The following is a 115,808-nucleotide window of genomic DNA, read 5'->3' as shown; positions in this document are numbered from 1 at the left end:
CATTAAAGCCATCTGCTGGTTTCAGTTTACTACGGGGTTCTAGAACAAGGAAATGGATCTTGGTTCTCCAGTGATTCTGAATACAAAGAATAAGTAGAGATAGGCTCCAAGAAAAGTGGAGAAGGAGGGGAAGACACAAAAGCTTTTCTCATGTAGAGACACTTGGAGGATTTTCAGAATTCTTGTCCCCAAAAGTGTAGTAAAGAATGATCTCAGGTCTCTGAGGACAAGATAATTAATAGGGATTAATATTCTGGGACAGAAACATCATTCTGATATCTTTAATGGGCCGGGGTGTAGGGAGGAGTATTAAAACTCCACTGTAGAAAAGACAAATTTTGCAAGTATACCATAAACATAGCATGTCAGACTAACCATGTTTTTACATTGGCAGCTGGGCCACAGGGACAATCAGGAGGTTGAAACTTACAGACACAGCTCAACAACTTCAAACAGGTTTCTTTATCCAAGAGGGCTTTCTCAGTCTGTGATATGTTAATACACCATAAAAATGTCCAAAAGGGGGCAAAAGATCAGAACTTGCCTAACTTATTTAATCACAGAATCTATTTTTCCCCAGGGCAGCTCTTGGTATTAGTGTTCAGAATTTGGGGAAAGACCGCAGGACTCAAATAACATGCAGTGGTTTGTCTCCATTTCCTCTTGTAACAACAAAAACATACATCAGCTGTGGGAAAACCTCATCAGGACTGTGAAGCAGCAGTGAATGCCAGCCCTCTGATATTCAGCACAGTGGCCAGCCCACATGTGGCTGGTGAGTCCTGTGAAATGTGGCTGGTCTGATTTGCAACGTGCAGTAAGTATAAAATACACACCAGATTTTGAAGATTCATAACAACAATAAAAGGTAAAATATCTCATTAATAATTGTGTACTGATTACATGTTGAAATGAGAATATTCAGGAAACATTGAGCTAAATCAGATACATTATTCAAATTGATTTCATCTTTTTGTTTTTCCTTTTTAAATGTGGCTACTAGAAAAATTTTAAATTGTATCTGACTCGTGCTTTCGGCTCTTTGTGAAACTCACATCTGTTGTCTCCTACAGTTGGCTACTAATGGCTCTAACCTGGCAGAAGTTTTAATGAAAATAAATGCTGAAGATAGACAACTAGAAGTGTAACTAAGGGCCCTCATTAATTATGCACTAATTTATTAGCGGGCAGTTAACATACAGTGAAGATCCATTCATTAATCAGCATATACTAATTCACCATTCAAATATATCTAAGAGCTGTTGGGTTTTATATAATATGTGATATTGACTCTCCCTAAGTCAGACACTCTCTCTCTCTCTCTCTCTCTCTGTCGCGCGCGCGCGCGCGCACACACACACACACGCAATTTCGTATGGGGTGAGGCAGGGCTAAGAAAAACCAAAGAGCAAATAAACAGGAAGGGCTTGCAAACTGTTTTCACGGTCCTCCACAGTCAAGCCTCACCTCATGTATCTTTTCTCCTTGTTTCTCTTCTTCCTCGATCCTGCACCGGGGGTAGAAAGGCAAGAAAAGGAAAGCTAGCCTGCTCCTTCCATCGTTATGACTCACCAACAAACTGCTCCAAAGAACAAAAATATGATTTGGTTTTCCTTTTAAATGATTTTTCAGATTCAGTTCAGAGGTGGAAGTAACAGGTACCTGAAGGCAAACAAAGATGCAGGCATTTCTGCGGATCAGGTCAGGGACTTTGCCATTTGTGGAAGAGTCTAGGTGGAAATGACAAGGTTCAATATTTGAAGGGAATTTTTTAAAACGTTTTTTTACCCCTAGAGGCATCATCCATCAGGCCTCAATTCATTAGCACTTCCAATTAAAGAAAGAGGGAGAGAGGGCACCCCGCCCCCACAGCCGGGTAGGAGATTTATGGTAATGCTGGAGGCCCAGATACTTAATGTAGCATCAACTCTGGCATTTTCCACAACACTACAAATACAATGAGGAGGTTTCTTTATGGAGGAGAAGCAGGACAATGCAGCTGCCATTCTATCCTCCTGCACAGCTGTGCTCAGGGTGAACTGTCCTGGACCTGCGACCCCACTGCACAATGGGCCCAACTCCTGCTGCGGCTGACCTTGAGGTCAGCCCTTCTGTCCAGAGGGGAGTCCAGCCTCATGGAGCCTGGAGCTTTTAGCTACAAACCGACCTGGATGGAAGAGATAAGGAGAAACCCTGCCCTCCCAGGCAAAAGGAGATCACATGATTAAGCACACACAGGAAAAAATAAACATCAGAATGTACTATTTAAAGACCAAAGGGAGGACATGAAGTTGCTGAATGGCAGGGGAGGCTGGTGATGGGGGTGGGGGAGTGGGAATTAGAGGTCCCAGGAAGCAATAAAACCCACAACATTTGGAACACCAGCCAGCTTCCCTACCTACCTGTGGCTGCCTTTCGATTTGCTTTCCTGGCCAAGTTTATGCCAAGTTAACATGGTCTTGGCAAATCTGAGGCTGTTCATTTAGCTATTAATTTGGGACAGTGTTAAATAAACAACCCAGATCCCCCAAAGGCCTCATATGTAATTGAGAGTATGCTTCTATTGCTATATGTCACACAGTTCTGAGGCCTGAATTACACTGAGGCCTGAATTACAAACTCAACCAAAAATACTTTGTTTCCCAGTTCATTTTTGCTCTGCAGAGCTCGCCTGCCAGCTCCTTTTCTCACATTACTGGCACTGTAATCCTTTGTTTCCAGCAAGCAAAATAAATATTTGCATTAAAAGGAGCTCGAGCTAAACCAGCCTATTCCTATTTACTAAGCCCCAGTGAGTCAGGAGGCACAAATACTATGGTCAGGATTGGTTCTAGAATAAAATACATTCAGGGGCGCATGGGTGGCTGAGTGAGTTAAGCTTCTGCCTTTGGCTCAGGTCATGATCTCTCTGCTCAGCAGGGAGCCTACTTCCCCCTCTCTCTATCTGCCTGCTTGTGATCTCTCTCTGTGTGTCAAATAAATAAATATATAAAATCTTAAAAAAAAAGAATATAATATATTCATTTTTACCCATCAAGTGATCCAGACCCCAAGCACTGTATCCACATATGGAGATTCCACTTGGCTAAAATGCTTATTTGAGGCCAAAATCAAGCACAGTTTTCTACACACATTATAGGTACTTAAAATCTAGGTTCCTGGGTGCCTGGGTGGCTCAGTGGGTTAAAGCCTCTGCCTTCGGCTCAGGTCATGATCCCAGGGTCCTGGAATCGAGGCCCGCATTGGGCTCTCTGCTCAGTAGGGAGACTGCTTCCCTCCACTCTCTGCCTACTTGTGATTTCTCTCTCTGTCAAATAAATAAATAAAAACTTTTTAAAAAAACCTACCTAGGTTCCCTTTAAAATACATAAAGGACCTGCATGTTACAAAACTCTTTTATATCCATTTTTATCATTGGCAATCCTCAGGACAACCCTGTGAGGTGGAGAAGGCTCTTTGCAATACTAATGTTTTTTTCCCTTTATGTGTTCCTCAGCATGGTTATAAATCACAAGCTTGCATAAGTTGCACTGAAATTATTGAGATTTGTTCTCTACAGGAATTGAAACAATTTGAATACTACCTTGATTAAAATCTTAGTGCGTCAAAGGAAGTTAATTATATAGTGCCATGAAAGAGTTGCTATTTAACACAGTTCAACAAAATGACCGTTTCTCAAATGACCAGAAAGTAAATACTATTATCCTAGTAGTGTCGTCAGTTGCCTGAAGAATCATAGAGGGTATCTATGCTGAAAAACCTGCTTGTTGAACCTCAGTTATTAGGTTACAAATGGAGCAAAAAAGTAAAAACTGATGGCTGAAATGCGATTGGGCAAAATATATGATATTTGGGAGTATGTGTGGAAGAGAAAGTCCATAATTGTGTTAATGAAACAAATTCACAGAGTTGTAATATTCTCCAAAACTTCCCATTCTTAAAGTATATTCCAGTCTCCCCACTGTGGAGAGATGCTTTCAGTCTATCCTCACATATTTCCACTGTTACCTTCGGGGTTTATAACTATTCATGTCACATATAGTAACTAATGTTAAAATTACACTAGTGGTGGTGAAAATGTCCCTGCAGCCTTCACCAGGCAACCTGCCTAAGCACGTATTCCAAAAAGGATGTAACTGCTTAGAAGGGAACAAGTTGGTTAAGGAAATAAGAAGTGACATGCCATGCTTTCTACTGCAACACTTAAGGGTGTTTTCCCTTTTCTTGAGAATACAAGATAGAAGAGGGTCTCGCAAAAGCTACAATTCAACTCTTTCAGGAAAATGAAAACTTTCAGCATGTTTAAGTGCTAAACAAGCTTACCCTTGTTTCTCATTTAGCCAGGTGTCAACTCATAAAGAAACACTCAAACATGGCCTTTGCTTGGATTTGACACACAAAAGGGTTGCCTTTTCGGAAGGGTCAGCACAATGTCATGGTTACCCTGCTAGACCTTAAGAGGGTGGGCGAGGATGAATGTGTCCAGTTGTCCTGAAGTTCCTAGAAATGAAACTCATATGTCAAACTACATTATCCCTTCTTAGGGCTTTAGATTTCAGGTGTCAAAATGAACGGTGAAAGGATCAGCAAACAGAAACCAAAGGTGCCTTCCAGAAGGGACTTTGGTTTACTGCTGTATCCCCAGATTCTAGTCTAGAAGACTGAACAAACATACTCGTGAAGGGAAACCCCGGATTTGAATTTTCATTCTGCCCTGTCCCAGCTGTGAGACTTTGGATCAATTACCTAAATCATCTTGAAGGTTTGGCGGATGATGAAAAAAACATGTATTGCACAAAGCCCGGTATATTGGATGCTTATTACTTTCAGCCTTTAGAGGCCAAAGAGAATGCATTGAAACCAGATGCTGAAAAACAGGTATACCACTATCATTTCAAAAGGAGACTACTCCACAGAAGGCATTTTGCCTTAAGGCTTTCTGAGAGGGCCTCGACTATTCCTGAAAGAATTTCTAGAACCCAGCTTTGAGAGTCATCTGAAGCTGTTATTTATGTGATGTTGCTCCAGCCTGAGTATTTTCAAAATGAACAAGTGAAGCCAATTTCATCTATTTATATCTGAGGATATGAAAATGAAATAATAAATGAAAAAGGTGCATGTTTTTCAAAACCATTTTGTCCTTGCTTGTTCTGATGAGCGCCAACAGATTCTTTGAGAATCTTGTAAATGCTAGAGAACCTCTTCCCAGGAAAATAAGTGTGCACAAATGCACACACACACACACACACACACACATACATGTCAACACACACACACACAAACACACACACATTTTAGGCAACAGAGTATTCCCAACTCCTCCCAGTTTATCTATAAAGCAAGAAGTTAGGAATTACTGAATTAATAAGTGTTTGGGTTTACATGGAGATAGATGTAGAATACACACATATATTTTTCATCTATCACATATATGCAAATATTTGATGACTATTTCAATAATTCTTAAATCTTGTATGGCACACAAGTCCCTCCTTACTCCGATGTATGAAATCGCCAGTAACCAAATTCTAGGAACTGGGTAAGCTCACGTTGACCTGACAGGTGTTCCTACTGTATTCTGAAAACCCCTATTTACCTGAAGTAGTTTTACAATTTCTACATGTCTATAGCAGGGTAGAATTTAATATGACAGCTTGGCTCAGTGGGGACTGTAGACAGTTTCTAGTGGAGCCTGTGTCTTGAGGACTACGGCGATCAGCCAACGAGTTCACTCATCTCTTAATCTAACAGCATGAACTTTGGCAATGTTCTTTTCACCATCACTAGGTCTCATTCTCAGCCAGGGTCTGCCTGTCCCAGGAGACCTAGTATTCCATGAAAGGCAGAAACGACATAACTTTGTAGTGGCTACCCTGATCTTTGAGACGAGCAATTTTTGCCACAAGTGTATTTTACAGTTCAGCTAATAGCTTCATAGGGATTACATAAGCATTTTAATACAAATTAACAATAGAGAAGACACAGCTCACATTTCAAATTGAGAAAAATACTTGACTGCAACACTTGCTACAGTATTTGCTAGTCTATGAATTTTACTATTCTAATTGAGCTTTAGGAAAGAAAAGGGAACGAGGAAAAGAGATGTTAGGCCCAAAAGAGATGTTAGACCCTTCAAATTTCAGGACTTAAACTGAGTTTTGTGAGTTTGAGCCCCACACTGGGCATAGCGATTACTTAAAAACGAAATCTTCAAAAATAAAAGGTTATGATATGTTTCCTTTGAAGGGCCCAGATAATGATTAAAGATAGAGATTCATCTGCAAATTTCTCCATTCAGTAAAAACATGAATTTGAATAAGTAAAGGCCTAGGACAACCAAGAGTTTCCTTTTTTGTCCTTCAGCAATCTGACATTTTATCTTTCCTAGCAATTTGCAGCTGGGCAATTACTTTGGTTTTTTATTGTGTTTATTTCTGAATGTAGGGGTGGAGGGCACCCACAAATGGCCAAATTCTCTTTCCAATTGCAAAAGTACTGGCATCTTATCGACATAGTCCACATTTCAGCTTTGTTTTCTATGCCATAACTGAAAAACGGATGATTTCTCTTTCCTTTTTTCCTCTGATCTCTGGTTTCACAACTATTCCCTGAAACTTTAAGTCTCTGCGGTGTTTAGAAGAGCTGTGGGGTCTTAATTCTGCAGGTTCTCAAACTGTTCCTCCTTCCGTCTGGTATCATGTTGCATTCACCTGCCTTCTCCCTGCCTTCCTTCCTTCTGGCGGCAATGTTAAGGCTCATGGTTGTGATACCATTGAATGTGGCTTATGTGGAAACTGCCTCGGGTAGGCTCGGGAAATCTCAGGGACCTTCTGCAGGGCCACAGTGGGAGATGGAGCCTTCTAGACAAAGACGCTGAAGAGAGGGAACTCAGCCTGATTGGGCTGCAGCAGATCGATCAGAAAGCACACGGTCCCGGAGAATCCCTCATACAAGCTGTATATACTTTCAAGGACATGAGAGCCAGCCTTGAATTCCTCCGTAAATAAAAACTCAGCAAACCTATGAGAAGAAGAAGAACATATGAACAGTTTTAACACGAGGGTTTCCAGATTATTGGCCTTGAGTTGCTTAATATTTCAAGAAAGACTTTTTCTCTGTTTAAAAAAAAAGAGAGAGAAGATCTGTTATATAATTGTGTGTGTTTCACAACAAATTGTGTTGACAAGCAAATTCAACTACTGTCAGAGTTTGCAAAGCAAAGCAGTTTGGTATTTTCTGTGGATTTCATTCCTTCTGCCATTCATAATTAAAAGTAAAAGAGACAGATAAATAACCATATTTTTATTTACTTGGAATAGAAGCAAACTGATGTATGACTGTTCCTTTAAAAGAGTAAATACGCTGTGTTTCTGCAGTCATATCATTTCTGAGCTAGGTTTCATTTATATGTGACAGAGAGCAGAGACTGTGAAAATAAATGGGCAAGATTTTATACAATCTGTGCTTTGGGCAAACAAAGGAATAAGATGAATGGGAAAAGGCGAGCAGCATTTTATAATCATGACATCAAATAGCAAACTCAGCTACAAGATAGATTATTTTTAGGACATCTGCCTTAAAAACAAATCACTAGCCTCCAGATTCTCAATGAAAGATCCTTTTTCTTCTACCTGCATTTGCCACAAATCCTATTCAAATTCTTTACAATGAGTAACATTTATAGTACTTAAGAACTTTGAAAGTGTTGTGACCTGTGTTCTGTCTTTTCGGACCTGCTCTATTGGTTTCTGTTAATGACGCAATCACCAATTCAGAGGAACTCACAGATGGGTAAGGCCTGAGAGCTGATACTGCCATAAATTTAGATTATTGCTACTGTGTGAGTGTGTGTGTGTGTGTGTGTGTGAGTGAGTGTATTTTGGGGGGGGGCGTCCATGAAGAGTAATTACTTATTTGATCTTTTTAGGGCTCTTGGATTTATCAACAGCAGCTTAAAATAAGTCAGCAGGAAACATATTGCAATTCTGTTCGGTACAATTTTTCTCTCAACTGTTTTCCTGAATATGCAACAATTTTTAAATGGAGTTTAAAATTTTAAACAGTAGAATGATGATGTCTCTTGAGAGTTAATTCGAAATTTGTCATTATGCCATGAAACTTCAAAGTATAGCTTCAAGGAGCCATAAGCTTTCCGGTGCCATGGATCATTTCACAGTCTGTACTCCTCCCAGAAAAAAAGTCTTCAAATACAGAAAATAAAACACACATGATTCCCAAGGAAATTAGTTCTATCAAGGCACAGTTAGCAAAAGTTGTAAAACCAAATTTGTGAAATAATAATATATGGATTCTTCATTAACACATTAAAGCACAAGATCTCGCAGTGAGTCCAATAACTGCTGACATTTTTAGTAGTTACGAGAGTCAAATATATTTCATAATATCTGCAACAAGAGCAATACGGCATGAGAATAGCTGTGACTTCTACTGGTGAGAGTCACGGCTAGCACTAATTCTCCTGTGGCTTATTACCCACGTCCAGAATTGAAGGTAATGCTCCATTTCAGTTTGAAATATAAGGCTTTTCTCAAGTAAATTCACAAACCCTAGATTACGAAGCCCTGGTAGAGCAGAAAGAGGAAGGGCTTTGGAGCTGAGATCCCCAACTCTGATAATTTCATGTTATATGACCTTTGGCAAATTTCTTAATCTGACTTTAAAATGGTGAAGTTGCAGAGTTGTGTAAGATGACCTGTAAAGATTAAAGATACCATATATTAGGCTCTGAGCATATGGCAAGCATCTGATATATGGTAAATATCGTTTTTCACATAAACATAGTGGAATGTTTGTGAAACAGAGACAAACATTCCACCGTACCTGAAAAGAAACCCATAGTTAATTTTGCTCTTTCTCCTCCTGACCCTTTCCCCCCCTAAGCTTTGATTTATTTAGCACAGTATTGAAATTATAGTCTGTATAATATTTAGTATCCTACATTTTACTTAATGTAATATGATAAACACTTTTTTGTGCTTTTCAAAATAATTTCTAAATGATATATAGCATTTTATAAGAGTAAATAGACCAGCAATATATGGGAGTAGCAGTTTCATTGTGTTCTGACGGGTATAGTGTGTTATCCCATTCAAGTGAAAATGACTAATGGAATTTGAATTAAAAAAAGATAAACAAGATGAAAATGATTGCTCCCCAATTCTACCCAGTGATGCAAAATTCAAGCTAGCAAATTCAATTTTCTAAAAAATGCTGTCAAAATAGAAGTCAGAATGGTAATTCTAGAACTAAAAAGAACTATAGACACTGAGAACATTACATATCAAAACCTATTGATTAGACAAGAATTGAACTCTGGGAAATTCATTCATCTGAGAATTTCATTATTGTTATTATCAGAAAGATGTAAGGTATTCTAATGAAGCATTTTTAACAGTAGAAAATACAAAAGGAAAGGAACACTAGAAAAAATAAAGGCAGAAAGTTTCTATGAATGAAGAAGCAAATGAAGCACAAAAAGAATCAATAAACAAAACCAAAAGCCAGTTCCTTAAAAGGCTGAATGACATAGACAAAATGCTGGTGTCTGACCAAAAAGGAAAACCATTAGGAATGCAAAAAGGTACATAATCACAGGCATGGGAAATTTAAAATACCATGGAACTACACTGTTAAGGTTTTACATCAAACATTTGAAAATCCATATGAACTAAAAGCTTTTATAGAAATATATTCACTACAAAAATTAATTCAAGAAGAGGCAGAAACCCTAAATAATTAAATATGATGGAAGAAACTGAAACCATTATCAACTATTTTTCTCCAACTATACATTTCAACCGGTGACCAAGTAATGTTTATTACAGGAAGGTACATATAGTCTGACATTAGTGTTTTAGGAACTGCCAAAATTTGGGAGGTTTCCCCAGTTTGGGCCATAGAATATTTAACTTTGAATTACAATAAAATGGAAATTTCAGTACACTAAAGCAATTAAATGCAATGTTCCACAAATATTCAGATATGACCCACACATTTTCAGGCTCTACCTGGAAGTGAAAAATGGAACCTGTCTGAAGGGCCCTGGGCCCCAGAACCTCATAACTAAAACTCTGTAAGCTAGGATGGGTCTGCCAGAAAAATAGAGGGGTTGTTTTGGTCCTTTTTTACTAGGCTTTCTAGGGCCTGACAATCTCTGAGGAAACCAGTCCCAAAGGTGATACTGCATTAGTCTAGACAGAATTCAAAAGGACTTTCTTTTTCTACACTTGGGAAATAAAGGGTCAGGCTGCAACCAAACAGATTAGGGAGCCATGAATGAAAATATGTTAAAGGAATTCCTGAACAATGAAGCTCCAAATGGAGGCCTGACATATGTTAGTATTTTTCCTTTAGTTCCTACTGGAAAATGTCATAAAGGGTATTTCATATATATATTTATATTTATACATATATAAAAAATATATATATATCACCTGGAATAAATGTATGTATAAGTGTGTGTGTATATATATATGTGGTGTGTATATATATGCACATATATACATGTGTGTATATATATACACATTGAATATTAGCTAAGTTGGCTTGGGAAAACCTTTGTGAGAAAATGACTTTAGAGTGAAGGTCTGAATGAATTCAGGTGCCTAGGAAAGGGAGCATTACAGGTGGGGGAACCAAAACTTCAAAGACTGTGAGGTAGGTTGCACTTGGCACCTTCAAAGAACCAACAGGAAGCCACTGTGGTAGAAAGAACTAGGTGGAAAAGAGTAGACGATGACATCACAGAGGCAATGGGAGGCAAGATCCTGTAGCGCCTTTTGTTCAGAGGACAGACTTCGGCTTTTACTCTGAGTCATATGGGAAGCCACTGGATTTTCCTAAACAGAGGAGTGTCATAATCTGACACGATATACATCCTAAGAAGCAAATTTCAAAGGTCATGGTGAAACATGGAAGCATTCTTAATAAAATCATCATTACTATTGCCTCCATTAATGAACATTTTTATGGAGATTCCAACCCATGCAATGGGGGAGGTGGGGGAGAATACAAAGGAAGAAGCAAGTAACAAAATTGTAATTACTTGCAAATATGTCCATCTATTTAGAAAACCCAATGGACTCTAATGAAAATCTAATAGAAACAGTAATGGAGTTCAGAAAGATGGCCAGATATATCATGACATCTATCAAAACTAAGACATTTATAACAATGCAGATTTCTAGGAAAGAAGTGCATCTTAGCTTGCTAAACTGCAATAAAGATTGTGCTCACAAACCTGGAAACATAAAACACCTAGGAATAAAATTAACAAGAAACATGCAAGAGCTTCTTCATGAGATCAAAACCTTACCAAATGACATTTCTAAAAACTTAAATAAAGGGAAAACATACCACATTCCTGGATAGGAAAACAATATTCTAAAGATGTTAATTCTCCCTAAAGTAACATATAAATTTATTGAAATTCCAATCAAATGGCCACAGAATATTTTTAAATCTGAAAACTGATTCTAAAATACAATGTGAAGGGGGTGCCTGGGTCGCTCAGTGGGTTAAAGCCTCTGCCTTCGGCTCAGATCATGATCTCAGGGTCCTGGGATCCAGCCCCGCATTGGGCTCTCTGTGCAGCGGGGACCCTGCTTCCCCCCACCCCTGACTGCTTCTCTGCCTACTTGTGATCTGCCTGTCAAATAAATAAATAAATATTTTAAAAATAATAATAATAATAATAATAAAATAAAATACAATGGGAAGAATGAATGAGAGAAAATGAATAATAAAATATGGCAAGTCCAGAAACAAACATTTATATAAATAGCTTATGATAAATTTGACATTTCAAATCATTGGGGTAATTCGTCAATAGATATTATTGGAACGTTTTGTTTTTTCATTAAAAAACACAAAGACAGATACCCAGATAACACCATTAGAAAAAGTAAGTTCTAGATTAATCAAAGATTTGAAAGTTAAGGTAACTTTTAAGTGGGTGGGACAAATGAGTGAAGGAGGTATAAAGTTTATTTTTGTGAAAAGTTAAAATCACAAAGGTACTAAAAGTCAAATAAACTGACGTTTTTGTAATCTTGGAGTAGGAACAGTCTTTTTAAGTATAGCACAAAATCCGGAAATCTTGAAAGTTTATCAAGAAAAATACTCAAAATTTTGGTCTGGCAAAAGACCACAAGCTAAGTTGAAAGAGAAATGGCAACATAGGAAAATGTTCACAGCATATATTGTAACAGAGAGTTACAATCCTCAAGCTAAGCATCACAATAGGATAAAAATATGCAAAAGAATAGGCCAGGAATACCAATGGGTCTAATGACTTCAATTCTAAAATTTCTGTGACAAGAAATGCTTGCACAAGAACACAGAAATGTATGTACTAGATATCTGGGACAATTTTTTTGTTATCTATAAAGATCACACAGGTACCAACTGTTCATTACTTAAAGACTGGTGAAATTAATCATGGTACATCTATAATGAATAACTGTACAGTCATTTAAACAATGAGCTAGATCTACAGAAACTGAAATGAAGGATGTCCTTTGGAAATTGTTAATTTAAAATCATTAACTGTAAATCACATGTATAGTACTATTATATATACATAATAGTAGGATCTTATTAATATTTATATATATTTACATGGTTATATATGCATAGATATATGGACATGCATTTATGCATTGAGAAATGTCTCAAGTGATAGAACTCTAATTTTTAGTAATAATAACAGTGAACACTTACATTGCAGTTATGTGTCAGATACTGTTCTACATGAGGACATTATGGTAAGTGAAATAAGCAGGTTACAAAAAAGACAAATACTGCATGGTAACACTTATATGAGGTATCTACACTAGCCCAATTCATAGAAGTCAAGAATAGAATGGTGGTAGCCAGACACTGGAGACAGAGGGGGAACACGGAAAGTTGTTGCTCAATGGGTATAAAGTTTCAGCTGTGCAAGATGAATGAATTCTAGAGATGCACTGCACAACACTGCCTACAGCTAACACTTAAAAGTATGTTAAGGGGGGGCACCTGGGGAGCACAGTCAGTTAATCATTCAACTCTTGGTTTTGGCTCAGGTCACGATCTCAGAGTTGTGGGTTCGAGCCCTGCACGGGTCTCCGCATTCAGTGCAGAGTCTGCTTAAGATTCTATCCCTCTCCCTCTGCCCCTCCTGCTCGTGTTCTCTCTCAAATACATAAATACATATTTAAAGAAAATGTTAAGAGGACAGATGTCATGTGAAATAAAAAACAATCTCAAATATACATACCCTTTGGCCCAGCAATTCCATTTCTAGGGCTTTATCTTTCAGATGGACCCATACATGGGAAAAATGATATATATACAAGGTTATTCATGACAGCATGATTTGTAACGTAAAATATTGGAAATAATGCACATATCCCTCTACAAGGACCTGGTAACTAAACTCTGGGTCATTCGTATGATGTAATATTACACAACAGTAACAGTGAAGAGTTGCTCGTGTACTGGTCTAGGGTGACTGCTCAGATAGCAAGGTGCTACAACTTGTATAAAAAAAGAGGGACAAAACTTCAGATATACAGCCCGCCTATTCACTTGTATACACATACACACTGGATCTCTGAGAGGAGAACTAAGAAAGTGGTAACACTGTCACCTCGAAAGCGAAGCACATTGCTAGAGTGCACAGTTGACGCATTTTTCACTTTCCAAACCATGGGACTCTCTCCTATTCAGAACATGAATTCGATTCATGTTTAGGAAAAAACAAAGAACAATCCACGCGACAATCAGCTGACCTTTGCGCCCGGTAGATGTATTTGGAGTTTCCGGTGAGACGGTAGAGCAGCAGGAAGACGTAAGCGCTGCCGGCCACCCCGTGGCAAATCCCTGGCCCCTTCTTCAGCAGGCCCTTCTGCCACGTAAGTTCCCCACACCGGATACAGGTGTCCAGGTACTGTGGTTTTTTGGAAACCAGATAAGCTTTGGCAAACAGATAGGCAATTCCTGTGAAAACATTGGAGATATTAGAGGTGACTTTGGAGCCTTATCCTACGGGGAACTTCTCCAACACTCTGTAAAAGGCTCACACATCACCAGTGTCTAACACCCGTGCTAATATGGTGGGTCTGAGGTGAGGCCTGAGATTATGTTTTTCTAACAAGCGCCCTTCTGGAAACCACGTTTTCAGTAACAGTGCTCTAGAATCTTCTAGTCTTATTTTACCTGCGAGATTTAGTTGTTTGAATTGTATCGTGGTATTGGCCCCCAGAGACAGAGCAACAAGAACAAGAGTGATACAACCCATAATTGACAAATGGGTTAAGATTTAACGATGGATACTCTGCTAAGCATTCGGCATATCTGGCTATTTGAAATGGCTAAGAGTTTATACAGTCTGCCCATGCCCCCTCAGAGGTTCGGCATTTCCACTGTTAACGTGCTTATAACTATACACATTTTCTTCAGGCAAAACTGGGAGTCCTTCCAGAAAAAACAATGATCCCAAACGACCTGGCCAAGACTTCTACTCCAGCCATGGAGCGAGTCCTTCCCTACTCGATTATTCCAAAGGAAGACATCTGCCTTCCAAACCCCCTCAGCAGAGGCAATCTCAATTACACAGGCGGGAACAGAAACAAGAGGAGCGACAGCTATTCATGAAAATGAGTTCCCCCAAGTTCCAGATGCTCATATTCAGAGAGATTAGTAACACCAGATCTCTCCCTCTCCCACACGGCCTCTACCTCTCTCCTAAAGAGGGAAAGACTGGACTTCCATCAGGGTTATCTTGGCCTCTCACTGTCTTTCCACCAGGCTATTATACAACTCTGTGGAGACAGAAATTACCTTGTAGACAACTGATAGTAATGTAAATCATTCCTATTCCTAGAAAATCGCATTCTCTCTGGGAGAGGTGGTTTTGACTTCCCTCAGCCTTTGTGGTAGCAGCTGGTTTTGCATCTAGTAAGCAAATCCACGTCGGCACTCCCAATGGCTCGTAAATATGTCTGCTCCTGTAATTTTCCTTTGAAACCAGCTCTAACACCTTTCCGGCTCCTTCATTAATTAATGAGCTAAATAAAATTGTTGACCTATGTTTATTTTATGTTTGTATGAGTCAAGATTGTGTTCTCTTTTAGAATTTATTCTCTAACACTTCCTATGGTTAACACATAACCAAAAGCTCTTCTCAGCTAAGGCTTTCTGGTCAACTACTGACAATGGTCACCTATAGCCTATTGTCCTTCTTCAGTTCTAGGAACAAAGTGTCTTCCACAAGCTAAAAGAAGATTTTAAAAGAATTGAACTTAGTTAATTACACATTTTTTCATTCACTGTATCCATTCATTTTTAAGTGATCATTGATTACTGCATACATAGCCCTAAGCAGGACTTGTTTCATGGGTATGTGACCTATATAGTCTCCAAGGGCCTCCAGAAGACCTCAAGCTGGGTTTAATACTCTGCTGTTACCATCTTGAAGTTAGTAATTGGTTTTTTAAAGAAGGCTGCATTTTCACTTTGCGCTGGGCCCCCCCAAATTATGTAACCAGTCCTGGCCTTGGGTTCTATGAAATAAATGCTAAACAAGATTCCTGACCTTAAGGAAGGTACTGTCTAGAAAGGGAGAGAAAAGTTTGTGCATGTGAACAATACATCATAGGACATACATTTCATCATGCTGTTGGAGCCTAAATTGAATGGTGTTGTCAATAACCCTACAGGAATCAAAAAAGTGGAAGTTCCCTGAGGGAGACAGTTGGGAGAGGCCTGGGATAGAAGCAGGGCTTTCTTTAGGATTTTGCAGGATGCATAGGAAACTCTAGGCCCAAAATGAGTTAGAGAGAGCATTCTAGGCACCAGGATCAACAAGGGCAAAGATTTGGAGCCACGGCACACAATCCGCATGAAGACGTAGTGCAGTGTTCTAACCAACAGGACAGGGAGATGGAAGTGTGGATTGGGTTCACGTTATGGATGGTTTTACAAGTCCACTTAGGCAGCATGGACTGTATTCTGTGGGCAATCCCTCCCAGTGGGAGGGATTTTGTTGTAGATTCGTTGGTTTTTATTTTTAATAATGTGGTTAGTATTAGAGAAAATGTCCCACACTGGTGTCAAGAGAGACCTAAACAAGCACAACGGGGTAACTATAAGCTGATCATGTTAGAAAGATGGCAAAGAGGCTAATAAAAGGCTCAAAGGATGTGGTCGTTGTTTAGGTAGTAACTGAGCATCTACTGTATACCAAGTACAGTAGTAGGTGCTAAGGTTTTAAAAAACCCTTCCCTTCATAATGCTTACGATCTAACTGGAGGCACTAAGTTATCTGAGGGGAAGTAGAGCTGTCATGGAACACACAGGAAGGCTCCTAACCCACCCCTAGAGGTAGGAAAGGCCCACTAGGGGGAGTGACACCATCTGGTCTGACTATCAAAGAGGAGGAGGATTTCTCCAGGTGAACTGGGAGCCCTTGGTGCTCTGCTGGATTGCCTCTACCTTACCTGCAGGTGCTGCATTTCCTAGATGCTACGAGTTGGCTGCTAATAAAGCTCTCAGCTGCCCGCTTCTTGGGAGATTTGCACTCAGCCAAAGGAGAGGCTATGCTATAAGCCCACCTCCCCAGGAGATTTCAGCCAAAGACTGGCTAACACGGGGAGACCAAAGGTCAGCTCCGCTGCCTCAGGACGGACCAACTCTGAGGTGTCATCTATGCCTCTTAGCATCCACTCAGAAGCCAGGTGAAGCTAGTCTCCAGCTGAGGTACAAAGAGCCCTCTGTGACTCAGGTCGTGTTCTGTTCACTGCCAATGTCTCCTCCATTACCTACTTGAAGCTCTTTGCTTCAGTAAAACTAACACTCCCCACAGTTCCCCTTCCTTTACTATGTAGTTCCAAGCCTCTGACTGACTTTTCTTGGTATAATCTTCCCAACTTTCTTGCCCTGGCCAGCTCACCTTAGGCATCACTGCCTCCAGGAAGCCTTTCCTAAACCTGGAGGGGTACCAGGAATCCCTTTTCTGAGTTCCCATCATTCCCTACACAAACCTGAGCACTGATACAATATCATATTACAACTATGTTTCTATTCCCCTAGAATAGTGCAAATTACCCACGGGCGGGAACTCTATTTTGTCCACCTTTGGTCCCCTGTTCTATGGCCTGGTGATTGACATGGCAAGGGCTCCACAAACACCTGCTGGCTTTATAATGTCTCCTTTCTCACCCCAGCACAGGCTGACACCACTGCGGAGACGAGGTGTGGAAGTAAGAAGGGCCGATAGGGTCCGATGGCTGTGCCAGGCCATTAGCCCAAGTCAGCTTAATAGCTATCGATCCGATGGTTCTGGCCAGAGACAAAGGACCTTTCCTACAGCCTGAATCACACAGTGGTACATGGAAAGGACCTTGAAAGACTTCTAAACGCCTTGTCTTCTAACCTGACCTACTGAAATCCATAATAAGGCTGCTTAATCTAAAAGGAAGGAATGTTGGGTTTCTTTGCTTTTGATAGGAACTGTGTCATTTTGTCACTAGAACACTGATTATTGTGCACCGATAAGAAACCTAAGTCAGCAACGATACACATGTTTACCAAACGCTGGGGAAAGAAATTATTACTATAGAAGTATGGTTTGAGAAGCTAAGCCTGTGAAAGCTCGCAATCTAGCAGAGCCTCGTGACAGCTCGCTTGGTACACGTAGTTTGAACAGATTGGAGCATCACCGCACAGGTCCGTTCTGGGTCTGTCATTTCAATGAGACCCGCATCGCACGGTGTGTGACAACCCTTAGTGACCAATGACACCCACCCTGGAGAAGTCCTTGTTCTCTAGTCAAAGTCACATACCCAGGAGCCCTTGTGAAATGATTTTAAAAACTAGCCACACCTGTGTTTCACACAGCAGAAAGGAAATGCACAGTCAGTGTTACCACGGTAATGATGTAACATAACGCAACCCAGAGTTTATTTTAGCCGTGGCATTTGTTTAATGATTTTGTAAATGGCTCTCATCCTGTATTTCAGAATCATTAAGGCTATGAAGAGGTCAGATGGATCTGCCTGCTATACTTTGGTGCATTTAGTGAGAAAAACAAGACACTACACTGGTTATTTCTAAATGCGAGGCATCTGCAGATCTTTTGGGGCGTGTCCATCAGGAGGGGCAAAGGTCCACAGAACGAAGGGGATCTGCAGTGATCAAAAGACTGACTTTCACTGTTCCGTCTCCACATACTCTTTTCACAGATGGAGAAACAAAGCCACGAAAGGCACAGAGTGGTTTTCTCAAGGTCATTTAGTGGTTAGCGTTGGAGCTGCGATTAGAACCCAAAGTTATTAACCTCGAGGCAAGAACTATTTCCATACTGCCTACATGATAACGAGGGCTGTCTGTCACCTGTAGAGGTGGGGTGAAGAACTAGTTGATAGGAAACAGTTATAGGGGGAGATCAGGTAGAGCTGATGAAGTTCCACATTTGCATTATCTCCGGCAGGTTTTTATTCACGGACTCAGTCTGCTGCCCCAAACCATCTGCGCTGTTCATAAATCTACTCTCAAAAAACGTTTCCCTCCAACAAGTGAAAATAATTTTTCTAAGTCATCTTTTGTTAGAATTTTGAGGGAGTTCAAGTGTTGCCATCTTGGTGGTCTTTAACGTGTACTCACCAGATTTATAATCACACTTACGCTGTTTTCAGGACATCTCATAAAAGGAAGACCAATACCCTTGAGGGGGGAGTGCAGGTTGGCATGCAGAATGGGCCCCCAGTTGGTTCTCTATTCATTTGTGAGTTGGCTTATTTCTGGTAGTTCAGTGGATATGGGGGTTGGTTTAATGAGTTTGCTCTGCACCTTATGTTTAATCTTACGAAGACACAGAACGTGAATGATATATGAGGACAAATAAAGCCCCCAAGGTGATAAATCCTACACCATACGGTTACAGTACAGGATTTACAAAGACAGAAGGAATGTGGTGTACAAAGAGGATGGAATAACCGCTCCACAAAGACATCCCCATCGATTAACTGACCCAGTCACTCATTTTAAAAGATTATCTTCCCGTCCTTCGCAATGCTTTTCCTAGTACATTGAGTCCCTCTAAAATATTCTTTTTTTTTTTTTAAAGATTTTATTTATTTATTTGACAGACAGAGATCACAAGCAGGCAGAGAGGCAGGCAGAGAGAGAGAGGGAAGCAGGCTCCCTGCGGAGCAGAGAGCCCCATGCGGGGCTCGATCCCAGGACCCTGAGATCATGACCTGAGCCGAAGGCAGCTGCTTAACCCATTGAGCCATCCAGGCGCCCTGCCTCTAAAATATTCTGTATTTAACTTGGGACACCTCAAAAATTCAAGGATTCTGGGGGTGCTTGGAGGATAGCCAGATACCATCCCTGAGAATGATTAAAGGGAAATGGGATATGGGAGTGCTGAGCCTAACATGAAGCGATATTATTTCCAGAATGGTAAATAACTTGTTTTTCTCCAGAAAGTTCAAAGCCAGAAGAAATGGGCTCAAGTCATCACCAGCGGGAATTAGCCTGGATGTAATGCGCAACGCGCTGGTACGAGCACACACAAGAGGCTTTGAAGTCCCTTCCTTAGGTGAATGTGGCAGGCAGAGAGAGCATGGCCAGTGAGCTAAAACTTCCTCTTCAACTCAAACTGTATTGAAGAGAAAATGATATTGCAGTTGGATTACAGAAGATTAATTAGGTAAGGAGTGGAAAGGAAATCATAAAAATCAGGTAACAGACTAAAGAGAAATCGAATATATCATGGCACTGAAGCATAGCCTTGAAAATTAAATCCACTCCTGGGGCACCAGGGTGGCTCTCAGTCAGTTACGCGTCTGCCTTTGGCTCAGGTCATGATCTCGGAGTCCTGGGATTGAGTCTTGTGCCAGGCTCCCTGCTCAGCGGGGAGCCTGCTTCTCCCTCTGGCCCTCCTCCTGCTGACTCTCATTCTCTCTCTCAAATAAATAAATAAAATCTTTGGCAAAGAAAAGAAAATTATATCGACTCCTAATCTAAAACTTTTGTGTTATTTTGGTATTTTCAATCTCTCCCTTGGCCAATTAACTGAAATTAATTGATTTATTTGAATTTAATTTCTTTCAAGTTGTTCCTCAGGAAGCCTAATTAACAGTATAATGGGATTTAAAGAAAGAAAGGAAGGAAGGAAGGAAGGAAAAAAAAGAAGAGATGGAGTCTGATAAGTTTCTAGGCTCAATTCCAGAGAGTTCACTGCAGATGGCTCCTCAGTTCTCTAGACTTTTTATTAGGTGATGATGGAAATCCTCATTGAAAAATTATGGAATAGTGCATCTCGAACTTTAATGTGCATATAAATCATGCAGGGATCTTGTTAACATGCAGATTCTGATTCAGTGCGTCTGGGATGGAGCCTGAGGTTCTGCATTTCTAACCAGCTCCCACGTTGCCCCTGCCCCTGGTCCAGGGCCCACATCTTGAATTAGCAGCCTCCAGATTTATACTGTTCAGCACAGATATTGAGCCCTTGCCATGTGGCTAGTGGGAATTGAGATGGGGTGTTAATATAAAATATACACTAGCTTTCAAACACTTTAATATGGAAAAAACTGAAATATCTTGAGTTTCAAATTGGTTGCATGTGGAAATAATACTTGGGGTATACTGGGTTATAAAATATATACTATTAAGATTCCTTTCACTAGTTTCTGTTTACATTTTTAATGGGGCTACTAAAAATTTAATTTCTTATGTGGTTCATATTATATGTTATAGGACAGTGCTAGTTTAACCTATACACAAATAGCTATAGATCATATATTTTTAAAATTACAGCATCAGGGGTGCCTGGGTGGCTCAGCTGTTAAAGCGGCTGCCTTCGGCTCAGGTCATGATCCCTAGGACCCTGGGATCGAGCCCCGAATCGGGTTTCCTGTTCAGTGGGGGGTCTGCTTCTCCCTCTCCCATTCCCCCTGCTTGTGTTCCCTCTCTCGCTTTCTCTCTCTGTGTCAAATAAATAAAAATTAAAAAAAAAAAATTACAACATCTGTTCTGAAGATCCTTTACAGATCAAGACTTTTTTTGGTTTGACAAACTTCGTCTCGACCTTTTTAGCTCATGTAGTGATGACCTAACAGGAGAAATACCCTGACTCCTCAGAAAAGACAGCTCTCTTTGGCTAATGTTTTCAGATAATAGTGTGGGTGAGACCTGGGGCTCCGTGGCACCAGTGCACCAGCTCGTTCTCTCTCTCGATGGCCTCGCCGAGCTCAGGCGGCCAGTTGCAGTTCTGTTCCTGCTCCATGAGGAAGTCCACGCTCTGCCACACCAGCTCCTGATCAGAGGGCTTGAGGTGCTCGTGGTAAGACAGAAGCATCTGGAGAATGGACGACAGGCCATGAGCTGCTCCTGTATCAAGAAACAAAGCATAATTAATTCACATAACTGGGAGCACAGCTCATTTAATTTAGGGAAAAGATAATCATAGTATTAAAAAAAAAAATGGCAATATTACTTGAAGGCAGACACAGTAAACTTAACTCCGTAACAGTAAAGCTTTCTCTTTGCACTCAGGCACTTGAACTCTCCAAAAATGGCCTCAGTTTTGTCCAGTCAAAAATGATTCTTCCTGGGCGCCTAGGTGGCTCGGGTCAGTTAAGCATCCAACTCTTGGTTTCAGCTTAGGTCATGATCTCAGGGTCCTGAGATCAAGCCCTGCATCAGGCTTTGCACTCAGCAAGAGGTCTAACTAACAGTCTCTCTCTCTCCCTTTGCCCCTCCAATAAATAAAACTTTTTAATAGGGGATAAAAATGCCCCCCCTAATAAATAAAATAAAATAAAAATTCTTCCTAAAATTTAGTCATAATACTTGAAGGTACCTTTCTTTCACTGGATTTTTGTTGGGTAAAAAAGCTTCCCAGGAAAATATTTATGCATTAGATAGCAATCTGATTTGTGCTATACATGTAAATGGCTAGAATGTTAATTTCTCTAAGAAGATAGATAGTGAAAGGAATAGCTCTATTAAGGAACTCTAGCAGACACTGCCAGTGCCCTACCCATCACCTCGCCCACACTCACCATTCTGGGGCACTTCTCCTCCTCACCTTCCACCTCAAGCATTTATCCTTCTGCCTGAGGTTTTCTCGGGCCACAGGGGTATGCCCAGCCCACAGGGGCAGGACTGAAATCCTAGGGAATTAACAGGTCTGGGAACAGCCCTTCACCCAGGAAGCAGGGAGTTGGTAGATGAATATCTCAGCTCCCTCACCAGTGAGGTACAACAATTCTGAGGCATGTTCTAGACAGTCTTCAGGGTCCCCAATAGAACTAAGCCTCAGTTATCCACAGCTGTTCACTCTTACATCCCTTATTAACCTCTTTCTCTACCCAATCTCACCTCTTCATTCCTTTAGCGACACTTTCAAGGATCACCTCCCAAAATAAGCCATTAATTAATACCCAAATCCTTATCTCAAGGTCTGATTCTAGAGAAAGTCAGATAGGAACTTAAAGCTCCTTGGAGAAAACTCTCAGAGAACTTCTAGTCTGTAAGCTCGCTGGCGAAGTTGGGCACCCTCCTTATGTGCGGGTCATTGGCAAATGTCCGGGGATCACAAAGATGAGTGGGCAAAAGTCCTCCTCCTGAAGGGGCATAAAGCCCGCTGAGGCGGTTGGACAGGCGAACCACTGATTACAGTGTGATGTGATAAAGGAAGGCTCCAGCAAACGTGTAGCAGGGTGACCTGACACTAACCGATTTTGCTTCAGGGTAAAGCCTGAAATGTGTAAATGGTTCTCCAGAGAGGACTCAATAAACCCTTTTTCCAAAAGCACAAAGTTTCTCCACAGCTCTGATGTCTGATCAGCCTTGAAGTCTAGGTGTAAGTATTCCAGCTAAGTTGAAGGGGTTGGGGGAGGCCGGGCATTCTGGCAAAAGCAACAGGCACAAAGACTTGGAAGATCTGAGGGCACTTTGCTTGTAGGAGGTTAGGCAGGGCAGAACCACGAAAGGGAGATCTGCAAAGTGGGGGGCCTGTAAGTTATACTCAGGAGTGATGGGCAGCCACTGAGAGATTCAAGAGGGGAGTAACTAATCTTCACTCTCCAGGCCTCTTATCACAAAAGTAGCCATTATGAATCAGGAGTCTCTTATTAATCCACGAATATTAAACACTTGGAAATGTCAGTGGCTTCATCCTGTTCCCCTGTGCTGAGGCACCATTGGCAAAGAATGTGTAAACCAGTCACAAACATTTGGTGACATTCAGCCCATCAACTCACAATCTAGAATATGGACTTCAGTCTTTAGTGAAAGCAAATCATTAAAATACCTTTCTGTCAGACTATGAGAACAAACATTAAATTGTGATTTGTAGAATCTGTCAATATTTGTTTTTACACAGCATTTTTAAGTGTTTCTAGTTAAATGAATAGTGATGACCTATAACAAAAATGGAATCTTCTAGTTTTTAGTCAGTGTGGATATTAGAGGGCTTTGCCAACACTTTCACTCACCCAAGTACTCAGTTCCATAGTAAGAATACATCAGAGGGAATGGTTTCCTTTTTTTCATGGCATACTGCTTCCCAGAGTCCAGAATCGCCTGGCAAATTGATTTGATCTGTGCTGGGGTCAGTACCTAAGTAAGGAAATCAAGAAGCAAAAGTCAAATCAAGATCTTCTTTTTTTCCACAGACACTGGATTTTTTCATTAAGGTCCATCAGCATATTCCCCAAATCCTTTTCCTCTTACAAAAACAAGCTTAGCCAGCAGTGACTTCTTTTTTTAAATAACTGATTCTCTTTTTGTTGTCAAGTTTATCCACTCTCTTCAGAAAATTTGCTGTGTTGATGGGAAACACACACTTTTATTGCCCTAGGCTTTTATAAAATGCCAAGACCACTTTACTGTGGTCATGTTATTAATCCTTGTCACAGGAACAAGAACTTGCACAAGAGAAGAACAAAGACTGGGCCTAATGGATCATGCTTAACAAAGCTGTCACTCCCAGTGTGCGGCGCAGGTCTGGCCCAGACAACGGACCTTCGGTTTGTGTCATTTAGACTGCTTATAAAGCCACAGTGCTACAACAGGCCGCTGCATGACAGACGATGGCCTTTGCACCCCAGAATGAAACCAAAGTCCAGTAAGTACCAAGGCAAAACTCACTTCCAATGTCAAACGCACTCTGAATAGAAGATGACTGACACGCAATGACTTGCAGGCTTCCACATTTCACTCAATCTACCCATGGTCCGTTTTAGGACCCTAGAGATGAAAATGTTCTCGAGCCTACAAAGTAGTGTTGAGTTTATTAGGATTCTACTTAGGCATGAGAGGTTCCGCCCACCTCCCTCTGGCTCATTCCTTCTATCTCACCATGACTCTTTGGGGGAGCACTTACCACCTGGGGTGTTATGCCTCTGTCCCTGTCTCTCTCTACTAGATAATCAAGATGCCCCAAGACTATGGCTTCTCACCTTCTTGGTATCCTAGGTTCCTAAGACCGAACCTGAGGGGGCCTCTGGAAGTAAATAAGCGCCAGGTTTTTACTGGCATGAAAAGCAGAGCCCTCCTCTTTCCCCTCCTTCCACAATTATTTCTTAAGCCCCTACTGCATGGCAGGAAAGCTGTTCTAGATGCTGGAGGTATGACAAAGAAAAGATAGCCAAGACCTCTGCTCTCATGAAGCCAACCTTCTGGAAACGCACTCCTGTACCAGAAAAGTACCAGTCAGAATAACCGTGGCCATGGTCTGCCCCCTACCTGCCCCTTCAAGAATCATCTGAAGTTCAGCCTTGGTCTGACGGAATGACTCTAAGATCAAAGAAAAGTCCATTGGATTTTGGCTCCTCTCCTAAGACTCACACACCAAATCTTTCTGCCTGGTATCTACCATTATACTCACCAATTCCTTCTGAAATAAAGTACTACTGATTTTTTTCTTTCCCTCTCCCCCCTGCCTCTCTTTCTTTCTTTGCAGGGTTTTGCTCCTCTGATCTACTCAACATGAGAAGGGCAAAATATAATCCAGATTTTGGCCTCCTCCAATCTAGCAATTAATTTGGGAAATTAATTACATAAAGAGGAGGCTGTTCATTAATTAATTCTGCCAAATTAACACTTACTGAGTGACCATTCCAGTGAGGTCCTATACCCGGTATTATGGGGGAAATTCTAGAAAACCTGGGACATGTTTTTTTCCCTACAGGGAACTCACTTCCAGCACTGGAGATAAGATATAGCCAAAAGTCTACCATAGAGCAATTTAAGTCCATGAGCTTAAGGGTGGACAGAGTGGACAGAGTAATGCAGAGTACGTAATACAGACAAGGAAGCACGGTTCAGCTTCACCAAGACTTTACTAACTCATTTCCTTCTGGTTGCTCAGCAATAATGATGTTGTGGCTTTCAACTTAAATTTACCTTCTATAAGCAACCTACCTCTGTCTCTTGGCTGTACTCCTCCTTTCTGCCAAAAATTCCCGAAGACTCTATCTTCCCAGACATCACTGCCATCATTTCAAGGCTCAACCTTGGGTCTGAGCAGAGCTGAGCAGCAAATTTCTCCTAAAGGATTTTCTACCCTGCCTCTATTCAAGTTGCTACCCTAAATTTTCATTTGCTGTTGAAAACCTCTTTCCCTTTGTGCCTTTATCAGTGCTAGCTGATGTTACATTGAGTCTTACTCCCCCTCCAACCACGCCTCCAGGTTGGCCTGCTCTCAGAAACATGCTAAGAGCCTCGAACAGCATGCATTTCATAGGACTCTAACCTGGTCCCAACCCACATCTTCCTGGCAATATATCTGGCTCTTCAGATGAACTTAGGTTCTGTCTACCAATATCGGTCCTGAATCCATATGAAAAGAAATATTTCTTCGATAGGAAAAGATCATTGAATCTTCAGGGTACGTATTCATTTGAATTACTAAAATTCTCCTTATTTTACTTTTATGCTACTAATTGAAAATCAGCTTATTCTTTCCTCAGCTGAGCATTTATTCATGTTTTTTTCTCTCTCTCTCTGCGTGTGTGTGTGTGTGTGTGTGTGTGTTCACGTGCTTGTTTTAAATGCAGGACAAAAAAATCAACTTAGATTACATGTGGTGCCCTCTTCCTTTCTTTCCATCCCTAATCCACAGCTCAGAATAGAGTTTACAAAGTATTTCAAAACCTCCCTGGTCATGCATCATGTCTGCATGGTTTCCTCTTATCTCTCAGAAACACTGTGAAAAACAAAGAGAAACGGTGCTCGTTTGGCTGGATAAAGACCAGTTATGCATGCAGTTCTTTATCTCTGGGAACAGACAAGACCTACCCTTGGGCTCATTGATCAGCAAATAAAAAGTGAAAACAGTGCTCGTCAAAAGTGTGTGGAGGAGGAATACTGAGGAAGAGCGTGCAGTTTTCTTCCCCCTGAGCAAATAGCACAGAAAGAAGAGATGCGGTGGGAGGGGCTTGTCCTTTCCTCATCTGTCTGCTCTCTCAGGCATCTCTTCAGCCCGGAGACAACACGCAGGAACGTGCTCTTAAGCACACACACTACCTCTAAGATGGCCTCCGTGTTTCTGAGAAGAGGGCCACGGTGCTTCGGAAACAACAAGGCCCAGGGAATGAGGAAGTGGCATTTGCAGTGGGGGGAGGGGGGGAGTGATAAGATGGCAGAGAGGGCCTCCCTGCCCATCGGGCCTTTGCCGAAACAAACCCAAATTCCCTCTCTTGTATTTGTAGCACCTAAGGCCTATGTGTGCGTTGTTATCTTGGATGGATTTGGTTCTTCAAATAAATTGTCTTCTACGTTGATTTAAAATAAATTATGATACCTCAAAAATACAAAGCAAGTTTGATTTAAAGTTTCATTAGTTGAACTGATTCCCTTCACCGATCCTCACACAGAGGTGTCTGTGGTGAAATAGTTCCTATGGGGTTGGGCTCTGCGTTTGAAGAGCTGAGAGGAAGTTCAAGCCCATGCTATGTTTCTTCACCCCACCTGAGGGTTGTATGGTAACTGAGCCATCTCCATGGCCAGCAGAGACTTTCATTAAGGAAATGGATGAAATGAACAAGCCACAGAAAGCTTCCTTCACCACAGGCCTCTTTCCCAGGCAAGCCTGCCCACAGGCCCTCTGAAGTGGAGGTCTTTGGTAGCTATAGATCAACCACTGCCAACGTGATCAAGCAATGGTCCAAAATGTCCTGAGTGTGTGATTGCTCATCTACACGGAATGCAGAAAGCCACTCCTAGATCGCACCAAACACACAGTAAGAATCTGATATTAATTTATGTGTTTCCCTCCAGCAATTTATTTGGCCCCAATTCTTTGTTACCACCATACGTGGCAGTCTGGGCTTCTGCTCAGAAAAAAGAAACAAGTCATTTGACTACTAAGGAATATCAAAATGACATGATGCCCACAGACAAAAGCTTTGAGGAAAAAGCTTTTGAGTTGTCAGAACCTGGGTATTTTCCAACTTAAAGCTGATACCATAAAGAATACTGTTGAAGGACATACAGAGTCAGGATGGAACTAAAAGCTGTTTAAGGTAGGAAGAGTTGACACAGAAAGGAAACCAGGAAGTTGAAAGTCAGTATGGAGTTCCGGCTTTCCTTCCTACCCCACCTTGTGCCAAGCCTTAGGAGAGGTCTTATAATCCACCAGATAGGTTTGGGGATTTATAGATAGCTAGGATGTGTGCCCTCTGCTCCCTCCTGGAATTGGGGAGATGGAAGCCTCAAAGATGTGTCTCTTGTCTGAGGGTTTAGGGCCAGTAAAAGAGATAGCACTGCATAGCACATCCCAGGAGAGAGCCAGAGACAATCCTAAGTTTCCTGTGCACACCATGGTGAAGCAGGGAAAAATATCCCATCCCCAAAAGGAGACTCATTTTTAAAAATTCTCAATGCAAATAATTTCAAATTAAAAAGTTAGGGAACTTTATTGTACAAAGTCAATATTCACAATCGGCTAGGTTTTTTGTCTTTTTTTTTTTTAATACTTTTTATGCCTTTTGGGGGTTGTGGTTTGGTTGGAACCTACTAGGTCACAGAGAAGAGGCAGGCTTTCAGAAGATCTCTGGAGTGGGTGGAGGTTTACCTCAAACATTGAGAAGACAAAAACTGAGGGAAACTCCTTTGAGGGAGAAGAAGCTTAAAGATACATGACAGGGCTAAGGGATAGCTTTCAAGCAGGAAAGAGATTTTGATGAATCGAATAATTCCTATTTTGTGCAAAGCCTGTGCAAGGCACATCTTCTGGGGGAAGATGTAATCTTAATAATTAGACTAATTTTTTAAAAAAAGAAAGATTAAGGAAGTGCCATCCTTATATGTTTATCTATTAAATTCTATTTTTACTTTCAGATTTGTTCATTTTTCTGTCCACATGTAATCCCCTGCTTTGTATTCTGCCTTTTCTCCCGGTGAGGAAATGGTAAACAGTGTCTTAGAGTTTTCATTGTTTTTTTTTTTTTAAGATTTTATTTATTTATTTGGCAGACAGAGATCACAAGTAGGCAGAGAGGCAGGCAGAGAGAAGAGGAAGCAGGCTCCCCGCTGAGCAGAGAGCCAGATGCGGGACTCGATCCCAGGACCCTGAGATCATGACCTGAGCCAAAGGCAGAGGCTTAACCCACTGAGCCACCCAGGTGCCCCTAGAGTTTTCATTGTTGTTTGTAATAGATGCAAAGGCTTTTCACCAATATTCCAGATTTTCTATTAGGTCTAGGGTGAGATTGCACTTCCTGGCTCTCTTGAAATTAGACAGAGACGTGTCATTTATTTTGCCAGTGGAATGTGTGCAAATACAATGTGTACTGCTCTACAGCAAAACCCACTAAGAAGCAGGTAATTTTTGCAGGCTTCCACCAATGAAACCACTGAATCTCCAGTCTTTGGAGGTTCCATCAGCCTGGGTCCAGATTAAGAAAACATGGTACAGAGTCCCCAGCTGCCCACACTGGACATATGCTATAAGCAAGAAACGGAATGTTGTTCTTTTTAGTCACTAAGACTTGGAGGTTCTGCTTATTGCAACATAACCTGGTCTAACCTGACTGATCATTGTTATTACTGGTTATGATTAGCTTAAGTGTGTCAGCTACTGTTGTTTATAGTGTAATTTTGCAAAACACAAAATTTCTAACATTCTAAACAAACACACTAATAATACTTGAACCATTTAAACAATGAAACATTCAACCTTATACGTGAACCATTTTTTTAAATTAATTTTTTATTTTTTATAAACATATATTTTTATCCCCAGGGGTACAGGTCTGTGAATCACCAGGTTTACACACTTCACAGCACTCACCAAAGCACATACCCTCCCCAATGTCCATAATCCCACCCCCTTCTCCCAAACCCCCTCCCCCAGCAACCCTCAGTTTGTTTTGTGAGATTAAGAGTCACTTATGGTTTGTCTCCCTCCCAATCCCATCTTGTTTCATTGATTCTTCTCCTACCCACTTAAGCCCCCATGTTGCATCACCACTTCCTCATATCAGGGAGATCATATGATAGTTGTCTTTCTCTGCTTGACTTATTTCGCTAAGCATGATACGCTCTAGTTCCATCCATGTTGTCGCAAATGGCAAGATTTCATTTCTTTTGATGGCTGCATAGTATTCCATTGTGTATATATACCACATCTTCTTGATCCATTCATCTGTTGATGGACATCTAGGTTCTTCCCATGGTTTGGCTATTGTGGACATTGCTGCTATAAACATTCGGGTGCACGTGCCCCTTTGGATCACTACGTTTGTATCTTTAGGGTAAATACCCAATAATGCAATTGCTGGGTCATAGGGCAGTTCTATTTTCAACATTTTGAGGAACCTCCATGCTGTTTTCCAGAGTGGCTGCACCAGCTTGCATTCCCACCAACAGTGTAGGAGGGTTCCCCTTTCTCCGCATCCTCGCCAGCATCTGTCATTTCCTGACTTGTTGATTTTAGCCATTCTGACTGGTGTGAGGTGATATCTCATTGTGGTTTTGATTTGTATTTCCACCTTGATCCCAAAACCAGACAAGGATCCCACCAAAAAAGAGAGCTATAGACCAATATCCTTGATGAACACAGATGCGAAAATACTCAACAAAATACTAGCCAATAGGATTCAACAGTACATTAAAAAGATTATTCACCACGACCAAGTGGGATTTATTCCAGGGCTACGTGAACCATTTGAACAATGAAACATTCAACATTTGTTTTGATTCGAAAAGTCATGACCTATAGGGGGATAAGGTGGGGGCAATAAATATTGGGGGCCTCACAGATGGAGAGGGATCCGAGTTAAGCTTTGAAGGACAAGTAGGAAGTAGGTAAATAGAAGGAGCTGGAAGGGTGGGCATTTTAAGTTGTGGGATGGTGGGGAAAACTCTGGGTATTAGAGCAATGTCTCTCAAACCACAGCGTACAAATTACCTGGTGCTCTTGTTAAAATGCAGATTCTGATTCAGTCGCTCTGGGATGGGACCAGGATTCCACATTTCTAACAAGCTCCCAGATGGTGCTGCTGCTGCTGGTCCAGGGAGAGCACCTGAAGTAGCAAGGGATTATGGGAATAGAGAGGCTGGTTGCAGCCGAGGATTTCTCCTAGGAAGGGTGAAAGATAAACTGAAGGAACTGTAGTAAGTTCCCAAAGACATTCACAGAAGTAAGAGAGAGCACCTGGCAAGAAACACTGCACACCATAATTTAAATCATCAGAATACTCCGCGAAGAGAAGCAGCAACAACGGGAAATTCTCTTCCAATATGCTGTGTGTAGGAAAAACGTGTCCAAATTTACAAACCCCAGTGGAGAGTTCTTCTAGCCAATGCGGCCAGGTTTGTTATTTTCTTAATTAGTCTCCAAACAGGGCACGTGTGCTGGTGCAGAATGAGCAAGTCCCTTCCATCTGGTTTTCCTGATGTTCCCTGACCATTATTATGCTGGGTGATGAGGAACGGGAGGGGGGATGCTCTAGTTAGTGATTATCTTCTAGTTATTAAAGGCATTCAGCAGGGAATTCCAGTTATAAACATTTGGTTCCAGACACCATTCCAAAGTTGCTTCTTTCCTCTTCTCATGTCAGGAAACATGCGCCCAGAAAACACTGGAAGCCAGAAAAGACAAACAGATTTTACCCTATTCTTGCAGACTGACTGCTGGCTTTAAAGATTTATTACAACTACCTGGTAACCCAGTCGGCACCAAGTGCCACTAGATGATGTCACTGTTTTCTGTAAGATACTGAATGTCTCAGAGCCCGAGCTTCCTTATCTATGGAAAGGGCATCAGAAGGACTTGCCCCCCTACCTCCTCAGGTCTTGGTGAGACTCATAAAAAAGCAGTTGCCGATGGTTGCCTGCACAGTGCTATCACCTGGGGAGCTTTTAAAAATCCTGATGCCCTGGCCACACCCCAAACCAAATACAGGAGACAATCTGGGTGTCAGACCCAGGAATCAGGATTTTTTTAAAAGCTCCCCAGGTGATTCCAAAGTATGCTCAAGTTTGAGAATCACTGCTATGAAATAGTGAACAAATGCAAAAATAGTTCTTAAAGCAAAATAATAATAATACTATGATGATGATGACGACGATCATGATGAAGAAGAAGAGAAAAGCTAAAGGGAGGAAGAACAAAAGACCTCCCAAACAAAAGATACTCTCAGGTATAGGGAAACACCCTTGGTGTGACTCATAGGGGAGTGGAGGGAGAAACCGGATATGCCACATGAATGGGTATGCTGGGCTGGGTCAAAGGTCCACTGAACCTCATCCAGTGTTTCCAGCACAGGCACCAGTGCACATATTGTAGGACAGTCAAGGAGAAATCATAGAACACAGCAGACAGTACACTGCCCTGGGATTCAGGAGGCCTGGGCTTGAGATCCTACTCTGCCCCAGTAACCATGGCTCAGTCATCAGAACTCTTGTTTCCTCATTTTTTTTTTTTAGGGGAGGAAGGGCAGAGGGAAAGGGAGAAAGGATTTTTAAAAAATTTTTATTTACATTTTTTAAATTAAAATTTTTTTATGTTTTTAAGATTTTATTTATTTATTTGCCAGAGAGAGAGAGAGAGAGAACACAAGCAGGGGGAGTGGGAGAGGGAGAAGTAGGCCTCCTGCTGAGCAGGGAGCCCAATGTGGGGCTCCATCCCAGGACCCTGGGATCATGATCTGAGCTGAAGGCAGCCACTTAACGAATGAGCCACCCAGGCGTCCTAAAGGATATTTTTTAAATTAACATATACTGTGTTACTAATTTCAGAGACAGAATTTAGTGATCCATCAGTTGCATACAACTCCCAGTGCTCATCCCATCACGTGTCCTCCTTAATGCTCGTCAACCAGTTACCCCATGCCCCATCCCCACCCCCCTTCCCCTCCAACCCTCAGTTTGTTTCCTGAGATTAAGAGTCTCTTATGGTTTGTCTCCCTCTCTCATTTCATCTTGTTTCATTTTTCCCTCCTTTCTCCTATGATCCTCTATGTTTCTTAAATTTCACATATGAGAGAAATCATATGGTCTTTCTCCGACTGACTGACTTCGTTTAGTGTAATGCCCTCTAGTTCCAGCCATGTCGTTGCAAATGGCGAGATTCATTCTTTCTGATGGCTGTAGAACACTCCACTGTATATACGCCACCTCTTTGTTATCCATTCATCTGTTGATAGACATCTGGGCTCTTTCAGTGTTTTGGCTATTGTGGACACTGCTGCCATAAACATTGGGGTGCACGTGCCCCTTCGAGTCACTGTATCGTTTGGATAAATACCCAGTACTGCGACTGCTGGGTCATAAGGTAGCTCTACTCTTAACTTTCTGAGGAACCTCCATACTGTTTTCCAGAGGGGATGCACCACTTTGCATTCCCCCCAACAGTGCAAGAGGGTTCCCCTCTCAGGGAGAAGAGAATCTTAGGCAGGCACCATGCCCAGCATGGAGCCCAGAGCGGGACTCGATCTCATGACCCTGAGATCACGACCTGAGCAGAAATTAAGAGTCAGCTGCTTAACTGACGAAGTTCCCCAGGTGTGCCTCCTCACCTTTAACAGAAAGAGACTGCACTAAAATCTACCTGCTAAGTCAAGGCTTCTTAAATTTTAGGGTGCTTTAAAATCACCTAGCCAGCTAGCTAAAACACAGCCTCCTGAGCCTTCCCCTCAGAGAGTCTGACTCCTCAGCTGTGGAACGGGGCCTGAGGTCTCGTTGGTAACAAGCTCTCAGGCGGTGGGCGCGCTGCTGGTCTGAGAACCCACTGCACGGCACTGTACCAGGTGACTGACCCCTGAGGCTCCTCGGGGCTCCATACTGGCTCTTGTTTGGCTCTGGAACGAAAGAAGGGGCAGAGCAGGATGATAGAAAAATAGGGGCTTTGAGGTCAGACAGACCCGAGTTCTAGACTTCGCTTCCCCACTTTCTAGCATGATGGGTTGAAGCAGTTACTTAAACAGCAAATCTCCCCATATCTGAGGTTTTGCTTCCTGTGGTGTCAGTCACCCTCAGCCAAGCACAGTCCCAAAGAAGTGATCCTCCTTCTGATGAATCATCGGAAGGCAACAGTGGCCTATCACTAAGTCACAGTGCCTCCGTCATTCACCTTCCCTCATCACATCGGCGTCTTATCATCTCCCATCAGCACAAGAAGTGTGAGTGAAGGATAATACGGTATTCGGAGACAGACCACATTTGCATAACTTATATTGCTCTCTTTCGTTGTAATCGTTCTATTTTACTGTTAGCTTTGATATTAACCCTTTACTGTGCCAAATTTGTAAATAAAACTTTATTACAGCTGGGTATGTATAGGGAAAAGCATCGTGTATATGAGGTTCAGTACTATCCATGGTTTCAGGCATCCACTGGGGGGCTTAAAACATATGCCCTGTGGATAAATGGGGTGGGGGGGGTGCTTCTGAAAATTTCTAAGCCTCAGTTTACTCATTCGTAAAAAGCAGCAACAAGACCTACCCATCTCACTGCATAGCTGAGAGTGTTCCACATAGGACACTTAGCACAATTCCTAGCATAAAGCACATGCACAACACATGGAAACTATCCAAAGGTCAATTAGTCACTCAACTCCCACCATTCAGCACCAATGACCTTGAGATCAGGATCACTCCAGATCTCTCTCATAAAAGAACCTTGCTGTTGCTCACCTCTCATCCCCCATGTTCCACTCCAGGACCAGCTTGTGTCAGCTGGCATTCCTCAGTTGTTGTAACTTCTAATTTATGAACTGGGAATGGATGGCCCTTCATGTTTGTGTATTTACTTTTCTCATCCCCACACTCTGAGCCTTTCACTGTCCTACTTACCCCAAGACACGTTTCTTTGCTTCTGGAAAACAGTTCTCAAGTTTATCTGGTTTCTAGACAAGTCTCTGTCATGAACTATGTAATTTTAGGCCAATCACATAAACCTTCTGGACCTTAGTTTCCTTTTCTGAAAACAAAAACAAAAACAAAAAACAAAAAACAAGGAGTTGCATTGGTTTTTAATGTGCCTCTCAGCAAGAGTGTTTTTTTATTTTGTGATTCAACAGTTCATGACAGCTATTTACAAATCTGTGTATAACTATCTGGGTTCTAATTCTGGGATGTGGCTGTGATGGTCTGTTTCAGTGGTTTCATTCTGCACAGGCTAGGCCAAAGGTCCTTTGCAATGAGATCATGATGCATGTTTAACCTGTCCTCTGTCCCAGGCATTGTCAAGGCGCACATTCTCTTATGTACTTTCTTCCTAAGTAGAAAGCTTAAAGAACTAGCAATTGTTTTAGCCTCTCTATACTGGCTACTTGAGTATCCGTCATCTCTGGCCTCCTGATGCCTCTAAAGTGAACGGCTCCGTTATGAATGCCAGATGCATAATTGACATTTCACATCAGACCCTCCTCTAAGCCGCTGCTGAATGAATGAGTCATTGCAGTATTCTCAAACTGTGATTCAACAGACATTTTTTCAAGTGCTTGCTAGGTGTACAATGCTGCACTAGTGAATTCAAAAATACAGAGATGAGTAGTTGAGTACAATCAGGTATATGGTAAAGGCCTTTCCTATTTGGAAAGGCGAATTCTGATTACATATTTGTGGCTTCCACCATTAGTTAGATACTCAACACCCACTCTCCCCTTATTATTTGATAACTAGATCTCAATTTTATTAGGGTGACAGTTGTGTTTAGCTCTCGGGTATAAATAGTGAATAGCCTCAGCCAATCACATCAATCTTTTTGTCTCTTGCCAGATACTCCATTCTCAGCCTTCCTTGAAGCTAGGCTTGGCTATGTAGCCTCATTTTGATCAGTGGGGAAATATTCCGGGGCAGGAGCTTCTTAGAAATCTTATTATTTCATGATAAATGGAAATAAAGTGGATAGACTTGGCTGTTACCTGTCTTTCCTCTTTTTTGGTGTCTTGGATATTTATGTGAGGCCTGGAGCTATAGCAACCATTTTGTACCCTAGGCAATGAACACATGGATCAAAGGCCAACATTCAAAAAATGATGGGGAAGAAAGAAAAGATCCTGGGGTTTGTGGCTATCATTGAGCATCTCTGTATACCAACCAGGACTACCTATCTCCAGACTCTTGTTACAAGAGAAAAATTATTCCCTTTCTAAAAGTCACTGTTCCAGGGGCGCCTGGGTGGCTCAGTGGGTTAAGCCTCTGCCTTTGGCTCAGGTCATGGTCCCGGGGTCCTGGGATTGAGCCCTGTATCGGGCTTTCTGCTTGGCAGGGAGCCTGCCTCCCCGCCCCTCTCTGCCTGCCTCTCTGCCTACTTGTGATCTCTTTCTCTGTCAAATAAATAAATAAAATCTTTTAAAATAAATAAATAAATAAAAGTCACTGTTCCAAACTGAGGGTTGCTGGAGGGGAGGGGGGTGGGAGGGATGGGGTGGCTGGGTGATGGACACTGGGGAGGGTATGTGCTATGGTGAGTGCTGTGAATTGTCTAAAACTGGTGAATCACAGACCTGTACCCTTCAAACGAGTTATATATTATATGTTAATTTTAAAAAGTCACTGTTCATTGGGTTACTCACATCAACTTGGTAGCCAGAAAGTGCCAACCTAACAGGATGGCTAGCATTCATTTCCTCGTAAAGCAGTTTTTGTCCACACGTACCTGTTTCCATGGAAACATCTAGTATCACAGCTCTTTAAAGTGAGGTTGTCTTAGGTGGACAAATTTAACTGCAGTTTCCAGCCCCGGCCCGGCGGCACTCACAAAGTTGTGATTGATTTTTCTTAAGTGCTATCCTAGAGCCCAGAGACAAAGCCTGGGGAGCAAGCTGTCACCTTTGCTGTCACAGCCCTGGATGATCTCCCTTCTCCTTCCACTTATCCTGCTCTAGGTCAAGGACAATGGGCACTCTCCCATCTGCTGCCATGACAGTAGATCTTGAAATCCTCAAAGTCGATTTGGGAAGACAGAGAGGAAGCCCGCGGGAGCCTCAGCAACAAGTGTTGTGAAGCAATTACCTGCTTTTCCAGGAACTAGTGTCACCTCAACTTCAGCGATTATATTACGGGCTGCCTACTTTGTCACTTTAGAGAGCTACTCGTGAAAATGGCCATATAAGAATAATATCTGAACAACTTGTGCCATTTTAAGGCTCAATAACTCTTTCACCTAGGTACTTCTGACAGAACAGGCCAAAAGGGTTTCTTCTGCCAAGCTTTTTTGTGTGGGCCTACAGGATTGATGGCTGCCTTGGAGGTCAGAAACAGGGGAGGTAAGGCAGAGTTTCTTTAAAACTGCTTAGATCTTTTTCCCCCCAATATCTTAAAATGCACTTTAGTAAATCTGTTCTTTGGGGCTGAAGGAACCAGTGTGATAGAGTGTGGGTTTGGCATGAGTGGTACCTTCCCTGTGTGCAAAATGAAACCTAAAGCTGCTGGGGTGGGAGGGGGTGGGTGACCATGGCTAAGAAATTCAGAAATTCTGGCTTTGTCATTATATGATCCCAGGCAAGTGACTTAACCTCTTTGGCTTCATGGTTTTCATCTATGAAATGACACTGCTGACCAAGAGACTTCCCACGACCTTTCTGGTTCATGATTTATATGTTTTGTAAGTATGTGCATAACTTTCTTTCCTCCCTTCGTATTCACATAGGTATTGTAGAGAACCCTCTGTGTAATCTCGTCCAAAGTAGTTTTGTTATGCTGACAATGGGTCTTCAGGTGCTTGCAAGGGAAAATGATTGTGGTTTCCTGTTGTCTGGTTTCTATTCAGAAAGTTTAAGCTAGGGATCTTAGGAGAGCCAGATTATAAAATTCAGATCAAATCACTTTCTACATAACCGACACACCGTAAAAGGAGATTTGGGGTCATCTGCGCATGAAGATGTGAAGGGAGCAGCCACCACCACCCCTGGTTAGGGATCAGGCGGCCACGATGAACAAAAGTGTCACGGTGGCTCATTTCGATCTTCATTTTACGCCTAAGGGAACGAGAAGGAATAGAGAATCTTAGGAGGAGCCGGCTGTGTGGCTGAAGACAGAAGAATGAATTAAATCGACACCTTTTCTCTGTTAAGGACGAGAAGGTCCCCAAATCCTCATCATTAGATTTGAGCTTCCACAGATTCCAAGTTGGTCGCTGCCAAATGAATGGAGCTAAGGAGGCTTTTTCATGGTCCTTAGCGAGGCTGAGGGGAGCACCTGGGATATATAGCCCGTGCTACGCAAAGCAGGAGTTATAACCGTGTAAGTTAGTAAATAAGGTCCTTGTCTTATACACGGTTTATTCCGTACATATTCACTGAGCCCTCCTATGGCTCACCAGGAGAACATCAGTGAACAAGAGAGACAAATCCCTGCCATCAGTGGAGATTACAGCCTAGTATAAATAAAGCCTAGTTTGAATAAATTCAGTATTTAAGTATAAAGCCTAGCCTAGTATAAAGGCTGGCCTGAATAAATTCATCTTGTGCTCCATATTTTATTACCCTGAATATGTCTTATTCAGCCACTCTCCATCATTTGTTATCATTTTAATGTGGCTGTCTTCATAAAGACTAAATTGTATGCCTCATCTCATGTTGCCTGGGGAAAGTTTAACAGGAGATAAAATCCATTCACAGGCACCAGTGTTCAGCTGAGGGTAATCACCAGAATCGTGACGATGGACACAGGAAAGAAATTTTCTGCTGGCCAGCTGCTATAGCCTATAATTACATGAACGGGTTTGAAAACCAAGGCCCCACTGTAGACCAAGATGTTATGGGAGGTGGGGTAGGGCTGGACACTCCTGTTTTGTAAAAAGCCCCACTCATGATGCTGGGACACATGCATTGCTTTACTGGGCTTTGCATTGCAAATCTAGCACTATTTAATATTGCAAATTGCACAGGTGGTCGGAACAAAGGACTCGGCTTAATCTTATGTGGTTCACGTAGCTTTGCTGTATTTATACCTGGTCACAGACTAGACTTTCAGTTACAAGTTTAATGCCAGGTACCTTTCCTATAAGTTTGCTTCATTAGTTGCAACACAAAATACTACTGACCATTTAGCAAGTTTTGAATCAACCAAAGCAGGCATCCTCACAATACTGAGAGAGTAGCTCCGTGTCTCTATGTCAAATGGATAGGTACATTAAATGTCTAATTAATTATGAAGAGGTACTTACAAAATAAGCCCTCCTAATTACACCAGAAAGGAACAACTCGAGACAAAACTTGTGCAGGTGCATGCATGTGATCTATATATCTATATAAATTTATAGATATGTTTATTACTGGGAAAAATGTATAATTTGAACTTTTGCTACAATTCATCAGTGCCCAAGGAAAGAAGCAGGTAGGTCCACTTTGTGCCAGAATAAACTCACAAGAGTTTATTCACAGGCTTTATTCATAAGACTTGGAAACACCCTAAATGTCCTCTGAGGGAAGAATGAATGAATGAATTGTGGTATATTCACAATATGGAACGCTACTCAACAATAAAAAGAGAACTAATCACTGACACATGCGGCCACGCAGCTGGATCTCATGAGCATGTTGAACAAAAGACTACTTGCTGTAGGACCCCATTTATATGAAGTTCAAGAAGAAGGCAAAACAAATGACAGTGATACAGAAGGGTGGTTACTGCCCCGAGTCCTTTGTTGGGGGTTGGGGGCAAGTGGTACTGAGTGGTATGAAGGAAATTTCTGCGATAATGGAAGTGTTCCTTTCCTTAATCTGGAGAGTGAGTATATGAGTCATACAGTGATATCACTAAATTATGCGTTTAGGATTTGTACATATTGCTATGTGTAAAATGTATTTTTTAAAAAGATTTTATGTATTTATTTGACAGAGAGAGAGATCACAAGTAGGCAGAGAGGCAGGCAGAGAGAGAGAGGGGGAAGCAGGCTCCCTGCTGAGCAGAGAGCCTGATGCGGAGCTCGATCCCAGGACCCTGGGACCATGACCTGAGCCGAAGGCAGAAGCTTTAACCCACTGAGCCACCCAAGCACCCCCAAACTATAATTTTTAATAGCAAAATAAATCAGGGTATTGAACAACGTATCTGTCAAGTACTAGAAGAAATGGTTTCACTGGTCATTGATACATTTTGTCTGAATATCAAGATCCATTGGTTATAAGACACTAACCTTACTAGTTGTCCTGAAGAAGGGCCTTCCTAAGTCTTGTGTGTGAGATCTGTCCCTTTCTGGGCAAATGAATTGCAGAAAAAGTACATTACCTCTTCTGCGGGGCACTACCTTGCTAATCACACAGGGCTGCCTGGCTCTCTGGAAGGATGCTGGAGAGTTCCTGGAATCTAAGGGCAGCCAAAACTACAAAGGGTCAAATACTTAGACCAGAAATGTACCAGGCCCCGGGTAGTGTTCTCTCTCTTGATGACACTGGACTCTGCCTCTTTCACTTTCCACCGATTCATTTTTTCCTACCTCTCTACGGCTGCAAATGACCTCCTATCACAACATAACACATACCTGACTTCCAAGTTTTATAATGTCCTTCAAATTTAGCCACACTGCGGGATCAATCAGAACCACTGAAACTGAATGTCAACCTCCAGGGAGGGAATCTGATTGGCTCTGCCTCTGGCAAGTGGATTTACCCCAACTGCATCAACACGGGTACAGAAGTCCAGCCAGAGAGGGAGCAAGACTGTTTCACTGAGAACTGGGGATATCCGGAGCTACCCACACTTGCCCAGAAGGGTCTACTATACTTGTATCGGGATGCATTTAAGTGAAATTATTAGAAATTCTGACTTCCAGTGGCTTAATCAAGTAAGAGGTTATTTTTTCTCACATAACAAGGTCCGGAAGTAGCGCACGGCTGATACTGTTTAGTGGTTTGTGACGTCAGTCAGAATGTCACAATTCTCCTTCCCTCCCCTCAGCTTCGCCCACAGGCACAAAAAGGCTGCTGTAACTCCAAACACCATGTTTATATTCAAGGCAGGAAGAAATGGGGAAGGGCAACACCAGTCATATCCATTCCTTTTTTTTTTTTTTTTTAATTCAGTGAAGCAAAAGGTCTCCCGGAACTCACAAGTCGACTTACACTGACATGTCATTAGCTAGTACTGTGTGGCACAGCCACCTTCACAAAGAGATTGGAAAATCAAGTAATTATCTGAGAACACTGCTATGTTAAATGAGATTAGGGTTCCGTTAGTAAGGATGAGGTGGAAAATGGATATCTGGTGGGCAACAGACAGTGTCTGTCACCATAGCAAACTATAGGGATTCATATTCTTTGGAAAAATTTATGTGAGCCATTTGTGATCATGTCTGAACACAGGTGACAGAAAACATACTTATTTTTTTTTTAATTCATTGCTTCTCACCACACACTAAGCCACCGTATTATACATATTCAATTTTGCACTCCACTACGCAGGATCCTTCAGCTAGGATTTGCATTCAATTTCAAAAGCTGTCATGGAGGTAACTGGTCAAGGCAGGTTTATCGGCTCCCAGACTCATTATCCAAGCACTACACAAATGCCTCTTCTATACAGATAATACAGGATTATAGGAAGGATGATTAAAGTAGCTCTGTTTTCTCTAAATATACTGCTATTTCAGAAGTGATGTCAAAGATAATTACTTCGGTATATGTTAATAGATACTATTCCATTTTAAGTCCATTGCCTAGTGCAAAATAGGTGCGGGAGAGAGTCTGAATTACCAACTGCAGGCAGTTTTCACCATTAGAAGAGATGGGTGGGACTAGATGGCTTTTAGGTGCCCCTCCATGCCCGAGATTATCCTTTCTAAATGGACTGCAATCACAGTCTCTCCAAATCACAGGGACATTTCCAACAATCAAGTCTGGACCGGTGCTACTTTGCAACCGGAAGATGATGTGTTCGGTGAGGTGAGAAAAATGCCATGGAAAAGGACAGAATGTCCTCATGCACGTGATAAGTAGAGAAAGTCGAATCTTCTAGCTGATTTTCACATACAAATAAAATTGTTAAAAGACTATTACCACTCTTAAATACACACTTAAATACTTATCATAAATATATTACTAGCAAAATTGGGGGGATATGTTCATCACGTGGGGGGGGATCTTGTTTAGATATTTGTTCATCAAACATATGTTCATGTTGCAGCGTATCATTCATGTTAATCTTGTTCCTGCTTCAACTCATATTCTATGTTAAAAGTATAAGGAAAAGCCACAAACTTTAGGGATCCACTTATAAACCCATGGCAAAAGGAGTTCTAAATACCTGTAATTAGAAATTATATTAATTATCTGTCATTAGCAAGTCACTTTTGCTGTCCGGATCTCAGTTTTCTCATCTGTGAAATGGGAGATGTTTAGGGACCCTAAAAGCCCTTTTCTTGCTCTAAGTTTCCAGGTTTCTATTACTCTGTTCAAGAAGCTTCTCCAGATCAGAGTTTGCTCTGGTGGCATTAAGCCTTCACGCCCAGTTCTCCAGTGTTGCCCTGAGTCTTACATTTCTTCCTTTAATTCTCTGAAGTTCCCCAGTGTTCTGCTGATAAAACTCTCCCTTTATTAATTTTTTAAAAATATTTTATTTATTTACTTGACAGACAGAGATCACAAGTAGGCAGAGAGGCAGGCAGAGAGAGGAAGGAAGGGATGCAGGCTCCCTGCTGAGCAGAAAGCCCGATTCGGGGCTGGATCCCGGCACCCTGGGATCATGACCTGAGCCGAAGGCAGAGGCTTTAACCCACTGAGCCACCCAGGCGCCCCTTCCCCTTATTTTTATTTTTGTAAATTTTTAGTACAGAATTCCAAAAGGTTATGTATAAGAATAAGAATAGTACAAACTTTCCCATATAGCATGTACCCATAATCACTTTTTTAAAAAAGATTTTATTTATTTATTTATTTATTTGACAGAGAGATCACAAGTAGGCAGAGACGCAGGCAGAGAGAGAGAGAGACAGAGGAAGGGAAGCAGGCCCTCCCGCTTCAAGCCGAGCCGAAGGCAGAGGCTCAACCCTCTGAGCCACCCAGGTGCCCCCATAGTCATGTTTTGTTAGCATTTTGTCACATTTGCTCCATTCTTCTCTGGTCTTGGAGGGGGTATTTTAGAGTTAAGCTGCCTTTACCCCCAAATACTTCAGTATGCATTTCCTACAAACGAGGACATTCTCTTATCCAACTATAGCATAATTATCAAAACAAAGAAATCAAACACTGATACAATGCTATCTAATCTACAGTCCACATTAAACTTTTCCAATAATCCCAATAAATCCTCCTAAAGAGTTTTTTTTTTCTCCTATTATAGGATCCAATCCAGAATCACACATTGCATTGAGCTTTCATGTCCTTTGGACTTCATTATCTGGAACAGATCCCCAGGCTTTGTCTTTCTTGATTTTGACATTTTTAAAGTATAAGCAATTTATTTTCTTGGCTATCCCTCAGTTTGGATGTGTACAATGTTCCTCCTGATCCATTTCGAGTTATGCTTTTAGAGCAGGTATATCCCTGAAATCACGTCATGATATTTGACCCCTAGTAGTGCCCCCCAGTTTTAAAATTAAGCTACTTCAATTTTAATTTCTATCATCTGAGATCTTAAAAGTTATGACTCATTTAAGGCCTTAGTTGCTGAAGACCCACCGTTTCTTTCCTTTTTCTTTTTAAAGATTTTTATGTACTTATTTATTTGAGAGAGAGAGAGAGAGAGAGCATGAAGTGGGGGAAGGTCAGGGGGAGAAGCAGACTTCCCGCTGAGCAGGGAGCCCTATGTGGAACTTGATCTAGGGACTCCAGGATCATGACCTGAGCCAAAGGCAGTTGCTTAACCAACTGAGCCATCTAGGCGCCCCCCCCACCCCCGCCAGTTTCTTTCAATGCAATTTCAGCAGTAATACTCATCACTTGGGCCTGGCTCCATCCTAGCTGGGAAAGCAGGAGCTTGGGCCAAAGACGCCCAGTGATAAATAGACTGTAACAGTCAGCTAAGTCAGGGGAGGGTAGATGGCTAGGTCCAGGAAGTCAGAGTCCATGAGGTCAAAGTCTGCAAGTGCCAGTTAACAAGGCTAGTAAGCACTGACTGCAGGGCAGGGGTTGTGGGCTCACTGCCCGGCGTCACAGGGCCAATGGGTGGAGCTGGCCCTGGGCCCATGGGTGTTAGTCACAGACCTCAGTGGAGGGCAGGAGTAAGGTGTCTCTGGCTATGACAGATTCTGAGGTGCCAGTGCTATCTCGCATACCTTGGGGTTGGCATTACTCGGCGATTTCCCCTCACTGTGGACCAGTGCTTCTCAGATCTTAATGGGCACAGGAATGCCCTGGAGAGCTGGTGCAGGTGCACAGCCAAATTCAGTAGGTCTAGGAGAAGGGCCAGTATCTTGCATTTTTAACCAATCTGTCCCCATGTCATGCTGGACCATGCTCTGGGTTTCAAAGCCATAGGAAAACACAGTTTTTGGCCGTGGTTGCAATGGATGTGCTGATGCTGCCCCACGTACATTGGAGTTCCCGTTTATGGTAAGATTCCCCTCGATAAATGTTCATAGCCGCAATGTCCACAATAGCCGAACTATGGAAAGAACCTAGGTGTGCATCAACAGATGAATGGATAAAGAAGATATATACATACAGTGGAATATTATGCAGCCATCAAAAGAAATGAAATCTTGCCATTTGCAATGATGTGGGTGGAACTAGAGGGTATCATGCTAAATGAAATAAGTCAACCAGAGAAAGACAACTATCATATGATCTCCCTGATATGAGGAATTTGAGACTCAGGGAGGGGGGTCATGGTGGGTAGAGAGGAAAAAAATTAAACAAGATGGGACTGGGGAGGGAAACAAACCCTGAGAGTCTTAATCTCAGGAAACAAACTGAGGGTTGCTGGGGTTGAGGGGGTAGGAATAGGGTGGCAAGGTGATGACATTGGGGAGGGTATGTGCTATGGGAAGTGCTGTGAAATGTGTAAGCCTGATGATTCATAGACCTGTACCCCTGAAGCAAATAATATATTATATGTTAATTTTTAAAAAAAGATTTCCCTCAATACCATCACCTAGAAGCTTCGTTGACTCAGCCAGTTCAGAACTCAATGAATACACTCCTGAGTTATTTAAATCCAAAAAAACAACTCCAAAAAGATAAAGAGGTGACAAAGGCAAAGGAGACATATTTGGCACACTGCCTAGCCAGAAATAAAGTGAAACTCTGTACACATTAAGCAACGAACAATGGCTCTCTAAAAAAATAAGTTCACATAAAAATCTCATTTTGATAGCCCTGAAAACGTGCATGCCCTAAGATAGTGTGGCTACCCCTGGCAGGGGAAGTGTTGGCTTTGCATCAATCCTCACTTTTTCTAGAGACAATTATAGTCTACCTACCTAACAAACCTGGTGACTCAGGCTAATTTTCTTTCAGCAAGCACCTCTAAATAGGCCCGGCACAGCCTTCCCATAATACTCCCAGATGTTCTAAAACTGAGAAGGTTAGAATTGAAGTAAGAAGGGCATTACTTACAGGAAACATGAACCTGCTTATTAACAATTCACATTTCTGGTAAACTCTTTAAAATCAGACTTTTTTGTAAGGCTCTGCTTTGAAAAGGCAAGAAGTGCCAGTCGGTGTTAGAGCTCCGTGGCAGGTAAGTTTAGGACGTGGCAGCAGAAACACTATATGAAAAGCCAGGTTAGCAATGCAGCAAATTTTTTTTTATTACAGTTGCTTTTCAATTAAAGGTAAAGGAACTTCATCTTCAGAAAAGAAGATGCCGTTTTCCTCCAGCAGAGGGAGCCTATGAAATAACCAAAATCAACCCTGAAATACCAGTGTTCATATGCTCTTGTGGGGTAAAGGGTCATTTGCCCCAGCCCCGCAAAAAAACCAAAACCAAAAACCAGTCACGGTTTATTGAAGCATGAAAGCGTGACAATGGCCTTGAAATAATGACTTCAGGTGTTCCATGAATGCTTGCTTAGTGAATAAATGCTCTGCCTCCTCCCTCGGGAAGCCTTCTGTTTTGGTGACTTCTCATCCACATGTCACGGAACACCCACCTGGTTTCTGGGAGGAACCCGCTTAGGAAACAGAGTTTGGTGGTGGGGGTGCAGGGCTAACTTTGGTTAAGGGCCTCCTTTATGGCACATGGTTTATTTTTAATCTTCGCAACATCCCAGAGGAAAGAGGCCCCTGCTGTCTTGATAGGGAGTCAGCTAGCAATTTGTTTAGGCTCACACACCTAGGAAGTTCTAAATCTTCCTTCTACTGGAGTAGGATTACACATCCATACTTTTGTTATGTAGCTTCAGGATTTCTCATTTCGGGCGGAGCATGCCTCTCTGCCCTACTGATGGGCTCTGCCATGAGAACTGCTTTCATCAAAGGAATGCTAAGGACACAGAAGCCTTATTTTCCTTTTTAAAGATTTTTAAGTAATCCCAACACCCATCCCAAGGGCTTGAACTCATGACCCTGAAATCGAGGGTCTCATGCTTTCCTGAGCCAGGCAGGAGACCCCACAGTAGATGCTTAAAACACGCCTGTGTAGTTTGCCTTGTCCTGAAATACATGGAATTGGGCTGATCCCTACCTGTAGCCCGAAGCAGAGCCACTCCACCTCCAGATGACCTGCAAACGATCAGCGAGGAAAACCAGTGCCTGTCCTTGTAAGCCAGAGGTTTGGGATTGTTTGATACAGAGTAAATTTGACTAATACAACTCTGTGAGGTATACCTCGCCCCAACTTGTAGATGAGACTACTGGGGCATTTAAATGGCGTACTTGGGGTTCCTGGGTGGCTCAGTGGGTTAAGCCTCTGCCTTCGGCTCAGATCATGATCTCAGGGCCCTGGGATCGAGCCCCACATCGGGCTCTCTGCTCAGTGGGGTGCCTGTTTCCCCCTCTCTCTCTGCCTACTTGTGATCTCTCTCCATCAAATAAATAAATAAAATCTTTTTAAAAAAATGTAAATGGCATACTCAAACAGGAAAGTAATTTCCCAGAGGCACCTCACAGAGTCCTTCCAATGTCTCATTGGCCAGAAACATGTAACTCGGCTACCTATGCTACAAGTGAGGCTGGAAAAGTATTTGGCATTATGATTCTCTACTGTGGGGACTAGGGTCCCCCACCCTGGAAGAAAGAGAGAAAGGGTTTTGAATGGCTATTTAACAGTATCTGCCATCCCATTGTTGTCAGGCTCCGAAGTTCATTATTCTTATTACCCCAAGGTTGTGTTAGGTTGTGTTCTATCATAAGTAGGTAGAACCACTTGGAAGTTCCTTCAGTTTGACCTTGGTGAGCTCAGTATGATGGTATGATTTGGCTTGTCCTTTTGTACTTCTGCACTTGCCATGAGATTACCCTCCAGCTAACCGAGAACCCTATAGGAATGAGGACATACATGGAGCTGACCTGAACCCACACAGAGCTACCCCATGAGCGAGGTACAAGTAAAAGTTTGTTGTTGCAAGCCACTGAGATTTAAAGGTGTTTGTTATGTATTTTGAAATAATAGCAACCATGTTTTGAAATTTACCCAGCCCCTTAAAAAATAAAAAAATAAAAAAAAGTTGCAACCACTCTGGAAAACAGCATGGAGGTTCCTCAAAATAGAGCTACCCTATGACCCAGCAATTGCACTACTAGATATCTACCTAAAGATACAAACGTAGTGATCTGAAGGGGCACGTGCACCCGAATGTTTATAGCAGCAATGTCCACAATAGCCAAACTATGGAAAGAACCTAGATGTCCCTCAACAGATGAATGGATAAAGAAGATGTGGTATATATACACGATGGAATACTATGCAGCCATCAAAAGAAATGAAATCTTGCCATTTGTGACAATGTGGATGGAACTAGAGGGTATTATGCTGAACGGAATAAGTCAATCGGAGAAAGACAACTATCCTATGATCTCCCTGATATGAGGAAGTGGAGATGCAATGTAGGGGGTTTGGGAGGTAGGAAAAGAATCAATGAAACAAGATGGGATCGGGAAGGAGACAAACCATAAGAAACTCTTACTGTCACAAAACAAACTGAGGGTTGCTGGGGGGAGGAGGGGAGGGAGAGGGGGGTGGGGTTATGGACATTGGGGAGGGTATGTGCTATGGTGAGTGCTGTGAAGTGTGTGAATGTGGCGATTCACAGACCTGTACCCCTGGGGATAAAAATACATTATATGTTTATAAAAAAATTAAAAAGTTTTTAAAAAATACTATTAAAAATGTACCAAAAATAAAAGAAGACCTTTTTTTAAAATTTATTTTCAGCATAACAGTATTCATTGTTTTTGCACCACACCCAGTTCCTCATGCAATCCGTGCCCTCTCTAATACCCACCACCTGGTTCCCCCAATCTCCCACCCGCTGCCGCTTCAAACCCCTCAGATTGTTTTTTAGAGTCCATAGTCTCTCATGGTTCACCTCCCTTTCCAATTTCCCTCAACTCCCTTCTCCTCTCTAACTCCCCTTGTCCTCCATGCTATTTGTTATGCTCCACAAATAAGTGAAACCATATGATAATTGACTCTCTCTGCTTATTTCACTCAGCATAATCTCTTCCAGTCCTGTCCATGTTGCTACAAAAGTTGGGTATTCATCCTTTCTGATGGAGGCAAAATTGAAAAAGACACAAAAAGATGGAAGACCATCCCATGCTTTTGGATCAGAAAAATAAACATTATTAAAATGTCTATACTGCCTAGAGCATTCTATACTTTTAATGCCATTCCGATCAAAATTCCACTGGTATTTTTCAAAGAGCTGGAGCAAATAATCCAAAAATTTGTATGGAACCAGAAGAGACCCTGAATCGCTAAGGAAATGCCGAAAAACAAAACTAAAACTGGGGGCATCACGTTACCTGATTTCAAGCTTTACTACAAAGCTGTGGTCACCAAGACAGCATGGTACTGGCATAAAAACAGACACATAGACCAGTGGAACAGAGTAGAGAGCCCAGATATGGACCCTCAACTCTATGGTCAATTAATCTTCGACAAAACAGGAAAAAGTATACAGTGTAAAAAAGACAGTCTCTTCAATAAATGGTGCTGGGAAAACTGGACAACTATATGTAGAAGAATGAAACTCGACCATTCTCTTACACCGTACACAAAGATAAACTCAAAATGGATAAAAGACCTCAACGTGAGACAGGAATCCATCAGAATCCTAGAGGAGAACATAGGCAGTAATCTCTTCGGTATCAGCCACAGCAACTTCTTTCAAGATATGTCTCCAAAGGCAAAGGAAACAAAAGTGAAAATAAACTTTTAGGACTTCATCAAAATCAAAAGAAGACCCTTTTAATCTTGGGGGAAAAAAAAGAAATTTACCTAGCCCTAGCTGTCTATCAAGTACAGATTCTAAACTAGTGGTAGAGGAGAGGTTCAACCTGTTAACTAACCAGGGGAACCTGCACATGGTACTGCCTGGTAGCTACTAAGAGGATTCCAAAGAATTTTCTAGGACATTCCCCTCTCCCCCTTTCCCTGGTGCCCTCAGTTTGACTGCTATACAATAGTGTGGGGCTCCTCTACTCAGAGGCAGTTCAAAGGGGACGAATTCTCACATGGGAGTACTAGAAAGTTGTTCTATGTGGGTTGATACATTTGTTATGGTGCCAAAAGCCCTGAGCACTGTGAGGGGGAAGCAATGGAGACGACATTGAGAATGACTCCTTAACTGCCACCATCACCTCCGCTACTGTTGCTTAATTGCTGCCATCTCAATAAAGTGTGTTATGACCACTTACTCTCCCAAACTTCAGGTGATAGAATCTTTTGAGAACAAGTCGATACAAACAAACAAAAATCGCCAGAAATGTGCTACCCGTTATATTGTGGCCACAGCTGGTATTAATAAAAAACTCTGCCTCTGTTCTCCTGAAACTTATAATGATGTAAGTAGTATTGTTTTTGTGATGATTTCCCATAATAAAACGATTTCCAGATGAATAAAATACTTAAACACTTAAAAAGCAATCACACAAGTTGTAGAAGAAAACACACAGGGATGATTTTATATATGCTGCCAAATATGTGACAGACAATGTTAGTGTTTTAAGATTTTATTTGTTTATTTGGAAGACAGAGATTACAAGTAGGCAGAGAAGCAGGCAGAGAGAGGGGGGGGGGGGAAGCAGGCTCCCTGCCGAGCAGAGAGTCAGATGCGGGGCTTGATCCAAGAACCCTGAGATCATGACCCGAGCCAAAGGCAGAGGCTTCAACCCACTGAACCACCCAGGTGCCCCAATATTAGTGTTTTAAATTTTACAAACCAAGAGAAAGTAACAGTTCAAAGGAGAAACAGAAAAGCACATAAAAAAGGAATCTGCACATAATGATATGCAAAAGACTTCAAACTTTGGCAAAAATTATCTTCAAACTAGAAAAATATAAATGAAAATGAGATACCATTTTTAATCTAGCAGTGTGGCAGAAACAGGTGAGTGCAATTTATAGCACAGGTAACTGGTGGGGCAACAAGCAATCTCACACACTATTTGGGGTGGGGGTAAATAGAAACTTCCTCTTTGAAAGGCCATTTGGCAACACTGATCAAACACTGAGCACATGGAAACGATATAAGAAACCACTGACAGATGAATGAATAAAGAATTGTGGTATCTGGTATATACAATGGAATATTATTCAGTCATAAAAAAGGAGGAAATCCTGCCATTTGTGACAACATGGATGGATCCTGAGACCATTATGCAAAGGGAACAAGTCAGACAAATGCTGTGTGATCTCACTTACATGTGGAATATCAGAACAAAACAAAACAAAACTCCATAGAAAAAGAGAGCAGATTTGTGGTTACCAGAGGTGGGAGGCGGAGGGGAGGAGGGCCTGGAGGAAGGGAGTCCAAAGGTACAAGCTTCCAGTTACAAGTAGGTAGTAGGGATATAATGTGCAGCTTAACAACCATAGCTAAGGCTGCTGTAGGATTTCTGGACAGTTGTTAAGAGAATAAATCCTTAATTACTCTTCTAACAACAACAAAAAAGTTCTTATGACAAAATTTTTTTCCTTTTTCTGCTTTTTCTTTTTATTGTATCAATATGAGATGATGGATGTTAACTAAACACTGATAATCGTTTCACAATATATGTAAATCAAACCATTGTGCTGCATATCCTTAACTTATCCGTGATGGGTGTCAATTATATAAAAAAAAAAAGACTGGAAAAAAAACTGGGGAAACAACTGTCTTAGCTATAGGCATACACAGATGTATGTCTGATACATGACAGCGTTATAAGCAATGGCAAAACACTAGAAACAACCAGAATTCCCATTAAGAGGGTATGGTTAAATGAACTGTGGTACCACCTGGACAATGCGATACTGTCCAGCCACGAATTGTACAAAGTAGATCTGTACTTGTTAACATGATGAGTTCTTCGACAGACAGGGTCGGATTCAAAAAGTAGGGTACACGGCAGCGTCTGTAACCTGCTCTGCTCGCACATGCCTGTGTGTGGGCATGCCTAGAATATTTCTGGGAAAATTCGCAAGAAACAGGTCAAATTGTCTGCTTTGGGGGATGAGAACTAGAGAATGTCAGTCTGAGATGAGAGGAACACTGATCTCTTATTTGATATACCCCCTTGCACACCTGGGGGTGTGTGTGTGTACCAAAAGCACGCAGTCTTTTTTAAAATGGAAATCTAATTAATACGAATAAATAGAAAAATTGAATAGTCCCTAAAGGTGTACAGAACAACAAAAAGAAAGCCTAATAGCCTTCCTATTACTTTAGAAAAATCAATGCTTTTAAAAGGATAACTTTTTTTTTTTTTTAACAATGATCTAGTGATTAGGCTGTGGAAGGCTGACTTTTCAAGGACTATTGAATTTCATTCAGTAGACGGAGAATGACCTGAAAAGCAAACTAATGACAGCTTCTCAGTCAGGAAGGGAGGTATGGCTATTTACATAACTCTGAGGACACACGAAAGATAATGTCTGCATTATCTTCATGGCTCATCTTCCACTGCAGAGAGGCCAAATGGACAAGACCCTCCAGTTACACCTATGCCGGGACTGGTCCAGGAGGATTAAAGTGTTTCTGAGACATTGAGCCATTATGAAATTTGAAAGCAATCACTTCAGTCAAATTGGGAGAAAAAAAAAAAAAACCTCCACAACAATTATTCTCTCCTTAAAGTACAATGGAAATAAGCGTGTTGGGCTTTTATGTGGGTAAACACAGAGTAGCTGTGCTATACTTTGGTACTCAATGCAAATGAAACAAAACAAAAGAAAACAAAACCACGAAAAGCTGCCTTTCAAAAGGTACCACTTCTATGGTCGAATGAATAGTCTTGTTACCTGTCAATCAATGAAGAGGTTTGTTTAGCGCATTTCTTATATCCTCAAGAGCAGCTCAGGGGAAATATTGCAGCTGGACATGATATGGTCATGCTTTAGGGGAACATAGAGTTTTGTCGTTGGGGACAGCTTTTGGTTTTAATCGATGCAGTACTGAAGACCAAGTTACTGGCATTTGGAGGAAGGAGAAGCCTGAGGAGGCTTCACAGGGGATCTGTGCCTAAAGTTAAGAGTACCCGGGGAGGTAAAACAGCATGAGCAAAGGCCCAGAGGTGGACTACCAGCAAATTGAGAAAATAGACACTAGTGGAATAGCACACCATGTTGTGAAAGAGAGAGAGAACATTCAGGTTGAACAGAGGAATTCAGTCCACTTTGCGGCAGGCTTGGAAGCCATGAAGAAGAGTGCAATTCATGTGTTATCCATGTACTTACAAAATTCTGTCTTACCACGTGATGATGGATGACTGGGAGAATGGGGAAACCATTAACCACATGTCCTTGTGGTTAAATATTTGAGATAACCTAAATATTAGGTTTAAAAAGATTCCCCCCCCACACACAACATGTGATTTCTCAGTACAGTGGGTCAGAGTTTGCAAAGAAAATATTTGACCAAAGGTCCCTCTTTTTGCATAATCCCTAATCTCACAACTCCTTTTGGGAAATGCCAGGGAGGCAACAGGGAACCTCTCCTGCTTCCAGACTAAGGAAGTAGGGTGAGGACTTGCACAAGGTCTACAAGCTGTGAGGTATAAAAAGAGCTAAATTGTTGACATGAAAGAAAACCTGGGAATTCTCTTCTATGACTCCACAAGTTTCCCTCCAACTGGAGTTCCTCTCCCATACATAGAATTCTGACACCTCTCCACTACTCTAAGAAGTGTGATACTAGGAAATACTAAGTGGGAGGGCAGTGCTGTAAGGCTCCTCAGATGAAGAGGGAGCTGAGAAGCAGGAAGGAAAACAGATGGTAAAGAGGAACAGAAGCTCTGGCAATGATGTCTTGGGAAAGACAAAGGAAGAGGAGAAGTTGGCCTACGCGTCTGTACCATAAACCATCCTCAGGAGGCACCTGAGAGGTGTGTGTGAGAAAAGCGGATGGTATTGCTTTGGCCTGAACTCTGGGTGCTGGGCCAAGGGGATACCAGTTGGTCGGGGGGAAGGTTTGGGGACAGGAGTTGAGCTGGATTCACACCAACATCACTTTTCCCACCTCAAGTCCCCCAGGGCCTGCCTCCCCATCCCTGGAGTATAGTGGTTCACTAAGGTAGACCACTTGGGCGGTCAAAGTCAACAATTTCAAGTCACAAAATCAGAAAGACTGAGATCCTGGACAGGACTAGACACAGTCAAAAGTCTTAACAAATGAAAATCTATCTTCCACAACATATCACAACATATCATTTTATTGAAACTGGGGGGAAGAAAGATAGAACTCTCAAGGGAACTGAGGAAAAGATAAAGAAAAAAAAATCACCAAATACTAATTTAAGGTGATAAGATATTATTGGTATTCTCCTTATTTGGAAAGCTGCTTGTAAGGTCACATGTCAGTGAATGTGAAAATATTTCTTATGGGCTGCTTTTGATCCATCCATACTTACTCTGCCATAAAGATGACCCCTTCAACTGGAATTGCCTTCAACAAAGGAATTTTGTAGAACTCACTACCTATAGCTAGAGAAAGACTACAGAAGTGATCTTCAGAACCAACCAAATATCTTAAATTTATTTATCAAGCAATAGTATGTGTATATTTTGCAAGTACTGTGTCAAACTCTGTATAGAGTCTACAGAATAAAAGACACCGTGCATGGGGCACCTGGGTGGCTCAGTGGGTTAAGCCTCTGCCTTCAGCCCAGGTCATGATCCCAGGATCCTGTGATGGAGCCCCACATCGGGCTCTCTGCTCAGCAGGGAGCCTGCTTCTCCTCCTCTCTCTCTGCCTGCCTCTCTGCCTACTTGTGATCTCTCTGTCAAATAAATAAATAAAATCTTAAAAAAAAAAAAAGACACAGTGCATGACCTCAGAGACTGAGAGCTACACATACACCCACCAGAGCTGCAGACACTGTCTGAGGAGCAGAATAATGGAAGGAATAATACAAAGGTGCTTGTTACCGAGATCTCCAAAGCCAGCTTGGTCTAATTTAGAAAGGCTGAAATCTCATATTAAATGCTTTCCTTAATCTGGATTTAAATGAGATGGGGGAGCTATTGATGTGACAGAAACAAGGCTGTGATCTGTGGGGATCAGTATTAAGGAGTTGTGTGCTAGGAGTCTGCCGCCACTTCCCTAGCCCTTTGGGTAATTCCAGGAATGTACCAGAAGAGTTCAGGTGATAGCAAGGGCCTCTCAGCTTTAGTAAGGATACTCCTTTAAGTCAGGCATGTGGGGTTCAATGTTCAAGAATAACCAAGGATCCAAAGGATTGCTCTGGATACAACACCTTATCAGTTTCCAACAGCTGTTATCACTGGACTAAAGGTATTGGGAATATAGTTAAATCTTTCCATCCTAGCCACAGTTAGTCCTATAATCTTCACCCCACTTGCAAATTCTCTGTGACCCTGGGAAGTAAGACTGCCAAAGGAATGCTGGGATTTCTGGTTCTGGAAGTGGGGTCACCAGCAATTAAGATCTGCAACGGGCCAGGCCAGATCAATGTGTCCTACCTTCTATGAGACCACAAGGTCTCTGTACCTAGTCTCCGTTCCCCTAGACCTGATGGGAAGTGGGGAGATGAAATTCACTGACTCCATCACAGGCCCAAATATCTGCCTCCTTCTCTTTTTTTAGGAAGTGTTCCATCCTCCCGCAGCCGAAATGGTACGTAAATCTACATGTAGCCCTGTTGGTCCTGGTTGTTTTTCCACGTCTGAGACCCCAAGAGTCACCTGCTCTTTTGCCTTTAGGCCATCTTTCTCTGGAGACTTCCATGCTCTCTATTTCACCAGACCAGTTATGGAGATCTTAGGAGAGCAGAGTTCCAGAAAACTCCAACTGGTCAATAAGATGAGCACTTCAGGCATGGCAGAGTAAGAGGGCTGCAGAGAAACACAGAAGGAGACTAAACTGTGTCACCTGAGGATCTGCTTACAGCCCTTCTGGGGGCATCCCCATTTTATGCCTTTTTGTATGTGCCCCAGAGCTCTCACCTTGGCTAAGTCTCGAAGTTGGAAGGGATGTATTTTAGCAGAAAACAAAGAGGAAAGAGCATTCTAGATAGGAGTGACACTGTGAGCAATGGCCAAGTGTCATGCTTCAAGCACTCTGAAGAAGAGAAATGAAGGGAGCTTATTGATAGACTGAGATAAAAGAGAGAGAAGACTTGATGACATAATGAGCGTCTGAGTACAGGGAGGGGTAAATGGAAGTTCTGTTCAGCTATCTTCCATTTGCAGGGAAAATGGAATGACAGGAAATTTCCACTGTGTAAGAGGAAATGGTCAGAGCATCCGATGACACGGTTGAATGCAAGAAAGTGCCGAGACCACAGTCTGCAGAGTAACTTCTTTTTCTCTCTTGATCAAGGGCAGATTTTCTCACTAGTAAGTAGTATTTAATTAGCAAGTTTCAAAGTTTAATAATAATATATGCCACCAAATAGAGCCATATAATTTTAAAATGGCTCAACCAAATTTTAACTCCCTTTGTCAGTGCCCTTACAAAAAAAAAATGTTTTTTTTAATTCCGCTTTGTATTTCTTCACTGTCTGTCTTGTTTACTATCTCTCTCCATCTCCCCTTACTTGGACTTCAGCTCAGTGTTCCACGAACTCTACTAAATTTGGGAAGGTCCAGTTACATCTCTAAGTAAAGGACTTTTGTCAGATAATCCTATTAGAACACACCTTCAAGGAGAATTTATTATGGAGTAAAGTGGATGGGAAAAAGGGGTTCTGATTACTAGCAGAAAGGAATATACTTCTAAACAAGAATCCGTGTGAAAGTGCTATACAGATGATAACAGTGGCAATGACTATAATTAGTCAGTCTTTTGGTTCTACTTTTTTGAATTCGAACTTAGGATCCCATGCAAAAGATTGCATATAGGTATATAACTTAGCCCCACATGTCTTTTCATACAGTCGTCTACACAATTATGTCTTCAAACAGAAGAGTGAGGGTGAAACATTCCTTGGAATAACCCACCTTCCCTAGTAAATTGCATTGGCATTGGCATAAGAATTAATGGACTGGCCTGTGGCATCATCACTGGGATCAAGAATGGGAGGGAAGGCCCCAGAGAAAGAGAAGTGGAGGTCTCCAATATGGGATGTGTTATGGGTCAAAGTGTATCCATCCAAAAAGACATGTTGAAGTCTTAATCTCCAGTACCTATGAATGTGACCTTATTTAGAAATTGATGATTGGGGCGTCTGGGTGGCTCAGTGGGTTAAATAAAGCCTCTGCCTTCGGCTCAGGTCAAGATCCCAGGGTCCTGGGATTGAGCCCCGCCATCAGGCTCTCTGCTTGGCAGGGAGCCTGCTTCCTCCTCCCTCTCTCTCTCTGCCTGCCTCTCTGCCTACTTGTGATCTCTATCTGTCAAATAAAATGAATAAAATCTTTAAGAAAAAAAAAAGAAATTAATGATTAAGTTGAGGTCACTGGGGTGGGCCTTGATCTGATAGGACTTGTGTTCTCACAAAAAGTAGAAGTTTGGACACAGGCATGCACACAGGGAGGACAACATGAAGGCATAGAGCACGCCATGGGAAGATGAAGGCAGAGATCCACAAGGCAAGTGATGCCACAGCAAAACAGTAGAAGCTTGGGGAAAGGCATGGAACAGATCCTACCTCAGGGCCCTCATACCCCCATCTTGGACTCTGTCCTCTAGAACTATGAGCTAATAAATTCCTATTGTTTATAAAACCAAGTTCATGGCACTTTGTTACAACAGCCCTAGGAAACTAACAGAGAGTGGTAAGGGCAAGAGGTAAGGAACAGCACCATTTCTTGCAAGGAACAGAGCTCCCCTTCCTCTGGGTGTTCCCCCATGATGTCCCCCTCACTCTCTAGTTTTTAGCAGTTCAAGGTCAGGAACAGGATTAAGAGCCACACGTGGTATTTACAAAAAGCAATATCCTAAAACCAAATACACATACCCAGCCTGGGTGACTGTGTTGTCCAGAGATACCTATGAAGTTCCAACTTGAGGCCAAGTGGGTGACCTTGCCAGATGCCTCACTGCCTCCTCCTACAAGGACACAGAAGGCCCCTGAGAACCTTGGGGGTGGCAGGGTCAAAGTAGCAGTGCACTGTCTCTTCAGTTTGACCTTCAAGAATGCCCTTTTAGGACTACATGATCACTGCAGTTAACACTGCTATATGGTATATTTGAAAGTTGCTAAGAGAATAGATCCTAAAAGTTCTCACTGCAAGGACAAAAACATTCTTCCTTTTTTTGGTATCTACGTGAGATGATGGATGTCAACTAAACTCTCTCCACTAATCATTCCACAACACATTTAAGTCAATTCATTATCTGTATACCTTAAACTTATATAGTACTGTATTGTCAATTACATCTTAGTTAAAAAACAGAACCAACAAAAAACCAAAACGAAAACCCCAAGATGCCCTCTCAGCTGAAGCAGGTCGGAGGCTGAGCAGGCTGGCTCCAGGGCTCCCATCTTCCTTCTGACCACAGCAGCTATGCTTTTCTCTCCTTTCTGAAAAGGATTTCCACATCCGATTCCAATTAAATGAAGGGTTCCCCAGATTAAAGACAAATGCCTCGACACTCCTTTGTAAGACCCCTGGCTTCAGTCAACCTCATCTAGGAATCATTCTTCATACACTCTCCACTTAATGTGTATCCACTTAATGTAAATACTTAATGTCTTTCCCTCTCCTGGGAATGCCCTTTCTCTTGATTCCACCAACTACAGTCCTGCTGTGCCATAGTCTTTTTACCACTTAAAAATACTTGTTCCCTGCAAAAAGAAGTCCAATTCTACTTGGGCTAGAATTCTTAGAAGCCATAGAAAGTAGACCAGCTCCCCATGTGGATGGTTATACGCCCAAATTCTAGTCATTGAGACAAAGGGGAGGTTTGCTGGGAGGCAGCTAAAGGGTTGCCTACTTGATAAGAAAGCAGAATTCTTTGTCCCACATGTCCCGCTTCCAATCCTCTTCTTGCCTATGAATATAGTTGAATGAGGATGTGATTCTCAGAGCTACAACAACCATCTTGTGATTGTAAGGGGGTAGGGGAGAGGCATACTACACATTTGCAACATGGACCTTGAAGGTAATATGTTAAATGAAATAAGACTGGACAGTACTGTATGATCTCACTTACATACAGAATCTTTAACCTCCCCCTCCGCAAACAACAACAAAAAATCAAGCTCATAGGTACAGAGACAGAATAGTGATCATCAGAGGTGGGAGGAAGGAGATGGGCAAAATGGGTGAAGGGGGTCAAAGGTACAAACTTCCAGTTATAAAGCACGTCACGCAGATGTAATATACAGCATGGGGATTATAGGTAATAATCCTGTATTGCATACTGAAAGCTTTGCTAATAGAGTAAATCTTAATCATCACAAGAAAAAAAAAACTATGTATGATGATGGAAAGAAACCATGATCATTTTGCAATATATACATATTTAGAGCTTCACATTCTACACCTAAAACTAATACGATGTTGTATGGCAATGATCCCTTAATTTATTTTTTTTAAAGATTTTATTTATTTATTTGACAGACAGAGATCCCAAGTAGGCAGAGAGGCAGGCAGAGAGAGAGAGAGGAGGAAGCAGGCTCCCCGCCGAGCAGAGAGCCCGATGCGGGACTCGATCCCAGGACCCTGAGATCATGACCCGAGCCGAAGGCAGCAGCTCAACCCACTGAGCCACCCAGGCACCCCTGATCCCTTAAGAGAGAGAGAGAGAGAGAGCTGCAGAGACACTGACCCAGAACCCTGACATCCCTGAACACCCGAATCAGCACTGGAGGTCACCTAGCCCCTGACTACTTGTATAAGAAAGAACCCCCTCTTCAATTCACTGCCAATTAAGTTTTCTGTTACAGTCAAATGCACGCCTCACTGATACATTTCCCATCCTCCAAGGCCCCTTCCAGGGAACATTCAAAGATATCCCCACCTGCAAAGCAGACAAAATTTTCCTCTCTTTACTTCCATCTTCTTTGTACCTCCAGTCATAGCTGTTAATGTTCCTTATCACATTTGATAATTCATATTTAAATTTCATTTTTCTTTTAAATGACAGTCCCATGAGGACAAGACCTTCCTGTGTTCTTCCTCTGATAGAAGTGATCTTTTTTAAAACAGTGCTTTTAAATTTTTTAATTGATGTATACTTGATAATGTAACATTAGTTTCATGTGTACAACGTAGCGATTTGACAAGACTCTATATTACGCTGCGTTCCCCACAAAGGTAGCTACCATCTGTCAGCCTACAGTGCTATTACAGTACAATTGACTATACTGCTTATGCTGTGCCTTTCCTCCCTGTGACTTACTCATTCCCTAACTGGAAGCCTGGACCTCCCACTCGCATTCAACCATTTTGCTTAGTTCCCACCCCTCCCATCCAGCAACCACCAGTTTGTTCTCTGTACTTATTTCTGCTCTTTGTTTATTCATTTGTTTTGTTTAGATTCCACATACAAGCAAAATCATATTTGTCTTTCTCAGTCTGACTGACTTCACTCAGCATTATATCCTCTACACCCATCCACGCTGTTGCAAATGGCAAGATCTCACGGTTACTTATGGCTGCGTAGTGTTTCACTACACACATACTCCCCACATCTTCCTTATCCATTCATGGATCAGTGGTCACCTGGGTCGCTTCTGTATCTTGGCTTTTGTAAATAATGCTGCAATAAACACAGGGGTGCATGTAGCTTTTTCAAATTAGTGTTTGTTTTCTTTGGGTATATACCCAGTAGTGAAATTACTGGATCATATGGTAGTTCTACTTTTAATTTTTTGAAAGGACTACAGTGGCTACACCAATTTACATTCCCACCAACAGTGCACAAGGTTTCCTTTTTCTCCACATCTTTCTCAACACTTGTCTCTTGCCTTTTTGATTCTAGCCCTTCTGACAGGTGTGAGGTGATAGCTCAGTGTGGTTTTGATTAGCATCTCACTGATGATTAGAAATGTTAAGTGTTAAAAATGCTTCTAAAACTTTAATGTGTATACAAACTGTGTTATGATCTCATTAGAAGTGGAGATCCCTGGCCCCAACCACTGAGCATCTGATTCAGTGGTTCTGGGATAGAGCTCAAGAATATGTATCTCAGAAAATTCTCAGATGATGCAGGTGCACCGTGCAGGGTCCCTCTGAGGAAACGCTGCTATAAGACACAGGGCACCATTTCTATAATCCTTGTCACACACCACCTCTGTTAACCTCTTTCCTTATTGTTTTGTATCCCCAGTGATTTTGTGAACTCCTGGAGGTCAGGAACCATATTTCATGCCCCTTGGTACCTCCAGGCCACCTCGCCCAGTGGCCCTCCAGGATCTTCACTGGGTATCTGAATGGAATGAATGAGTGACGTGAATACAGCCCCTAGACTTCAGGTGTGGTTTCTTCTTCTCCCCAACAGTGGTAAATATGGCACAAGCCACTGCCTCAACTGATATTTCTGCACCGTTTCAGAATTCGAGTGAATAAGATGCAGCCAAGAGCCCTTTTCTTAACAGTGGACCCCGTTACAATGTAGAGACACTATGATTTCACGCCTGATTCCTGTTGCATGAAGTCACATATTTTTATGAGTTACGAATTTTTTATTATACACATTGTTCCCTCTGGTTCTCTGAGCCAAGAAGTACCACTTAAAATAATCTAGTAAGTAAATAAATTTTCCTCCAGGCAAAAACTCTTTGTCACATACGTGCATTATCTGGTTAGAAAACATTACCCAGAGTGGTGGGAGTACACAGAGAGCTCTTCCCGGAACCTGTAATGGTTGAATTGTTGCAAGGAACATTAAATTGGATTCTTATTTTGTTTCTGATGGGCCTTGTTCTGAGGGAGGCCACTCAGGAAGAAGGCAATCTATGGTATTAGGATAGTGTGGGGGCCAAGGCCACGAGAGGAAATATTTCCTTTCACCCAAAAACTAGAGATTAATCTCTTTGCTGATGACCAAACCTTAAGTAGCAGCATTTCTTTTTTTATAATTTTTTATTATGTTAGTCATCATATAGTACATCATTAGTTTTTGACAGCAGCATAATTTCTGAATGTTGTTTAGAGATTTTAACAAGAAGTACTAGCAGTAGGATGCCAGGTCTGTGCCACTTTTTCAAAAGCGAAGGCAATGGTTTAAAAAAAAAAAAAACCCACAGAAAGACATCCCCAGTGAAAATTTGCTGAGTTGTTTCCTCTTTGTTCTCTGTTAACAGCAAGGGTGAAACGACCTATTTAGGACATAAGAAGAAAACGTGACGAAGATAAAAGCTGATAGGAGATTCACTTCCAAGGTTTAAAAAGTACCAATGAAAGATAAATGGTGTGGGCTCTATTTAATACATTCCAATTTCTGACTTTACAGTGGGGATCTGCTGGTGAAAACACTACCCTCTCCGAGCCCCAGAGTAATCACCTGAAAATGGAGACAGTAATAGAAGTTATCTCATAGAGTATGTCCTGGTTCCTCACAGTGTGGACCATGAACCTGGAGCATCAACACCACCCAGGTTCTTATGAGACCTGCAGAATTTGCCCTTTAGCAAGATCCCCAGGTGATTTCTATGCATGGTAAAATTTGACAAGCACTGGATATTTAAGAACAGAGTCTCTTGAGAAATGGTCTGTTCATGTCTTCTGCCCAATTTTTAATTGGATTGTTGGGTTTTTGGATGTGGAGTTATATCAGTTCTTTATATATTTTGGATATTAACTCTTACTGGATATGTCCTTTGCAAGTATCCTCTCGTATTCCCTCGGTCATCTGATAGTTTTGTTGACTGTTTCCTTCACCGTCTGGAAGCTATTTTGATGTAACCCCAATAGTTTCTTTTTGTTTTTGTTTCCCTTGCCTCAGGAGACTTATCTAGGGGGCTCCTGGGTGGCTCAGTGGGTTAAGGCCTCTGCCTTCGGCTCAGGTCGTGATCCCAGGGTCGTGATCCCAGGACCCTGGGATCGAGCCCCCGCATCGGGCTCTTTGCTCAGCAGGAAGCCTGCTTTCTCTTCCTCTCTCTCTGCCTGCCTCTGCCTGCTTGTGATCTCTGTCAAATAAAATAAATAAAATCTTAAAAAAAAAGAAAAAAGAAAAGGAGACTTATCTAGAAAATTGTTGCTACGGCTGATGTCTGAGACATTTCCGCCTGTGCTCTCTTCTAGAATTTTTATGGTTTCAGGTCCCACATTTAGGTCTTTCATCCATTTTGAGTCTATTTTTGTGTATGATATAAGGTGGTCCAGTTTCATTGTTCTGCATGTAGCTGACAACTCTTCCCAATACCATTTGAAGAGATTTGTCTTTTTCCCATTGGACATTCTTTCCTGTTCTGTTGAAGATTAATTAACTATGTAATTGTGAGTTTGTTCCTGGGTTTTCTATCCTGTTCTACTCCTCTGTGTGTCTATTTTTGTGCCAATACCATAATGTTTTGATGACTACAGCTTTGTAATATAACTTGAGGCCTACAATTGTGATACCTCCAGCTTTGTTTTTCTTTTTCCAAACTGCTTTGGAGATTTGGGGTCTTTTGTGGTTCCATGTAAATTTTAAGATTGTTTGCTCCACATCACACATCATTAGGGAAATGGAAATCAAAACTACAATGAGATATCACCTCATACCTGTCAGAATGGCTAAAATCAACAACATAAGAAACAAGTGTTGGTGAGGACATGAAGAAAAAGGAACTCTTATGCACTGTTGGTGGGAATGCAAACTGGTGCAGCCATTCTGGAAAACAGCATGGACATTGCTCAAAAAGTTAAAAATAGAATGACCCTATGACCCAGCAATTGTACTACTAGGTATCACCCAAAGGATACAAAAACACTGATTTCAAAAGCATACGTGCACCCCCATATCTATAGCAGCATTATTTGCAATAGCCAAATTATGGAAGCAACCCAAGTGTCCATCAACTGATGAATGGATAAAGATGTGGTGTATATATATATACAATGAAATATTACTCAGCCATAAAAATGAATGAAACCTTGTCATTTGCAATGACATGAAGTCACAATATAATGCTAAGTCAGAGAAAGACAAATACCATATGATTTCACTCCTATGTGGTACTTAAGAAAAACAAATGAACAAGGCAGGGGGTGGGAGAAAGAGACAAATACAGACAGACAGACAGATAAACCAAGAAACACACTCTTAACTCTAGAGAACAAACTGATGGTTACGAGAGGGGAGGTGGACAGGGGGATGGGTGAAACAGGTGATGGGGAGTAGGGAAGGCATTTGGTATGATGAGCACTGGGGGATGTATGGAAGTGTTGAATCACTATATTGTACACCTGAAACTAGTATTGCACTGTATGTTAACTGCACTGGAATTAAAATAAGTTTAAACCCCTCTAAATCCCAAGCTGACTTTCCAAAAGTCCTTCTTAATGTAATTTTTTCTCTAATGCATGTTTACAGACAAAATTTATAAATATATATTAAACAAACAACGAAAAAAAAGAAAAAAAATGTTTCTTGAGCCCAAACTACCTGAATCCTAGCTCTACTAGTTACTGTCTCTGACTCCTTAAATTGTGCCTCCATTTCTTAACCCATAAAATGGGGATGATAATAAAAACTTGACTTAGTGTTGAAAAGAGCAAATGAATAAACATGTGAAGAGCTTATAAAAGGGCATAGCACATAAGTATTCAGTAAGACTGCTATTATAGTGAGGATTAACAGATTAATGAGTTGTAAATGCTGAGTTCAGTAAATGAACAAAGTACTTGGTAGATATTAGCTGCAGTGGACAAAACACTGTTGGGTGTTGTCAGGAAAGTTGATTTAAAAATCGACCCTTGGGAATCTGGGTGGCTCAGTTGGTTGGGCGACTGCCTTCGGCTGGGATCATGATCCCGGAGTCTCAGGATCGAGTCTTGCCATCGGGCTCCCAGCTCCAAGGGGAGTCTGCTTCCCCCTCTGACCTCCCTCTCATGCTCTCTCTTCACTGTGTGTTGATCAAATAAATAAAGTTTAAAAAAATAAATATAGACCTTGACCAGGGTGTCTGGGTGACTCAGTTGGTTAGGCATCTGATTCTTGACCTCAGCTCAGGTCTTGATCTCAGAGTTGTGAGTTCAAGCCCCGCATTGGGCTCCATGCTGGGCATGGAGCCTACTTAAAAAATAAATAGGAGGGCGCCTGGGTGGCTCAGTGGGTTAAGCCGCTGCCTTCGGCTCAGGTCATGATCTCGGGGTCCTGGGATCGAGTCCCACATCAGGCTCTCTCCTCATCAGGGAGCCTGCTTCCTCCTCTCTCTCTCTGCCTGCCTCTCTGCCTACTTGTGATCTCTCTCTGTCAAATAAATAAATAAAATCTTTAAAAAAATAATAATAAAAAAATAAATAGGAAAAAAAAAATAGACCCTGACCTCATGACACTTAGGACCCATTGGTGCTAATTCTGCTTACACACAATGCCCATTAAAAAAAAGCCATCACAGGGCACCTGGGTGGCTCAGTGGGTTAAAGCCTCTGCCTTCGGCTCAGGTCATGATCCCAGAGTCCTGGGATCGAGCCCCACATCGGGCTTTCTGCTCAGCAGGGAACCTGTTTCTTCCTCTCTCTCTGCCTGCTTCTCTGCCTATTTGTGATCTCTGTCAAATAAATAAATAAAATCTTAAAAAAAAAGCCATCACAGTAACAGTCTTTCTGAGGCACCCACTCAGCTGTAGTCAAGGTGTCCATGCCACAGCCTGGATTTTGAATGATGGATCTAAACTATAATTCATGAGCCCAGCTTGAGTTAACACTGCTCGAGACGCCATAAAGTGACTAATATGGTGTGGGTAAAAAGCCACATTCCTTGGCTCCCTCATTTTCAAGCAGTTTTCATATATCGCTCCTTGAAATTTATAAAGTGGACAGCATTCAAAAGACCTCTATCAAGTAAATTATGTGGAAACAAGTTGATTTTGCTCGTTTTGGGGGGAAAGGGCTTAGTTGTTACTTGGTTCTATACATCTACACTCTTTCCAAGGTGTGTCCTGCAATGGTTCTTAAACTTGGCTGCCTATTCGAATCATCTGGAGCACTCTTCCAAAACACTAATACCCAGGCCCCACTGGCAGAGATACAGATTTAATTGCTTTAGAGTAAAGCTCAGGCATGGGTATTATTCTTAAAATTCCCCGAGTGATTATAATGTGCAGCCATGGTTGAGAAACACTGCTATAAAACACATTAGGCCCGGGCGCCTGGGTGGCTCAGTGGTTAAGCCACTGCCTTCGGCTCAGGTCATGGTCTCAGGGTCCTGGGATCGAGTCCCGCATCGGGCTCTCTGCTCAGCAGGGAGCCTGCTTCCTCCTCTCTCTCTCTGCCTGCCTCTCTGTCTACTGTGATCTCTCTCTGTCAAATAAATAAATAAAATCTTTAAAAAAAAAAAAACACATTAGGCCCAAAGGTGCCCCCAGTTACTGGAGGGAATTAGCAGAAAGCGAACAAGAATCAAGGGCAAAAGAGGAAGAGAAGGGAAGGATACCAGAATTGGGATGGCTAATCAGCATTCTGCTTCTATGTCATGGGATAAACCAGCAGAAATGTGGCTTTTATTCTCCACCAGGCCATCTAGGGATTTTATAAATGTGATAGTTTCAGACATTCATCACAGGTCCAGCATAAATCAGAACCCGGAAGTAGCAGAAAGAAAGGGGACAGACCCAGAAATGTAGAACTGACCTATGGCCTTTACTCAAAGCTTTGCAAGGGCCATCCCCCAGACTCATCTTCCCTATCAGCCAAACCTGGAAACAACCTGCATGCGAGCAGAATGGGTTAAACGTATGGCAATAAATTTACTGTGACCATTGCAAGTGACGAAATAAAGTGTGGGCTGCAGGTACACTCAGCACGGATAAATCTCACAGATCACATTGGAAAGGCAGACATAAGAGCACAAACTACATTATTACATGTGTCTGAAACTCAGGAATGAGCAAAACCAATCAGTGGTGAGAACAGTCGGTAGAGCAGGTCTCTCTCAGTGGAGGGACCAACTGGGAAGAGCCTGAGGAGGCCTGCTGGGTGGGTTCTGGAAATGCTCTGCATCCTGGTCCAGGTGGTGTAATAACATGTGCACATACATACTCCAGTCACTGAGCTGAATATTTCAGATGGTGCACTTGACCGGAGGCAAGGTATACCTCAAAATAAAATAGAGAAAAAGAAGTGTATTTGCAATTATTGTTCACTCAGTAAGTATTTATTGAAGGTCTACCCTGAGCCTGGCCATGCGTTAGGTGCTGAAGAGAGAGGGTGTACTAAACCAACAGAGCCCTTGCCCTCTTGGCACTTATATTCTAATGAAAATATACGGCATGGAACATAAAGAAATACATGTAATAGGTCATCACGAGGTTGCGATTGTGATTAATGCCATGAAGAAAAATCAAGTAGAGGATGGGGCTGTAATGTATGGGGAGGGGGCCTGGGGGGAATGGGCCACGCTGTTTCAGATGGCAAAGTCAGAGAAGGCCTCTCTGAGAGGGCACCGTTCCAGCAAGCTTAAGGCACCTGGTTTCCAGCCCATAGCAGATTAGAGGCAGTGCATTACATGAGGATGGCAATGTCGTTTGAAGGCAGATAAATTGACAAAACAAAGAGTGTCCAATGAAAACAAGGGAAGGATGCAGAAGCTATAAGCTAGCAGGCCTGAGCACTCCAACGACCCAGCACGAAGGCCACATACCTTCCCGCCTCATTAGCCTCATTAGGACATCCCCATGACGAAGTGCAAAACAGCCTTCTGTTCTATCACTTCTCTTGCCATGTCATCTCCACTTCCTGCCTTCTCCCCACTAGACAGTATCTTGCAGGCAGAGATTTGGTCCTGTTTTTCATTGTATCCCCAGCACCGACTACCATGAGGGGACACAGGCAAGGGAGTAAATAAATATTTACTATTTGTTTGGCTCTCTGATGTTGAGTCACCTCGAAAATATTGCTACAACACTACTATTTCCAGAATTCTCCGTGTCAGCATGTAATAGAATTTATAATTCAGAATGAATAATACATCAAGTTTTAGCTTTTAAGATTGAGTGTTCAGGGGCATCAGGGTAGCTCAGTTGGTTAAGCATCTGACTCTTGATTTTGGTTCCGGTCATGATCTCAGGGTCGTGAGACTGAGCCCTGCCTCGTGTTCCACACTGGGCATGGAGCCTGCTCAAGAGTCTCTCTCTTGGGGCACCTGGGTGGCTCAGGGGGCTAAAGCCTCTGCCTTCGGCTCGGGTCGTGGTCCCAGGGTCCTGGGATGGAGCCCCGCATCGGGCTCTCTGCTCAGTGGGAAGCCTGCTTCCCTTTCTCTCTCTGCCTACTTGTGATCTCTGTCAAATAAATAACTAAAATCTTTAAAAAAAAAAAAAAAAGTCTCTCTCTTCCTCTGCTCCTTCCCCTGCCCCCATCCTCTCTCTTCAAAAAAGAGAAGAAAAAAAAAAAGATTGAATGTTTAAAACAAGACAAAAGTGTCAGCCATCTGGATCTGGAGAACTCCTCATTTCCCAAAGTTGCTAAGGAAATGAGGTGTTACCGTGCAAATCAATCTTGTCTTGACATCACCTGATCTCTCTCTGCCTCTGCCTCTCAGCCTGGAGCAGCGGTGTTCAAACTGCAGTGGCTGGTTAGAAATGCTGGTTTCCAGGCTCTGCCCTCAGAGATTATGACTCACTAGGTCAGACATAAGCAAGAATAACGAAACATTACAGAATGCTCAGTAACTCTCAATGCAACGTTCCCGATGCATCTCCTACCTCAGCTGATCCGCAGTATAATCACATGACACACTTTACAGATGAGGAAAACGAGACACAGAAGGTTCAGGTAATTTGCCTGGGAATGCACAAGTGCAGAGCTCGGAGATCCCAACGCAGGCATTCGGGATCCAAAGCCTACATGCTCAGGTACCTCCGTGCGTTGTCATCCTGTAGGGACTGACGCCAAGCACGCCAGTGATGCCGGGCGTCTGCCGGCACCACTGTAGGCACACTGGCCTACAGCAGTCTTTCCCTTCAATTCTTACACCGTCTATAACTGCTGATACTCAGGGAACGTTCCCATTTCCCACAACAGAAGGGGACTGCGGGCCCTTATCCTTGCGGTTAACATGACGACTAGGGCTATACCCAGGAGAAGGATGGAACAGAATACAAATCATGGCAAGGTAGGTAAGCAAAGGCACCTTAAACCATGGTTTGGGATGGGAGACAGAGAAGAAACGGCCACAGCCATGGAGCAGATGGACAAAGCACGGGAGTGCGGTGTGGTGAGAGGTAAGGGAAATAATTGGCATTCAGCACTCTGCCTCTCTGTCTTGGACTGAAGCAGCGGGATCATCTGGGAGATCGTGTTCATCATCATCGCCCTCCGTGGGCTTTCTTCCCCTCTTTACCTCACTTTCGACTCCCACACTGTGCTTCCTGGGGTCACCTGCCCCGTAAACTAGTCACTTCCAAAACCTTGTCTCTGAGTGTACTTTAGGGGAACCCGAACTAAGACAGGAAGCACCTACAATGAACATAGTGGCTACTACACGTCAAGTTCTAAAATTGATGAATCTCTTAGTGCGTCAGGAGGGCCGCTGCTAGCTGGGAAAGCCACTGATTAACACGGGGAGCTTCTGATTCTCTTACTGAATTCTTTTTTAATCTCTCCTTCCCAGGTTTTTAGCCTGAAATGCTTAAAAATGGCCCAAATTGGCTTCTTAAAGATGCAAGCAAAAAAAAAAAAATGGGGCTGTTTCTGAGATTAGACTATTTGTAAGGGCCAACCATTCTGTCTGCACGGATAAAAGGAAAGGGAACAAGGTTGACAAATACGGAGACGTTAATTCAAAGCCCAAGACGTGCCTTAGGTTTCCCTACGTGGCAGGTTACATTAACCAAAAATGTCCACAATAGCCCATCCACAGACTTTTCCTTTGCATTCCCCTGTCCCTTGATCTTCGACAGCCATCCTGACTGCTCTGGCCAACAGCGTACTTCAGAAGCGACACTGTATGACATCCATGGCTGGGACACGAAGAGCCATGCACTTCCACCATATTCTCAGGATGCTCACTTAATCCAGCCACCACACTGGAAGAAAGCCCAAGCATTCCATGGGAAGTTCAGTGCAGAGAGGAACCAAGGCTCCCAACCCCGGGTGAGCTCTCAGTAGACAACCAGCCCCAACTTGCTACCCTTCTGAGTGAGCCATCTTGAAAATCGTTCCCCTACCCCCAAGTTGAGCCTTCCCGGTTGATCACAGAAGGACAAGAAACAAGCCATCTCTCCTGAGATGAACCCTACCTAGATCTCAGATTTTTGACCCAAATTAATTATTTTTATTCTGAACTACTCAGTTTCTTGAGGCAGTGTGTTAGGCAGCAGTAGGTAATTGATACACTCAGTTTCCCAAGAATGGAAAGTGGACTCAGAGTTTTTACCAAAACCGTCTTTTGGAAGCCAAAGTGTATTCCACCCCCCCCCCCCCTTTTTTAAGATTTCATTTGTTTATTTGACAGACAGAGATCACAAGTAGGCAGAGAGGCAGGCGGGGGTGGAGTGGGGTGGGGTGGGGTGTGGAGGGGGAGCAAGCTCCCTGCTGAGCAAAGAGCTGGATCAGCGCTCTCCTGGACCTCCACAGCCCTACCTCTTCCACTGGTTCTGCTAGAGCAGCAAGGAAAGTTTCCCATCTTGCCAACAGCACGAGCTTTCACGTGACTGTAAATATTTATTAATTGATAGATAGGTATAGTGTTCCTCTTATCCCATCCAGGCCGGTTTCCCTGGAAACCTAATTTTCCATGGATTCCCTCAATTCCATCTTGCAAATTTTATTAGAGCAGAGATTGAGTCTGAGGTACTTTGGGCAAACTTAATAAATCCAAGCAGCCATGTGGTCCAATCCTGGAGCAAAGTCTCTTTTGGCAATTACAGATCATCAGAGAGCAGCTCCTTTCTTTTCTTGTCTTTCAAAGTACAATAAATCTATTCATAACCCATAGTAACACTTCCTCAAACCCCTTCCCCATTCTCCAATCCCTTTGTCCTTCACAGCTGCTTCATTTACACACAAATGATTTCTCTGGCCCCAGAATCTACTTGGGTTCTTTTCTTTCCTTCCCTGTTATCTCTTCCCTTCTCCCAAAACCTTGATTTAGCCTCTAGGTCAGCAAGGAATCATTTCTGCCCACTCTAGAACGGTGAAAGGGATAACAAAGAGGGACTCTGAGCAGACAAATATGGGTTTCTTTTAAGCAGGCAGGCAGGTTTCTGGAAGGAGGTGGGGAGAAAGGATGCTACCACCAATTTTGATGTTGTCTCAGTATATTATAAGGCATCCATTTTAATCTAGCCAATGAATATGGACAAAAAGATAAAAACAGGAAATAAGAAACCTTATGTTAATGAAAAGATGTGCTTAGAATCTATGAGAGAATTTAGTTTTTAGATTTAACCTTAATACTGAGTGCTAAAAATTCTATAGCACCAAGGAAAAGAGAAAGCACAATTCTGGCAATTTAATCCAATTCCTCCTTTAACTTTAATTCCCTTTGTCACCTCGATTGCCTGGTTTTTGTTTGTTTGTTTCCAGCCATCACTTCTAGATCTCCTTTTTCCTATGTTAATGTAAATATTCACGATGAATAAAGGCAATTTGATGATTTCCTGGTTGGGGGGGTTAGGTTCTGAAAAGGTGTTTGCAGTTAGCCATCATTCCATATTTGAAGGTAGCTCTCAAGGATTTTCTCTTCCTTAATCTTGATTTGCTATGGTCCCCTTCACCCATTATCCAACCACCCAGTGGGTCATAATCTGAATCAGGTAAGACATTTACCAGGTATTTGTGCAAAGAGTATAGCCCTCACTTAACAAAAAATTCAAGTGCAATGGGAAAGGTAAAATAACTAACAGACCTATTCTCTCAGCACAAAGATACTCAGGACTAGCTAAAATCAGTCTTTCTTCTTCCCCCTCAAGAAAATTACACGTTTATTCTCAGTTTCCTGACATTCCCTCCAACCCTTAACCCAGTGGTTCTCCAAGTATGGTCACTGGATCAGGACCCTCAAGCATTACCTGAGAACTTAATAAAAATGCAAATTCCATGTCCCTATCCTAGATCTATCGAAACGAACTTGGCAGTAGGGGCCAGCAATGTGTATATGAACAAGCCCTCCAGGGGATCCTGATGCTGGCTGGACTGTGAGAACCCCTGCCTTAGAGCATAAAACTGGATCAGAATACGGTGCCTGGGTGCTCAGTCAGTCAAGCGGGTTAAGTGCCTGCCTTCAGCTCAAGTCGAGATTCCGAGGTCCTGAGATAGAGGATTGAGCCCCCATTCAGGGAGCCTGCTTCTCCTTCTACCTTTGCCAACCCTCCGCTCATGCTCCCTTACTCTCACTCTCTCTCAAATAGATAAGTAAAATCTTAAAAAAATAAGACAAAGCACAAAACAAAACTGGATCAGAATGGTCCAGTGAGCTGAAACTGAAAGGTCCGTTTTGTGCTCTATTAGTTTACTGTATGGCCTTCTTCAAAACAGTGCACCTCTCTGGACCTCAGTTTTCTCATCTACAGAAAGACAACCTTGAGACAGAACTTCTCTTAGGTCCTTACTACTTCTAGAAAGTAACAAAGTCACTACCTTCAAGAGCACTAGCCAAGTTAATATATTGGCATATGATTCATGTTTTTTCATGTCAGCTTTTCAGGAAAGGCTAACTCAATCTTGTCAAAATGGTTAAATACTTTAAACAGTTAGAAGCTGTATTTACAACGTTTCTGTCAAGACCAAGCCATTTGTTAAAGTTGCTGGTGAATGCTCCCTGACAGTTTATCTCCCTCAGAATTTATCATTTCTTGGCCAGAAATATTAATTCATCTGATCAGTCCAGGAATCTTGATGAGCAATTATTTTTTATTTGTGCTAAAAATAGATTCACAATTCCCCTTCCATTCAGAAGAATATTTTCCCTGTTCAGAAGTGACTCAGCATTCGTTAGGACTGTTATTAAGATGCCAAATGAGGATATTCTCTTGTTAAGAATGATGTTTCAACACATTCTTGCAAAAACATTAAAACTTAATTTTGATAGCAAATGCTACGTAGCATTTATATTCTAAAATGGTACTATGATACTGCATTTGAAGACCTTTCATTTTTCCTGCTGAAAAATTCAACTCAGTATTTTGGAGCTGAGACCAAGCCTAAGTAGAGACATAGAAGGTGGGCAGGGCGCTTCTTGTCGAATTGCAGCACATGACTCATTCTGCCCATTTGTCAAACTTGAGACTGTGACAAGCAAGGCTCTGATGAAATGAATAGACTTTCCAGGTGAAATGAAATCCTGATACAAGTAGTTTTGAAATTAGCTTAATCCTTCTGATACTGAGGGAGTGGGACATGAAATATGAGGTTTTTACCTGAAGAGTCAGTGACAATAGGGCAACTCAACTAAAGAGCTTACATGGTCACAGTGAAAAATGGTTTCAGGATCTGGAAACCAAGAAAAACAAGGATATGTATATGGTTTTGGGGGGGGGGTTCCTTTAATGTGGTATACTTGCCTTTAAAGATAAACATTAAGAGAAAAAAACTAAGACATTGCCTGCATAAATGTCACAACTGGACACGAGTCAATTGGTGACCCAGACCACTTCGCAGCTAGTGATGTTTAAAGAAAACATAACATTTCCTTAGCACTGTGCTAGGCTCTGTGGGATGGGAAAAACAAAACAAAACAAAACAAAAAACAAACAAAAACAAACAAACAAAAAGATGTGGTAAAGGGGAAAAACAAGATCAAGAGATCAGGGGGCACCTGGGTGGCTCAGTGGGTTAAGCCTCTGCCTTCGGCTCAGGTCATGATCTCAGGGTCCTGGGATTGAGCTCCTCATCAGGTTCCCTGCTCAGCAGGGAGCCTGCTTCCCTTTCTCTCTCTCTGCTTGCCTCTCTACCTACTTGTGATCTCTGTCTGTCAAATAAATAAATAAAAATCTTAAAAAAAAAAAAAACCCAGAGATCAGTGTCCTCACTAAGCAACCAAGCAGGTTCCTCTGCACACATTGTTCTGGGCAAGTGGACTCATGAGGGAGAAGGTCCTTGCAGGCTCCCACACTGCATGAGTCCATCATGAGAATGGCCCTTTGTGGAGATGGGACTTACAGGTGAAACAGAGAATCAGATCAGGATGCGGAAGCTCAGTTCATTTCAAGCCCCCCTGGACACAGAGTTGTCTGGATGGTTCAGGCAAAGCCTCAGAGGTGTAAGTCATTAGATTCTATCTCCTTCACATAGTATTTCTGCCACAAAGAAAGTCCACTCAAGGGTCTGGGTTCCAGTTCTTCATTCAGTAAATATTTATTGAGCACTTACTATGCATCAAACACTGTTCCAGGGGATAACTCCATCATGGAACAAAACAAAGATCTCGGGCCTCAAGGAGCTTATATTGTTGCGTGGCATGGAGAAAACAGTCATCGCAGCAGGCTTGACACTGCCATCCTTAGAAAAGTCTGCTTCTGAGGCTGGCCCTCAGCAGGAGTTTTGGAACTTGGATTTCTAGACAGCCATTCCCAGGACTAGTAAGTGTGCCTCGCTATGCCTATACGGTTTGCGTGAATAATAGTGTTTATTTGTGAGCACCTGCTTTCCTTCTGGGAGACCGGAATTTGGGTACATACCACGTAGAAGGTGCCTCCTTGACCAGCCCCCTATGTGACTCAAACCTGGGGCACTCAGTCTCTAATGGGCTGCCGTGATGGGCAACATTTCCCACGTGCTGTCGCAACTCCCTGCTAGGAGAATTAAGCTCGTACTTTTGGACTCCACTGGGAGACGATCTTTGGAAGCTTGCATCCAGCTCCTCCCCAGACTTCACTCCAAGCCCCTTTTCTCTTTGATGATTTGGCTTTGTGTCCTTTGGCTGCAATAAATCATAACCATGGTTATGACTACATCCTGAGTGCTTTGGGTTTTCCTACAGAATCATCGATCCTGGGGTGGTCTTGGGGACCCCCCCAACACACAGGAGGAGGACGAGGTTCGGTCTATATGCAATTAATACTATAAATGACTAAATTATCTGGTATACTAGAAGGTGATCGATGCCAAGAGGAAAATGTAGAGCAGGTGCCCATGTGTCTGAAGAGCAGGAAGGAGGCTGGTGTGCCTGGAGTGATGAGAGCCAAGGGGAGCTAGGTAGGAGAGGAGGTCAATGAACTGAGGCCAGGAAGGGAGGATGCCCCTCCTACAGGGCCTTGTAGGCCACCACGAGAGTCATCAGAAACAAAAATGAAATACACAAAATTAGATACACCATAGATGTGCATACTTGATAAGATGAAATTCTGTATTGCTCTGAGAAGGAAAATCTCAGGTGTTGAGTCATTGTATTTCAAACTAAAGTCAAGAATTCTGTCTAAAACACCCACATAATAGCTTAATAATTGGGATTAATCATCACCATCTTTTTTTTTTTCTTTTCATGTGAGCAAACAGCAAAAGCACATCACTGAATACCACCTAATCATTCTGGCCATACCTTGCACTTACATAGATTTAATACCTAGCATTGGCCATGTGGAGGGGCTGCGGGAGGAATGGTGTGATACCTGCAAGGTGAAGAAAGGTATTTCAGATTATTTGTGGCGGCCCTAATGAGATATGTTGAGGGAAAAGGGGAGACAGGAGTGTGGAAAACTCAGAACCTGCCCATAACTTTTTGGGCACACACACATCGCCCCATACCTCCCAGAAATCTAGAACCCTGAGGGGCACCTGGGTGGCTCAGTGGGTTAAGCCTCTGCCTTTGGCTTAGGTCATGATCCTGGGGTCCTGGGATAGAGCCCCACATTGGGCTCTCTGCTCAGCAGGAAGCGTGCTTCCTCCTCTCTCTCTCTCTGCCTGCCTCTCTGCCTACTTGTGATCTTTCTCTGTGTGTCAAACAAATAAATAAAATCTTAAAAAAAAAAAAAAGAAAGAAATCTAGGACCCTGAGAAGACATATCCACATGTGCATGCCCAACACACTACATCCTGATGTCTCTGATACCACACACTGGGACAGATTGCAAAGCCTGCCACCAAGCCTTTCCCTGTCTGCATCCATGCCCTTGCAATTTTACCTTGTAGTTCCTCTCAGCGAGGGGTGGAGTCCAACAGTCCGTCCTTCAAAACTGGGCAGGTCATGTCGCTTGTTTTAGTCAACATGCAGCAGAAGTGATGAAATACCACTTCTGAATCTATGCCTCAAGAGGCCTTGCCTGCTTCTGTTCCCGCTCTTGGAAAGCCGGGACCCCTATCACTCCAGCCAACAGCCAGCCTGCTGAAAGGCACATAGATGGGACCGTCCTGCATCAACCAGCTGTGGCTGACCTTTTAGCCAACTGCAGAAATATGAGCAATCCTGGCCCAGATCTACCATCAGACGGACTGGTGAGCGATAACAAACAAAACATGAACCGCTAAGTTGTGAGGTCGTTTTGTTTTGCAGCAGTAACTGACCGAGATTGAGTGTCTCCAAAAAAAATTCTCCAGGTGACTCCTCACAGGAGCTCCAGAGCTCAGAGCACTGCAGAATCTCTCACGGTAGCTCTTTGCACAAAGGCAGGCCTGACTACCACTTTAAAGCCAGAAGGACTTGGAGGGAAGCCACGGGCTTCCAGGATGGGATGCTTCACTTCGTAACAGCCCTTACATTTTGGCTGAAGAATCGAACAGCTGTCATGCTGCGTCTCTCTCTCTCTCTCTCTCTCTCTCTCTATCTCTCTGGCTCACAAGGAGAAGAGCAATTGAAATGTTGGAAACAACCTCTGCTCAAGTACAACAAAGGGCAGATTCTCATATGGCTCAGGGAGGCTGGCCTTTGGCAAAGTGGGGAACAGCAGGAAGGGCACAGACGCCAGAGCAGCTGAGAAAGAACTCAGTGCCTGGGCGAAGCGTGGGCAGGCTGCCCAGCAGGGAGGCTGGCAGTGTTTCAAGATCACAGCCACGCTGCGTGGAGCCAAGAGAATATTTTCATCTCCTAAAAACAACAGAGCTGCCCATTTTACTGTTTGTTTCTTAGGCAGCAACATGTAAGGTTAATTCAAAATCTGAATAGGTCTGTGCCTGTCAACCTCAACGTTCCTCACATCCTGTTCAACTCCCTCCCACACTTTCTTTTTTGCTTTACTGCTGCGCAAGGTATCCCCTCTAATCAATGTACTCTGAAAAGAAAAGGTCAAGATATTTCAAGTACCCCTCAAAGTCATATCAAAAAGCCTCTCAAAACAAGCTGAATAGTACAGTGAAAGCAGGCACAACATTCCAATGAAAATGAGGATCACAAAAGGACATAGAGTTGCAGTCGGGTTCCACACACATGCATCCATTTATTTGGTACCAACAATGATGGAAAACAAGACAGGACATACTCCCTGCCCTCTGGAGGTTGAGTTCTTGGGTCCGCCCACAAGGAGCACTCAGCTCAGGACTTAAAGTGCCAAGGGCAGCGGTGGAAGCAGTTTCTAAGCTCTGTGCAAACACAAAAGAGTCTATAACGCTTACAAGTATTTCCAAAGGGCAGAGGAACCAACATGAAGTTAGAGCCCAGCACGCCAATGTTCACATCTCCCAGGGAGCATGAGTCCCATTCATTCACTCAAAGGGATACACAAAAAACCCTGAGATTCTATGTTGTCGTTTCTCTGCCACACAATCCTACCAGGACTCTGCCCATCCTTTACACCTGGACTCGAGCTATTTTACACTCTTTTGGAAGCAGGAAAGGGAATTCTCTGTAAGAACTAATCTCCTGATTTGAGAGAGATCAAAGGAGGCCCACCCATATCTTTTCCCAATCACCATCTCCTACCAGACTTTCTATGGGAACCCGTGAAACACTTCTATTTCCTCTAGATGAATGAAAGGAAATTAAAAGTTGTCTTTTATCTCACTGTTCTCCTCCAAATTCTAAAATCTACACAACACAGAAATCATCATTCCCTTTCATCCAGTGACCAGGCTAGAGATAAAAAGTTTTGAGTGAATTCAGAGCCAGAAAGCACAGAGAAAGGGGATTAAATAAGGCAATCACCTTCAAAATGTTACAAAGCCAAGCTGAAAAGCCTGATCTTGACCATACGCACTGTGTTTTTAATCAAGAGAAATACGTCACCCTCTCTCCTCAAAATTGCATTTTTCTTCATCTTCAAAAGAAGAGTTAACTCCTAGCAACTAAATTATTTTAATAAGGTTAAATGAAAAAGAAGAGGGGGGAAAGCAGTTACCCAGCTCAACAGTGTGGAAAATCATAATCTCACACAGGTCTAATTAACTCTACTTGATGTAAAATGTCTAAAAATCAACAGCAAACCTACAGTAACATCACTGGAAACCTATTATTTTAAGAATAAATGTCCAAAGAACATTTTTAAAAGGAACATAATACTCCCTTGATTTTCACATTCCATGTTGTTTCATTCTTTATCGAAAGACTTTATTGATTGCTCCTTATCAAGAAGTGAATCTTGAAGTGTCCCAAGAGGCATTCTAATTATAATTAATAGTACAAGCTTTTCTTTCAGAATCATTAGGGATTCATTAAGCTGACAACACAAGCTGTTTAATCCTTGAACTTTCTAATAAAACTGTAGGATAAGGGGTGCCGCCATATTTATGACATTGGAAATTGTTGTTGAACCTCCAAGCTACCTTGTGTGCACAATGTCCATTTACCATTCTTCTCAATTTTAGCTGTAATTTGTGCCTTCAAAACCCAACGTGTGTATATATATATATATAGAGAGAGAGAGAGATACATATAGATATATGTATCTCAGTCAAAAGGAATAAAGTTTGGGTGCTGAAAGGCTGTTTGACCCCTGATTCTTCCCTCTACTAAGCCTCTCCCTAGCATATATTCTATTTCCTAATAAGGAATATTGGATTCTGTTAAGAAGACACCTAAGTTTAAGTCAAAGAAGGTGGAAAAATTTTACTTCTAGTTACCTTTGGTATGGCATACGATTAGTTGTCTACCCAGTATCTTTTTCTACCTGATAGAACCCCGACAGTTTTCAAGGTGGCCCAGATAAATTCAAGCTTTCCCAGGCTCCTCTCTGTGGCCACCCAACAGTCTGGGTCAACTGACAGAAGAAGAAATTTGCTAGAGATCTCGTAGTCAGATATTGCTTCCCTGATAAATCCAGACACAGTATGGCCTTCCCTCTTCTTCCTGCCTTGAACACAGACATTCTGGCTGGAGCTTCCACACAGATTCTGCAACCTTCAGACGGGAAAGGCAAAAAAAAGTACAGCATCAGCTCAGCTCATCGAACAAATGCCAGCAGACACCTGACTGCAGACTTCTTTTCATGTTAAAATAATAACCCTATTGGCTTAAGCCACTGTAAGTCAGGCTTTCTACCACTTATTGCTAAAAGCGTCACTAACTGATACATTCCGGTAGGAAAGGAGTCCAGATTTCACACCCAGATCTGAGCTGATTTCATTGTTTGCAGAAGTCCCTGCTAGAATATTGTACTTTGCTCCTCGGGAATAGGAGCACATGAGGCCTCACAGTGAGTGATGGCTGCACACAGGCTCTCATCATCTCCCTCATCAATCCTATTTCACCCAGGACCAAAGCAAGCAATTAAACTATTTTATTAAAGCAGTACTCACCCTCATGCACCACTGACCTCAAGCTGGGTTTGCAAAGTGAAAGCTATTGGCCTTCTGAGGACGTTATTAAGTGGCACAGCACAAGCCTGCATCATGGGACTGTCCTTGGGATTTGGGGTTTTCTTCCTCTGATACGATGCCATGTGATCACCTTCAATGTGACATTCATTACAACTCTTCCCTCGACGACATTTTTCCACGAGAATAAAGTTGACACTTTTAATGAGCAAAGCGAAAAGATCTTAAAGGACACAGGCATAAAAGGAGTGGTTTCTGATGAAAATACCGTCCACAGAGTAAGCAGAATGTTCTTCCTAAGTGGAACCAAGCGATGCGGGCAGTGACTACTCCGGGAGAGCATGCTAAGCTTCTGGGTGAAGGGCTATGCCAGCACCCCACTTGCTAGTTTGAAAGAAGGGGTACCCCCCTGGAAGCAAGTGGTTCAAAAGTGTTTAGCATCTTGCCACTCCATGTGTGGTCCTCATACCAGGAACAGCGACATTGCCCAGGAACTTCTCAGAAATGCAGACTCACAGGCCCCCATCCTAGATCTTTAAGAGAAAGCAGGATTTGTAAATTATTCCCACCCCAGCAAATGGCAGGCATAGTCTAATATTTGGAGGGCCATAAACATTGCCTGTGGACACTGCAAGGACTTACAGCATGTGCCACAGCAGCAGGAGGAAAATTTACTCTGCCAATGCCACCAATGATTAATATATTCAACTGGTCTAAAGATATTAATTTCCCCCTAAAAGGTCATTTATCAAGGTCTCTAAGGTTAACATATATTCTTCAAGATGACAATGATAACAACACTTGTTGCTGGGAACTATGCTATGGATATGCAAGACACATTTTTCATAAAATGTTTCCTCCTGTCACTTCAACAAAGCAACAGGAATGTCCCAGAAGTCTGGTATGCTGTCTGGTTTATGCCACTCTGCCACTGCAAAGGGTTATCTTGGGCATTTGTGCTACTTTGTCAGACCCTAGAATGCTTTAACAGATCGTCCATGGTATTACCAAAGAGAACTGGGATCTTATTTACGTCCAAATCACGGAATCACTTCACTTAAACAATAAAATGCATCTTTTGCTCTTCTAAGAGTGTGAACATCTAATGTAATAAGATCATATCTACCCTGTAGCCTACATTGATCGTGCCAGGCCTGAAACTGGTGGTGTTCTCAACAGTGCACCTAGGAAAGGACATGAAAGTGAAGTTCAAAGAACTTACTTTAAATTCATGAAGATCACTGGAAGCATGAACTTTCCAAGAGAGCATCGCGATTCCTTGTCCTACAAACCAAGCCAGAAGTTCTTGGAAATAAGATTCCTGCTTCTAGCAATGTGGTGGGCTAAGGCAGTGGTTCTGGAAGTGTGGTTCCTAGAACAGCAGCATCAGCATCACCTGGAATGCAAATTCTCAAATCCCACCCCAAGCTCTGCAGATGATTCTGCTGGAAGCTAAACTTTGGGCACCATTAGGATCAATGGTAGTCAAACTATCACTGGTCAAGGACAACTTTGTCTCTTTTATTTCTAAAATAACATACTGATACATTGCCAGGAAAATTAAATTCTAATGCATATTAAATACAAGTCCCATTTTTAAAATTATTAGATCCGATTGACAAAAATTATTTGGTATAATTACTTGAAAAGTTATGAAGTGCTTACTCTCAATTTCTGCATTTACATCCTTTTAGCCCAATAACAAGTGTGCAGAATGGTACTGGCCTGCAAGCTACATTGTGAGTAGCACTGGTCAAGACAAAGATAAAGGCCTTTCCCTTTGACAACGGACTTATCGATTCTAAGATGCACCTATTTTCTACATTTTAACATCTCTGAAATTAAAATGTATTTCAAAATCACGATCTGTCTGGAGGCAGCAGGATTTTGCTCTTATGGTCTATGTATGGATGTCCCAAATGGATGTCAACGACTTGGAAAAAAATGCAAGAGACAAAGTAGAACACTCTCTTAAGAAATGCTGCATCACAGTGCCTTCGATGGCACAGGAGACTCTATATTGTGGAAAATCACAGACCATCAGTGGCTCAAAGGAGAAAGTAACTCAGACCTGTTGAAGTGTGAATGTGAGAAAGTTTTATGAATATCATAACCAATTTATTTTGCTTATATTTTCCTTTTAGGTATCCACCAGCATGATCTATGATAAAAGTCCATGTTTAAATAACTCTAAAGAGAGCTCTTTCAGGAAGTGTAAAATCCTCACTGATAAAAAGTATTGTGTCCGTTTAATGGACTGGTTTTTCTCTTTCTCATTGGTACATGAGCAAAATGCATCTTGTAAAGGACAAAATCTTGTAATTCCCCATATCCTTCACAAGGCTTACTTGCCGGTACATAGTTAGACTCAAATACAGTAAGGGAAGCCTCATGTTCCCCTAAAAAAAAGTAAAACCAAAAACTTGAGCCGAAGTATATGTGATAAGCACGGAAGGTTGTCCTGAGGGCTAACGCTGGTATCTCCTGTATTAAGCTGGGGGCCCAGGAGAAAGGCCAAAGTGGTTCCAGGCCACCAGTACTCCTGAATCCCAGACAGAGCAAACACAAATCTCTGTAAAGAAGCATCCTCTAGTGCCTGGGTGGTCAGGGGGTTAAGCCTCTGCCTTTGGCTCAGGTCATGATCTCAGGGTCCTGGGATGGAGCCCCGCACCGGGCTCTCTGCTCAGCAGGGAGCCTGCTTCCCCTTCTCTCTCTTCCTGCCTCTGCCTACTTGTGATCTGTCAAATAAGTGAATAAATAAAATCGTCAAAAGAAAAGCAACAAAAAAAGAGAAGCATCCTCTATTTAGGCACCACATATTAAAGTCAACCGAATGCATGTGCCCTGTGAAAGACCAAAGACCCAAGGAAATAAGCCACCATGAGTGACCATATGCAGGAACAGCAAACAAGGAAGTTAGATCACCAAGGATTTCCAATATTTAAATTAACAGATCCTCTATTCCCAACAGATGCATTAAATGCTCCAAAAAAGGGTAAAATTTACGAAACTTCATAAGCAATACAAAAGCTTGAGAAAGGCTCACCTGGAACGTACAGAAAAGAAAAAAAATGACATAAAACTCAATGCATGGATTGGTTAAACGGCAGGTGAAATAATGCTCAGGAGAGAACTGGTGAACTAGAAGAGAGATGTGAAGAGGCGACCTAGAATGCAGCACACAAAAACAAGGGAATGGCAAATGTGAAAGCGAGGAGAAGCAGCAGGAAGTGATAATAAAAGGTCCATTTGGATCCCAGAGAGATATAGAGCCCTGGTTCTCTACCTTGGCTGCATATTGGAGTCACCTGTGGGATCTATAAAACTACTGCTGCCTAGGTCCCACTCCAGCAGATCGAGTTCATGGTTCTAGAGCACCACCTGAGCGGCAGGTGTATTTAGATCTCCCCAGGTGATTCTGATGTGCACCCAAGGTACAGAAGCCCTGGTATGGAAAATGGGGAACATCATAAACTTGAGGTAGGCAGTCTTCTTAGACATAAGACCAAAAGCACAAGGGACAAATGAAAAAGATAAATTGGGCGTCATAAAAATTAAAATTTTGTGCTACATCGATACAGGTAAAAGACACACAATGGGAGACCATATTTGCAATTCCTATTTCTGATAAGGAAGGGACTTGTATTCAAAATATGCAAACAACTTCTGCAAATCAGTAATAAAAACCAAGTAATTAAAAATAGGCAAAGGATGAAAAGGACATTTCTCCAAGGATGGGCAAATGGCCAATAAGCACATGAAAAGATGTTCAAAACCATAGTCATCAGGGAAATGCATATCAAATCCACAATTCTGTACCACTTCACATGGCTATAAGCAAAAAGTCTGGTAATAACAAGTTTTTTTTTTAAGATTTTATTTATTTATTTTACAGAGATCACAAGTAGTCAGAGAGGCAGGCAGAGAGAGAGAGGGGGAAGCAGGCTCCTGCTGAGCAGAGAGCCCGATGTGGGGCTCGATCCCAGGACCCCAAGACCATGACCTGAGCTGAAGGCAGAGGCTTAACCACTGAGCCACCCAGGCACCCCTGGTAATAACAAGTTTTAACGAGATGGTAGAGAAACTAGAACCCTCTTACATTGCTGATGTCACGGAAAAATTGTGTAGCTGCTTTGGAAAAACAGGCTGTCAGTTTCTTAAAATGTTAAAAACGAAGTTACCATTTGACTGAGCAATTTTATTCTTAAGTATATACCCAAGAGAAATGAAAACGTAGGTCCCCGAAAAAGCTTGCGTAAGAATGTTCAGAGGCATTATTCACAACAGTCAGTAACTGTAAATAACTCGAATGACCATCTGCTGATGACAGGACAAATAAAATGTGATGTATCTATAGAATGGAAAAATTATTTGGCAGTAGAAAGGAATGAAGGACTGATACATGCCAGAACACGGATGGACCTTGAAAAGATTTTTTTAAAAAGATTTTATTTATTTATTTGACAGAGAAATCACAAGTAGGCAGAGAGGCAGGCAGAGAGAGAGGAGGAAGCAGGCTCCCTGCTAAGCAGAGAACCCAATGCAGGGACCCTGAGATCATGACCTGAGCCGAAGGCAGAGGCTTAACCCACTGAGCCACCCAGGTGCCCCCAAAATATTTTTCTAAGTGAAAGAAGCCAGTCACAAAAGGCCACATACTCTACTATTCCATTTGTATGGAATGTTCAGAAAAGGCAAATCCATAAAGAAAAAAAAAATGAGTAATTGTTGCCTAAGGCAGTGGGCTAGGAGGAAGAAATGGAGATAATGGAGGAGTGAGTGCTAATTGGCTTCAGGGTCTCCTTTTGGGGTGATAAAAATGTTCTAAAATAGTGACATCTGGGTGGTTTTGTCATTAAGTGTCTGCTTTTGATTCCAGGGTCCTGGGATCCAGCCCCATATTAGGCTTCCTTTTCGGTGGGAAGCCTGGTTCTCCCTCTCCCACTGCCCCTGCCTGTGTTCCCTCTGTCGCTGTCTCTCTCTGCCAAGTAAATAAATAAAATCTTTTTTAAAAAATCTTCTAAAATCGATCATGGTGACAGCTGTAAGGGCATATTCAGCCAGAGCAGCCCCACCCTGGTTGAACTGCCATTTTGTTGTAAAACTTAAATTGACTTTGTCACCCTCCTCCAGGGAAACTTACTTAAAAACAAGTCCCGGAAACCAGTCCCTGGTAACAAAGTCCAAGTACAAGAGTGGGTCAGGCCAGGTGGAGGTATTCAATCAGTGGGGGCGCATACTGTCTCCTAGCTGCCAAGGTGATGTGCTAGTTTCCATGGCTACTGTGGGGTGAATTGTAATTCAATTAGCCACCTGTGTGTGGCCAGGCCCAACCACATGGCCTTTGCTCTATAAAAGTTAGTCTGGAAAGCAGGGAGGGGTCGTCCTCTCTGTAAGGGGCAGCCCCAACCAGTCTGTTTGATGGTCGGTCTGATTCTTGATGCTTGGTGCAAAATAAAGCTTTGCTTGACTTTTGCTTTGTATCAGTCTCGTTCCTTTAATCACGGACCCATTATTGGGGTACCCATTTTTGGGGGACCCAACAACAGCAGCACAACCCTGTGAACATATTAAAACCAATTAACTGTGTACTACACATGTGTGAATAGTATGGTGTGTGGATTCTATCTCAATAAAATTGTTAAAAAATGGAGAAGTGATATTTGAAGGACAACAGCTAAGAATTTTCCAGAACTGATTAAAGACAAGAATCCACAAATACAAGCAGCCCAACAGAAACAAGTAGTGGGATTACAGTGAAATCTACTCCTCGACACATGATGGTGAAACTACAGAAAGCCCAAAACAAAGAAATCCCTGACAGTCGATATCCAGAGGTAACTGTGAACACATTGAAAGCACCATAGCATTAACTGCCAGGGAACAGAACTTTAGAACAAGGGACTATTCAGAAGGTACCATGTTTGGCCTGAAATCTAGAAAAAACAAAACAAAAACAAAAACAAAACGCCAGGCAGTAACAGAAATCAAAGAGTATTGTTCTGCCTTTGATTAACATTTGGACGGGAACACAGCTTGCCTGATGGAAAGCACAGAATGCTTTAAGCTTCAAGGCCAAATGTTAAAAGCCATTTGACACATTCATCTTACTTAGAATCTCTAAGAAGTCCCCGGCACCAAGAGGAAGAACTGGGAATTGTTTCCGGCTGCAAATGCTGATGGGGAGTTATTTACATGTTGATCAATACGCAATGGCAGAAATCAGAAACGGCTCTACCATTCCGGGTACCACCTTGCTCATTAAAAGCTCACGTTAAGGGGCACCTGGGTGGCTCAGTGGGTTAAGCCTCTGCCTTCAGCTTAGGTCATAATGTCAGCGTCCATGGATGGAGCCCTACACAGGGCTCTCTGCTCAGCGGGGAGCCTGCTCCGCCCCCCCCCCACCTGCCTCTGTGCCTACTTGTGATCTGTCAAATAAATAAATAAAATCTTTTAAAAACTCATGCTAAGATGAAGAGAAATATTAAGTCATAGTATGCCGTATCAAAATTCAGTTTCCTATTTCCTTCTCATTTCTTAGATTTAATTATCTCTTCAGATATCTGTTTATTTGCTATGGGGAGGATTTGATGAGGTATTCATTCCTTCGCTGTGGAAGTGTACTTAACTGAAAACTGCCTTTGACTCTTCTCCTCCTATTCATACATGGTTCATAAATATTTAACAACTGTTTGAAGGACAGTATTTTAATATGCGATTAAACTGACAGTTGTCTACAGTAAGTTATTTTCTTCTCTACAGGAAAACTTGAGTCTTTCAAAACAATCCAGAAAAATTGGGGGAAGGCCATCTAATGGTTAAGTGTCTACATCTGTCAATGTTTATAAAGCACGAATGCAAACTTTAAACAGAAGAAGATAAAACGTTCTGTATGTTTTCCAACCTTTATCACCCACGTGAATATAAAAGTAATAGATTATTTTTAAAAAGCAAAACAGAAAGCTTTTTAGATGTCAGGTATTATACAAGTCCAAAATTACAGTTTCCCGAAAGCTATCTTTAATGTTAACAATCAGAGAGGTCTGTGTGTCAGCCCAGAAATGCCTAAGTGTAATGTGCAAGTGGTAGAATTTTAGCATCCTTTGGCTGTCACAAAGCTGTGAGTGAAAATATGACAAAATTCATGACTAACCAAGTATCCTGCCCATCAAATACTTAATCCTAAGTGGCTCTGCTGTCAGACCCATAAAAGCTACAATGCATTAAGGTAAGAGCTGCTTTCACAATGTGGGTTGCTCCTTCTGGAGCCTCGAATAAAGGGGGTTATTTACTTTCATAAAATTAAAAGCATTCCATCTGCATTCCTCCTTTCCTTCAGTAAGTTCTAAGAATCTTCTGTTTGCCAGGCATGTGCTTATTATTCAACTCAGTAGTAGTAAGAAAGGAGTGGAGATGAGCAGCTCAGAGTTGGCCCAGGTATGCTGCAGGAAAGGTTCCCTCGGAAACGTGTAGGATGAAAACAAACATGAAATGTGCAGTGAACGTAACACCCAGAAGCGCAGCCAGAGATGCCGGGGGGAGGAGTTGCGGGAGGGTTCGATTAAGAAAAAAGGCTTATGAAAAAATAACAAAAGAAACTCAGAAAAATAACAAATGTGGTATTAGAAACTTTCTGCTTAGAATTATTTATCTCACAATTTGCCATCTACCTTGGATCCTCACGCGTTAGCATCCGTGCTGGTCTTCGGCGGCATCACACTACCAGTTGATCGTGCTCTCTTTGGACACTGCACACCTGTACCTGAAAAGCCTTCCAGATACCTCCTCTCTTTGAGTTTTCTAGCTACTGTGAGGAATTGGTGGGGCGGGGTTGGGGGTGGTGAGAGTGAACAACCAGTTCAGTCCTGGATCCCCAGGATGGATTTTGAGGCTCTGCCAACTCCCTCAAGGGTTCTCTCCATGAACACCAACAATTAGGGACGCCTGGGTGGCTCAGTTGGTTAAGCAGCTGCCTTCGGCTCAGGTCATGATCCCAGCGTCCTGGGATCGAGTCCCACATTGGGCTCCTTGCTCCACGGGGAGCCTGCTTCTCCCTCTGACTCTGCCTTCCACTCTGTCTGCCTGTGCTCGCTTTCTTTCGCTCACGCTCTATCTCTGACAAATAAACACCAACAATTATCTGCCGTTCGGTGAACATTTATCTGTATATTTAGGGAATGGAGAATTTACTTTAACACGAATGGTATCACCAGCCCAGGGCAGCAGAAAGATCAGGACCTTGGAGAAGAACTTGAGTTCTAGACTAGATTCAGTCCCTTATCACCTGGGAACGGTAAGTCCCATAGGTAAAGTCTAATCAGATCTCTCGTCTCTTTCCAACTGGTTAGTTCCTATCAAAAGTATCATGCTTGAAAACGTTATCTTTATCCTACTTATCAACCCTAATCTCCTTGGGAAAGTTACTTAACCTCTCTGCAACCTTTTCTATTTTCTATTCTGAAAATGGAAGTAGTAATAATATCTAACTTGAAAAGATACTATGAGGATTACACGGAACAGTTTATGTGAAAAGTACTGAGCAGACTTAATGTTCTATATAATTATTAGTTACTACTGGTTGCAATGTCTTGGAAGCATTTTAGGATCTTGGAGCATCTTAGAGGCACTGCCATGAAAAAAATGTTATTCCTGCTCTACTTTACATAAATGGTTTTATCAGTCATTACTGTATTCTAATCATCTTTTCACTTTTAATTATTTTAACTGGGTTCTCTCTTCTTCTGGGGTAGAAGCTTAAATGTAGCTCTGATCCTCATTTTCCTCAATCCTTTATTAAGGAGGGCACGCAAAATTGAACCATATGAAGATTTTAATTGACACAAAGCCATTCAACCATTCAAACTAGTAAAATACCATTATAGCCTAATTTAGTATGTCTTCTAAGGTTATAAAGGATACATCAAGCCATGTTTTTGATGAGGAAGTATTTATTGACAAACTTGACCTATAAATGACCACGTTGTTTCATTACTAGGTAACATTCCATAGATGTTCTCTCAGAACATTCCTGCATCACTGAGCAGGAACAGCATAAACACGAAGAACAGAACAGACTGTGGAGAAGTCACACCTAAAAAGCACGAGTAAGGTTAATTTTTAAAAATGTTATTTTCTTTGTATTCGTATTTCTCAAAAAAATACACGTGCATAGCTTAAAAAACAGTTCCTTTGGGGTATGGACATTGGGGAGGGTATGTGCTATGGTGAGTGCTGTGAAGTGTGTAAACCTGGCGATTCACAGACCTGTACCCCTGGGGCTAATAATACATTATATGTTAATAAAAATAATTAAAAAAAACACCAGAGTTCCTTAAGATAATATTGGGATCCTGCCCTCCACCCCTCTCCATCCACATTCTGTTCCTTTGTGGCAAAAACTTAAGGGGTGCCTGGGTGGCTCAGTCATTAAGCCTTTGCCTTTGCTCGGCTCATGATCCCATGGTCCTGGGATCGGGCCCCACGTGGGGCTCTCCACTCAGCAGGAAGCCTGCTTCTCCCTCTCCCACTCCCCCTGCATGTGTCCGTCTCCCTGTCAAAAAATAAAAATTAAAAAAAAAACTTAAAACACTTGTCTTTTTGCTACTTCTCTTCATATTTCTTCTTATACAGCTATATCCTGGCTTTTCGATTTTAGGTGCTACTAATCTCCTAACATGGAAGATGAAGATTTAGCTCTCTTATTCTCTCTCCATACATACATTCCCTTTCTCAAACACCCTAGTTATATTACATCTTTTACCAAAACAACATTAGGTTAAATTAATACTCAGCAAAACCAGGTACAATGAATCACCATTTTCTTTCTCCTAGTTTATCCCACCACAGGGTTAATAACTGTCTTCTCTTTTCATATTGTTTGGTTTTCTGTCTGTAATAAATGCATGCCCAGACTTTCCAACTGACCTACAAAACTCCCTTAGGTATATCCAAACACATCAGGTAAGCTTTCAATTTTTTTTTTTTTCCCCATCTTGGCAACATCCCAGCTGTAGCTCTGCTTCAGTACTCACTGGCTGTCTTCAAGCCTGGATACCCAGCTGTCATTTGGGGCTGTCTCTACCATCACTCTGGAAGTTTCCTATCATTTCACCTGCACTGGGGTTCCAGATTTTGAGATTCCCGTAGTTTCCTATTCCTTGGTCCAGTCCCCCCTTTACAATGGATATATAGCCAGTTATAAAGTTGTTGCAGAGTTCCAGATGGTGGCTGCTTTATTTACAACCTCTGGCCTCTAAGCTCTTTTAACACATGTCCTGCAAGGCTAGATTATTTCTGTCTCACACTTTTGAAAGAAAAAAAGAGTGTCTGCTTTTGAAAGAAAAAAAAAAGTTTTAATTGTTCTTTTGAGACCTTGCAAGGTTATTTTTTTTTTCCTACTCTCACACTTGATCATTTCGGTTGCTATAGAATTCTGGTTGATAAGTAATTTTCTCTGTGTATTTTGGAGGCCTTGCTCCATTGTCTTGCAGCTTCCCAAGTTGCTATTCAAAGCCTGGTGCTAATCCTTTTATGGAACCAGTTTTGCTTTTCTCCTTGGAAGCCTTTACATCTCTTTATTCTTTTTCCATGCAACATGTTGATGGGCCCCTGAAAGCTGACAACTCAAGCCTTGTACCTGTGAAAAATATTTTTGAGTCATTTTTTTGGTCTTTTCATATACTTTGGTCTAGTTTATTGGGACTGACTACTAGATGAACTGACTACTAGTTCCTCTAACTAGTCTTTTCTCTCTCTTTTTTAAAGATTTTATTTATTTATTTGACAGAGGCACAGCGAGAGAGGGAACACAAGCAGAAGGAGTGGGAGAGGGAGAAGCAGGCCCCCCACCGAGCAGGGAGCCCAACGTGGGACTGGATCCCAGGACCCCCGGATCACAACCAGAGCTGAAGGCAGACGCTCAATGACTGAGCTACGCAGACGTCCCAGTCTTTTCTCTTTATCAATCTCATTGTCTTTTGGCTAAACTTTCAGGGACATTTCCTCGATTTAATATTCTAAACCTTCTACTAAATTATTTTTACTTGCCATCATATTTTTAATTCCAAAGAGTTCTTTTTCTGTCCTCTGAATATTGCTTTCAATAACATCCTGCCTTTACTTCATACATGTGATCGCTTTCCTCTCTGGTAATATTAATTATAGATTTGGGCACTCAGGAAGTTTTCTGCTCCCAGTATTAACTGTTTATTCCAAGTTTGGCTTTCCTATATGTTGTGATCACTGTCCTTCACATCAGATGCTTTCTTCAAATGTCTTCTGACAGGCCCTATTTAAAAGCTCAACCTAAAAAGCTCAATGGGAACCCGGGGTGGGGAAGAAGAGTGCTAGCCAATTGGTGGCACTGACTATAGGGTGACAAGGCAGTGTAACTGCTTTGTCATTGGGAGGGGATACACCTACAGATGTCAGTATTTGTGGTTGCTTTTGTTGAATCTATTTGACAACCACAGACCCTCCTTTAGCCTGCCCACTCCTGGGGGGTGAGTGTGTCTGCCAGTGTTCTGGGGGCCGAGTTGAGAAGCTAGGCCTGTAATATGTTGCCTGGATCGGGGTGGGGGGGCACGGTGTATGTGTGTGTGTGTTGGGGGGGGTCTCACCATTCAGCATGTAATGTTGCTATTTTCAGCAAAGTATCTCATCTCTGCCCTTGACTGTGACCTGGGCCTCAAAGCTCAGAGCTTCTCTAATTCAGTCTGTCAAGAAAGTGATGATCAAGGTTCTCCTAAGGTCCGGAGGGCCCCTATACAGAAACTGGGTATTCCTACTTGATCCCCTCAAATCCTTTCCACGGAGTCTGTGAATCCACCTCTGCCTCCCACCCCCCAGCCCTGACTGTGTCTATATGTTTTGCTTCTAACAACCCTCACCTGTAGCCTTCTTCCAGGGTCTAACTTTTAGGCTACAAGAGCCACATTGGACACGTGCCAACAGAACAGACATACCTGTGGAGATGACAGCCCGCACCCCCAGCTGTAGTGACTCACTGGGGCAAGAGTGTGCCTCTGGTCAGGACAAACCCTGTGATGTAACTTACAATCAATCCAGAGCTCCCCTACAGGATGAGACAGAGCTGGGACTTAGCCCAAATCTCACTTTTGCTTGACTTCCTGCCCTTTACTCTTGCCCCCACTCCTCCCATACTGGTTTCGCCAAGAAGCACTTTTTAAAAAAAGATTTTATTTATTTGAGAGAGAGAGAGAGAGAGAGAAACAAGCAGGGGGAGGCGGAGAAAAGGTGGGGGGAGGGACTCCCTGCAGGACCCTGAGATCACAACCTGAGCCAAAGGCAGACGCTTAACCCACTGAGCCATCCAGGTGTCCCTTAGAAGCCCTTTCTTAATGAAGCACTTGCCCATCAGTCTACAGCCCAGAAATGGCTTTTGGAGAACTAGCCTGAGACCATCATCTAGTTGCTTGGGTTTGGGAAAGGCTCTAGATGTCTAATCACTCTATCAAGCTTGCAACTGGTTCTACTATATTCAGAAAGCTCAAGCTCCTGTACTACCATGGGTTTTGAGAACCTCCCATTCCTGAACCTTCCTAGTGTTCCAGGAAGCGGAGGCTTCCAGATGTTTGTGACAATTGCAGAACGAGCTCCTGAACTGCCATTTTTATTCAATTCTAAGTTACACTTCAGTGACACCTTCAGCTTCAGAGTGTCTACTCTTCCAGATGTCTTGGGTACAACTCACTCTCCTCTTAGCAGGGTAAACGTTAGTAGAAAAACATGCAGAAATCAGACCTTACTTAAAGCCCTACAAGTGAAGCAGTTCTATAGTCAGACAAACATGGGTTAAGCAACTTTGCCAGCTGTGTGATGAAAAGCAGCCTCTGAGTCATAATAGGTTATATAATATGCTTATCAGAGTGCCTGTCGTATAGTAAGTCCTGTCTTTTGAGTTATTTTCCAGTGGTGGTAACAAGTTTGTGGTATAGCCCCCTATGCCTTCTCCTAGTTCCCACCATTTCTGAGATGTTTGCTCAAGGTTAAGGGAATAGTCTCAGGCAGTGGTTCTAAAAATGTCATCTCCAAATGAGCAGCAGCATCTGGAAGTTGTTAATAGTGCAAAGTCTCCGGCCCCACTCCAGACCTACTGAATCAGAAACTCTGGGAATGGAGCCCAGCCACCTGTGTTATAACAAGCCCTTTAAGGGATTCTAATGTGTGCTCGCATGTGAGAAATACCGACCTAAGGCCACAGGTCAGAGACAAACAGAACAGACCCCGATAAAGAAAAAGGCCAAGACCCAAAGCCAGTTGCTATGGCATTGCAGACTGTAAGCAGAACTAATGGATATACATAACCACTCAATGATTAGGGATAGGAGGAAATCATAATTATACTTTTATTATTAGAGCCAGATAAATATATAAATGAATACAAATAGGAGTTAGGACCTAAAGAGTAAAATGTTGATTTAAGTTTGTGCAACTGACAGTGAGCTTATACCACACAGTCTTGGAACACAAATAGAAAAGTGCATTAATGCAAGAAAAACCATCATTTCTGAGCCCAGAAGCCTAAGGAACACGGGAAAGGATCCTTAATTGGTATTCATCCTTTTCTGAAACAAGCTACCACGTATCCATGATCCAGAACATGTGCTGAGGAAAACTCATTTGATGTTGTCACTTCACCAGAGATACAGCTATTGAAATTTCGCTCCAATTCTGAATTTGTGCCATGCAAGCAAATGATCTTTAGAAGCAAAGATGAGAACTTGAGAGCAAGAGAGAGTTTGTTCAATGTGCCATCCAGATTCTGGGGGAATGGACCAAGGAATATTCCACCGTCACTTGGCAATAGCAACTTCCTGCCGCTGTAAGCCAATTAGGCGATTTACTCTGAGGAGTACAAATCAGAGACTCAGGAAAGCCAATTCCTAGAATAAGTCCGCAAAGGACCTGAAATTTTCGAAAAAGAAACAGCCCTCCTGCCAGAGAAAGCAAAGTGCAGAGGGCAGCATGCATAGGTTCGTGTTTCAGGGGTGATGACCGGCCACTCCATTTGCTTTCACACGCGCTCTCTGAGCTGCTCAGCTTCATCTCCTGCATGGCCTGTGTGAAGAGCTCAGAGCTCTGCTGTTGGGATCAGGGCCAGAGCAGCTCTGAATGTCACTGCGGAGAACATTAGACAGACGGGCTCAATGTCCAAAAAGCATACCTATGTTTAGCCAACGCCGGGTGTCACTTTGCATTAATGAGAATCATACTTATCATACTTAAAATGCTAATAATGGCTGACTTGGTGCCTTTACCCTGTGCCTGACAGACCCCCTGCTAAGCACATTCCGGGCCCATTTTCAGTGGATCTTCGTAACACACCTACGCCTACAGGGTGAATGCTGCTAGTACTGCATTTCACACACGAGGAAATTCAGCTTCCAAGATGCTAAGAAACTTGGCAAAGCTCAACCAATGATTGTGGTAGAGCCAGGATCCAAACCCCAAGCTATCGGACTCCGTAAGTTCTCCTCTTAAACATAGTGCTTTCATGTCTTCATTGAGAGTCCAACCTATTTCAACAGGTGGGATTTGTGATGTGTGTGTAATTCTCTTTGCCTCACAAGGAAAGAACATTTCAGATAGTAAGATTATGTTACTGAAATGTGCATGAGGATAATACTTACTTTCTGGCTGAGCACTGGATCTCTTCAGCCTTCGAGAGCTATAAAGTCTGTTAGGAACGTGGTTCCCTCCTAAAGTCATTGTATAAGTGAACATTCAGCTGGTCCCCACAGTGAGTGCTTTGAGATTGGTGATGTTCTGGTTGCCATGGACACCAGATTTCAACACACCACTGAGCACAGGAAATCCATTCCATGCAAAGCAATGGAGCCAGCAGATGGGCACAGTGACAGCTAACTGCACATAGTGCTATGACCAATATTTGTTTTGCCACCTCTAATTTAGATGATGTTCTCACCCATCAAGTCTGTAAGACTGTCTCTCTTCAGAGAAAAAGCTTCTTTATGGGCCAGGTAGCAACACTCACACTTCAATGTGTCAAAGTCATTCGTTTGTCTGGGTTGTTGAATGGATAAAGCTGTTCAGAAAAGAAAACCTGATCTTAAAAAAAGCACTTCCTTGTTCAGCTTTCAAGAAGATGGATCAAATGACTTCTTGAAAATTTAATTTGTCCAAGGGGCTAGCACCCCAAGAATAATGAGTCTGTTAACTTGGTGGGTTTCCCTAGTAACTCAATCCACAAAGAAAACAATGAGGCAAAGATAAGTGGTACTTAGATATAAATAATGCATGAAAACAACATGTTTTTCTTTGGGACAAACCAAACATCCAAGGTATTGTTCTTAATTACTGAATATAGGTCAGAGATCAATCAGTGAAAGCCAATCATGAAGAAAAACACTTAGTGGACCACACCATGGATTGCTGGCCAGTTTACCAAGAGACCATCACCATGTGGGGTTATTAAAGGACCTCCCTGCCACATAGAGGAAATCTACCATGTGTTTTGTAAGGGCCTGTCATATGATGAACATCACTCATTAACCAGCAAAAATGAAAACAGCCAAGTTAATAAAAAATTAATACAATCTATCATATTCACATTTAGAGGTCAATAAATACAGTGTAATTTCATTAAAACAACCTCTTTTAGAGCACTGGGAGGTTAAATTATTGGCAAAATAATTCAATCCATTTAAAAGAATTTTTACTATGCACATTTTCCTCCAATTTAATCAGTAATAAGAAAATTACAAACCAATACATTAATAAAGGGAAGAACAAGAACCATATGATACTCTCAATAGATGCTAAAAAAGCATTTGACAAAGTACAGCATCCCTTCCTGATCAAAACTCTTCAAAGTGTAGGGATAGAGGGCACATACCTCAATATTATCAAAACCATCTATGAAAAACCCACCGCAAATATCACTCTCAATGGAGAAAAACTGAGAGCTTTTCTGCTAAGGTCAGGAACACGGCAGGGATGTCCATTATCACCGCTGCTATTCAACATTGTACTAGAAGTCCTAGCCTCAGCAATCAGACAACAAAAAGAAATTAAAGGCATCCAAATCAGCAAAGAAGAAGTCAAACTATCACTCTTCGCAGATGATATGATACTACATGTGGAAAACCCAAAAGATTCCACTCCAAATCTGCTAGAACTTGTACAGGAATTCAGTACAGTGTCAGGATATAAAATCAATGCACAGAAATCAGTTGCATTTCTCTACACCAACAACAAGACAGAAGAAAGAGAAATTAAGGAGTCAATTTACAATTTACAATTGCACCCCAAACCATAAGATACCTAGGAATAAACCTAACCAAAGAGGCAAACTCAGAAAACTATAAAGTACTCATGAAAGAAATTGAGGAAGACACAAAGAAATGGAAAAATGTCCATGCTCCTGGATTGGAAGAACAAATATTGTGAAAATGTCTATGTTACCTAAAGCATTCTACACATTTAGTGCAATCCCTATCAAAATCCCATCCTTTTTTTTTTTCCCAAAGAAATGGAACAAATAATCCTAAAATTATCTGGAACCAGAAAAGACCTTGAATAGCCAAAGAAATATTGAAAAAGAAAGCCAAAGTTGGTGGCATGACAATTCCGGACTTCAAGCTCTATTACAAAGCTGTCATCATCAAGACAGTATGGTACTGGCATAAAAACAGACACATAGATCAATGGAACAGAATAGAGAGCCCAGAAATAGACCCTCAACTCTATGGTCAACTAATCTTTGACAAAGCAGGAAAGAATGTCCAATGGAAAAAAAGACAGCCTCTTCAATAAATGGTGTTGGGGAAATTGGACAGCCACATGCAGAAAAATGAAATTGGACCATTTCCTTATACCACACACAAAAATAGACTCAAAATGGATGAAGGACCTCAATGTGCGAAAGGAATCCATCAAAATCCTTGAGGAGAACACAGGCAGCAACCTCTTCGACCTCAGCCACTGCAACTTCTTCCTAGGAACATCGCCAAAGGCAAGGCAAAAATGAACTATTGGAATTTCATCAAGAGCAAAAGCTTTTGCACAGTAAAGGAAACAGTTAACAAAGCCAAAAGACAACTGACAGAATGGGAGAAGATATTTGCAAATGACATATCAGATAAAGGGCCAGTGTCCAAAATCTATAAAGAGTTTAGCAAACTCAACATCCAAAGAATAATCCAATCAAGAAACGGGCAGATGACATGAACAGACATTTCTGCAAAGAAGACATCCAGATGGCCAACAGACACATGAAAAAGTGCTCCATATCACTCGGCATCAGGAAAATACAAATCAAAACCACAATGAGATACCACCTCACACCAGTCAGAATGGCTAAAATTAACAAGTCAGGAAATGACAGATGCTGGCGAGGATGTGGAGAAAGGGGAACCCTCCTACACTGTTGGTGGGAATGCAAGCTGGTGCAACCACTCTGGAAAACAGCATGGAGGTTCCTCAAAATGTTGAAAATAGAACTGCCCTATGACCCAGCAATTGCACTACTGGGTATTTGCCCTAAAGATACAAATGTAGTGATCTGAAGGGGCACATGTACCTGAATGTTTATTGCGGCAATGTTCACAATAGCCAAACTATGGAAAGAACCTAGATGTCCATCAACAGATGAATGGATAAAGAAGAAGTGGCATGGGGCGCCTGGGTGGCTCAGTGGGTTAAGCCACTGCCTTTGGCTCAGGTCATGATCTCAGGGTCCTGGGATCGAGTCCCGCATCGGGCTCTCTGCTCAGCAGGGAGGCTGCTTCCTCCTCTCTCTCTCTGCCTACTTGTGATCTCTCTCTGTCAAATAAATAAATAAAATCTTTAAAAAAAAAAAAGAAGTGGTATATATATACAACGGAATACTATGTAGCCATCAAAAGAAATGAAATCTTGCCATTTGCAACGAAGTGGATGGAACTAGAGGGTATTATGCTGAGCAAACTAAGTCAATCGGAGAAAGAGAACTATAATATGATCTCTCTGATATGAGGAAGAGAAGATGCAACGTGAGGGGTTTGAGGGGTAGGAAAAGAATAAATGAAACAAGATGGGATCGGGAGACAAAACATAAGACACTCTTACTGTCACAAAACAAACTGAGGATTGCTGGGGGGAAGGGGTAGGGAGAGGGTGGTGGGGTTATGGACATTGGGGAGGGTATGTGCTATGGTGAGTGCTGTGAAGTGTGTAAACCTGGTGATTCACAGACCTGTACCCCTGGGGCTAAAAATACATTATATGTTTATGGAAAAAAAAAGAAAATTATAAACCATGTTCTCGCCAAATAATTACAATGCCAACAATAAGCTTAGATTTTGGTGCAATGTATTTAACAGATGAGAAGGTATAAATAAATTCTAAGGAAATCTGCATTACTGGGCACATTTTTTTAAAAGATTTTATTTATTTATCTGACAGACAGAGATCACAGGTAGGCAGAGAGGCAGGCAGAGAGAGAGGAGGAAGCAGGCTCCCTGCTAAGATCGTAACCTGAGCCAAAGGCAGAGGTTTTAACCCACTGAACCACTCAGGCGCCCCTACTGGGTAGATTTTTTAAATCACTGTACCATAAAAAATAAAAAGGAAAAGGTCTAAGCGTTTTCCATTTAAATTAATTTAGAATGGGGGCAGCACTACTTTATATCACACAGGTAGATTTAATTAAAAGATTCTAAAATGAGAGGGGTTCTATGAGCATCAAAATCATGTTTTCTATCTGATCTGGAAATGTAATGACATGTCTCTTCTATTATTATGAACTAATTTAAAACTGCTGGAACTTGGTGTATTTGGGCCTTTAAAGAAATTCTTTTATTTTTCCTTTTTTTAATTTTATTTTTTTTCAGTGTTCCAAAATTCATTGTTTATGCACCACACCCAGGGCTCTATGCAATACGTGCCCTCCTAAATACCCACCACCAGGCTCACCCAAACCCCCCCACCCTGCTCCCCTCCAAAAAAAGAAACCTTGTATATATAGTACAAAATTATATTTATCAGGAAAAAAAAAAAAAAGGAATCCACACATTCATTCACAGATTGTTAACAGAGTTCTTAAACCTGCAAGGAGATGTGCCAGGCAGTGAATCTTTCCTTCAGCATTAACTATGACCTGAAGAGCTAATAGTTTGGCATTTATGGAAGAAATCATTTTCAGCACAAAGGACAAATGATGAAAATCATGAAGTTTGGGGGGAATCCATCAAATCTGTTGATAGGCAATCCCATAAAATTGGAAGAAAAATAGTGATTTAGAGCTTTTTACTCTCAAGTCTGCTCAGTGAACCAGTAGCAGTAGCCACAACATCACCTGGGAACTTGCTAGGGATGCCGCATCTTGGGCCTTAACCTAGACCTACTGAATCAAAACTTGGTTTTTAACAAGATCCCCAGGAGATCTGTGCGCACAGTTAAGTATAAGGAGCACTAACAGAAAGCACAGACTTGACAACCAGCCTGCAGGGGCAGAACCCAATTTCTACCACTGACTAGGGGTGTAACCTGGAAGAAGTTCCCTAGCTTCTGGGCACCTCAGTTCCCTCACTGGGTACGATGGAGATAGCAATGGCGCCTGAGTCATAAGGTTGCTGGTAGTATTAAAGGACACAAAATATGTAAAGTGCTTATCAAACTTATAAAGTTTGTCCCTACATCCTTCTAGCAATCACAGGGTTCTGGCTCAACAGTAACAGAGGATGTAAGCTGTAGCTCATAGATGTGCCCCGCTTGTGGGTGGGTCTGTAAACAGGCAACGAGGAACTGGACTCAGCCTACAAAAAAACACACTCTCCAACCTGCTGTCATTTCAAGCCAAAGTTGTGGGGTTTTCATAAGCAGTGCATAACACACAGCTGCTTGGAGAGACCACTCAAACCCAGAATGAGTGAAACCCTGCCTATGCATTCTGTTCGCTGAGTGTCGAAGGAAACAGAAACTCATTTTCTGCCCTAGAAACTTCTGTCCTCATTTTCTACCTATCAGTTTCTCATCTACTAAAAAGTCTGATGAAACCCATCACTGAAAATGTAGAAACATCAGCACTCCCCAACACACATGGAGGGAAAGGAAATTGATAAAATCTTCCTGGAAAGCAGTTTTGATCATCTCTATCAAATGGAAACGATCTATAAACTTTGAAGGAGCAGTTGTGTTTTAAATTTACCCTCGGGACGCCTGGGTGGCTCAGTCAGTTAAGAGGTAAATCCTCTGCCTGCCTTCTACTCGGGTCACCACCCTTGCTCAGCAGGGAGCCTGCTTCTCCCTCTGCCTGCCACTCCCCCTGCTTGTGATGGTGCATGTGCTCTTTCTCTGGCAAATAAATAAAATCTTAAAAAATAAATAAAAAAAGTTATCCTACATATACATACTTGTAACAGAAGGTGAAGATACATAAACATACATTAAAAGACATGTATATGTCTGTACACATTACATGTAAGTATTGCATATGTATATATGCATGTTATATGTATAAGTGTGAATTCTTTACAGCACGGTTTTGACAGAAAAAAAGAAAAACACTTGAATTTAATATCAATCATTAATGGTTAAATTGTGCTATAGCCATTAAATCAAACCAATATAAAGAATGAGACCTCTTTCTATGCAGTCATGTGCAAGAAAACTATAGAATACATATAATATGATCATTTCCATAGATGGATAAAGATATAGGCAATTTACATGGAATATTTCTTAAAAAGATAAATTAATGATAATATGTTCAAAGACATTCTGTTATGTACCTTTCTGTGTCTTCTCATTGTTTGGCTTTACCCGTTGAGTATGAGGGCAGTAATAATTTTTAAGAAAAACTAGGGGGAAAAAAATCTCAAACAACCTAACATTATACAGAGCAGAAATAAAATACAGACCAGGAACACAATAGAAAAGACCAACTAAGAATTGATTCTTAGAAATGATAAACAAAACTGACAAACCTGTAGTTAGAATAAAAGAAAACAGACTCAAAATCAGAAATAAAGAGACATAGTAAATGACACCACCCCAATACAAAGGGTATGAGACTACTGTGAACAATTATATACTACCAACAAATTGAACAATCTAGAAGAAATGGATGAGTTCATAGAAACACACAATCTATCAAGATCGAATCATGACAAAATAGAAAACTGAGGTGCCTGGGTGGCTCAGTTGGCTAAGCGTCTGCCTTTGCCTTTGGTCAGGATCCCAGAGTCCTGGGATAGAGGCCTGCATCGAGCTCCCTGCTCAGCAAGGAGTCTGCTTCTCCCTCTCCGTCTGCTGTTCCCCCTACTTGTGCTCTGTCACACAAATAAATAAAACCTTTTTTTAAAAAAATTAAGAATAGAAAATCGGGGCACCCCGGTGGCTCAGTGGGTTAAAGCCTCTGCCTTCAGCTCAGGTCATGATCCCAGTGTCCTGGGATTGTGCCCTATGTCAGGCTCTCTGCTCAGTAGGGAGCCTGCTTCCCTTCCTCTCTCTCTCTGCCTGTCTCTCTACCTACCTGTGATCTGTCAAACAAATAAATCTTAAAAAAAAAAAAAAAAGAAAAGAAATAGAAAATCTAAACAGACCAATAAGGAGTAAGGAGATGGAATCAGTAACCAAAAACCTGTCATCAGAGACAGACCAGGACCCACAGGTTCTGAAGGAATCTACCAAGCAGTTAAAAAAGAATGTCAATCCTCAAATTCCTCCAAAAGAACTGAAAAGGAGGGGACACTTCCAATTCATTTTATGAGACCATTATTACCCTGACACCAAAGCCAGATAAAAGCACTATAGATAGGCCAATACCCCTAATGAATAAAGATGCAAACATTTGCAACAAAATACTAGCAAACCACATTCAACAACACATTAAAGGATCATACAACATGACCAAATTGGATTCATCCCTGTGATGTAAGAATGGTTCAGCATATGCTATTAAATGTGATAGAGCACATTAATAGAAGACAAAAAAATCATAGGATTACCTCAAGACATACAGAAAAATCATTTGACTACATTCAACACCCAATTATGATAAAAACTCTCAACAAATTGGATATAGAAAGAACATACCTCAACATGATCAAGGCCATATAAGAGAAGCCCACAGCTAACAAACATCATACTCAATGATAAAAGGTTGACCACTCTTCCTCCAAGATCAGGATCAAGACACAAAGGTGCCCACACTCACCACACCTAGTCAACATAGTACTAGGAAAAATCCTAAAAGACATGAAACCACAAAAGACCCTGAATAGCCAAAGCAATTCTAAGGCAGAACTGTATAGAAGGCATCACACTTTCTGATTCTCAACTATATCACAAAGCTATAGTAATAAAAACGGTATGGTACCAGCATAAAAACAGACATATAGACCAATGAAAAAAATCAGGAGTCCAGAAATAAATCCACACATATATGGTCAACTAACATCTGACATGGGAGCCAAGACAAATCAATGGAGAAAAGCTAGTTCTTCAGTAAGTGGTGCTGGAAAAACGGAATAACCACATGCAGAAAAATGAAACTGAACTCCTATCTTACACCACTCACAAAAATTATTTCAAAACGGATTAAAGACTTAAACATAAGACCTGAAACTGTGAAATATGAAGAAAGCAAAGAAAACACCCCTTGAGGCACCTGGGTGGCTCAGTGGGTTAAGCCTCTACCTTCGGCTCAGGTCATGATCTCTGAGTCCTGGGATGGAGCCCCACATCAAGTTCTCTGCTCAGCAGGGACTCTGCTTCCCCTCTCTCTTTGCCTGCCTTTCTGCCTACTTGTGATCTCTGTCTGTCAAATAAATAAATAAAATCTTGAAAAATTAAAAAAAAAAAAAACGCCCCTTGACATGGTCTTAGCAATGATTTTCTGGATAGGACCCCAAAAGCACAAGGAACAAAAGCAGAAATCAGTAAATGGGATGACATCAAACTAAAAAGCTTCTGCACAGCAAAGGAAACCATGAACAAAATGAAAAGGCAACCTATGGAATAGAAGAAAATATATGCAAACTCTACTTGAATAGGAGGTTAATATCAAAAATATATAAACATCTCCATACAGCTCAATAGCCAAATAAACAACTTGATTTAAAGATGGGCAGAAGAACTGTACATTTTTCCAAAGAAGACATACCCATGGCCAATGGGTAACGGCAAAGGTGTTCAACATCATTAGCCACCAGGAAAATGGAAATCAGAACCACTATAGGGTCTTACTTCACCCCTGTTAGAACGGCTGTCATCAGAGAGACAAGAATTACCCTATGACCCAGCAATTCCACTTGTAGATATTGATCCAAAGGAAATGAAAACAGGATCTCAAAGAGATGCATGCATGCCCATGTTCATGGCAACATTATTCACAACAGCCAAGGAAGTGGGAGGTCATAAGACAGACCTTGCCAAGGGACATCAGGAGGCAGACATTTTGGTATCCATGCAACAGCTTTTTCCTTCTCCTTTCCTCTTTTTTGTCAGAGCCTGCATTCAATGATCCAGGTTAAAAATGAAGGACATAATCTTCCCAGCCTCCCCTGAAACCAGAAGTGGCCAGTGACTAAGTGCTGGACAATGAGGCAGAAGGGAAATTCTTCAAGTATAAATGTTTTACATGATTTTTTAAAAGAAGCAAGAAAAAAGCCTCAGACTCTTCCTTTCTACTTTAGTTGAATGGGAGCGTCATGTCTGGAATGACAGTGGCCATCTTGCAACCCTAGAGAGTAGGACACTCCTACACTGAAAATTGCAGAGAAAAATGCTGGAAAGGGCTTGGGTTCGGATGACCTTCTCAAGTTGCTGGGCCAATCTGTAATGGCCTAGCTCTACACCCCTTAGAAAGTGAGGTACTAGATGTTCCCATTATTCAGATCACTTTTTATTGGACAGTCTACTATTTGCGGCTAAAAGCATCACCACTTACACAGCTGCCAACCACCTGCCTTAGGAATGAGCCAAGGACCCAATTAACAATCTAGCAATAGATATATATAATTATGGAAGGAAGATATATTCCTGGTATCTGGTGTGATTTTCTATATGATGTTCAGAATCACTTTTTTTTTTTTTTTTTTTTTTTTTTTTTAAAAGGTTTGATGGGATTTTTTTTTTTTTAAAGATTTCATCCACTTATTTGACAGAGAGAGATCACAGGCAGGCAGAGAGGCAGGCAGAGAGAGAGAGAGAGGAGGAAGCAGGCTCCCCGCTGAGCAGAGAGCCCGACGCGGGACTCGATCCCAGGACCCTGAGATCATGACCCGAGCCGAAGGCAGCGGCCCAACCCACTGAGCCACCCAGGCGCCCCTCAGAATCACTTTTGATTTTCTGTTCATGGATGCAAAAGGGAACAACTCTGATTCCATTATGCAGCTACTGTGGGCCAAGCAAAGGCACTTGCTCTAAAGTGAGTCACCACAGCAACTTCCAGACCAGCCCCCTTTGGCTGGGGAAATAAAATCACATCTGTATTTCCTCAAATCTCATTTAAACAATTTCACATTTACTTTCATTACAAATGCAGACCACGAACCACTCAAGTACTTGTGACTTTGCCACCTATAGAAATCACAGCTATATTCCTATCACACTGCAGTTGTTGAAGACCGCTCGAAATATCACTGACCCTCATCACTCTTTCAAAGGTACCATAATCCGTAGGCTTGCTGCGAAATCTTGTTATTTAACGTGTTAATAAAGAAACACACAGGCTACTGCATCACAATTTTTCAAACGTTTTGTTAACTGAATGTTGATATAACTGGCTTCCTCTGTAACCCTAAGTGTTTGATTTTATGCACCTAAAAATGTTATTCTAGGAGGTATTGATGGGAGGCGCCTGGGTGGCTCAGTCGGTTAAGTGGCTGCCTTCAGCTCAGGTCATGATCCCAGAGTCCTGGGACCGAGCCCCATGTCGGGCGGGGTCCTTGCTCAGCCCGGGGCCTGCTGCTCCCTCTCCCTCTGCTCTGCTCGTGCTTTCTTTCTCTCTCAGTCTCCCTGTCTCTCAAATAAATAAATCTTTAAAAAAAAAAAAAAAAGGAACGAAAGGAAAAAGATCTAGCGATGGCTTCACCAAATTTACAAAGGGATCCTTGGCACAAAAGGGGTTTGGACCCCATGAAACTAGCCCCCCTTGTGACTGTTCAATTCACTGTCCATGCAGAAAACCAGGGTGATCTTTTTAAAGGTAAGTAAGATGAAGACATGACCATTAAAACCAGAGACAAGCCTCAACTCCTGACTGACCTGGCCCTGCAGGATCTTGTTTGAGCCGGCTCACAGCTCCTACGCAGTCGGTTGAGGGCTCTCTCATCCTTCTAGCCCTGGCTCATTCTGCTCTCATCACTTGGGCGGCCTTCCACTTCTTTGAAATCTACAAGCAGATTTGCACCTTGGGGGCTTCATCCTTCCCGTCTCTGCTGTCTGGAATGCCTACTCTTAAAGCAGCCGCTTCATGTTCAGGCTTCAATGATGAGCCAGGACATCACCTCCACAGAGAAGTCTTCCTGGCTATCCTCTGCCAGGGAGCATCCCACCCCTCTCCTGTTCTGTCCTGCCCTGTCCTCAGGTATTTCCTGTTTACTTCCTTCAGAACACTTGCCACAACATAATTATATTGATTTTTGCTCACTACTAACTCCTGGCATCTAGCAAGGGGCCTGGTACATGTAAAAACCTGACATTCATGGAATGAAGGAATAAATGACAGAATTAAGTGAAAAGGAAGCTATCATTCATCCATTTTAGAAGTGAGGAAATTGAGGCTCAGAGATATAAAATTATTTGTCCAATGTCACCCAGTGGTAAAGCTATTATTTTAACTGTGGTCCCTAGGCCTCCCCTTTATCCCTCCACCATTTCTAACTTTTCCCAGCTACATTTCCCCCAATCTGGAAAGCAGAATGGACCCAATATAAGTTTTTATGGTGTGATTTCATAGGACTTCAGTGCCCCGTTGCTCAAGGATATCTGCTTAACAAACCATCAAAGCTACTTCCCTTGAGTATTTCCAGGAGAGCCAAATTGAACAAAAATATATTACCTGGTTAGAGTGACTCTTCCTGTCGCTGTCTCTGTACATACATCGACACACGTTTTTTCTCATCTCTGAATCTTATCGATACAAATAATAAAATCAGATGGAAGGAAGTCAAAAAAGTGTAGACTAAGGAAGAAAAAAATTTAACCCAAATTAAATGCTAGTATATGTAAGTACATAAGGCACTTTATAATCAGATATGTGGGCAATTTTGGCCACAGGCTTCTAGTAACCAGCATCAAGTGAGAAACATGTCAGTTACGTGACATATTCTGAAGATTAAAAAATTCAATCAATTTCCAGGAAGAGCACAACCATTTCTGTACTCTAAGTACTGAGAGAAATTCCCCTTGTGGGTCCTTATAATGAAAGCATGATAGGATAGAGTGATCAGTATTCTCAACGACAACCTTATAAAAAAATATATCAAGCTTCAAAGAATGGTGTCTTATAGCAAAGCTCAACAGACATGACTGGTATGCCCAATCCTGTGCCGCACTGCATCGCCTTGCTCCTTCAAAGCATGGTCCCTGGACCAGCAGCATCACCTGGGAACTTGCTAGAAATGCAGAGTCTCAGGCCTAATGCCAGGCCTGCTGAATCGGTCTGTATTCTATTGACAAGATCTGCAGGTGATTCCCATGAACGTTCAAGTTTAACAAACGCCGATCTCAAGGTTAAGCTTGATCTCAGGCAAAACTTCCAAGAAACTGGTATTCACTTATTCGGGCAACACATATTTACTGAGACCTTGGTGGTAAGAAAGGATTCCGACCAATAGGACATATTCACCATTCAGAATGAGTGGCAAAGCAAGCCATAAACAGTATTTGCAATAATCCCAAAGGAAAAGGGGAGAACTTGAATATGTCCCAGGTACCCTCTTAATGATGAGACTATAACGATAAAAGAAAACCTCTCTACACGTATGGAGCTTACCTGCTAATTGGAAAAGACATAAACAAGTAAAATGAAACAAGTAAAGGGCATCAAGTCAGGGGACAAGGTTGCAGTTTCATAGAGGGTGAACAGGGAAGGAAGGCTTCACTGATGAGGCAGCGACCTATACAAGGTCAAAGAGCTAGCTATAAAAATAGCTAGGGGAAGAGTATTCCAAGCAGAGGGAACAGCGAGTACAAATACCCCGAGACAAGAAATGCCTGGCACAGCAAGAAGGCCAGTGTGGTTGAAGCAGAGTGAGCAGAAGAGCAATAGGTTTGCAGGGGGGCCAAATCATGTGGGGCCTTGTCGGCCATTTTAAGGATCTGAGCTCTGAGAAAGATGAGAAGTCCCTGGAGAGAAGGTAATAGGGAGCCACTGCAGGATGCTGAGTGGGGGAAATGGCATAATGAAGTGCTTCTAAGATTGGTTTCTAAGAGGTACATGTAATGGCTTGAGAGAATTCAGCTGAGTATATTGCACTAATCCCAGTAAATGGGGCTTCATTCATTCAACTATTTATTAGGTGCCAAAGCTGTGCCAAGTAGTGTGGGGAGGATACAGACTACGGTGATAACTGAAGGAATTGCCAGAGCAAAGTGAATATAAATGACATTGGAAGGAAAGAAACCCAGGACATAATAACAGATTATTTATAGAGAAATGACAGAAGTTGGCAACTCAATTTAATCAACGTTTATGGATCATCTACTGAGGGCAAAGCCATATGCTGGCTAGGGTGCAGGAGTGGGGATGGCGCAGGAGACATATTTTCCCCTCAGAAGGGCTTCCAGCCAGGCGTGCTTAGCCCCTGCCCTGCACTTTTCAAGCCTGAATTTCTCAGATTACTGCAGCTGAGGCTGGCAGGGAGACTAGCGTATTTGCTCAGGTTAAGAGCTGGTTTTGGTGGTGGTGGTGGTGGCGGCGGCGGCTGGGGGAGAGGCTGAACAACCCTCAGAACTTGTTCTGTCTCCTGGGAGTAGGGGCCAAAGAACCTCAAATTGATTAGTATAAAAAGACAGATTTGGTTTGGCAGGAGGGCAGCAGAGAGGTCTTAATAAATGTCTGTTTGGATCAGGGTTGCAGACTGGCCCTGGGCCACCAGTTTTGGGGCAATGAGTCCTTGAGGTCTGTGTCCATCTGTATGACCTAATGGGTCTCCCACTCTTCACCACCCCAATCTGGAGAGAAGACCCCAAGGCACACAAAGGGAAAGCAGGCCAAAAAAGCCCTGAATTTGAAAATCGCCTACCACCAGACTGCAAGGTCTGAGGAGCAGATGCAAATGAAATGCAAATGATATGTAAATAGCCCTGTGGCCTTCTGAAAGGTTTTCTACAACTGGAAGGGCCCTTGGGGAACTGCTAGCAGATAACAGTGACTCAAGCAGAGTGAACTATTTCAAGACATCGTTGTCACACAGATCTTTGCTACCGTGCTAGCACAGTGCACAGTCTTTACTGATTTTTTTCTCACTTGTATCAACCTCACCTTCTATAAATAAAAAAAACAAGTCTGCCTCTGTTATCTTAGAAGTTATCTAAGTTAATTACACTTTAAAAACACTGTGTACCTTTAATTTTTCTTCAAACGCCTCTTTCACCCAAATAAAGTCATGTTGAATGTGTCACTTCCTCCCTAGAACAATATTGGCTCCACTGGGTTATGAATGAAAATGCCTCTCTCTCAGTTCTAGTTACTATGATCCTTTGGAGGATTTTCCCCCCTTACTCCAACAGGAACTGGCACATTCTCCTCTAATGGTCACATGCTGTATTCAAAGTGAATCCAGAAAAAAAAAATATGTAGTTGTGAAATCCAATTCACTTCAAGGAGCCACTGGAAAGCTATTCATTAAGAAAACCTGCCCTGTTAAGTACGTCGTCATCTTGACAATCCTAACTACGTGTTTTAGAATGAAAAATGCACATTCGATTACAATGGGGTGAACTTCTGTCTCCTTTAATGCGTCTCAAAGAGGACACCCCCATTAGACAGGCATTTTAAAAGAGCCCTGAGATTAACTGAATAGTAAGCAACCACAGTCAGCCCATCAGACCCGCAGCTGGGCCGTAATTCTGGGTTACAGACAGCGGCGCGGGGGACCGGCGGGAGGGAGGGGGCTGGGCTGTCGTCAAAGCCATTTACCTCCATGTTAGCCACGGAAACCATGAAAACCTAAGCAGCCCCCCAAACTTCCAATACTTTGCCAGCAGTCTTGACATTCGAGGGTGCTTCAGCTTTTCGACAGGAGGGTCAAAAGAAGGGAAATCCCTTTCATTTTCGAGGAGTTCCCCCCCGCCCCAAAGGGCCTCCAGGAAGCTGTTGGGCAAGGAGGCATCTGGGGAGATGCCACGTTCGGCGTAAAACAAGAACAAAGCGCCAAGACGCGGAATCCCAACAATTGAGAGACTGAAAAAGGGGGGGTGGTAGACGGACAAAAACAGATGAACCTCTGGAGACTGAGGAAACGACAGCGCCAGAGTAGCAAGGCGTGCGGAGGACGGGGGTAGGGGTGCGCTGCTCCCGCAGCCGGGACTCCGGGGAAAGGGCCGGGCAGGCGGCGAGCGCCCCCCCGCGGCCGGGGCTGCCTCTTACCTCCTGGGCGAGTTTCTGCTTGAGCACCAGCGCGGCGCACAGGTAGCCCGCGCGGCCCACGAACAGCTCGTCGGAGCCGCACTCCAGGAAGGACACCGGCGCGCAGACGGCGCACAGAGCCCGGAACTTGCCCAGCGGCTGCACGTAGTCGGACCGGCCCAGGGCGTGGTACACGAGCGTGGCGACGGCGTACACGCCCGCTCCCCCGAGCAGGAAGGCAGCGCGGGTGTCGGCGTCCGGTTCGCCCCACTCCTCGGCGCGGGCGCACGCGTCTATGAGGCGCTTGGCCGAGCGCAGGTAGCGCTCCCGGGCCCCGGCAAAGAGCGGGCTCTGCGAGACGTGGTAGAGCATGTAGGCCACCCCGGCCACGCCGCCGTACAGCCCGCCCTGGCAGCTGCTGGCCGCGGCCGCCGCCCCCCGGGCCTCAGCGCCGCCCCCGAGCGGGGGCAGCTCCTGAAGGATGCGCTCGATGGTGGCGGTGACCAAGGGCGCCACCGCCTCCTCGCACTGGCCCGCCAGCAGACTGCCCTGGTAGTCATCGAAGCGGTTGGCGAAGCAGCGCTTGGTGTCCATGCTGCTGCCGTGCCCCCCAAAGCCGGGCCGGGGTCCGCGTGAGGGCGCGCCCTGCAGCCCCGCGCACCACCTCTCGCTCTCGGAGGCACCGGGCCGGCGGTTGATGCGGCGGGGATGGAGCAGGGAGGCTGAGACGGGAGGTGACAAGAGGAGGCGGGCGCGAGGAAGAAGCACGGAGCGGATTGCCAAGTGGGGCACCGGGCTGCCGGGAAGCTCCCAAGTGGCCCAGGCGGGCGCTGGGGACGCGCGTCGTACGCCCCCCTCCGAGAGGCCGCGCCCTCGCCGAACCCGCCCCCTCCTGCGCCGCCGCAGCTCGGCCGCCTCTCCAAGGGGCCGAGGTGATCTCCGGCAGGACCCACGCGGGGCCCGCGCCACTCCTCCCGCTCCGCCCCCGGCTCCTCCCTTCCCGGCGGAAGGCCAGGGACGTGCGGGACACCGATCCGGAAAGCTGAGGCTCGGCACACACACACCTGACGCTGGAGGTGAAGACCTCGAGTCCCTAGTACACTACACTCAAAGTGTGGTCCTCGAGTCAGCCGATCAGCATCACCTGGGAGAGTGTTAAAAACGCAGCAGCTCAGACTTCGCTCCAAAGCTATCGAATCAAAATCAGCATATTTAGCAAGATCCCCAGGTGATTCACATGCACATTAAAGGTTGAGAAGCCACTGAACTGGGGCGAGGTAGGGGAGGGGAGGGGGAGTTGGCTAGGAAAAAAACGGAGAGCCCTCCAGAAACTTGTTTTCTCATTTTGGTCACTTTGGAGTTCTCATTCTGAATGTTTCCATCCCAAAGGCTGAGGGCTTTGAGTACATCACGTTTCAAGCACGGAATCGGTGGAAAGCCCCATAGGGAAACTTTCTTGGCCTTGGTTGTCATGTTCTTCTTGGAGTACACAGGAGTAAAAATGCAGAGAACCACACCAGGTTAAGGTAAGAGGATGGCGGCTCTGTCTTTCTCCTACTCTAGAGACCCCTCCCTCCCATGCATGCATCGTAAGTCATTAACTGAATATAAGGGCAAATGCTGCGTGCGAATTTTAATTCAGCATTTTTACCCTTTTCTGCGGGTCCTTAGTTATCTCCTTCCTCCCTTCTCCTGTTTTTCCCTGCTGCTTTCCTTCCTCAGGCGTTATTGAGAGTCTCATATGTGTCCTGGACTCTGGAACTAGATGGATAAACAAAGCAGACAGGGTCCTACACCTCTTGGACCCTGCCGTCCACTGAGAAAGACAGAAAATGAACAATTACACACAAAAAAAGTTGCCTTTCTTTTGCTCAGCTGTTTTAAAATAATTCTTCCATTCCCAAAGTGTTGACAAGTGAAGGCCAAAGAGGTCATCTCTCCCAGGGGTATTTGTTGTGTGAAACACGAAAGAATAAGTGACTCGTGGAAAAGTTTCTGACGCTTGGTGGGGAGAGCAACTGCTCCATTTACCTGAAAGGCTAGTTCTGTTTGGAGGCAGTTTTTTCCTCAAAAGTGGTAATTGTCACAATGATTTGGAAGTAGAGATTAAATAGCCTGCCCCTCCATCCTTGCTCGAAGCATTCTGGAAAAGGAGCTCTGTTTGGCCAGATTCCTGCCGGGATTGATAGCCGCGTAGGGGATGCTGTGGCCTCCCTCCTCCTATAATTCTGCCAAAACAGGTTTGTTTTGAATTACAATTAAAAACAAAAACAAACAAACAAAAAGCTAAGGCCACTTTTAGGCAGGGAGCTTGATGGGTTAAGCATATCAAAGGAGCAACTGGAATGTTTCTCTTCTGGATTTCTTCCTCATCCCTCAATGGTGGTAAACAGGAGTGACTTTTGTTCCTTCACACAAGGAGACCTAAAATGCACTTTCACAGGCAGGAATGAAGCCATATTCCACTTCATTCCTCCACACCTCCCCTCTGTCAGGCATCTAGAGGCAACTCTGCTCCTTTTGACTCCTTTCACGAATCCCAGCACCAGGGTAACACCAGCAGCAACGAAAGGGACTTGTGCTCACTGACTTCAAAAAAGAAAGAAAAAAAAAAAGTAAGACCAGTAAGCAGGTCTCCACGAGAAGGAGCTCTGCCTTTTCTCAGTTGTGTCAACCCCCCACCCGTTGCCCCAAAATGCTGCATAGCAGGCAACCACAAAATCTTGTAGCCTGTAACAGTAAGTTTACTGTTCATGCATCTGGGATCTTGGCTGGGCTCGTTCATGTGTCTGGGGGTGGGCTGGCTGTTGCTTGGGGAAATCGGTGCAGCTGGGCTCTGGTTCACATGTCTGTCTCTCACCCTGCAGCCAACCCCAGCATGCCTGCATGGCGGTGGCAGCAGGGCAAGAGCCCAGGTGAACCCGTGCAAGACTTCTTTAGATCTGGTCTTAAAACTGACACATTTTTACCCGCCTTAATCTATCGGCAAATCACGTGAAAAATGCAGGGTGTCTTTATGCAACTCTGAAGTAGATGGCAAAGGGTGTGTATACAGGGTGGGGTGAATTACTGGGGCTCCTAGGGGTGTTGGAGAGTGATGCCAACAAGTAGAACAGAGGTTACCAGTTGGATGTGAGACAACATGATTTGGGAGAAGCAAGAAGTTTGCGGTATCCGGAAGCCTTCTTAAACTCCTGGGACAAATTAGCCCTTTTAACTATAAATGTGTTTCCCAAAGATCCCACCACTTGGTCTGTTGCACAATCACCTGGGAAAACTTCAGTCCAGAACATCCTTCAGGGTGGAACTAGTTTTAGACCACATGAGGCCTTGCCTCCAATTGCCATTTACTTAATTCGCATTGCTTATTTTAATATCATGACTCCATTAGAATACACTCTCCTTGATGGTGGGCTTTTTGTTACACTTATGTACTGATAGACACCAAGAGCCTAGAATAGCCTCTGGCACATGTAGCGGGCACTCAATAAAAGTTTGTGAAATGATGGATGAATTACTATGAGATCATCATAGCAAGCAAACCTGGAGTGTAGAATGCAGAATAAAGACAATTAAAAGTTACCCAGACTTGATGTCTGTTTCTTGGATCCTTTTGTTCTTGTGAATGCAAGAATGAAGACATTCTGCAGTTTCTGCCTCCTTTCTTTATCTCTCCATGGGCTGCTGACCTGTACACTTTACAGTGACTTCACACAATCTGTTTTTACCAACTAACCAGGTGTAGGAGATTTCATTTTCCAAATGCAGCCTTAACAACATCTACACCACGTGCTCCTCTGCCATTGGACCCTGACATTTATCAGACGGTAGGGTACGTGTCCCCTCTTCTTGAATCTGAGTGGACTTATAACTAACTTATAACCATAGAATGTGTTAAAAATTATACTGCACGGCATCCAAAGCTAAAACAAACAAACAAAATGGTGGTGGCTTCTGTATTACATGCTGGACCAGTCCTAGTTGGAGCCTTGAACTGCCTTGTAAGAATCTGATTACCTCGAGGTGACCATATTGTGAGGAAATGCAGACGACATGAAGAGGCCACTTACAGGTGCTTGGGTTGACCGTCCAGCTGACAGCATCAGCTGACAGCCATGCGAGTGAGCCACCTCGGATGTACTGTCCGCCTGAGCCCTCAGATAACAGAAGTTCTATGAGAACCACCGTCCCAATCCCTTCCAGAATTCCTGACCCACAAACTTATGAGCAAAATAAAATAGTTTTTTAAGCTACTAAGGTTAATGGTAATTTTTTGTGCAGCAAAGGTAACTAGAATATTTTGCTAGCTTCCCCTCATCCAATGCCATAAAGTCTCCTATAATCTATATTGCCCCCTCAACAGGGCAACAAATAGTTGGGAAGAGGAATATTTTGGGGGAACTCTGGACAGGGAGGCAGGAAGTATGCAGGCACACAGAAAATTGTGTTGCAAAATAATAAGTCTAGTTGGATTCTTTAGAAGTAGCAATGACCCCACAAAGAAATATGCAACCTATACGAAATCTTCCCAAAGACCGTTATTTTGCCCTTATCTGCAAGATTTGTCCTGATCTTTACAGAATCTCTGCAGCATTTGCTGACAAGCAGCTCCCAACACATGGTTTCTGTGATCTTGCTGAATTGCCCAGTTGCTAGTTCTTCCTCAGGATTTCCTTATTGTGCAGATTATGCAAAACTATGGATGGAAAATAGTTTTAGTGGGTTCATCAAGGAAATCACATAAAATTATGCAAAACTATCCAGGAAGAAAATATTAAAATCAAAGGGTTTCTCTGATGTAAATCATTGCCCTCTCAGGGTGAATATAAAAAAATCTCAGTAATTTTATGACTGTCAAACCTCAACACTTCAGGGTTAGTACATTTTATGGGATAAACCATCTAAAAATACTTTCAGAAAGTTTTCCAAAGTTTTGTTCTAAGGGCTTATCCTAGAAATGGTTTACCTAGAAATTCCGGTAACTGAATCAGAGCTATGTCTAGTCCTTATAGTACATTATCTTTGGAAATGCTTCTCTGATTTTTTAGCTTAGTTACCTAAACCTTGGAGACCTCTTCTACTTCTGCTCTTTAGTCCCTTATAGCCCCATCTCAAAATAGCATCCTGAATAATATAATCTTCTGGTTGATGGCAGTGTTGCTCCTGCCCCTCAAAGTAAAATCTAGAGCCCATAGGACAGCCCAGAAGGCACACTGCCATCTTGCCCTTCATACTTCTCTGACCTCTCTCTTACTCTTCCCCTTGCTCTTTCAATTCCAGCCACACCAGCTGCCTTGATATTTCTCAAACATACTAGTCAGAGTCTTAACTTGGAAAGGTTTCTTTGGGGGTGCCTGGGTAGCTCAGTGGGTTAAGCGTCTGCCTTTGGCTCAGGTCATGATCCCGGAGTCCCAGGATGGAGTCCTGCATGGACTCCATGCAGCCCTGCTCAGCAGAGAGTCTTCTCCTCCCTCTGACCCTCCCTCCCTCTTGCTCTCTCTCTCTCTCTCTCTCTCAAATATATAAGATCTTTTAAAAAAAGAACGTTTTCTCTTCCTAGAATACTCTTCAAAAGATATATATGCCCTTTCATCTTTCAATGAAGTCTTCCATAACTTATCATTCAAATTGTAACCCTCCCCTGCCAACCATTAGTATCTATTCACCATATATTTTTACTGATTTATGTTGTTTCTTGTCTGTCTCCTTTTCCTAGAATGTAATCCCCATGAGGACAGGCATTTTTGTCTCCATGGTTCCCTGCTTTATCCCAAGCACCTAGATTAATGCCTTATATACAATCTTTGCTCCATAGATATTTATCAATGTCAGTAATACCCTTCTTAATGTCAAAAACTTCCACCAGTCCCTAACTCCTAGCTGAGCTTTGTTGTCAACTTTCATGATCAAGCTCTTGCTAGTGCTTCCCTGTATAGCAGCCCTAAAAATGTGCATTTTGACATAAGATTTGATTTTCTTTCTTGCCTCTTTTTCTCTATATCCAACATTATCCATTTTAAACATTTTTTAGCCATTTTGTGTCAAACATGATCACCAGCACACAATGTAATGGCAGATTAAAAACTAGGCAAAAGAAATAAGTAAACTGTCACCCATCACTCTTTCTGAAGGAGGGACAGCCCAGTGTAATCAGTCACACTGGATGAGAACAAGTAATAATGTACACCCTACCTTACTGGATATGAGAAAAATATATGTCAGTTATACCTTTGGGCACCATAATATGTATGTATGGAGTATGACTTGAATGTGCTATAATAAATTATTGCTGTGTGGAGCAAAATATGAAAACAGATACACCTCTATTTTAAACTGACAAATCTGTGTAGTTACCTTAAATGGGCAAGGGAAGATGGGGGTGTTCCTTTGGTTACAGTAAATTCTTCGACTTGAAATTTTTAAGTTTCCTACATGTAGTCATTTTTAAGGTTTTCTCCAGTATTCAGGATTAGGAGGGGAGGGGTGATTGAGAATCCTTGTGGTGGTATATTGCAACAGATGTCAAATAATGACCTCGTAATGAATAATGCATTAATTAATTCTTCTGCGTTTTGTTTTATGATAAAACAATATTTCTGTTTCTACATCTATAGTTCTCACTGTTGGAAGAAGTTTCAGTGCAAGAAATACAGGGTAGAGCTTGTCTCTGATACAATTTCTAGACATTTACCTGAATGCAAAAGAGATAGTAGTTAGAAGATAAGTCTCAAATAATTGATAACCGATTATGACTTTGGAATTCTCATGCTCATACTTTTCCAACTGTCTTCAATATGAAATGATTTCTTAGTATATCTTGGCCCAGCATTCCCATGAGGTATAATAAGGAGTGATAGGAGAAAGAACTGAGGTCTCAGCCCATAGTCCAAAAGGTAGAAAAGTCTATTACCAGATAAGCAAAGGAAGATAATTGCTTTAGGTTGGCAAGGATTAGCAGAGTCACAAAGCTGGAAAGGTCCAAGAAATCATCAATGTAATCCTTTCCTTTAACAATGAGGAAACCGAGGCCCATTGCAGTCATACAATAAGGAGTCACTGAATGGTGGGGAAGAGGCATGATGGGATCATATCTGTGTTTTAGAAAGATCATTTTTTTTTTCTAGAAAATTGGAGGATATATTTGAGAGGCAGAAGATTTATCAGGATGATAAGTAGAATAATCAAGAAATGAGGAAATCTGAGCTAGGTCAGTAGCAAGAAGGATGGAGAGATTTAGAGGAAGTCGAGAGATATTAAGCAGGTAGGATTTACAGGCTTGGTGACTGACTGGATATGGGAGTCAGAAAGAAAAATCAAAGATAATGGCTGGTTTCTGCTCTGGACAGTTGGGCCAATAGGGGTGCTCTACACCAAGTCAATGGATATAGGTAGTAGAATAAATATGAGAAGAAGGACGATGGCTAATTCAGTTTGAAAACTTTTGAGTATGACTTTCAGTCTTTTTTTTTTTTAAGATTTTATTTATTTATTTGACAGAGAGAGATCACAAGTAGGCAGAGAGACAGGCGGGGGGGGGGTGCGGAGAAGCAGGCTCCCTGCTGAGCAGAGAGCCTGATGTGGGGCTCCATCCCAGGACC

At 42.5% G+C, this 115,808-nt stretch overlaps 1 protein-coding gene across 1 annotated transcript; it reads right to left on the bottom strand.

The window, feature by feature from the left end:
* Positions 1-3,300: 3,300 nt before the first annotated feature.
* LANCL3 (LanC like 3) lies at positions 3,301-108,934 on the bottom strand. The gene is made up of 5 exons (XM_004754881.3): positions 108,232-108,934; positions 23,514-23,637; positions 21,205-21,402; positions 13,794-14,001; positions 3,301-7,020 (listed from the first exon to the last, which is right to left on the bottom strand). Exons 1-5 carry the CDS (start codon positions 108,802-108,804, stop codon positions 6,861-6,863), a joined length of 1,263 nt encoding a protein of 420 aa, XP_004754938.1. The 5' UTR covers positions 108,805-108,934; the 3' UTR covers positions 3,301-6,860.
* Between the last annotated feature and the right edge of the window lie 6,874 nt (positions 108,935-115,808).

Source organism: Mustela putorius, unplaced genomic scaffold (genome assembly GCF_011764305.1).
Source record: "Mustela putorius furo isolate JIRA1106 unplaced genomic scaffold, ASM1176430v1.1 tig00003836_pilon_pilon_pilon, whole genome shotgun sequence".
NCBI classification, from domain to species: domain Eukaryota; kingdom Metazoa; phylum Chordata; class Mammalia; order Carnivora; family Mustelidae; genus Mustela; species Mustela putorius.
The sequence above is the reverse complement of the archived record's forward strand: the minus strand, read 5'-3'. Positions and strand labels throughout refer to the sequence as shown.

Bases quoted from the DNA above. Each gene is read 5' to 3' on its own strand.
- LANCL3 (XM_004754881.3), bottom strand. From the start codon at position 108,804: ATGGACACCAAGCGCTGCTTCGCCAACCGCTTCGATGACTACCAGGGC. The intron at 14,002-21,204 runs GTCTCACCCACA...ATGTTTTCACAG, and splicing joins CTGGTGCCACGGAGCCCCAG to GAATTGCCTATCTGTTTGCC. The intron at 7,021-13,793 runs GTCAGCTGATTG...TTCTTCTCATAG, and splicing joins TACATCTACCGGGCGCAAAG to GTTTGCTGAGTTTTTATTTA.